This window comes from Salmo salar, chromosome ssa12, assembly GCF_905237065.1.
Source record: "Salmo salar chromosome ssa12, Ssal_v3.1, whole genome shotgun sequence".
Classification (NCBI taxonomy): Eukaryota; Metazoa; Chordata; class Actinopteri; order Salmoniformes; family Salmonidae; genus Salmo; species Salmo salar.
Window position 1 is genome coordinate 56,012,267 of NC_059453.1, and position 144,179 is coordinate 56,156,445.

Consider the following 144,179-nt stretch of genomic DNA (forward strand, 5'->3'; position numbering starts at 1 on the left):
GCATGGGCCCTCGGATTATCAAAAACTTCTACAGCTGCACCATAGAGAGCATATGGACTCATTGCATTACCGCTTGGTATGGCAAACGCACCACCTTTTTATCACAAAGCGCTACAGAGGGTGGTGCGGACAGCCAAATACGTCACTGGGGCCGAGCTCCCTGCTATTCAGGACCTCCATATCAGGCGGTGTCAAAGGAAGCCCTGAAAATGTGTCAAACATTCCAGCCACCCAAGCCATAGAGTGTTCACTCTGCTACCACCCGACAAATGGTACCAGAGCACTGGCTCTCAGACCAACAGGCTCTGAGACAGCTTCTACCCCCAAGCCATAAGACTGATAAATAGACATAAGACCGCTAAATAGTTACATAATTAATGGTTACCTGGCCTTTCTGCGCCGATCCTATCTTGCACTAACTCTATACACGCTCACAAGACTATCTTCACACTCACAAATACTAATTTTCACAAAGTCTGCTGCCTCAGTGTCTTTAGATATTTTTGTCAGATGTTACTATGGAATACTGAGGTATAATTACAAGCATTTCATAAGTGTCAAAGGCTTTTATTGACAATTACATGAAGTTGATGCAACGAGTAAATATTTGCAGTGTTGACCCTTCTTTTTCAAGACCTCTGCATGCTGTCAATTAACTTCTGGGCCACATCCTGACTGATGGCAGCCCATTCTTGCATAATTAATGCTTGGAGTTTGTCAGCATTTGTGGGTTTTTGTTTTTCCACCGGCCTCTTGAGGATTGATCACAAGTTCTCAATGGGATTAAGGTCTGGGGACCTAAAATATCGATGTTTTGTTCCCCGAGCCACTTAATTATCACTTTTCCTTATGGCAAGGTGCTCCATCATGCTGGAAAAGGCATTGTTCGTCTCCAAACTGTTCCTGGATGGTTGGGAGAAGTTGCTCTCGGAGGATTGTTGGTACTATTCTTTATTCATGGGTGTGTTCTTAGGCAAAATTGTGAGTGAGCCCACTCCCTTGGCTGAGAAGCAACCCTACACATGAATGGTCTCAGGATGCTTCACTGTTGGCATGACACAGGACTGATGGTAGCGCTCACCTTGTCTTCTCCGGACAATCTTTTTTCCGGATGCCCCAAACAATCGGAAAGGGCATTCATCAGAGAAAATGACTTTACTCCAGTCCTCAGCAGTCCAATCCCTGTACCTTTTGCAGAATATCAGTCTGTCACTGATGTTTTTTCCTGGAGAGAAGTGGCTTCTTTGCTGCCCTTCTTGACACCAGGCCATCCTCCAAAAGTCTTTGCCTCACTGTGCGTGCAGATGCACTCACACCTGCCTGCTGCCTTTCCTGAGCAAGCTCTGTACTGGTGGTGCCCCGATCCCGCAGCTGAATCAACTTTAGAAGACGGTCCTGGCGCCTGCTAGACTTTCTTGGGCGCCCTGAAGCCTTCTTCTCAACAATTGAACCGCTCTCCTTGAAGTTCTTGATGATCCGATAAATGGCTGATTTAGGTGCAATCTTACTGGCAGCAACATCCTTGCCTGTGAAGCCCTTTTTGTGCAACGCAATGATGACGGCACGTGTTTCCTTGCAGGAAACCATGGTTGACAGAGGAAGAACAATGATTCCAAGCATCACCTTCCTTTTGAAGCTTCCAGTCTGTTATTCGAGCTCAATCAGCCTGTCAGAGTGATCTCCAGCCTTGTCCTCGTCAACACTCACACCCGTGTTAACGAGAGAATCACTGATATGATGTCAGCTGGTCCTTTTGTGGCAGGGCTGAAATGCTGTGGAAAAGTTTTTGGGGGATTCAGTTCATTTGCATGGAAAAGAGGGACTTTGCAATTAATTGCAATTCATCTGATCACTCTTCATAACATTCTGGAGTATTTGCAAATTGCCATCATACAAACTGAGGCAGCAGACTTTGTGAAAATTAATATTTGTGTCATTCTCACAACTTTTGGCCATGACTGTACACTACACTGACACTCTCACACAAACCCACACACATTCACATACACTACATACACACGCACACATATGCATACCGACAACACAAACACGCCTACAGACACAACGCAAACACACATACACACACATACACTTACACGTTTACCTTCATCATTTGCTGCTGCTGCTGTTCTTCATTTTACTCTTATTAATATCTATCCTGATGCCTAGTCACTTTACCTTGCTTTTATGTACATTTTCTTTTCATTATTATTTTTTAACTCTGCATCATTGGGTAGGGCTTGGAAGCAAAGTGCATGTGACATTACAAATCGATTTGATGACACACTGTACAATACTGTATACTATACTGTAAAAAAGTAAATGCTACCATAATCGGAATGAATGGATGAATGAATTACATTCATTGAAGGGAGGAGTTTGTATTTCCCAGTAGGCTATTTTACTGTAATTACAAGGGATTGATGCAAGCAGGTTGGCTGTTTGATAAAGTGTTTACACATTACAGCATATGAATATTTGGTGTTTTACATCACTTGCACTTCTTGAGAGCTTAACAAAAGTTTACAAACTGGCAGCAACTACAGGGCAAAACAGACATCGCAAAATAGTAAATAATTTAAGGTTTAAGACTTGCTGCCACTCTAATCTGTACCCTATACTGTACATTCTAAATTGATTGGGCACTATAACGACATACGAGTTAAGTTGGTACTGCATTCTCACTCACGGGTGTAACAAATGTAGCCTCTTACAAGGCACACCTCAAAATATGTTAATGAGACAGAAACAACATTACCATGCACCCACTAGTAATCAAAAGGTTTTTGGTGCTCCAAAGATACGGTACGGCACTGTACTCTGTGGTGTGGAGTTACAGTACCATTAGAAATACAGCAATTTTCACCAAATGCATCATCATTTGGTTAAATAAAGGTTAAATAAAGGTTAAATAAAGGTTTCTCGTGATAATATCTAAAATGACCAGGTACATTACAGTTTTCCATTACAGTGAAGGCTATTGTTCCTATGCATGGTGACTCCTCCTGTTATTTAATCCACTAAATGTAGATGGGAAGATGGTAGAGCAAAAGCAGAGGTGGGCAGGGGGCCCTGATAGTAGTTGGTAGCCTATGTCAGTGCACTGGACAGGCACTCCTTAAACACAGCCAACTGAACTTCTCCACACTAACAGAAGGCAGCAGTCCTAGTCTACAGTCCCATAACCAAACGGGAATGGAAGTCCAGTCTACATAGTAACCAAGCCAGGCAAGATTCTTGAAATAATGTGAGTTTACATAGGCTACTGAAGCTTGATATGTCTCTGTAGCTTGATGGGGAAATTAAATTGAGCAATTGAAATAAAGTTCCTGCCAAGAATGCATTTGGGTTATTAACAGTGTAAAGTTACAAGAGTAGCCATCAGTAAAGACCATCAAAGGCATTTGGTGGATATCGGATTTCCTGAGAGGGGAATATGTCTAGATATTATTTTATTGGAAAGGTATTCCATAAAGGACATTAATTAATATTTACAGTTGTATAGATCCAAGACAAGTAGATTATTATGTCAAATTTCAAATAGTACTTTGTGCATAACAATAACCCAGTGCAGGCTACATTCCAAGAACAACTGCTACACAGCAAGCAATTTGCGCGCGAGACAACAGAGCATATCAGTCAGGGGGTGCGTCTGTTTCGAAGTTGACCTGATGAACTCGCGTACAGAGAAGGATATCTCTATCGCTCTCTCTCTCTCTCTGCCATTGAAGGCATTTCATTGGAAATACATGAAGCAAGAATGTTATAATCGCGTTATTAAATGGCACGTGATGTTTAAATTTACTAATGAGAATTAACTCTTAACGTTCAGAATATTTTACACAGTCCACTCAATCTGGTTTTGAAGAGCGCTTGCAGATCGAGACATTTAGGACCATTTTGAATTACATAACTTTATACTTGACTATCTACTCTGGTCAGTGTGTCCGTTTAAAGTCATAATAGCCAACTATATCCTACACTCAGCGCCTTGGAATTTCGAGCACAACTATGTGGTCAAGAATGTCGAGGAATTTCCCACTCCTGCCAATCTGATCTAGATTTCAGAACCAAGGACAGTTCACACCTGCTCCACCTGGGAGACCGACGCGCAACGTTTCCTCACTTCCCGATTTTAACAATGCAACCAGGTAAGAAATTAACTCTGCTGTTTTAGGCTAGGCTACTCACTGTCACAGCATGCCAGTTTTATCAGAAATACTTGTGTATCCATATAGCATTAGCTAAAGCGTTATTCACATTGTTTAATAGTGCCTTTCCTACAGGTCTATAGTAACTGTATAATACAATTTTACCTCCATATCGATGTAGGTTTTAACATTGTAGTCTTCTATGCTATATGGATAAATTATGCAGTTTATGGAAATAGCCTACAAATAGATTATTTTCCATTTGAAGAAATATGTTGAATTTAGAAGATCTATTGCATACAATAGCAGGCTATATTACATGCTGGAAGACTAGGCTTATTATTATTACAAATAAATATAATCTTGAATCAGTTGTTTATAAGCACATGCACAAGTTGTCACCACTCCCACTTCATCTGTAGTCCATGCTCTATTGTTCTGCACATTATCAATCTTAAGCAAAGTTTGACAGGTCAAGAAGAATATGACACAGTATTGTCTATGTTTTAAAATGAACTATTCCTAGATCATACTGTGCATATTACTAAATTATATCCTAGGGGCTATGTGTTGCTCACTGGTAGGCTATATAGACATTTTATCAGGAACATTTAGTCATTTAGAAAATGTTCTTATCCAGAGCGATTTACAGGAGCAGTAGCCTATTGAAAAGTCATGATGATAACTTGGTCTTAGGAGCGGGGATAGGATAGATTTTATTGACAGTGCAGAGCTGGCGATGCAGGTGCTAGCCTACGAAAAGTGAAATATTCTAATCAATCAACTCACCAAAAAAACTGCCTGTGCCAAACAAGCATGACCATCCTCCATGAGACATCAGATTTCTGTCCTAAGATTTAAAGCTGACTATTGCAGCATGTAGTGTAGGCTACAGTAGGCCCTACCAGGCGCTATATTAATGTATTGTTAGATCACATTATGTGGTGAACAGGTACTGAGGCAACTTTTGTCTGTCCTCTCTACCTATAGCATACGCTACTACAGTCTGTCCTCATTGTTAATTCTGCGTTGTGAAGTAAAAGTTGTCACAAATATAAATAGTAAAGTAAAGTACAGATACCCCCAAAAACGACATAAGTAGTGCTTTAAATAGTATTTTTACTTAAGGACTGTACACCACTGCATATAGGTGGCCCAAGGATTCAAACCCACAATCCTGGCATTGCAAGTGCCGTGCTCTACCAACTGAGCCATACAGCACCAGAAACAGACGCAGTTCCTCTATAGGCTAACACATTTAACTGGGAATAGAGATTCATCTAATTAAGCTCTATCCTTCTTCATGAAACACCATCAAAACCACCTTCCTTCCTGTTTTGATGTCACACCCATTGTGTGTTGTTTCTCTGCTCACTTTACAGGACCAATAACCCCATTCATCTCATGTAGAAAGGAGTCAAAAGCCTCTTATCACCCCACAAAAAGTAGATCGTAGTTGGATTACTTTTTTGGGGATTGAGCCCAAAACCCTCCTGTGAGAATTTGACACTCAGTCACTAATGCTCTATATTGTAGCATACAATGGCTATTCAGTGAAACCTTCTAGTTTGAATAGGATTCCGTTTACTGAGTGCACTTTTTCGATACATCACAAAAGAACACCAGTTGGCCTTCTGAATGTCCCCCTGTGAGAACTACTTGAAATCTGAAGGACCTATCAGAGTTAGATTCAGCTATGGAACTTTTTGAGGTCATTTTGAAGCCCATTGAGTCCTGGGCATTCTCACGCTTTACTGATGAATATTCCATAGCAACGCAGAGATGAGGGCCGGGGGAAGGTCTTGAAGTTAACATTTTTGGTTCAAGTGAGGAGAAAGGGAATTGACCAGCATGTTGTGGTGTGTGTGTGTCCGTGTGTTTGGATTGAGAGATGAAATGGATCACTGAAACACAATAGTGACTTGGAGTGATAGAAAAGCGGGAAAGGTACTATATCACATGGGTTAATCTAAATCATGATAATTTCACAGTCACAAATAGAAACCACCTTTAGGTATATCTGTCTAGAATAAGACGTGTTATCCCTTTATGATTACAGGTGTTATTCCCATTCATCAACACAAGGTGTCTACTGTTAGTGTTGCCTTAGGGGGTAAGTCCTTGCTACTTATGTGTTATGTGTTAAATATTTATATCCATCTTAGCAAGCATTGTTTAATTGTTTATTTATTGAAATGTTAAAACAAGTTAAGAACCAAAGCCATTATTTTAAATATTAGACTGAGCATCAATCATACTTATACCAATGACATTATATAGTACTCATTATATTCATACCAGCCATTCATACTCATACCAATGGTGATACCCATTATAATGCTAATGTTATGATAGACACAATCAGACATGTTTAATCTATGGAGGCTGTATTTGAGCAGTGCCTTGAGCAGCTGGGCTCTGTCTGAGGGCAAACAGGGCATAGGCTCCTTCTGGCTCCACCATGTGTTGTGTGATGGTGTTCAGGTCTGTTAGGGAGGGTCACTGGCTGTGCTGTCTGACATCTCACCACCTGATCAGGGTGCCACTTAACACAGCATGGGGACATCTACCAACTAACAATATTACCGTCCATATGAAAGTGCCATCATGTACCACTTACCAAGAGGACTAACTGCAAACTATTTGATCTGAAAGTCTAGCTCAGTAGGACCTATTCTAGACTCTTCTACACCAATATATTCACAAGTGTCTGCTGCCCACAGTTGATGCAAACAGAAGCTTAAATCGGGAGTCTTCGTACAGTAAAAGCCAGTGAACTGTACTGTACCAATGGATCTTAAGGACCTGTGCTTGGTTGAAACATGTGCTCAAAGCAACATTTGTACTTAGTCACTCAATAATTTGAATCCAAGAGAGAGAGGCACATTGTATTGGAGGCGGTTGACTACTGTACTGTATGTTGCTAGAGTGATCTGCGTTGGAGAGACCTACAGCTTTTCAATGCACGTGATGGGACGCTGGTGTGGATTTGGTACTGTATGTGTGTGTTAGCTAGCTACCTGAGGGTTCAAAGTGGAGCAATTATGCACACTGTCTTCTCTTTTGAACTCCTGTTTCACTGGGAATAATTGTGCAGAGACAGCTGGGTAGGGAGGAAGCAGCTCTCTTGGCTGCCAAGTGCTATTGTGACAGTCGATTCCACCGCGAGACAGATTTAATGATGTGACCACGGCCTGATAGAAAATTCCTCAGAACTAAGAGGAGGCTGAGCAAGAGTTGACAGTTGTAGTAGCAGCTCCAACTCATGTCAAATTATTCTTGGTCCCCTTGGTTATTTGCTGTCTCCTGTTTAAGGGAAAAGTATTATGGGCTCTACTAAGTGGGAAATGTTTTCCTAATATTGGCAGAGATATCATTTGATATCTACCTACCTCCCATACTTCAAGCTTGTGTATCCCCATATCTCTCCAACACACATCTGGGGAACTTGTAGTAGGACTTTATTTGCTACCACCAGACTAAGATCCACTCTTGGATCAAAATGTTGTATAACTAAGCCTAATTAAATGTATGTGGTGATGCCATCGTGTCCGTGTTCTATATCTTTAGGATTTTTTGGGGCGACTATGACAGTCAGTCCTTAGACCATACCTTGGCCTAGTTCCTGTTGGCCCCCTTCTTGGTCTTCTTGGTTGGCCCTGATTCGTCCATTAAACTCAGGCTCTGCAAATGGAGAGTCCCTACAAAGCCCACCTGGTACAAGGGAAAGTCGAGTGGGAGGATTCGATAGCTAACATCAATTAAACAGTTTTGGGTCACCTGTTCCCCGTAGCTCCTGAGCCACAAACAACAGACTGTGGCTCAGTCCCAACAATTTCTCCTACAGTAATGCAGGGGTTTAGTTTCTGTAGAGATGGCAGATTCAGCAGCAATCATTGCACTTGTTCCTGCTCATTTGCTTCCTTGTCTGTTGCTGGGGTGTGACTGAACAATATCTCCCGGAACACTATCACGCACGCACACACACACACCAGGGGGGAGAGGCTATACGGACACTCCCGGTGTACAAAGTGATAATGTATGTCGTACTGCTGAGAGCCGAGTGAACCGAATCACACAGACCAACTTTCTTTGGCCAAAGACTGAACCGACTAGCCTCTTTCTCACCAGGGGCCAACCCACAGGAAGAGTGACAGGACATGCTATAGGTGGCATACTATGACCACAAGTTATTACTAACTCCAGTCATGGGAGCTGAGAGATGTAGATGTACACATTCCTTCTGTACTAACTTTATGAAGTATGTTTAACATTGCACAGTTTACTGCGATAAGGTACCTGTAGGTAGAAAACGTTTAAGATTAAGACATTTATCTAGACAAATAGTATTACATGAACTCCTCTATTATCAACATCTTGCCGTATCCCAAAACTGGTTGAAATTATGTATTTTCAACCAGTTTTGCAACAGCATGTACAGTATGAGTGAGATGGTTGATTGAAAACCCAGCCACACCTTCAACTAACAGCTATAGCTACTATCTCCCATCAGTGATGAGGTGGTGTGTCCAGCAGCTAATGGGACTGATTACCTCAGCTTTCCTTAACAAAGTGCTTGAATTTGAATGTCGATTGTGAAATAAAAATCACAAGAAAGTAGTGTTGTCACGATGCCAGAATTTTTCCTTCGATACCGATACCAGGTATAGTATCACAATACTCGATACCATTACGATACTCAATACCAAAACAATATCACTGCAAAAAAAGAAGGCATATTAGCCAAAGTCACAGAATGGCACTTGATCCAGACAGTTAAGCTCAGCTACTGCTCTGTTCAATCGCTGGGCATCTTTTGAGTTATCATTACATTACAAATTTTTTTACCTAAACATTTTTCAGATGCCATGTATGCATTAATGAATCAATTATACAATCATACAATCAATTTTACTTTGTATTTACCAATCTACATAACATGGTAATCATTTATTTGAATTAAAAATCTCTATTCATATACTGGCTAAATCAAGATGAAGCCTAGGCCTATCCACAATACAGGTGAATGCACATTCAGTAGGAGTGTGTGTGCCTGCATTGAGTTACTGAGCTTGTTTTGGCTGATTCCATGGGGCTACAGATAACAAACAATCTGTTTCCCTTCCTTATTGTACATTTGCATACAAATAGCCTATTTTATATAAATGTGTGCTGTCTCTTTAACCAGTAATATTGTCATTCACAAGGCAGGAGGGGGGCGGCCTGTCGGAACACAGCCAGTTCGCTTAGGCAATAGATCATCTTTGGGAGAGACGTGAGACAAAGACCGAATAAGTGAATGAATAAAGTTTTTGTGGCAATCAGCTTTGAAATCAGCATACAAGCTTGGCACACCTGTATTTGGGGAGTTTCTCCCATTCTTCTCTGCAGATCCTCTCAAGATCTGTCAGGTTGGATGGGGAGCATCGCTGCACTGCTATTTCCAGGTCTCTCCAGAGATATTCGATCGGGTTCAAGCCCGGGCTCTGGCTGGGCCACTCAAGGACATTCAGAGACTTGTCCTGAAGCCACTCCTGTGTTGTCTTGGCTGTGTGCTTAGGGTCATTGTCCTGTTGGAAGGTGAACCTTTGCCCCAGTCTGAGGTCCTGAGCGCTCTGGAGCAGGTTTTCATCAAGGATCTCTCTGTACTTTGCTCCATTCATTTTCCCCTCGATCCTGACTAGTTTCCCAGCCCCTGCCGCAGAAAAACATCCCCACAGCATGATGCTGCCACCACCATGCTTCGCGGTAGGTATAGTGCCAGGTTTCCTCCATATGTGACGTTTGGCATTCAGGCCAAAGACTTCAATCTTGGTTTCATTGGACCAGAGAGAGTCCTTTAGGTTTCTTTTGGCAAACTCCAAGCGGGCTGTCATATGCCTTTTACTGAGGAGTGGCTTCCGTCTGGCCACTCTACCATTAAGGCCTGATTGGTTGAGTGCTGCAGAGATGGTTGTCCTTCTGGAAGGTTATCCCATCTCCACAGAGGAACTCTGGAACTCAGAGTGACCATTGGGTTCTTGGTCACCTCTTGGTGGTTCCAAACCTCTTCCATTTAAGAATGATGGAGATGACTGTGGTACCCTTCCCCAGATCTGTGCCTCAACAAAATCCTGTCTCGGAGCTCTACGGACAATTCCTTTCGACCTCATTGCTTGGTTTTTGCTCTGACATGCACTGTAAACTGTGGAATTTTATATAGATAGGCCTTTCCAAATGTTGTCCAATCAATTGAATTTACCACAGGTGGACTCGAATCAAGTTGTAGAAACATCTCAAGGATGATTAATTGAAACAGGATGCACCTGAGCTCAATTTCGAGTTTCATAGCAATGGGTCTGAATACTTATGTAAATAAGGTATTCTGTTTTCGCTTCGGTATTATTTTGTGTAGATTGATGAGGAGAAGAAAAATATTTAATCAATTTTAGAATAAGTAACAAAATGTGAAAAAAGGGAAGGGGTCTGAATACTGTCTGAATGTACTGTATTTTCCCATTCATTACAAAGACCCCCATTGCTTTGTTTGACAAACCCATGCCGCTCTCTCTATTTCTCTCTCTCTCCAGTCAAACAGATATTTTCAACCCCTAATATACCAGATATATGACCTCAACATGATCCGAATTTATATCAGCAAAACTCTTGTCATACTGCCCACTACCCCTCCCTGCCCACCCACCACCACCCTCTTTTTTTGCCCACCATGTTTCCATGGCAACCCCAGTTAGCGAAGAAGAGAGCCCTTCCAAGTGTGAGAATATCTCTGATTATACTTCTTGTATGGTATGGTGGTGGTATGGTTCACACTCCATGATGCTATACTGTAAATATTGAATAGGTTTTTCAGTATGGATTTGTCTTCGATTAGAATAACTTGAAGTATGCTATAACCACTGTCCAAGGACAGAGCTCCTTTATACAGTATTCATTCACTTCTACCTTCCATTCAAAAAGTGATCCCACTGTGGTTTTCCACACTGTTTCTCCTTGCATGTGGTCCTTGGAGATTGTTCTTCACTGAACTAGCTCCCAGTACACACACAAAAAAAGTGTGCTTAATAGTACCAAATAGGGGTTCTTTAGCTTGTAACCATAGCGGAACTATTTTTTGGTGCTACTGTAAATAGAACCCTTTCTTGAAGGTAAAAAAAATAACCATGCTCATGAGGTTCTAAATGGAACCTGTATGGTGCTATAAATAACCTTTCCTAAGGTTCTATAAAGAAGCATTAAAAAAAGGTTATATTTAGCACAGAAAAGGTTATAGCCTTAAAACCCACTTTTTGTGGGTCTTGAAACTTCCCATTAGCACTGCATGAAATGGTCACTTTTGCACTTGTTTTCAAGGACACACCTCAAATATTGACACCACTCCCACCTCAGTTCAAGTGAGCTGGTGTTAGACAGGTAAATTGACAAACCTCGTGTTATGACTGGAGAATGCCAGTGAGACAGTTATTACATGACGAAATAGAAAACGAACGTGAATTTGACGCTTGTGCTTCCTTAGCGCCAGCCAAAAATAGAGCCCTTTATCTCTGTTGTAACTTTCTTTCTCCTCAAGTCAGTGTTCACTGTTTATATTCTTAATCTCCCAGTGATGGAATTAGTTAGAACAACTCGTGTCAAGTGCTGGACGCACTCGACAGAAACAGAGGGCAACACATGATACAGTATATTCACCCAATAAATGTATTATGTACCCATGTGCATGTGCTGTGTATGTACTGTGAAGTCAGTCAAGTGAAAACAGAGGAAGTATGTATATACCGTAGATGTACAGTATGTGAGTGGGTGCAAGTGGGTGAGTGTTTCATGTTTCAGAGAAGTCAAATGTGTCATAAGATTAAATGTATCTTATCAAATCAAGCTTTATTTATACTGCACATTTCAGACATGGAATGCAACACAATGTGCTTCATAGGAAATAATATATAAAAAACAATGAAAATAAAAGCAGAAATATTTACTACACAACAAACTTAAGATAAAAAAACAAAAGAATGACAAAAACTGAACGACTAAAAAGCACCCTAAGAAAAGCTAAAAATATTCATTTTAAGATCTCTTTTAAATATGTCCACAGTTTTGGCCCCCCTCAGGTTCTCTGGCAGGCTATTCCAGAGGCTGGGGGCATAATAACTAAAGGCTTCCTCTTCATGCTTCTTGATCCTAGGTTTTGGGATAGTTAAAAGGCCAGTGCCAGAGGACCTGAGGGACCTACTGTGTACATAACTTAAAAGCATGTCTGACATGTATTGGTGTGCACAATCGTGGATTGGTTTAAAAACCAATAGAAGAATGTTGGTACCCGTGCTGCAGCATTCTGTATGTTTTGCAGTTGACCAATGGCTTTCTTGGGTAGAACAGACAGGAGAGCATTACAGTAGTCAAGCATGCTTGTAATAAAACCATGGATGAGTCTCTCTGTCCTAGCCTGAGAGAGAAACTGCGCACTTTGGCAATGTTCCTCAGGTGGTAAAAAAACTATTTTGGTCACATTCCTAATGTGTGATTCCAAATTTTGTTCTGAATCAAAAACTCACACCAAGGTTTTTTACCTGGTGTTTTATCTTTATTGCCCATTAATTAATATGTGTGGCCAGATTTGCGCTCTGTGCTTCGGCACCAACAAAAAGTACCTTGGTCTTGTCTTGATATAGTTGGAGGAAGTTGTAAGCCACCCAAGTATTTAAATCACTAATAGAGTCTAATCATTTATCTCCAAAATTCTCTGGTGACACAGAAATATAAAGTTGTATATCGTCTGTGTAGCAGTGAAAATCAATGCTGTGCTTTCTGATAATGCTGTTCAGATCTAAATTGGTTTAGGACCTATTTATTCGGTCAAGAGTTCTCTGTCACCGTATACGGTGAACATAACTCAGAGAAAATACATATCACATGTGATGTTCCACATTTTGGATCCGGTACTGTTCAGTTTACATATGTAACCCCTTGTAACATATATAAACTGAACAGTACCGGACCAAAACTAATCCACCTCTCCAGTCTGTCCAGAAGGACATCATGGCCAACAGTGTCGAATGCAGCACTTAAATCCAAGAGTACAAGGACAGAGAGCTGTTTGGCATCTCGGTTGGCTCTAAGATAATCTCCCACTTTAACTAAGGCTGCCTTCTTCAGATATGCTATTAAAAACTGTTTTGAAGAAGGTGGTGGGGATAGGATCAAGAAGGCCGGTAGAAGTCTTAAGTTGTAATATCACTTTCCTGAGCATGTCTGTGTCAACCCTGGAAAATAAATCCATAGTGCCTTTGTGTGGTAGGCTAGGGAACAAATCCTCAAACTTCTCACCAGGTTTTGCTTGACTGATACCAAGCCTAATGTTGATTATCTTATCTCTTATTAAATATGCCGCAAAGTCATCACATTTAGATGTGGAGGGAAGTTCAAATAGGTTTGAAAGGGTAGGATTTATCAGGCCATCAATGGTCGAGAAGAGCACTCTCAAATTTTTCTGATTAATAGTGATCAAGTTAGAAAAATGAGCCTGTCTGGCATTTCTAATTGCCTTGTTATATATGCCAAGTTGCTCTCTCAGAATATCATAACAGACCTGCAACTTTGACTTTCTCCACTTCCGCTCTGTCTTTCTGTAATTTCTCTTTAATTGATTAATTTCCTCACTCATCCAAGGGTCTCTCTGTTTGGATTTGGCCTTTTCAACTTTAATGGAGCTATGGCATCAATGGTTGCCCTTGATTTAGTTGATAACTTTAATAGAAAATTATCACAAGAGGAAGGCAGAATAGGTGGTGGAGAATTGTTCATACATTCAATAAAATCTGTAGCAACTTCAGAGGTAGGATAGTGTTTCTTAATAATGTGTTCAGTATTACCCTGTGCTATGGGCAACAAGGTAGTACAAAATACAATGGTGATCAGATAAAGCAACATCAACAATAGAGGATATGTCAATAGAAAGCCCCTTGGTAATAAACAGGTCCAGAGTATGGCCGTGGTTATGGGTGGGCCCAGTAACATGTTGGGAAAAGTCCATAGAGCTCAAAAGATTCATACATTTAACGGCCTTTTAGTCAGTCTCTTTCTCAGCATGAATAGTAAAATCGCCCAACACAATGATTTTATCATTGTTCTCAAGGACATAATTCAGATAAATCATTAAATAAAGTGAGGCAGGACTTTGGTGGCCTATACAGGGTTATGTCCAGCACTGGATGCTGACATTTAAACAGTACAGCATGATGCTCAAAAGACCAAAATTTGAACGTGGAGTTAAAGTAACATAAATTAGGTTACTCACAACAACCATAGTGCCATTTCAATAGGAGTTGCTTATGCTTTCCAAGCTCTGTGTTGCTTACATGCTGACCACACCTCTCGCGTTACGTGCACAAGCGTTGCAAAATACATTTACACATACAGTTGAAGTCGGAAGTTTACATACACCTTAGCTGAATACATTTAAACTCAGTTTTTCACAATTCCTGACAGAACTGAAAAAGTTCTGCCCACAGAACTGAAAAAGGATTGAACTCAGGGCTTTGTGATGGCCACTCCAATACCTTGACTTTGTTGTCCTTAAGCCATTTTGCCACAACGTTGGAAGTATGCTTGGGGTCATTGTCCATTTGGAAGACCCATTTGTGACCAAGCTTTAACTTCCTGACTGATGTCTTGAGATGTTGCTTCAATATATCCACATAATTTTCCTACCTCATGATGCCATCTATTTTGTGAAGTGCACCAGTCCCTCCTGCAGCAAAGCACCCCCACAACATGATGCTGCCACCCCCGTGCTTCACGGTTGGGATGATGTTCTTCGGCTTGCAAGCCTCCCTCTTTTTCCTCCAAACATAACGATGGTCATTATGGCCAAAAAGTTATATTTCTGTTTAATCAATTTCTCCAAAAAGTACAATCTTTGTCCCCATGTGCAGTTGCAAACCGTAGTCTGCCTTGTTTATGGCGGTTTTGGAGCAGTGGCTTCTTCCTTGCTGAGCGGCCTTTCAGGTTATGTCGATATAGGACTCGTTTTACTGTCGATACACATACTTTTGTACCTGTTTCCTCCAGCATCTTCACAAGGTCCTTTGCTGTTGTTCTGGGATTGATTTGCACTTTTTGCACCAAAGTCCGTTCATCTCTAGGAGACAGAACGTGTCCTTCCTGAGCGGTATGACAAATGAAAGTTGTCACAGAAAGAGATTCCTGTTGTTGCAAAGTTTCTTCAGGTACTTGTTCAGGGCAAAGAGTCGGCTGAAATGTTACGGACACCTTTGATAGCACGGGAGGGGGCAAGAGATAATTATTATCTTTCCTGTGCTAGTGTAAAATGATCGCCTAAAATGAAGTTCGTTAAAACCTACGTGAGTGATGATGGTGTCAATGGAGTAGTTGGCCAGAACCGTGGGCAGAAGGGAGTTGATGTCATGGACATGGGCTCCTGGGTGACAGTGGACCTTGGTCGGTCCACAGATCGTAGGCAGGCCAAAATCTCTCACCATAGGGCTTCCTACATTGATGGTGGTCGTGATGCAATCCAATGGGTAAGCGACCTGCTGAACTGTGGTGGCCGTTGGAGAGGATGCCACTGGGCGGCCTGTTGGTATACACCCAGGATCCATGCTGGTAGGTCCGTCTCAAGCGAGGCAAAGCTGTTTGATAGCTGGATTGGATCTTCTTGGATAGATGAAGGGTGGCCAGACTTCCTCCCCAATCTCGTATGCCTTGCGTGTGTCCAGTCTCCCATCTTATGTCTCATGGAGTTTACTGTAAGATCTCATGGAGTTTTCATGTTAAATTGTAGTATAAGGCATCAATATAAAGATTAGCCAAACAACCTCTCTTAGAAGATTCATATTTCATATCCAACTGCTAGCTTCCCATAGAACAAGTCATACAAAGGATAGTTCAAAAGACCACCTGGGAACGTGCATGAATACCAATAACCTTTTCCGAGGTCAAGTATTCCATAGAGTGGTTATGTCCGCTCCTGGTGAGGGACTATCCTGAGCAATGTCCACAGGGGTTGCAGCCTGATTCAAAGGGGAACAGGCAGGAGTATCAGGGGACAAAGGGAAAGTCTGGTGCCCTGGGGGGACCCTGGTGGAGTGCTTGGAGTCTCGGGAGTAGCTGGCAGTGGGGCTGCCTGTCTCAAACCATGCCCATAAGATAGTGGGTGACGGAAAGGTAATGCTGCTTAGAGGGCAGTGAGTGGGGGGTATGGGATTGGGCTGAAGGTACAAAACCTTGCTAACACTTGTTGCTGCCTAAGGGCTGGGACATTCTCTGCAACATCACCATAGAGTGGTTTCAGTCTATTGTGATGGATAACTTTTGGGGTAGTTTGAGGTGATTTCAAAACCAGTACCCTGCATGTTACACCAGGCTGTCCATCTGTGTAGAATAGATGTAGGATTTTGGATGGGCTCTTCCAGCATAGGGATAGTTTGCAGTGCAGCTTGGCTGGATCGGTCATGAAAACCAGATCACCAACTTCATATGGTTTGAAAACAGTTCCCTTGTCGTATTGCTCCTTATGTTTTTTCCCCCCAAGCCAGCTGTAACTGGGAGTTGGCATCAGCAAAGGCCAAAAGTAGTCTGGATGTTACAGAGGAGGAGTACTGTGATGGGGACTTTGAGGAGATGTCAGACGGGCTGGGCGGCGTGACAACTCAGTGGCATTGGCATGTTTCTTCCTTCCCTGTGTTGGACCACGTAGTTGTAAACATTGAGTTCCAGTGCCCATTGTGCTCTCCGCCCTGTAGGGTCATTGTCCAGTGGGATCATCCTGAGCCACACGTGTGGTATGTGATCAGTTACGACCTTGAACGGATTGCCTCCCAGATAGTGTATGAAATATCAGATGGACCACACTATAGCGTAGAGTTCCTTGTCATATGTGGACCAGTTTTTCTCAGATTGTTTGAACATGTGACTAGCATAGGCGATCACTGATTCTCTGCCATTCTGCACTTGACTGAGAACAGCACCAACTGCCATCTTGGATGCATCACAGTGAATGAGGAAGGGCTCGGGAAAAGTCAGGGAATGACACGATAGGTGGCACAGAGGGTCTGTCTCAAGTATTTGAAAGCCTCATCTGCCTCCCTTGACTACACAAAAGGAACATCCTTGAGTGTGAGCTTGTGCAGTGGGGCTGTGATTTGGGCAAAGTTCCAAACCTCATGTAGTAAGTGCACAAACCCACAAATACCCTGACATCAGTGGGAAAGGATGGGAGAGGTACATTCTAGACACAACATGACCTAGAATGTTCACTTGGCTCTGAGCAAAGGTGCGTTTTGACGGCTTCAGTTTCAAACCTGCTGACCTGAATCTCTAGAAAACTTGTGTTCTTTACAGTTCCTGCTGAACACAATGACGTCATCCAGGTAAATGAGGCAGTGGTTCCAGTGACAACCACAGAAGACAAGTTCCATTAGGCGTTGTAACGCCGGCGGTGTGTTGGACAAGCCCATCGGCATGACTTTAAACTGGTAGAGCCCACTTCCTCTGCTATAGGCTGTCTTGTCGCTGTCTGTAGAAGCCATTGGAACCTGCCAGTAACCACTGGATAGGTCAACCGTACTGAACAGACGTGTTTCCGAGCGGCTCAAGAGTGTCATCACTCCAGTAGGTGTTGGTGGGAATAGCACACAACATGGACTTCATGCTGAACTGTCTCTTTGCCGATTGTCATGGAAATGCTAAGGGTGCTTAATGTGTCTAAATAGTCCCCTGTCATAGACTTAACAGTGACAACATTTTTAGTTAATGGTTTAATTCTCAGTGTGGAGATAGACATACGGAGTTCCTCACTGATGAGAGATGGCTGACACCGTGTCTAAAAAAACATGTGTCTCATGGGCTTCGAGTATTGTCTGTATGTAAGCAGTTGATGTGTTAGATTTACCCTGACTGAAAGCTGAAGGCAGAATTTGGGCCTTGTTTGAGGGATGAGCTGGCACTTGACCCACAGTACCAACTAGTACTCTTTTCCCTGGTCTTGAGTGTGTGAATTATCAAACGGATGCTCTCATTTTTGGGCCATCTCCTATTGTTGTTATTGTGGTCGTTGTGACTGTGTGTCCCTATCCCTGTCTGTAGATACATACTGATGGGTGTGGCCAGGGCTTGGAGGTCTGTTGTAGCCAGAGCTGCTGTAGCCCTGTTCATGACGTCCAACATTGTTACGTCTGTAGAGCGCTGTCTGTAGTCTTGGGAAGGTTTACCATAGCCATCATGCTGTCCACCATAGCTATCACGTTGCCCTTACGGTTGGTGTGAGTAACGTTGCTCTGTGTACCTAAGGCAGCTAGGTGAGCGTTTCCTCTGATGAGACGAGCTGTAGTCTGGAGTAGGTGAGCTACCGTCGACTGGGACGGCCTCTTGAATCCTGTTGTGTGTCATCCTGCCTCTGTTGTTGCATTGACAAAACCAGTTTCATCACCTGTTGTTCTTCACGTAGTCCTGAAAAATCACTTTGCAGTGCTTTGATGTCGGTTGTAAGGGCCTCTATTATTTTGATTAGCCGTTCATCACATGAAGCGGTGGGTGTGGTTTCACCATGTGAAGCCTGGCAGGAGGGGTTAGATGTGACAGGCATGTTAACCATTAGACTTGTGGAGCTAAAATTAATTTCATCCTGTACTCTCTGGCTAGCAATTACAAGTGTCTGTTCCAGAGTAGCAGCCCCATGTTCATGGCACTTAGCCTGAGCACCAGATACAATCCAGCTACAAAATGTCTAAAATGTTCCATTTGGATGGCAGCATCATTGTAGCCTGGAAAAGCTTGTGATTTCAGCTGCATAAACGTCTAATGTTTCTCATGGGAGTCTGGGCCTAGCATTAACTCTGAAAAAGAGCGAAGTATTTCTTTCCACCGAAAACATCACTCAACTTTCCAATAGTTTTCCAATATAAAATTGAGTTGCTTGTAGCAGAGAAATCCAGTTTGGTTGGAAGGATTGTGGCTAAATTATTGTCTGTTGTGTCAGCACAAGCTTCGACAGCTAATTCCCCCCCAAAAATCCTTAGAGTAAAACTCTCCTTGTCCTTTCCATCACCATGAAATGTTTGGAGCAGATCCACTTTATAATATATCACTTTGTTAACAGCAGCAAGCTCTCGCCTTTCCTCTTGCCTCTCCTATCCTCCTCCGAGTCTGACATTCTTGAATTATTGATATATCTTGAATCAGATATCACATTTAATTCCACTCACATTTTAGCTGTTTAGTCCGTTTGTTATTCCACTCACTTGTAATTGTATAGTCCTTTCGTAAGTCTGTTTGGTTGCTGTCACGCCCTGACCGTAGAGCCTTTTTGGTTAGGTCAGGGTGTGATTTGGGTGGGCATTCTAGATTATGTATATCTATGTTTTTTTATTTCTATGTTGGCCTGATATGGTTCCCAATCAGAGGCAGCTGTCTTTCGTTGTCTCTGATTGGGGATCATATTTAGGCAGCCTTTTCCCACTGGGTTTTTGTGGGATCTTGTTTTTGTATAGCTGCTTTGAAGCCTGCAGAACTTTACGTTCATTTTGTTTGTATTTTGTTGTTTTGACGGTGTTCATTTAATAAAGGAAAAAATGTTCGCCTACCATGCTGCACCTTGGTCTCATCCTTCAGACGGACGTAACAGAAGATCCCACCAAAAACGGTCCAAGCAGCGTGGCCAGGAGGAGTGGACATGGGAGGACATCCTGGACGGCAAAGGATCCTGGACGTGGGAGGAGTTCCAGGCCGGATGGGATCGCCTCCCATGGGAACAGGTGGAAGCAGCGAGGGAGGAACGGCGACAAGATCGGGAGTCACGGCAACGACAGAAGCCCAAGAGGCAGCTCCCCCAAAAATGGGGGGGGGCACACGGGGTGATTGGCGGAGACAGGGTTTAGACCTGAGCCAACTCCCCGTGCTTACCGTGGGGAGCGTGTGACCAGTCAGGCACCGGGTTATGCGGTGATGCGCACTGTATCTCCAGTGCGCATTCATAGCCTGGTGCGCTCTGTGCCTGCACCCCGCATTTGCCGTGCTAGAGTGGGCATTCAGCCAGGACGGATTGCGCTGGCTCAGCGCTCCTGGTCTTCGGTGCATCTCTTCGGCCCAGGATATCCTGCGCCAGCTCTACGCACGGTATCCCCAGTTTGCCAGCACAACCCAATGCGGCCTGTGCCAGCTCCCCGCACTTGCCGTGCGACAGGGGGTATTCAGCCAGGATGCATTGTGCCAGCTCTACGCTCCAGACCTCCAGTCCACCTCCACGGCCCAGGGTATCCCGCGCCGGCTCTATGCACTATGCCTCCAGTGTGCCTTCACAACCCAGTGCGTCCTGTGCCAGCTCTCCACACTTACCAAGCTAAACGTGGGTATCCAACCAGGATGTGTTGTGCCTGCTCCACGCACCCAGCCTCCAGTGACGATCCATGGCCCGGAGCCGCCAGTGACGATCCATGGCACGAAGCCTCCAGCGATGATCCATGGCCCGGAGCCTGTAGCGATGATCCATGGCACGGAGCCTGCAGCGTGGGTCCCCGGTCTGGAGCCTGCAGCGAGGGTCCCCGGGCCAGAGCCTCCAGCGACGGTCCCCGGTCCGGAGCCTCCAGCGGCGGTCGGCAGTTCGGAGCCTCCAGCGGCGGTCGGCAGTTCGGAGCCTCCGGCGATGATCTACGGTCCGGTCCCTCCGGCGACGATCCACGGTCCGGGTCCTCCGGCGACAATCCACAGTCCGGGTCCTCCGGCGACGATCCACGGTCCGGAGCTTTCGGCAACGACCCCCGAAAGGGAGTCGCCACCGAGGATGGTGGATCCGCGAGCAGAGCGGTGTCTACGTCCCGCACCGGAGCCGCCACCGAGGCTAGATGCCCACTTGGACCTTCCCCTATTGAGTCAGGTTTTGCGGCCAGAGTCCGCACCTTTGGGGGGGGTACTGTCCCTAGCCCTGACCGTAGAGATCCTTTTTATTTCTCTATTTGGTTAGGTCAGGGTGTGATTGGGGTGGGTATTCTAGATTATGTATATCTATTTTTTTATTTCTATGTTGGCCTGATATGGTTCCCAATCAGAACCAGCTGTCTTTCGTTGTCTCTGATTGGGGATCATATTTAGGCAGGCTTTTCCCACTGGGTTTTTGTGGGATCTTGTTTTTGTATAGCTGCTTTGAAGCCTGCAGAACTTTACGTTTGTTTCTTTTGTATTTTGTTGTTTTGATGGTGTTCATTTAATAAAGGAAAAAATGTTTGCCTACCATACCTCATCCTTCAGATGGACGTAACAGTTGCATAGTTTGAATTTATTTGTATTTTTACAGGGACAGTGCACATTAATCAACGTCTTTAGTAAAAGTTACTGGTTTTAGCCAGCCGGCTAATTTTCAACCGCAGTTCTGGGTCTTGAATAGTAAGCTTCACAGCAGAGGCTCATTCATTCACAGTTTGCATGCTAGCTAGTTCAGTGCTGTGGTCGGTAGCGCCGTCATGCAAAACAGCATATAAAGTCTGTAATTCCTAACAGACACTGAAAAGTTCTGTTCCCCAGCCTCTGTCACCTATTACGTAAGGTGTGGATATGAAGATGAGCCTAATAGCTTCTCACTTAGATGATTAATATTTAATATCCAACTGCTAGCTTTACATAGAACAAGTAATACATCAAAGGCTAGTTCAAAAGACCACCTGAGAACATGCATGAACCCCAATAATCTTTTCCCAGGTCAAGTATTCCATAGTGATTACGCCCTCTCATGGCGAGGAGACATTAACAGTACATCACTTTCTACACTAGTATGAAACATGTGCTGCCCTTTTTTTCATGTTTTATGTGGAAGCCTTTCCCACTGCTATTGCTACAAATACAGTCAATAAACTTGCCAAGGTGTAAAATGCTAACTTTAGGAATGTGATATCTATCAACAAGTGACACGTGACATGCACACAGATGATAGATTGGACTGCCCAGAATTTGACTTTCTATCATGTTTCGATGAAGAGCACAAACACATGGAAAGGTTAACATACTCAGGGAGCATTATAATTGACAGATTACAAGTTGTGCATCCAAAATGGCACCATATTCCCTACCTAGTCCACTTATTTTGCCACGAGCCATATGGGTCCTGTTCAAAAGTAGTGCACTATAGGGAATATGGTTCCATTTAGGATGCAGACAAGACTATCAGGCTAACAGGAACCACATGAACAAGTGGTCCTTTAACTGAAGCATTGTTATTTATTATTTTTTTAAATTCTGCTCAAAATGGTAGAAAGAGGAAGGGTGGGAGAGAAACTCAGAGGTAGAGTCTGTGTGGCTGTGGGAGAGAGAGAAAGACAGAGAAAAAGAGATTAGGAAAAAATGGGAGAATATAGGTATTTAAATGTCTAGAGGGCAGTAGATGGGTGCTGGGAAATCCAGGCAGAGGAGTGAAACGTGACCAGTCACCTTGATTCGGTCTTATGTAGCAACATTTGAAATTGTGTTTTTTACATTGGATAAAAGTAGAGAATCAGAGCTACAAATTGTATATCATACACTGCAGTTGAGGAACAATTGGAAAGTAATTCTGCTTTGAAAGTTGATGAACTTGTAACCTCACTTTTGAGAAAATGGCCCTTGAATGTTTTGGTACACCTACTGGAGAGATCTTCTTTGCCTACACCTATTCAGCAGCGTTTACACCCTCTTAAGCCTTAGCCCCACCCATCTCTTTAAGGATTCACATGTGAGGCCATGTGCTAAACAGAATGAGTAAGATTGTTTACTACACTATCAAAGATTTCAAAACTAAAAATTGTGAAAGTACTAGCCTACAATAAGGAAAAACTCCAGGTTAAAATACACTTTATCTAGCCCTTGGCCTATATCCTAATCTGACTTTGGTGCAGGTCATGTTGTTCTTCACATTACCATCTCTGGTAAACACACAAATAAAATCAACATTTATTTGTCACAGTGAAATGGTTACTTCTATATTTGCATAGTAGCAATAGAAAAAATAGAAAGTGTCAGGATAAAAATATTGTATAAATATTTTATAATTATTAGATGATGCTTACCAAGACACTAGGGGTGTGCCGAGTAGTCGGACAAAACAAGTATAATAACGGATATGGGCAATTTTCTGGATACAATTATGATCTGAGGATTTTTTCGGGTGCCAGCAAGCATGTTTCTCATGTGTTAGTCAGAGAGTTTCTGAACCATACTGTACTGTCTTTGAGTCACTCTTTTGCGTGGTCTAAATAACTCAACTGGCTTGATACTTGATACTGCTGCTGTTGATACTGCTGCTCTGATTGGATAGAGTGAAGATCTATTTCTCCTCATAATTTCAGGATCACTTTTCTTTGCATGTTTTCGGTCTGATCGTTTAGATTGTTGCTGCCTGCTACTATGATAGATCACATTGTGAGGACATTTGCTATCAAGCTATCAATGTGCATAATATCTAACAAGTTGGGCAAGGGTAGGGCAAAAAGCTAAAATGCTAATGCACATTCTGACTGATTGACAGCGAACTTGGCTGCCTGCAACAAAATGAGGACAGACAGACACACAGACACACATACGCACTGACGCCTCCGCGCGCTGCTCCTAATCGGCATCTTTTTTTGCAGTGAGAACGTGCAGGGAGGTAAATTACCAACAACTATTTAGGCATATTAAAACACTTCAGTTTTTTCCGATCACGTGTATCATCCTATCAAACTGTCACGTGTCAATTTACAGATACGATTACGAATATGAGTATGGCCATATCAGCACACCCCTACCAGACACACTTGTCTAAATTGATGGGACGTGAAAGAAATGTGATAACCACCCCCCAGCCACATTTAGCTAAGTGGATGGGTCACTATTGTGTAGACACATACACATGTTCATGAAATACAATATATGGCCGTAATCACCCACAGACACACCTGGCTAACTTGATGGGTCATGTAATCATCTGGCAAAGTGGAGTCTTTTCTTAAGACGTGTAGCTAGAACCATAATCCCAACCCATACTACTAGCAATACAAAACTGATTGTCATAGCTAGCCAACATGCATGAAATGCTCTATTATGAATCTACAGGTAGTTAAAGCTAACAAACTAGGTTCAATGTTAGCTAGCTAGCTAACAGTACACTTTAACTTGCAATGAAAATTACTTTCTGACAAAATTAGGAACTTATAATTACCCGTGTACATGGATGAATGCTTTACGGCAGACTGGAACCTCTTTAACTCCGTTTTGTTTGTACAGCTTGTTTGGCCTGCGTTGTGTCAAGTCACTCCGGTTCACACTGACTGTGTGCAGAAAGTAGTCCATCAAAACTTTTTCCCACTAATCTTTGTCGATAGTGCCTGCTAAACTCAGGGCAGCAATGATGTTGAGAGGAGTCGCAACACTTTTGCAGTTCTCCATGGCTAACATTATATCTTTAAAAAAAGTAGTGGTAGCAAGGATTATCTACACATACTGCGGAGCTCACGTTATAGACAGAAGCATGCTAAATGGCAGACCAATCGGAACTCATCTCTCGGCACGTTCAGCCCATCCATTATCTCAGCCAATCATGGCTAGCGGGAAGGTTCCTGTCTTTTTTCGTGGGTAAACCAACTAAGCTCGTAATTTAACAATTTTATTTGTATTTACAGATGGCATCCTCATTTTTTATTAAGGCAGATGAAAGTTTGCATGTTTCAGAAGGCATTTCTGCCAAAAAACACATTTTGATAAATAAATTACATTCAAATTCCTCTTCTGTGAAGTAGTGATGAGCGACATACGCCTAGCTTCCTGAAACGGGTAACAAATACACAACACACACACACACACACACAGACACACACACACAGTGGCTTGCTGAGGATGGGCAACATACTCACTCATCTGTTGAGATGGCTGACAGTCTGGTTATGTGGCACAAGATAAGTTGTTGGGGTGAAGTGCATCTTGAGGAATGTGCCGAGAGTCACAACCACCTGCAGCCAGTCTTTAAGATAGAGTGCTCTTGTAGAAGCGCTATAAATCAACATGTAGAGGTTGTTCAAAGATGGATGGGAAAAAGGAAGTAATCTATTCCCTTTACACCTTAAAGGGATACTTTGGGATTTTGGCAACGAGGCCATGAAGTTAGAGGTAGTTTCAAAAGCCAATGCTAACTAGCGTTAGCGCAATGTCTGGAAGTCTATGATACCCATAGACGTCCAGCCATAGCGTAAGCGCAACTAACTCTAACTTCTGACTCTGGGGAAGTAGATAAAGAGCCTTGTTGACAAAATTGTGAAGTTTCCCTTTAAACTGGACTGGAAGTAGTGAGGAAAGTCTGGATTTTCACACCTTCCTACCATGAGTAGGAGCAAATAGCGTCTGTGAACATCAATTTGTATTGTTTGGAATAAATTCCAAGCTTTTATTTTGGAGGGGGCAAAAATGCTCTTTGAATTACAAATTTGTATCAGTCACTTTTTTAACTGAAGTACCATAACATTACTGGAATTGTAACATGAACAATGATATATTATTAATTTTCCTCTTTTCCACTTGCAGTGACTAACCAAGATATCATGTGTCAAGAGTGGGCTCTAGAGTGATCCACCTCGCCCATCCTCAGCCCCTGTAAGACCCTTCTGTGTCCCACTTCTACACCCACCTACCCACGACCCACTACACTGACCCCAGCTACCCGACCTGACCATGCCCACCACCGGCCTCCTCTGCCCTGGGCTCTGGGCCAAGGCTGCCCCTTGGTGGTCCCTTCATCTGCTCCTCTTTGACCTGCTTATCTCTGAGGCCCTGGCCAGCCCTAACAACAGATTCCCCCCTTCCACCAAGAGGGAGATCACCATCGACGGTGACCTGGTGATCGGCGGACTGTTCCCGGTGCACGAGAAGGGTGAGGGGGTGGAGGACTGTGGGAAGATCAACGAGCAGAGAGGGATCCAGAGACTGGAGGCGATGCTTTTAGCGCTGGATGAGATCAACGCAGACGAGAGGCTGCTGCCGGGCCTCAGGCTGGGAGCCCACATCCTGGACACCTGCTCTAAGGACACCTACGCTCTGGAGCAGAGCCTGGAGTTTGTACGAGCCTCCCTCACTAAGGTGCACGAGCCGGGGTTCATCTGTCCAGACGGATCCAACCCCATCCAGGATGATGTCCCTCTGGCCATTTCTGGAGTCATCGGGGGCTCCTACAGTGACGTTTCCATCCAGGTACGTTTCTCATAGAAATCCATTCATTAACTGGTTATGACTGTGTCCAGGTATTTCTATACAGTCTATGGTCCATACAGGTACCTTTGCACCTCGTCATCTCACACCCCACCCATAGGAGTCTAAGCCCCCACCCCTCCATGTGTAATAAAAATAAAATACTATGAATGAATCCTCATACAATGTGATATTTGATTATGTCTAATATATTACACATGACAAACAGTTGAGAGTAAGGTAGGCTACCATTACCCACCAGCAAATAGGACAACTTAGTTTTGGTCAGTTTCTTTCACTCATCGCAGGTTCCAAAACGAGCCTTGGTGGATGCAGCTATGCAGTCTTTCTTGCTATTTGCCACACAGTATTATTCACTTTGCACATTAGGTATCAGGTGTTGAATTTGTATTTTTTCTGCGCCTATGCTTGCATATACCTGCTGGTAGATAGATGTGAGACGTGCTGGTAGAGACGTGCTGTTAACGTGATATCAGTATTCAGGTTTAACGAGCGGCAGAAAGAGATAGAGCTAAGATGGAGGGAGATGAAATTCAGTTCTCGGCTTTAGCTGACGATTCAAATCTCTCTGTAACTAATTGGTCCCAGCTGAGATGATGTCCTATTCCTGTTTCATGGGTTAGTACTCCAAATACTGTGTTTGTGTGTACATGTGTGTACATGTGTGTGTATTTGTTTATGAGTGGGTTGCTATGTCTGTAAGTGTCTACACTATGTCTTTAAGATGGCGTCATGTTGGATAGGAAGTGTAATATACAGGGGGGAAAAACACTTTAAAAAAAGAGAAGACAACAGTTACCGGAAATGGGTTGCATCCCATCCCCACCTACCTCCACTTGCCTCTAGTTCCAGTTCTGTACATTTCGTTTGGCTTTGGTCGGGCTGGAATAATTATCCGCCTGGGAGGCTTGCAGTAGCTGCCCACATTAGCTGTTTGAAGCTCTGCTCCTCTATGACGTTTGTTCACAGAGACCTCTTTCACTTTGTCAGTGCGATAACTTCTGTACGCCACACGGAGAACTCTGTCTTTTCTTGAAACCTATGAAGAGAGGCCCCTACGTCCAATACATAGCTACTTAATTAACATGTTCTCCACTCCCAGGGCTAACTGTAATTACCCATGATGCACTAGGCGTAAAGGAGAGGAGGCCTGTGTGAATAATTTAATAATTCAGAGACAGGACATTACACTGGGAGGGATGTTGTTAGGTAAGGATCATGTGAACGATGGACCTGATGTGTGTGTGTGTGTGTGTGTGTGTGTGTGTGTGTGTGTGTGTGTGTGTGTGTGTGTGTGTGTGTGTGTGTGTGTGTGTGTGTGTGTGTGTGTGTGTGTGTGTGTGTTGCTGATGATGAAGTGATCACACAGACAGAACATGTCATCATGGAGTGTTACAGCATGTCTGCTTCAGAATCCATTAGTACCATGCTAGTCAAGACATGTAAGGATGTGAATAAGATCAGAATATGATCACACATCATATGACCTGTGACTTTACTATGCCTTTGTTAAGTGCCAATCATTGGTGAAATATAGTTTGCATCTCAAATGGTACCCTTTTCCCAATGTAGTGCACTACCTTTGACCAGGGGCCATAGGGGACACAGACATAGTTCACATTGATGCATCAATCTGGAATGATTTATCAAGTGCAGTATTCACTTTTGCCATGCTTCCTAGCAAGTGAGTTAAAGCGTTCAAAATGATGAAGGAACAGAACACACATGTTATAGCAACTCGGTGTTATGACAAATCACTTGATTAGATGGCTCTCTCTGTCAGATGTGAGGCACAGTAGCTTGTGGATGCTTGATGATTAAGCTTCTGCTCATTAAGTCATGAAGTTAAATTGTATTGTACAGTTTATGCTTGACGAAGACTGAGGATATTGAGTCAATCAATAGTTGATCAATGAGATTGTAACTAGGACAATTCAACTATATGGTCTATAGAGGTGGGATCTAACAGAGAGAGTTCTGTTCCCTTCTTAAAGAATCCAGAAAAGGATAATTTATAATGTCATCCCTCCATAAATAATACAAACAGCGTAAAATTACTGTTCCTTTGGATCATTCAGTAAGCATGTTTCCAGTGGATCTGCATCTTTTTTTCCGATTCTGCATTCTGTGTTGAAGTCGATTGAACTTTTAAGGTCTAATTAATACTTTTGTTCAGAGCTTGCATAAAATACATTTCTGGGGAAGGTCTATACAGATATTCTATATTAATTTGACCAGTTTCTCACAGCACAAAAAGTATTTTGCAGCAACAGGAAATGTGCATTTTTATGTGGGTTATAATTAATGTACATTTTTGTAGAGGTTGATACATTTTTTGTTAAGATAATTCAACTCTGGCATTTTAAAGTGGAAATTACAAACTTTAGAAGGCTTTTTAAACCTCAAATACACTACAATTTGCATGTCCTGCCACATAGTGATCAAATGAAAATAGTACACCTGTAGATCTTTGTCTGGTAGAAAAACACCAGACAACACAGCAGGGATTGTATTATACACTTCAGTTGAGTCAGTTGAGACCGCAGCAAACACAAGGCCTCCCTACTGAGAGAGTAGAGCTTTATGGATCTGTGTGGCCATCTGTGGCCCCTTTTGTGGTCAATGACAGTCAGTGACAGGAAAGCTGAAAGGGACTGGATACTTCACCGTGATTGGGAAAAAGAGCCAGGCAGGGATAATGTTTGGATAATGTTTATTTGTCACATGCTTCGTAAATAACAGGTGTAGACTAAGAGCAAAATGCTTACTTACGGGCCTTTCCCAACAATGCAGAGATAAAGAAAATAGAGAAATAATAGAAAAGTAATAACATGTCAAAGTAATAATAAATACACAATGAGTAACAATAACTTGGCTATATACATGGGGTACCAGTACCGAGTTGAAGTGCAGGGGTATGAATAATTGAGGTAGATACATATAAATGGGAATAGAGTGACTAGTCAACAGAATAATAAAATAAAGTAGCAGCAGCGTATGTGATGAGTCAAAAAAGTTAGCGCAAAAACGGTGTCACGTCCTGAGCAGTATAAGGGGTTATTGTTTATTGTAGTTTGGTCAGGACGTGGCAGGGGGTATTTGTTTTATGTGGTTCGGGGTTTAATGGTATATGTATTTATGTAAGAGGGGTGTTTGATTTATGTGTTCCGGGGTTTTTGGGTAATGTTCTTGTTTTTTTATTTCTATGGTTTTCTATGTTGTGTATTTCTTTGTGTTGGCCTGGTATGGCTCTCAATTAGGAACAGCTGTACATCGTTGTTGCTGATTGAGAGTCATACTTAGGTAGCCCTGTTTCACCTGTCCATTTACATTTACATGTCCCTTTGTGGGAAGTTGTTTGTGCATTGCTGTGTGTAGCCTGCATTTACTGTGCGTTTTGTTTTGTTTGTGTTCTTATTAAAAGTTAAAATGAGCACTCAACCTGCTGCGCGTTGGTCAATTTCATACGACGATCGTTACAAACGGTCAATGCAGATAGTTAAATAGTTAACCAAATAGCAACCCGCACTAAGTATTTAGCAATCTTATGGCTTGGGGGTAGAAGCTGTTCAAGGTCCTGTTGGTTCCAATTAGAATACATGATAACAGTACTGTCATAATGCCATAGTGGTTCAAGGTTCTGTTGGCAGTGACCTATAGTTCCAGGTCCCCTTCATTGACTCACTCCTTTGTGAGTAGTGAGGACTGAGGAGCCTGTGGTGAGGTTTGTCCGAAGGAGGGCGGCTGCTTACGCACTCAGTCCCACTGTGTCTCAGAGGCAGAGTTGTGTGTGTGTTTATGCTGACGTACTCTGTCCCACTGTGCTTCAGACTCAAAAGCAGAGTTTACTGTATTAGAGGAAGGGCACCACCAGGACCAGTGGAATGACGCCACTGGAGAGCTATGGCCTTAGAGATACAATATAACACTCATATGGAAATCTATTCAATTCTGTGATGCTGACTGCATCCTTCAGAGGAGCTGCTTTGCTTTTCCCATCTGTGGGGTGCAACAGGGCCACAGAGAATCTTGGCACGGACCTCTCCACCTGACTGCGGTGGGGGAAAGACGCAGCGACACTGCCCCAGCCTAGATGCCCGTCATTGGGGCCAAGGGCTGCCTGTGAGGGGGTTGTGTGATGTGCTGGCCATCTGGTGGTGCATGTATGCATGGGCGTCAGAACCAGTTATTCACAGCCTCCGCATGGTGCCATTTGGGACACATCCATAGGCTATAACAGGAATCTCAGACAGAGAGCACATGGGACGGCATCCTCCCCGTTTAGATTAGCTGTTTTTTCTCTCATTGATGTGAAAACGCTTTATCGCCATCTGGGATGAGGCTGGGGGCGAAGCATCACTGATGACTAAATTACACTTAGTTCAGGTGCCAAATGATAGGTAGCTGACAAGTTTCATTGCATACTGGAAATTATGCTCTTTAGGCTTTATGAATTGTGCTGTTGCTAACCAACCACCACAAGTAGAAACTGAATCCGTGTGGAATTTACTTATGCATGGTGCAAATGATAAGGATATACCCTATACATTTCATAGTGTATCAAAAATGATGCTCTTTATATTAGCTATGCTGCTACTGTTTACCCACCACAACTAGAAATAGAATATGTACGCGTGATGCTTGTGGTCAGACTTGTATTTCTACATGTTCATCACACTCTTTCTACCTGACAGACATGTCTCCTAAGATGGTGTGTTTGTTTACCAGTCTTTGTGTGAACTCACAAAACAACACCTCACTCCATGTGAATATTCTAGAAAGTCTCTCTATTTGTCACCTTAAATAAACCTCATATATACCAGCCCCATATCTGCATGGTGTCCTGTAGATCAAAATAGGAAAATATTGCATATGAACATTCAATGTCTTAGAGCAGGTGTTAAATATCAATCCATAAATTCAGCAAATTAGAAAAAGACTCGGCACACCCAATCACATTACTAAAATCTATTTTAGAACTCTCATAACTTGAGGCAATATGAGTTGTTTGAGGAAGGAGGTCCACTGTGATTTGGGGTGTTGTTATCTCAAGGTGGATAATAGTAATTATGAGGTAGATGTTGGAGTGTAGGGGCTCGAATCACTCCGTAGTGCTGAAGTTCTGTGTTGTAGCCTGATATACATTTAAATACAATGTTCCTGCGTTTGCAGAGAATGCATTCACGGTAAACGCTGCATATGTCAGCTAAATCTGAAATTACCTTTCAATTTCAATCGCACTACAGCGCTGATCTTCAGCTCTATACGGATTGAATCGAGCCCTAGGTTTAGAGTGTGCTATAGTATTGTACAAGTGTTGATTATGTGTCAGAGTAGCTAGGAAGGTGGACGAATCTCTCACTGTGTGTGTTTGTGTTTCAAACTGAGCTGAGCATCACACAGAGATTGCAATGCAGGGTAAAAATACTTCTCCTTTGGTGTGAACTTCAAACGGGTCTTGTTTATCATGTGCGGTATCATTGCCATCTCCCTCCCTCCCTCCCTCCTCCATGAACCTGTGATTTTAAAACTGTACATTTTTGCAAACTGCGGTGAGGCACGCTAATTAGTGCGGCAGAATGTCGTATAGAAGTGAGGGGAAACAGTGGAGGTTGAAAGGAGTGGGATTCAAGAAGCCCATGCGTACCACACAGAGATAGGCGTTGTTAATGCCAGACAATCTATATCCACGTGCGCTCACACAAACTCGCACGCACGCATGCACACACACACACCTTTTATTCCTCCCATTTCCCAGAGAACTGTTGTTTTCTTTCTTTCCTTCTCTCTCACAAGGTGACATTAAATAAATGTTCATATTTTCTGTTCAGAACCTCTGGGTGTTCCACACTGCATTTTGAATGTAATTATATGCATAAATATGCATGACAAGCTTATATCCTCTGGTATCAACTATGATGAAATAAAAAAATACCTGGAATCATTTCAGACGTTATTACAAATGCAATGCGGGAGACTGGGGAGAAAATAGCATTACACAGGCTCTGCAAACAAATGATGCAGAACAATGTGTTTGTGTGTTTGCCACTCTTAGATTTAGTCTAGTCTTAGTTATTTTAACTAATATATCACAAAGTTTTTGTCACATTTTTAAATAATGTTTTAGTCTAGTTATTGTCAAAATGACAAAGATAGTGGGTCATTTTAGTCAACTAAATGCCCTTTTAGTTTAGTCTCATTTTAGTCACATCACCTTTTTCTTGCCTCATTAATCTATAGTGAACATAAATCACTGACTTCCATGTGCACAAACATACATAGCCTTGTCTTACCAGCATATGTTTCGGCATAACATCCTATCGCATGATTCTCTTCCCAACAGCCAAATTGGCAGAAGAACACATTATTCTGCAGCTGATAAAAATCACACCCCTTGACAATGCTACAGATTAACTTTTTCAGTTGGTGGCACCAGCTCATGATTTGGTTGCAACAATTTCTTTCTGCGGTGCCACACAATATAATATATTTTTTTATCACCTTATAAAGTCGTCCACGGTGCCTGACACTGTGTAATAGACTACTGAGATGGTAAGCTATTCAATAAATAAGTTGTTTCATCTGTCCTTGCAGGAATGCATGATTCAAGATATTTTGATGTACAACCTAATCCAGTGATTGCCATGGATTGTAGGTTGACAATAGGGTATTATTAGGGTTATATTTTAATGTCAAAATAGGACTCCAGATTTTTCTGAATTGTGTTGTTGAATTTTCCTACATCTTTATGTGCACTAATATCATAGGCACATTTATTTTCGGGCTAATTCACCACCATGAGGAAGTGAAAACTCAAAACACATTTGCTAGATCGCTAACATTAAATATTAATACCCACTGCTTGTAATCATGTATTAATCTAACAGTAAATGTATTTCCTAAAACGACTTTGTTGTTGGAGCCTGCTACCCTATGCACTTGCAATGGCTGATGCGCAATTGCCCATTTCGTACGCTTCGTATCGTAATTAACGGTCGACTTTGGGCAAAAACGCAAAAAGAACGGCTTTAAACTGTATAACTGATCAATGCACCATCATACCAGGTAATTTAATGCGTAAAAAAAAAGGGATGAATACGATAGTTGGTTACAGAAGTGTCATTTCTTATGGATCTCTACAGCTTCGGTCCAAAAACAAGTCCTTTAAAATGATGTCAACACATACTGGAGGAGTTACTGGCTAGCTAAAGTGGGTAGCTTAGCTAACAAACTAGCTCACAAACTAAATGTTGGTCACGGTGCGCATGACCAGAATGATACATCGAACAACCACCAAAGGCACACCACATTTCTGTTGGAAAATCTTGAAAGGGGCGGAAATGACAATTTTTCATGCCTAAAGTCAACATTTAAAGCAATATCAAATATCTCAGTTGTTGAACAGTTTCTATTGAGCTCAATATTAAGATGACAAATCAAAATTATACCCACAGACCAACAGTAGTTGCATCCAAAGCTATGTATTTCCCATAATTGGATCTAGAAATGTTATACAATTAGAAGGCTTTTTTCTCTCTCCCGGAGCACACATCAAGTGGCTCATTCAACACAGCAGCAGGCCCCAGCAAGACATGCCTCAGCGAAACAGGCCCAGGGTCTGGGAAGACACTTTCATTACAGAAATCATTAGGATAATGCACTCACTTTTGAGTGAGGTGGCCATACAATGAAGGTTTACCAGCACTGATGCGACCAATTAAAATGTAACTCGCAGAGCCAAGTCAAAGGATCGCAAAATGTGACTAAATGGTTGCAGTCTGGAGCCCTGCCCCTTGACATACTGTAGGTATATTGTAATTAAAGTTTTGTCATAAGTAGTGGTCTGATAGGTTGCAGCAAGCTAACTAGCCAGCATTATCAATCTGTTATTACCTGAGCGTATATATTGGAAGTATGCGCTTTCAGATGTCTCTTGAGGTTGGTATATTTTTCCGTCAACTTGTGGGTGAAAATGCAGTAATAAACGAAACTTCTCAGTGGAAACGTTGCATTCGGTCTTGTTTGAATCAACACAATGAGTAAAGTGGCTCCAAAACATTGGCCCTTTTTCTACCGGGAGCTTATACTACCTGAAGAGTAATGATTTGTTGCCACCAAATTGGAGAACAGATGCCGGGTAGAGAGGTGACTAGTGAATGACCTGGGCATGGTATTTATTTTCCACCGTATTGCAATATTCCATTGAGAAAGCCTTAACAATCTGCAAATGTCATGCGTGCTTTTGATTGGAATAAACAAATAACATTGAAAAGCTCTCAATCTCTCCAAAAAGTATTGTCCAGTCCACTTGCTAATCCAATTTTAGTCAGAGATAATGTAGCCTCGTCCTGTTTTTGTCAACCGAAATGAAAAATAATTTTTGTTTAGTTATAGTTTTTTTCTGGGTCTATTTAATCAGTTAGCATCTCATCAATTGACACTGAAAAATAGGTGTTTAATACGTATTTTTGTCACTATTTTAGTTGACAAAATTAACACTGGTTGTGTGTGTGTGTGTGTGTGTGTGGATGAGTCAAATCAAATCAAATTTTATTGGTCACATACACATGGTTAGCAGATGTTAATGCGAGTGTAGCGAAATGCTTGTGCTTCTAGTTCTGACTATGCAGTAATATCTAACAAGTAATCTAACAAATTCACAACAACTACCCTATGCACACAAATACACACAAATGTAAAGGGGTAAATAAGAATATGTACATATAAATATATGGATGAGCGATGGGTGTGGAATAGGCAAGATGCAGTAGCTGGTGTAGAATACATTATATACATATGAGATGAGTAATGTAGGATATGTAAACATTATTAAAGTGGCGTTATTTAAAGTGACTAGTGATACCTTTGTTAAGTCCTTTCATTTAACTGGCCAGAGATTTGAGTCTGTATGTTGGCAGCAGCTTCTTTATGTTAGTGATGGCTGTTTAACAGTCTGATGGCCTTGAGATAGAAGCTGTTTTTCAGTCGCTCGGGTCCCAGCTTTGTTGCAACTGTACTGACCTCGCTGTCACGACTTCCACCGAAGTTGGCTCCTCTCCTTGTTCGGGCGGCGTCACCGGCTTTCTAGCCATCGCCGCTCCACATTTCATTGTTCCATTTGTTTTGTCTTGTTCCCTGCACACCTGGTTTACATTCCCTAATCACACTGCATGTATTTATTCCTCTGTTCCCACCCCATGTCTTTGTGTGGAATTGTTTGGTTACGTGTTTAGTGTGATGCGCTAGACTGGTTTTCCCCCGGGTATCTTATTTTGACCCGTTATGTATTTGTCATACATTTGTATATTAGTGCGTGTTTTCGCGTTTGTTTACTTTTACCTGTGGCTGAAGGTTTTTGGACGCAGTTGTGTCTGTATTTTATGCCTTTGCCAAATAAAGTGCGCCTGATCACAACTCACTGCTCTCCTGCACCTGACTACATACCAGTAGCGCACAACCTTGACATTCGCCTTCTGGATGATAGCGGGTGAACAGGCTGTGGCTCAGGTGGTTGTTGTCCTTGATCTTTTTGGTCTTCCTGTGACATCGGGTGCTGTAGGTGTCCTGGAGGGCAGGTAGTCTGCCCCCGGTGATGCGTTGTGCAGATCGCACTACCCTCTGGAGAGCCTTGCGGTTGAGGGCGGTGCAATTGCCATACCAGGCGGTGATACAGCCCAACAGGATGCTCTTGATTGTGCAGTGTTTTAGATGACAAGCCACATTTCTTCAGCCTCCTGAGGTTGAAGAGGCGCTGTTGCACCTTTTTCACCACTCTGTCTGTGTGGGTGGACCATTTCAGTTTCTCCGTGATGTGTATGCCGAGGAACTTAAAACATTTCACCTTCTCCACTACAGTCCCGACGATGGTGATGGGGGGTGCTCCCTCTGCTGTTTCCTGAAGTCCACGATCATCTGCTCCATTTTGTTGACGTTGAGTGAGAGGTTATTTTCCTGACAACACACTCCAAGGGCTCTCACCTCCTCCATGTAGGCTGTCTCGTCATTGTTGGTAATCAGGCCTACCACTGTAGAGTCGTCTGCAAACTTGATGATTGAGTTGGAAGCGTGCATGGCCACGCAGTCATGGGTGAACAGGGAGAACAGGAGAGGGCTGAGAACACACCCTTGTGGGGCCCCAGTGTTGAGGATCAGCGGGGTGGAGATGTTGTTTCCTACCTTCACCAGCTGGGGGCGGCCCGTCAGAAAGTCCAGGACCCAGTTGCACAGGGCGGGGTCGAGACCAAGGGTCTCGAGCTTAATGACGAGTTTGGAGGATACTATGGTATTAAATTCTGAGCTGTAGTCAATGAGCAGCATTCTTACATATGTATTCCTCTTGTCCAGATGGGATAGGGCAGTGTGCAGTGTGGCGATTGCATCGTCAGTGGACCTATTGGGGCGGTAAGAAAATTGGATTGGGTCTAGGCTGTCAGGTAGGGTGGAGGTGATATGATCCTTGACTAGTCTTTCAAAGCACTTCATGATGACAAAAGTGAGTGCAATGGGGCGATAGTCATTTAGTTCAGTTACTTTAGCTTTCTTGGGAACAGGAACAATGGTGACCATCTTGAAGAATGTGGGGACAACAGACTGGGATAGAGATTATTTGAATATGTCCATGAACACACCAGCCAGCTGGTCTGCACATGCTCTGATTATGTTTTAAATGTTTAAATGTTTTACTCACATTAGCCACCGAGAAGGAGAGCCCACAGGCTTTGGTAGTGGGCCGTGTCAGTGGCACTGTATTGTCCTCAAAGCGAGCAAAGAAGTTGTTTAATTTGTCAGGGAGCAAGACATCGATGTCTGCGACGGGGCTGGTTTTCTTTTTGTAATCCGTGATTGACTGTAGACCCTGCCACATCCGTCTCGTGTTTGAGCCGTTGAATTGCATCTCTACTTTGTCTCTATACTGACGCTTTGCTTGTTTGATTGCCTTGCGGAGGGAATTGCTGCACTGTTTGTATTCTGTCATGTTTCCATGGTTTCTGGTTAAGGAAGGTGTTAATAGTCACAGAGGGTACGACATCTCCGATACACTTGCTAATAAACTCACTCACCGAGTCAGCGTATACATCAATGTTGTTGTCTGAGGCTATCTGGAACATATCTCAGTCCACGTGATCGAAGCTATCTTGAAGCGCGGAATCCGATTGGTCAGACCAGCATTGTATTGACCTGAGCACGGGTGTTTCCTGATTAAGTTTCTGTCTATAGGTTGGGAGCAACAAAATGGAGTCATGGTCAGATTTGTTACGCGGAGCGAACACAGGGGAACCCAAGAGTGGACTCAGATGCATGAACCAAAATGTTTATTGTACACAGAGAGATATGGAGTGCAGAACCGGGTTAGCTCAGATGAGTTGCAGAAAAACCCGAAGTGTAGAGTAAGGTTGTAGTTGACTGAGTTGAACAGGGTAAACAGGTACTGAGGGGAATCCAAGGTGGTGGTGGTGAGTGAAGTCCAGAGCAAGGTGATTGGTGTTGAGATGTGGTACCGGAGCCAGGAGCCAGGGACAGAGCGGTACTGCAACGAGAGAACAAAACGGTGTAATGCAGGGAAACAAGCACAGCAGGGCAACAGGATCTTGAGAACTGACAAAAGGCTAGGATAACAACTGACTGAGCAGAGATTACGATCTGGCAGAGTGGAGGTGGCAGGAATTAGTATATGTAGAGGTCTTGATTTATGGGACGATTTGCAGCTGATAGGGATTTGCTCTGACTCCAGCACACCTGTCTCCAACCACACAATCACACCAAAGATAGAGAGAGAGAGAGAGAGAGAGAGAGTATACTGGGGGAGAACTGCAGGTTAGGACGACACCGGATGGAAACCAGAGGGCGTAGTGGGAGCAGATGTGACAAGATTTGCCGAAGGCAGGGCGGGGGAGGGCTTTGTATGCATCGCAGAAGTTCGAGTAGCAATGATCCAGAATGCTACCAGCTCTTGTCATGCATTCGATATGCTGATAAAATTTAGGAAGTATTGTTCTGAGATTAGCTTTGTTAAAATCCCCAGCTACAATAAATGCAGCCTCAGGATGTATGGTTTCCAGTTTACATAGAGTCCAGTGGAGTTCTTTCAGGGCCAACAAGGGATCTGCTTTGGGGGGATATACATGGCTGTGAATATAATCGAAGAGAATTCTCTTTGAAGATAATGCGGTCCGAATTTGATTGTAAGGAATTCTAGGTCAGGTGAACAGGACTTGAGTTCCTGTATGTTGTTATGATTACACCATGAGTCATTAATCATAAGGCATACACCCTCGCCCTTCTTCTTACCAGAGAAATGTTTGTTTCTGTCGGAGCGATGCGTGAAGAAACCGGGTGGCTGTACCGAATCTGACAACATATCCCGAGTGAGCCATGTTTCCGTGAAACAGAGAACGTTACAATCTCTGATGTCTCTCTGGAAGGCAGCTCGTGCCCTAATTTCATCCACCTTGTTATCTAGAGGTTGGACATAGGCGAGTAATATGCTTGGAAGCGGTGGATGGTGTGCTCGCCTTCTGAGTCTGACCAGTAGGCTGCTCCGTCTGCCTCTCCTGCGGTGACCGCGTTGTTTTGTGTCGGCCTCTGGGATAACATCGCATGTCCAGGGTGGAGGTCCGAACAAAGGATCCGCTTCGGGAAAGACGTATTCCTGGTCGTAATGATGGTAAATTGACATCGCTTTTATATCCAATAGTTCTCCCCAGCTGTATGTAACATTGGGCTAACAATGTAAGAAATTATACATAAAAAAATGACCATCTCTGTCGGCTCCATCATAAGTGCATATCGTGTGTGCGTGAGTGAATGAATGTGTGCTAAGGTGATCTGTTTGCTAAGGTGTGAAGAGTCAGTGCAGGTGTGTGCAATCTGTGTGTGCAATCGTGAGCTATGATTAATCAAACTACCTAATTTACTTCCCTTCATTCACATTTTAAGCACTATTCAACCAACCTCATGCATTCTGTATCCAAGTCAAACGTATTATGTGTGAGATTATTGAAATACGATCTCAATGATTGTCTGATTATGAGGGAACGGGAATGACACATCAACACCTGGAGGAGAATCTCAGTCTCAGTGCTCTTAGGTCTAAAACCAAAATATAAAAACAACCTGGGCATATTCTGCTCAGCTCAATATTTACTCAAGTCTTGATCTCATGCTGAGGTTGTGAGGAGTTGTTATTTAAGTGTTGAGCACTCCACCGATTCCTTCTGCGCAGGTCTACTGTTCATTGACATGCAGATCAATGCGGCTTCATCAATAGAGAGACAGACATCATGCAGCCTCTCTCAGTCAATACAACTGACTTACTGGAGTTTTTCACTCCACTAGTATGTATTGTGTACAGTGCCTTCGGAAATTATTCAGACCCGTTGACTTTTTCCACATTTTGTTACGTTAAAGCCTTATTCTAAAATGGATTAAATAAAACAAATCCTCATCAATCTACACACAATACATCATATTGACAAAATGTTTTTTTGACATTTTTGCAAATGCATTCAAAATTAAAAACAGAAACACCTTATTTACATAAGTATTCAGACCCTTTCCTATGAGACTCAAAATTGAGCTCAGGTGCATCCTGTTTCCATGGATTATCCTTGAGATGTTTCTACAACTTCATTGGAGTCCACCTGTGGTAAATTCAATCAATTGGACATAATTTGGAAAGGCACACACCTGTCTCTATAAGGTTGACAGTACATGTCAGAGCAAAAACCAAGTCATGAGGTCAAAGGAATTGTCCGTAGAGCTCCGAGACTGGATTGTGTCGAGGCACAGATCTGGGGACGGGTGCCAAATCATTTCTGCAGCATTGAAGGGCCTCAAGAACACAGTGGTCTCCATCATTCTTAAATGGAAGAAGTTTGGAACCGCCAAGACTCTTCCAAGACCCGGCCGCCCGGTCAAACTGAGCAATCGTGGGAGAAAGGCCTTGGTCATGGAGGTGACCAAGAACCCGGTGGTGGAGTTGGGAGAACCTTCCAAAAGGACAGCCATCTCTGCAGCACTCCACCAATCAGGTCTTTATGGTAGAGTGGCCAGATGGAAGCCACTCTTCATTAAAAGCCAAAAGGCACCTAAAGACTCTCAGACCATGAGAAACAAGATTCTCTGGTCTGATGAAACCATGATGGAAATCTTTGGCCTGAATGCCAAGTGTCACGTCTGGAGGAAACCTGGCATCATCCCTACGGTGAAGCATGGTGGTGGCAGCATCATATTGTGAGGATGTTTTTCAGCAGCAGAGACTGGGAGACTAGTCAGGATCGAGGCAAAGATGAACCGCTCAAAGTACAAAGAGATGCTTGATGAAAACCTGCTGCACAGCGCCCAGGACCTCAGACTGAGGCGAAGGTTCACCTTCCAACAGGATAACGACCTTAAGCACACAGCCAAAACAACTCAGGAGTGGCTTCTGGACAACATCTGAATGTCCTTGAGTGGCCCATTCAGAGCCTGGACTTGAACCTGATAAATATCTCTGGAGAGACCTGAAGATATTGGTGCTGCATCGCTCCCCATCCAACCTGACAGAGCTTGAGAGGATCTGCAGAGAAGAATGGGAGAAACTCCCCAAATACAGGTGTGCCAAGCTTGTAGCGTCATACCCAATAAGACTCGATGCTGTAATCGCTGCCAAAGGTGCTTCAACAAAGTACTGAGTAAAGGGTCTGAATACTTATGGAAATGTGATATTTCCGTTTTTTATAAATTAGCAAACATTTATAAAAACCATTTTTTGCTTTGTCATTATGGTGTATTGTGTGTAGATTGATGAGGCACAAAAACGATTTAATCAATTTTAGAATAAGGCTGTGGAAAAAGTCAAGGGGTCTGAATACTTTCCGAAGGCACTGTATAATAGGGTGGTTTTGAACATGATGAACCAGGCAAAGCTGAGCACCATGGCCTTAGACAATGGATACACAGCCCATATTGGCCATAGAGACTGTCTTATAGAGAGTAAGATTCAGATAAAGAAAAAAAGTAACTATCTACAAGGTTCACATAATCTCCTTATCAATCAAATGATTGTCATATGACATGACATTGACTTACAGTACACAGTTGAGTTTGTGTTTTCCCATGGTAGAAGGCCGTATGTATCATGACACAAGGCAAGACCCAGATGCAGACACAGGAGGCAGAAGGTTGGAGTCTTACCCTATTGGATTAATAAATATTGTAGGCAAGAGAATAGTCGTAGACAGGCAAAAGGGTCAAAACCAGTTCAGAGTCCAAAATGTACCGAAGGGCAGGCAGAATCAAGGTCAGGGCAGGCAGGATGATCAGGCAGGCGGAAAAGTAGTCCAGAGTCAGGCAGGGGTCAAAACCGGGAAGACTATCAACAAGAGAATAGTAAAAGGATTATGGGAAAAACACGCTGGTAGACTTGACTAACATATAAGACGAACTGGCACAGAGAGACAGGAAACACAGGGATAAATACACTGGTGAAAATAAGTGACACCTGGAGGGGGTGGAGACAATCACAGGAACAGGTGAAAAATCAGGGAATGACAGTATGGAGAGGATGGGCTAATAGATAAGGGCTTGAGTTGCTCTCTTCTACACGTCATCTATAGTGGATCTGTATCTCAGCTTTCTTCCCTCCTTCCTCTCCATCCTGTACTTATGCTTGTCTAAGCCTTCTCTAAGCCGGGGGGGAGTCTATGTCTAAACTGGGGGGGAATCTATGTCTATGTCCCAGGACATAGACATGTCTTATATGGGCAGAAAGCTTAAATTCTTGTTAATCTAACTACACTGTCCAATTTATAGTTGCTATTACAGTGAAGAAATACCATGCTATTGTTTGAGCCACTTAGAAAAACTACAACTTCTCCCTCATTTTTCCAAAAACCAGCCTGAAACTCTTTCTAAAGACTGTTGACATCTAGTGGAAGCCCTAGGAACTGCAATCGGGGACGATTTCGCCCTATTATAAAAGTGCCAGGAATTGAAATCAGTGGTAAGCTGATTTTATTTTTTGTTAATGGTTTGTCCTCGGGGTTTCGCCTGCCATTTCAGTTCTGTTATACTCACAGACATTATTTTAACAGTTTTAGAAACTTTAGAGTGTTTTCTATACAATTTGAAAGGAAACGCATTGAAATTTTGGATATGTGAAATTAATGTAGGCGAATATAACACATTAGATCTTGTAAAAGATAATACAAACAAAAAAACATTTATTTATTTATTTTTTGTTACATCATCTTTGAAATGCAACAGAAAGGCCATAATATACTATTGCAGTTTAGGAGCAATTTAGATTTTGGCCAATAGATGGCACCACTATATGTGCACAGTTTCAGACTGATCGAGTGAAGCATTGCAATACATCAGTAATGTTTTATCATGTCTGCCCAAATGTGCCGAATTGGTTAGTTGATACATTTTCAAGTACATAACTACAGAGAACATACAAAAATGATATGGTAATAAAATAAATTGTTTAACCACTCCCAGGAAGGTAATAAATTATGGAAAATTTGCTTCTCTGCAGAAAATACACTAACCTTCACACATCTAGATGGCCGGGCGGGGTGGGGGTGGGACCAGAAACAGCAGGGGTTCGAACTGTAGAACCCAGTTCTTACATTTGAAAATTATAATGGCTTTTATCAAACAAAACTATGCTACATTTTATCTCTGGGACCCTCAGGATGACAAATCAGAGCAAGATTACTGAATGCAAGTACATTATTTACCTTCAGAAGTGAATGTATCAACCCAGTTGCAGTGATAAAAGTTTTTTGTTGTGCACTCTCCTCAAACAATAGCATGGTATTTTTTCACTGTAATAGCTACTGTATATTGGACAGTGCAGTTAGATTAACAAGAATTTAAGCTTTCTGCCTATAAAATACACTGCTCCAAAAAATAAAGGGAACACTAAAATAACACATCCTAGATCTGAATGAATGAAATAATCTTATTAAATACTTTATTCTTTACATAGTTGAATGTGCTGACAACAAAATCACACAAAAATAATCAATGGAAATCCAATTTATCAACCCATGGAGGTCTGGATTTGGAGTCACACTCAAAATTAAAGTGGAAAACCACACTACAGGCTGATCCAACTTTGATGTAATGTCCTTAAAACAAGTCAAAATGAGGATCAGTAGTGTGTGTGGCCTCAACGTGCCTGTGTGACCTCCCTACAACGCCTGGGCATGCTCCTGATGAGGTGGCGGATGGTCTCCTGAGGGATCTCCTCCCAGACCTGGACTAAAGCATCCGCCAACTCCTGGACAGTCTGTGGTGCAACGTGGCGTTGGTGGATGGAGTGAGACATGATGTCCCAGATGTGCTCAATTGGATTCAGGTCTGGGGAACGGGCGGGCCAGTCTCCTGATGTACTGGCCTGTCTCCTGGTAGCGCCTCCATGCTCTGGACACTACGCTGACAAACACAGCAAACCTTCTTGCCACAGCTCGCATTGATGTGCCATCCTGGATGAGCTGCACTACCTGAGCCACTTGTGTGGGTTGTAGACTCTGTCTCATGCTACCACTAGAGTGAAAGCACCGCCAGCATTCAACAGTGACCAAAACATCAGCCAGGAAGCATAGGAACTGAGAAGTGGTCTGTGGTCACCACCTGCACAACCACTCCTTTATTGGGGGTGTCTTGCTAATTGCCTATAATTTCCACCTGTTGTCTATTCCATTTGCACAACAGCATGTGAAATGTATTGTCATTCAGTGTTGCTTCCTAAGTGGACAGTTTGATTTCACAGAAGTGTGATTGACTTGGAGTTACATTGTGTTGTTTAAGTGTTCCCTTTATTTTTTTGAGCAGTATATATGTATATGTCCTGGGAAATGTTCTTGTTACTTACAACGTCACGCTTATCACATTAGTGCACATTAGCTCAACCATCCCGCTGGAGGGGCACCGATCCCGTAGAGGTAAAAAAATATATTAAAAAAATGTGCCCCTGTACCGGAACAGTGACATCCATGATGTTTTGGTCAATTTGACCCACAATTAGACCTTGGTCTATATAATTTTTTTTACAGTTTGTCCTACAAACCAAATGCTTTCTGCACATGAATGGTGCAACCATGCTGGTCACATAGATATTCGTATAATTTTGCTATGATTCTCAAAGACTGAGCAGCACAGATCTGAAGTAAATTTGACCCGCAATTTGACCCCTGCAATTTGACCCCCGCAATTTGATCTTGGTCTACAGTGGTTCCTCCTTTAAAAGTTGTGAGCTTACACCGGGGGACTCAGAGGTACCCAGCGTCACGGCTTCATTGCTCCAGACCACCACAAGGGGGAGTTAGAGCACTCATTATGCATTTGGGTCCCAAGGTTTTTATATGACCAATCATATCGAGTGGTTCCAATGACGAGTTTGATGCGAGCCACCCGTCCCTGGTGATTTCCTTCAGTAAAGATGGTTGACAAAACATTACGGGGAAGCAAATGTAAGTAGTTATAATGTCATAACGAGTCAAGCTAAAAATATACAATTGAGAGGAATATGTTAGTTAATGTAGAGACAAATGATTGTGCATATTTTTTGTCATGAAGCTAATTTACAAAAATTGCTATATAGCAAGTTAGCTGACTAGCTAACATTAGCCAGCTAGCTAGCTGGTGTAATGGCATGAGTATGACATTGACATTCGTGTTGTTTAATGTTTTAGGGACTCCTGAGAAAACCAGAAAACCAGGCTGTCATCTTGGGAAACAGTGGATGTAAAGAATCTAGCTAGCTAAAGCATTTACTGCAAATTGAATGTACAATTGTGTTTGCTTGCATTGCCGTGCAATGCAGCTGAAGTAACATAGCTAGCTAACTATTTACTTGTTTATTGTGTAGTGGAGGATAAAAATAACTGTATGTCTATGGATGTGTAGCTAGCTACAGTATGTAGCCGATCTGTGTATGGACCCTAAAACATTAGGTTCTGAACTAATATTCATACCAATCTATGAACCTCAGCTATCATAGTTGTTGTATCGACTTCAAGTCTGAATGGCATTAAGGAAGTCTATGGATTGAGTAGAGTACAATAACTTTATTGTGCCAAGGATGCAAGTCCTATATACATGTACTGTAGTTATTACCACCAATGAGATCCCCACATTGTTGCCTGTATATTGACTATATTCATTGATCATGTACTCCACTCCAACTCCATTCCATTCTTTGAATGATGCTGTGTCTGCATGTACGTATTACAATTGTACACTTCAACAGTGTTTACCACTCCTGATTACAGTGTTACCCTAATATTCTCTCAGTTCATCACATTTACAGTGTCTCTAGCGATGTCTCCTAACCAGATTTGGGTCCCTAGTTGGCCCTGAGGTTATCTTAAGAGCGGGTGAGTTGGCGCTGACGGGACTGGCTTCCTCTCTCACATGAAAATATACCTGCAGATGAGAGACAGATGGATAGAGAGAGAGCATGATTAACCTCTCTGGGCTAGGTGGGACGCTTGCGTCCCACCTAGTCAACAGCCAGTGTAATCCCGTGGCGCGATATTCAAATACCTCAAAAATGCAAAAACTTAAATTTTTCAAACATATGACTATTTTACACCATTTTAAAGACAAGACTCTCGTTAATCTAACCACACTGTCCGATTTCAAAAAAGCTTTACAACGAAAGCAAAACATTAGATTATGTCAGCAGAGTACCCAGCCAGAAATAATCAGACACCCATTTTTCAAGCTAGCATATAATGTCACATAAACCCAAACCACAGCTAAATGCAGCACTAACCTTTGATGATCTTCATCAGATGACAACCCTAGGACATTATGTTATACAATACATGCATGTTTTGTTCAATCAAGTTAATATTTATATCAAAAACCAGCTTTTTACATTAGCATGTGACTAGCATGTGACTAGCATTCCCACCGAACACTGCCGGTGAATTTACTAAATTACTCACGATAAACGTTCACAAAAAACATAACAATTATTTTAAGAATTAAAGATACAGAACTCCTCTATGCACTCGCTATGTCCGATTTTAAAATAGCTTTTCGGTGAAAGCACATTTTGCAATATTCTAAGTAGATAGCCCGGCATCACAGGGCTAGCTATTTAGACACCCAGCAAGTTTAGCATTCACCAAAGTCAGATTTACTATAAGAAAAATGTTATTACCTTTGCTGTCTTCGTCAGAATGCACTCCCAGGACTTCTACTTCAATAACAAATGTTGGTATGGTCCCAAATAATCCATTGTTATATCCAAATTGCAGCGTTTTGTTCGTGCGTTCAAGACACTATCCGAAAGGGTAAAGAAGGGTTACGAGCACGGCGCATTTCGTGACAAAAAAATTCTAAATATTCCATTACCGTACTTCGAAGCATGTCAACCGCTGTTTAAAATCAATTTTATGCCATTTTTCTCGTAAAAAAGCGATAATATTCCGACCGGGAAATCGTTTTTTATTACAAAGAGAGTGAAAGTAAAAGCATGCTATCCCCTCATGCACGAGCCTCAGTCTAATGGCCCTCTGATAGAGCACGTGCCAAACGCGCTAATGTGTTTCAGCCTGGGGATGGAATTACATCGTTCAGCTTTTTCCCGCCTTCTGAGAGCCCATGGGAGCCGTAGCAAGTGTCACGTCATGCCAGAGATCCCCTGTATTTGTTAGAGATGATCAAGGAGGGCAAGAAATGGTCAGACAGGCCACTTCCTGTAAGGAATCTTCTCAGGTTTTGGCCTGCCAAATTAGTTCTGTTATAGTCACAGACACCATTCAAACAGTTTTAGAAACTTTAGGGTGTTTTCTATCCAAAGCCAATAATTATATGCATATTCTAGTTACTGGGCAGGAGTAGTAACCAGATTAAAAATCAGGTACGTTTTTTATCCGGCCGTGCAAATACTGCCCCCTAGCCCCAACAGGTTAAGCCTTTTTTTATATTCTAACACAGTCAGTCATCATAATAATCAGGAGGTGAAATGGAAAACTGACCTTGGATCATTAACTCTGGGACTACTACATCTCTATCTGTATTTCAATGTAAAGCATCTCTTTAATAATACTTCCTGTTGACCCGACCAAGTGACCTCTCACCTATGATAATGCTGTGCCCTCTGTGTCAGCCAGTTCAGGTGCGGTAGGGGTTCACCAACACAGCTGATACAACCTAGAGGATTTAGGGAGAACGGGGAAAGGGATGAATTGAAAGAGAGAGACTGTTATTGTGTGTGTGTGGTCTCACCTGTTGTCCATACTAAGTGGCTAAAGAGTACTTTATGCTGAAAAACAGACACATGAGGACAAACAATAGAAGATCATGTCATTATTAGACTTAAATACCACTTAAAGCTTGATGATGACTTGATCATTTGAATCAGCTGTGTAGTGCTAAGGCAAAAACAAAAATGTGTGCAGGTGTTTGGAGCATTCCGATATGCCACAGCTGGTGAGGAGTCAGGTTTGCCTCTGTACTTAAAGGGTGATTATTCCAACTCTCTGTGAAATGCTGCAGATCTGCCCGCAGACGAGGTAGGAACACATATCCCACTCAGAAGAGGTGGATAGAATTCGACATGTCAAGGTATCCTTCTTCCTCCAAACTGTGCATGTGAGACAGGTTCCATGGACAACAAGACAGGCAGAGAGGAAGAGAGAAAAAGAACACAGAACAGTTTAATTACCTCTGGTTATGGACACTTTTGCCAGCAATAAAGCTTCCACGGCCTGTTCCTCGGACAGTGAACATCTGGCAATATCTACATTTTCGACCCCTTGATCAGCTCGCACTCTGAAAGTAAAGAAAATAGCTTATTTTTTGTAGATATGGAAACAATAACTGAGATATGACAGCAAATGTAATTTTCAGGATACGTCAATACAGCACAGAAAGCTTATTGAACATTTCACTTTAATTCCAATGCTTTTTTTCAAGATACAACAGGTAAGTATATTATTTTGTCTACATATTGCATATCTCCCATCACCTAATGAACAACCACAACACCAGTCTGGTGTTAAAGGGATAGGCCCCTTTTTTTCTCCACTTCCTGTCTGAATGACATGCCCAAAGTAAACTGCCTGCAGCTCAGGCCCTGAAACCAGGATATGCATATAAATGGTACCATTGGAAAGAAAACACTTTGATGGTTGTACAATTGTTGAAATTATGTAGGAGAATATAACACAATAGATATGGTAGGAGAAAATCCAAAGAGAAACCAACCGGTATTTTTTTGGGAGAGAGACCATCCTCTTAGAAATGCAAGAGAAAGGTCATATTGAAAATTAGCTCCCTGGATGCAATTCCCATGGCTTACACAGGGTGTCAGCAGTCTATGTTCAAGGTTTCAGGCTTGTAACTTAAAAAAATGAATAAGAAATATCAGTTTTAGTAGTAGGACACAGTCTTGGAAATTTGTGTTTGTGCGCGCCATGAAGACATTATGCACCTGCTAAAATTGGTTTCCTATTGAACTTTCCGAAATAAATATTATAGTTTGATTACATTTTAGGGTATCTGAGAAGTAAATAGAAATGTATTTTCACTTGTTGAAACAAAGTTTAGGGGTAGATTTTTGGATTCCTTTCTCTGCATGTTGAACAAGTGGATTACTCAAATCGATGGCGCCAACTAAACAGACTTTTTGGGATATAAAGAAGGATTTTATCTAACAAAACGACACTACATGTTATAGCTGGGACCCCCGTATGACAAGGAAGATTTTCAAAAAGTAAGTGATTATTTAATCGTTATATGTGAACGTATGAAACCTGTGCCAGTGGAAAAATATTTTGATGTGGGGCAATGTCCTCAAATAATCGCATGGCATGTTTTCGCTGTAATAGCTACTGTAAATCGGACAGTGCATTTAGATTAACAAGAATTTAAGCTTTCAGCCAATATAAGACACTTATATGTACCTAAATGTTTAAAGTCACTAATATTTATGATTATTTCTTTGAATTGCGCACCCTCCAGTTTCACCGGAAGTTGTCCCACTAGCGGGACACCGATCCTTAAGACGTTTTTAACCTATTAACCTGCTTCATTATTTATGTATTACCAGTTGATGAAGAACAACTCCAATTTCATACATCATTGAAAATTTGTCTATGAATAAGTAAGAATAGAAAAGTTAGAATAACTTCTTAGATTTGATGGAGACATTATACATCTTAGTACCTCATCAATTTATGATTTGTATCAATGTGGACGAGAGACAGGGGAGCAGGAACATCATTTTTTTGTCGAGCAATGCAATAAAGCTGGATCATTCTGGCAATGATACCTGCACCATCTACACGCTGCAAAGACTCCCTAACTCTTCGCCATTGTACACAATGGCCCATTGCTCTGAGACTTCCTTTGACCATTCTAAAGCCCGCATGGGGCATCCTTGCCTTAATGGCACTGACTTTCTGGTCTAACTCTTCATCTGACAGATATATTGTGTTCTTTCATCCCTCTGTAAAAAAAGCTAACCGTTACACTGTCATGAAATATGATTATATATCGACTATGAAACGAATAGGACATGGCCTGCTTATGAGTTTCCATGAAAGAAAGTTAGATTAATTCAACTGAAAATGGCGTGTACAGGCATTCGTAGCTAAATGCTTTTGGTTAGCTTGAGAATAATAATTGCATGATTTATCATTCTATGGCATGTATGTATGTATGTATGTATGTAATATAGTACAATGTTATGAAACGACACTGAATTGTAGGACCTAACTAAGAGCTGCGTAAAGGTTGGACGGAAGAACGCCCAGTGCTGATTACCTGAGATGCCATAATCACACAGTCCTTCTTCGTAGGTGTCCGCCTTTGTGTCGGAAAGAAAGGCTGAACACTATTGGTTGTAGCCAAACTGACACTCAAAAAATTGCAGTTTTGTTTTCAAATACATTTTTTGTTCTCTAAATATTTTGGGGGAATAAAATGCATAAAGTTTTGCGCTCTATTACAAAATATTTGATTGCAATTTTCTTTTTTTACTTTGAAGCCTCGTTTTTGCTTTCAGAACATTTATTTTTGATTGAAAATTGAATAAATTGCTTACAGAAAAATACATTTGGATTGAAAATAAAAAAGTTTTGCTCTCGACAAAAAGACATCCATTTGTTGCAAGCTGGGGAGGGGGACTAATAGCTGAACAATAGACTATTCAACTTTTACTAAAGAATAGTCTAATAGCCGAGCTAGATGCGAAAACCCCAGTCCTATCACACACCAGATTTGCCCTAATGACCGAGGGGGAGTTAGAGCACTGATTATGCTTTTGGGTCCCAATGCACTACTGTGTCTCTAACTGTTAATGAATGGGCAGTATAAACCAAATAATAAACTGATAATTGTGCACAACTTCAAATGAATCAAGTAGGGAGCAGGTTTCAAACCCTCAACCTTCTTGCCCGAAGTCCACCGCGCTATAGACTGTGCACCAAAAGCATGCTCAAGCCGCAGCGTTGATAGAGTGTGTCCTCGCAGTAGCTTGCTACTCAATGTAATAAAGTAATGACTTTTCATATAAGTTACCTTACAAGTTATGTTGGCTGACAATTTGCTAGCTATGATGTCCTTATGGACCACATAGCATATCATTACAGCAATATGTACCAATATGTTAGCTGTCTACCTAAGGTTAGTAGTAGTTAGTAGTTAGTAGTAGTTAGTAGTAGTTAGTAGTAGTTAATATACTGTCAAACTTGACAGTATATTAACTATAGGCTATCTAACTACCCTACATTTATTGACTTGATTATTCCCATTATTCTTAGCTTGGCTAAATGGTATAGTTGTTGTGCATTCTCAATGGACATTCGGGTGCTTTCGTAAATTCGCTCTGGCAATCTACACCGATTTCAGAGCACTCTCGTCTGAGTACCGGAGCACAGAATAATGAATTTATGAGCGCTCAACACCCGTTGAATACGGCCAGTGTCAGTAAACATCTGCAAAAAAGAATAATTAAATTGTTTCCAGCAGCACAGTTAGAGTCACCAACGCTCTGGTTAACACGGAAACTGCCTAACCAGCTCTACTAGGGCGAGTAAAATGCTCAGAGTGGTCTCATTTGTGTCTGGAAGTAGCTAGCAAGCTAACCAACGTTAGCTTTGGTGCTTGACTGCCGTCGTAAGGCCAGAACGCTCAAATCAACCCTACAACGTGAGAGCAAAACGGTCTGAATTTACAAACTGACAATCTGACAACTCTTTGAATTCATCAGCGTCACATTGTGCAGCGCCAAATTTTCCGTTCCATCGTAACAGAAATCCAGCAGGTTTTTTTGTTTTTCATGGAATATAAACACCATAATATTAATCAAATTAATTAAGCAAGTACCAGTCAAAAGTTCAGACAGCTACTATTCCAGGATTTTTCTATATTTTTACTATTTTCCACATTGCAGAATAATAGTGAAGACATCACAACTATGAAATAGCACATATGGAATCAGTTAAGAATTAATTCTTATTTACTCCTTCCTCCCCGTTGGGGGATTGAACCCCGGTCTCCGGCCGCACTACACAGGGATTCTTTAGCTAAATAGCCCAGTACTGTACTGCCCACCATCACATTGTACAGCACCATATTTTCTGTTCCATCCTAACAAAAGCCCAGAGGGTTTTTCATTTTTCATGGAATAGAAACACCATAATATTAATCAAATTAATTAAGAAATTACTAGTCAAAAGCTTGGACACCTACTCATTCCAGGATTTTTCTATATTTTTACTATATTCTACATTGTAGAATAATAGTGAAGACATCACAACTATGAAATAGCACATATGGAATCAGTTAAGAATTAATTCTTATTTACAAGTACAGCCTACTCCTTCCTCCCCGTTGGGGAATTGAACCCTGGTCTGTCACGTGCCCTCTCCATCTCTGGTAATGCCAATATGGAAGACTATCAAATGCTTCTCAAAGATGCCCTCTGGTGGTCAAACTAGCACTAACTTGCAGTAACAGAAAAAATGGCTGACAATTTAATGACGTGCCACAGAATGCTGCGGCAGCACGCAAGGTGTGCCGCAGTATGACGCAACTTTTAAAAGATGAACCACTGTATATAACTTGTGAACTGTGTGTCCTAAAAACAAGCTGCTTCCTGCACAAGAATGGTGAAACCATGCTGATCACAAAGATGATGGGGCATACTTTATTTGGGGGCATACTGATGGGGCATACTTTATTTGTACAGTCTGGATTTTCCATCAATAGATGCTCTACAGAAGGTCATACTATCAACAAACTATCTGTTGATAGGTAACTGCTTGCTAAGGTTACAGTTAGGGTTAGAATAAGGGTTAGGGTAAGGTTTAAGGTTAGTGCTAGGGTTACGTTTAGGGTTAGGATAAGGGTTAAGGTTAGGGATAGTAGATAGTTAGTTGAAATGTTACTGATAGTCTGTAGATAGTATGTAAAGCATTTACAGATTAACTATCCAATTTAAAGTGTTACCGAATGATGTCCCGATGATGCTCAGAGGCTGAGCAACACTGTTCTGAAGTCAATTTGAAGTCAAATTGACCTTGATTTTTGTGCTAGAGACAAATGGTATTATGTGCAGTAAAGGTCTATCCATGACGATCACAAGGATATAAGTATTTTGATGTTCAGAGGCCGAGTGTCACATATACTCCCTCTCTGGCCTCTAGGTAATCAGGCTGCTGATTATCCCGCACACCTGTCACCATCGTCTCGCGCACCTGCGCCTCATGACACTCACCTGGACTCCATCACCTCCTTGATTATCTTCCCTATGTCTGTCACTCCCCTTGGTTCTTTCCTCCGGTGTGATTGACTCTGTTTTCATGTCGGTGCGTTGTTTGTGTTTCGTGTTCATTGTTTCTTTTATTTATTAAAACACTCACTCCCTGAGCTTGCTTCCCGACTCTCAGTGCACTCGTTACACCCCGAGGGACAGTGATCTAAAATTTGGCAAAAAATGAGCAAAACATTTCCATAAATTTAATAAAATGTCATAATTTGAACGATATATGACTTTGGTACAGTAATCAAACATTTGGCTCTAAATTTGGAACAGTTGGGTCTATTAACTCAGGGGAAAAACATATATGAAAGAGAACATTCTCATCTACTGGAAAATACATTTTGGGAGGTTAAAATCATATATGTATTATCTTGATGTACTTACTGTACTTACTGTACTTAATTTACTCGGAACATAAATGGTGTCGGCTGAATTGAACATAAGGGAAGGGTTAAAATGGTTGCAAAGACAGGGAACCAATAAAAGCAAGTATTTTCTTAATTTAACTTGCCAAGTCAGTTAAGAACAAATTCTTATTTACAATGACAGCCTACCCCGGCCAAACCCTAACCCGGATGACGCTGGGCCAATTGTGCGATGCCCAATGGGACTCCCAATCACGGGCCAGTTGTGATACAGCCTGGAATTGAACCAGGGTCTGTAGTGATGCCTCTGGCACTGAGATGCAGTGCCTTGGACTGCTGTGCCACTCGGGAGCCCCCCGATTAGTTTAACGAATGTTGGCTACTATATCTAATGTATTGATTGAGTTTGTCATTTGAACACCAAGATCAATTTATTCACATTAACTTCAATTATGTGTTTTATTTTGTGCTTTCTTTTTTTAACTAGGCAAGTAAGTTTAGAACAAGTTCTTTTTTACAATGACAGCCTAGCAACAGTGGGTTAACTGCCTTGTTCAGGGGCAGAATGACAGATATTTTACCTTGTTAGCTCAGGGATTCAATCTAGCAACCTTTCAGTTACTGACCCAACGCTCTAACCACTAGGCTACCTGCCGCCCCAGGTGGCCATCATGATATGTTAAAGTTTAGTTCTCTCAGTAGGATTAATATTTCAGTCGACCCTCTGCTCCTGCTCTATATTCAGCTAGAAGGAGGACATGGAATGGACTTACGCTGTTGTCCAGAGGGATCATTGCATTGCGTCTGTCTAAATAGATCATATTTACTCATCATTTCTCCTCTAGGACCAAAGTGTGCCTGCTGCTCCCCCAGGCCTGTGGTCTACAGGGTGCTTTAAATGGAACTGTCAGAGTCGGTTAAGATCAGGGTTAATTTCAGTTAACTCCATTGAGTTAGAAAGATAGCCCATCCCCTATCTTTGCCATGATCCCTTCTGTGACAGCATGGGCAGCCCCGTTGAGGTTTTCGTGGTAAGTGTGTCCTCTCTATCCAACTCTATGGTCAGTTTATAGAGGCACGCTCTAGGGAGACACACTCCACAGTATGTTAGCGTTGCACTCACCATACTAACTGGTCTATTTGGTCTCTCCAGCTTGAATAATGTCCGTCCACTTTGATGCCCTGATGTTTATTTATGCAACAGTGTCCTTGAAATGAAATACCCCAAATATGTCTAGGACAAAATCGCTCAATCAGCTGTAAGCTCCCAGATGCCATCCATAGGACTGAAGGAATGTTGTCTACAGTTTAGGCAATAAGCAGTACATTTATTTGGAATCTATTGTAAGTTAAGTCTTATTTTTCTATTTTAGACACAAATGGCGAGACTTCCGTAGGAACATACTCTTTAGCATCTCATACTGTACATCTGATTGAAGACAGCACATTGTCCAATCATATCATACCACATAAACTACAATTGGGGCCACATATGTGCTCTGAAAAAGTGATCAGTGTCAGTGTTGTATAGAATTAGAGAACAAAAAAGGCCACATATGTGCTTTGAAAAACATACAGCTGCAACAGGGCATACAAATACTTGTATTTTATGTTCCACAGAACACTGTTTGTGTAATGATGTGCATGAAGTATCAAATACTGGATTAATTTCCCTATTTAAAGATTAATATCTGGCTACTTAAATTCCCATGAGCTGGAAACTGGGAAGCGAATGAAGGCTGGTGAAGGAATGGGAATCTAAAGGTGGATTAGTGTGAAGAGGAATTGTTAAATGAGCTCCAAGGGAATGGTATGGCTGTGGAACCCTCTAGGCATCATGAAGTGCCTGGGAGACAGTGCTAGTTAGTTACAGTAGTGTTAGAACACACATTGGCACAAACTCAGAAACCCTTGGGGCGAGCATGGAAAGCTGGAGAGATGGAGAACAACATAAAATAAAATGTCTCATATAAGTGTTTAGCAGATGTTATTGCGGGTGTAGCGAAATGCTTGTGTTTCTAGCTCTAACAGTGCAGTAATATCTAACAATTTCACAACAATACACACATCTAAAGTAAAGGAATGGAAATTAAGAATATATGAATATTTGGGCGAGCAATGTCGGCGCGGCATAGACTAAGATAAGGTAGAATAGGATAGAATACAGTGTATATATACTGCTCAAAAAAATAAAGGGAACACTAAAATAACACACCCTAGATCTGAATGAAAGAAATAATCTTATTAAATACTTTTTTCTTTACATAGTTGAATGTGCTCCTGGACAGTCTGTGGTGCAACATGGCGTTGGTGGATGGAGCGAGACATGATGTCCCAGATGTGCTCAATTGGATTCAGGTCTGGGGAACGGGCGGGCCAGTCCATAGCATCAATGCCTTCCTCTTGTAGGAACTGCTGACACACTCCAGCCACATGAGGTCTTGCATTGTTTGCATTAGGAGGAACCCAGGGCCAACCGCACCAGCATATGGTCTCACAAGGGGTCTGAGGATCTCATCTCAGTACCTAATGGCAGTCAGGCTACCTCTGGCGAGCACATGGAGGGCTGTGCGGCCCCCCAACGAAATGCCACCCCACACCATGAATGACCCACCACCAAAGCTGGTCATGCTGGAGGATGTTGCAGGCAGCAGAACGTTCTCCACGGCGTCTCCAGACTCTGTCACGTCTGTCACATGTGCTCAGTGTGAACCTGCTTCATCTGTGAAGAGCACAGGGCGCCAGTGGCGAATTTGCCAATCTTGGTGTTCTCTGGCAAATGCCAAACGTCCTGCACGGTGTTGGGCTGTAAACACAACCCCCACCTGTGGACGTCGGGCCCTCATACCACCCTCATGAAGTCTGTTTCTGACCGTTTGAGTAGACACATGCACATTTGTGGCCTATTTAACAGTCTGATGGCCTTGAGATAGAAGTTGTTTTTCAGTCTATCGGTCCCAGCTTTGATGTACCTGTACTGACCTCGCCTTCTGGATGATAGCAGGGTGAAAAGGTAGTGGCTCGGGTTGTTGTTGTCCTTGTTGATCTTTTTGACCTTTCTGTGACATCGGGTGCTGTAGGTATCCTGGAGGACAGGTAGTTTGCCCCCGGTGATGCATTGGGTAGACTGCACCACCCTCTGGAGAGCCCTGTGGTTGGGGGCGGTGCAGTTGCTACAACAGGCGGTGATACAGCCCAACAGGATGCTCTCAATTGTGCATCTGTAAAAGTTTGTGAGGGTTTTAGGTGCCAAGTCTGTGTGGGTGGAACATTTCTGTTTGTCAGTGATGTGTACACAGAGGAACTTGAAGCTTTCTACCTTCTCCACTGCAGTCCCGTCATTGTGGATAGGGGGGATGCTCCCTCTATTGTTTTCTTAAGTCCACGATCAGCTCCTTTGTTTTGTTGAACGTTGGGTGACAAGTTAATTTCCTGGCACCACACTCCCAGGGCTCTCACTTCCTCCCTGTAGACTGTCTCGTCATTGTTAGTAATCAGGCCTACTACTGTTGTGTCGTCTGCAAACTTGATGATTGAGTTGGAGGCGTGCGTGGCCACACAGTCATGGGTGAACAGGAAGTACAGGAGGGGACTGTGCACGCATCCTTGTGGGGCCCCAGTGTTGAGGATCACTGAATTGGAAGTGTTTCTTCCTACCTTCAACACCTGGTGTTGAATGCTGAGCTATAGTCAATGAACAGCATTCTTACATAGGTATTCCTCTTGTCCAGATGGGATAGGGCAGTGTGCAGTGCGATGGCGATGGCATCATCTGTGGATCTATTAAGGCGGTAAGCAAATTGAAGTGGGTGTAGGGTGTCAGGTAAGATAGAGGTGATATGATCCTTGACTAGTCTCTCAAAGCACTTCATGATGACAGAAGTGAGTTCTACACGGCGATAGTCATTTAGTTCCATTACCTTTGTTTTTTTGGGAAACAATGTTGGACATCTTGAAGCATGTGGGGACAGCAGACTGGGATAGGGAGAGATTGAATATGTAGGTAAACACTCCAGCCATCTGGTCTGCGCATGCTCTTTGGACACGGCTAGGGATGCTGTCTGGGCCGGCAGCTTTGCGGTGGTTAACATGCTTAAATATCTTACTCATGTCAGCCACGGAGAAGGAGAGCCCACAGTCCTTGGTAGCGGGAAGCATTGGAGGCACTGTGTTAACCTCAAAGCGGGCGAAGAAGGTGTTAAGCTTGTCCAGGAAGCAAGACATCAGTGTCCACGATGTGGCTGGTTTTCCCTTTGTATTCTGTTATTGTCTGTAGACCCTGCCACAGACGTCTTGTGTCTGAGACATTGAATTGTGACTCCACTTTGTCTCTATACTGACGTTTTGCCTGTTAGATTTCCTTACAGAGGGAATGACTACACTGTTTGTATTCGACCATATTCCCAGTCATCTTGCCATGGTTAAATGCGATGGTTCACGGTTTCAATTTTGAGTGAATGCTGCCATCTAATCACGGTTTCTGGTTAGCGTAGGTTTTAATAGACACAGTGGGTACAACGTCTCCTATACACGTCCTGATAAACTCAGTCACCGTGTCAGTGTATTCGTCTATATTATCCTCGGAAGCTTCCCTCTTGAAGCGAGGATTCTGATTGGTCAGACCAGCGTTGAATAGTCCTTAGCACGTCTATTTCCTGTTTTAGTTTCTGCCTACAGGAAGGGAGGAGCAAAATGCAGTCATGATCAGATTTGCCGAAGGAAGGGCGGGGGAGGGCCTTGTAGGCATCCCAGAAGTTGGAGTAGCAGTGGTCTAGTGTTTTAGCAGTGCGATTACTACAGTCAATGTGTTAATAGAACTTCGGCAGCGTTTTTCTCAAATTTACTTTGTTAAAAATCCCCAGCTACAATAAATGCGGCCTCAGGATATGTGGTTTCCAGTTTGCATAAAGTCCAGTGAAGTTCTTTGAGGGCCGTCGTGGTATCGGCTTGAGGGGGAATATACACGGTTGCGACTATAACCGAAGATAATTCTCTTGGGAGGTAATACGGTCAGCATTTGATTGTGAGTTATTCTAGGTCGAGTGAACAAAAGGACTTGAGTATGTTAACACAATCACACCAGAGTAGTTAATCATGAAACATACAACCCCACCCTTCTTCTTCCTGGAGAGATATTTTTTCCTGTCTGCTTGATGAACTGAGAACCCAACTGGCTGTATGGACTCACAGTATATCCCGAGAGAGCCATGTTTCCGTGAAACAGAGTATGTTACAATCCCTGTTGTCTCTTTGGAAGGAAATCTTCGCCCTGAGCTCGTCAACTTTATTATCCAGAGACTGAAAATTAGCGAGTAATGTACTTGGAAGCTGTGGGTAGTGTGCGCGCCTCCTGAGTCGGACTAGAAGACCACTCCGAGTACCTCTCCTCCACCGGCAGTGTTTTGGATTAGCGTCTGGAATCAGTTCAATTGCCCTGGGGGGTACGAACAAAGGATCTGATTCAGGAAAGTCGTATTCCTGGTCGTAATGCTGGTAATGTTGGTGAGTTACTGCTTCTCTGATATCCAATAGTACTTCCCGGCTGTATGTAATAACACTAAAACAAATCTGGGCTAATAATGTAAGAAATAACACATTAAAAAACAAAATACTGCAAAGTTTCCTAAGAGCTAGTCAATGATTACAATTTCTAATGCTCATTCAACATGATCTGCTTTCAGAGGGGTGAATCACACATAGTAATGTCCCTTGTTGCTCTCAGCAGAATACACTTTCACTAGCACCCACACTGTAGATCAATAGATCTTGTTGAAGTTATTTAGGGCATAATGAGCTTATGGTGTCAGAATATTGACTGTAGATTCCAATACACACGCACACACACACCTCAGTCTGTCTTTCTGGGGGCTTGAGTGTATCTGGCCCTGGACTAGACAGCTTTAAGCTGCTGGGCAAATGGCAAAACAAGCGTCTAAGGTTCTTATCTCAATGATGGTTTTGTTGTTGATATCATATAAGTAAACAGATATGGTTGTTATCCACTTATGGCTCTTGCTCCAGGTAATGTGGATAGCTGACATGGTAGACAGGGTTGGAGATATGTGAAATGGGCATTGGCTGGAGGCCTCCTCATCTCACCAATGCAAGTCAAATCCTAAGGTAGGCTCCTGATAGACAGCAGAAGCTGTTTTAAAGAAGCTCCTCTGAGGAATACTGATACAGTAGAAATAGTCATTTTTGGACTGAGGCTGCAAAGATAAAGAGATTGACATTTTTGGACAGCAGAAGATTTATTTATTCATGCTTCCCAAATTGCACCCTTTTCCCTATATAGTCCACTACTTTTGACCAGAGCCATCATATACGGAATAGGGTGTCATTTGGACGCAACTATAGCCACATTTGGACTGGGGCTGTGCAGTTGATATCACCCCCTGATAAATTATCTCTGAAAACAGAGCACATGTTGTGCTGCAGTGGTTTTGTTAATTTCCTTTAAAGCTATAATATGTAACTTTTTGGGCGATTCGATCACATTTACATTGAAATGCGAGTTATAGATCTGTCATTTGCTTTGAATACAAGTCTAAGAAGCGAAATAGCTGTTCTATGTGCTCTGTTTCTATGCTTCCCATTCTTAAGTTTGGTTTATGTGTCTTTTACTTTCAGTTTTGTACACCAGCTTTAAACAGCTGACAATACAATATTTTTGGTTACGGAAAATATTTCACAGCGATTTAGATACTACAATGATTCTCTACGCAAGAATTTTTCACATAAACTGAAGATTAGGCGAACTCTTAGAATATTAGCAACCAGGAAATGGCGGAGCGATTTGTGCATAGTGCAACTTTAATATATATATACTACCGTTCAAAGTTTGGGGTCACTTAGAAATGTCCTTGTTTTTGAAATAAAAGCTCATATTTTGTACATTAAAATAACATCAAATTGTATAACTGTATAAAATTGTATACACTGTATAATGGAGTGGTCAACCCTATTGAGCTGTTGTGGGAGCAGCTTGACCTTGACCTTATTGAGCTTATTTGTGGGAGGTGCTTCAGGAAGCATGGTGTGAAATCTCTTCAGATTACCTCAACAAATTGACAACTAGAATGCCAAATGTCTGCAAGGCTGTAATTGCTGCAAATGGAGAATTCTTTGACGAAAACAAAGTTTGAAAGTCACAATTATTATTTCAATTAAAAATCATTATTTATAACCTTGTCAATGTCTTGACTATATTTCCTATTCATTTTGCAACTCATTTCATGTATGTTTTCATGGAAAACAAGGACATTTTTAAGTGACCCCAAACTTTTGAACGGTAGTATACGCGTATATATACAGTTGAAGTCGATGTTTACATACACCTTAGCAAAATACATTTAAACTCAGTTTTTCACAATTCCTGACATTTAATCCGACAAAAAATTCCCTGTCTTAGGTCAGTTAGGATCACCACTTTATTTTAAGAATGTGAAATGTCAGAATAATAGTAGAGAGAATGATTTAGTTCAGCTTTTTTTTATTTCATCACATTCCCAGTGGGTCAGAAGTTTACATACTGTGGCAGACTAGGGGGTTTGGTCAAAACATTTACACAGATCAGACACGGACAGAGTAGGATTAGCTTGGTTTCAAGGGTGTTTATTTAAATAATAAATCAAAAAGAAAAGGATAGGATAGGTCTCCCCCATGAGACCCTCTCCAGGATACCGTCTTCTGGGCTCCGGGTCTTGCTGTATCCTGTCGGGATCAAAACTGCACTCCCTCCTGTTACCTCTGTAACCGTCCCCAACTATACGTGAGTCCTTTCTTCCCTCCACTCTCCCTGTGTGCTGCCCTTCTGCCAGCTTTATGGGCCTTGCATAGCTGGTGAGCAATCAGCCCTTGATTACTCACCAACTCCCAATCAGACCCAATTAGTCCTGGCCGGAGAACCCATCGAGACCTGGCACGTCCAGCAGATGGAGCCAGCCTCGTGATGTATACACCATCTGTCACCAGGCCTCGACGAGTCTCCCCCTGGTGGCTGACCTGCTGTATGCCACAATACACTCAATTAATATTTGGTAGCATTGCCTTTAAATTGTTTAACTTGGGTCAAACATTTCGGGTAGCCTTCCACAAGCTTCCCACAATAAGTTGGAGGGATTTTGGCCCATTCCTCCTGACAGAGCTGGTGTAACTGAGTTAGGTTTGTAGGCCTCCTTTCTCGCACATGCTTTTGCAGTTCTGCCCACAAATTGTCTATAGGATTGAGGTCAGGGCTTTGTGATGGCCACTCCAATACCTTCACTTTGTTGTCCTTAAGCCATTTTGCCGCAACTTTGGAGGTACGCTTGGGGTCATTGTCCATTTGGAAGACCCATTTGTGACCAAGCTTTAACTTCCAGACTGACTGACTCAAATGACTTCCTGACTGACTTAAATTATGTCAATTAGCCTATCAGAAGATTCTAAAGCCATGACATCATTTTCTGGAATGTTCCAAGCTGTTTAATGCACAGTCAACTTAGTGTATGTAAACTTCTGACCCACTGGAATTGTGATAAAGTGACTTACAAGTGAAGTAATCTGTCTGTAAACAATTGTTGGAAATATTACTTGTGTCATGCACAAAGTAGATGTCCTAACCAACTTGCCAAAACTATAGTTTGTTAACAAGAAATTTGTGGAGTGGTTATAAAAACGAGTTTTAATGACTCCAACCTAAGTGTATGTAAACTTCAGAATTCAACTGTATATATAAATGATGTGCCGGTTGAGATCACCTAACCCAAGGCGGGAACTGTGTATTGTCACCTCCAAGCATACACATGCTGCAGCCGTTGTCACTGTGAGAATAATTTACATGATAAATATGGTGATTATAGTCCATTTGAATTTTAGATGAGGATAAAGCTCTCCTAGGCCTTTTTCAACAGTAAGTGTAGGTGGTAAATGTCTGGAACTAGCTGACATAGTTTCGCCATCCCTCCCTCTCTCTCTCTCTCTCTCTCTCTGTATAGGTGGCCAAACTCCCCCCTCTGCCTCTTCCAGTTGTGGAAATGGCAAGATCATTCAATTATTATTAGATTAGAATTTTAGATTAGAAGGGAGATGATTGCATTATGTTAAATGTCTGAGACTAGCTGGCATGGTTTATCACTCTCCCTCTCTCCCTCCCTTCTTCCCACCCCAGGTGGCCAACCTCCTGCGCCTCTTCCAGATCCCTCAGATCAGCTACGCCTCCACCAGCGCCAAGCTCAGTGACAAGTCTCGCTATGACTACTTCGCCCGCACTGTGCCGCCAGACTTCTACCAGGCCAAGGCCATCGCTGAGATCCTGCGTTACTTCAACTGGACCTACGTGTCCACTGTGGCATCCGAGGGCGATTACGGTGAGACAGGCATCGATGCCTTCCAGCAGGAGGCCCGCGCCCGCCAGATCTGCATTGCCACCTCGGCCAAGGTCAGCCAGTTGTTGTTGTTTGTTTGTTGTTGTTTCCACTTTCACAGTGAAAATAATTCATCATTACAAAGGTTTCATACTGTAGCGACATTTACCCAACACCTACGGACCTTGTCAAGGGGTTCAGAAATCTTGGCGTAACGGTTAAGGTGTTGGTTTAAGAGTCTCTGGACCTGGGTTAGAATCCAAATCTGGGCTACCCACCAATATCGCTACAATACTATTGCATGGTATTACATTTTATTTGATCGCGGGTTGACGACAATGGGGTTTCTAAAGGCAATTTTACCACGTTAGCAGAGATCGCATTCACTGTAAACACTGCAGCTCAATTGGAAATTGGCTTTAAAAGCTGATTTGTCGACAACCCCCGATCAGATTAAATCCTGACATTGGTTGATTCCATTTAGAATAGTGTTGTATCTTTTGCTGCCTTGTTGTTATAGACTATGTCTTATTCTAGCACATGATGGTTCAAACTGGTGCATAATTAACAGGTGAGCCGCTCGATGAACCGGTACAGCTACGACCAGGTGATCCGCTCGCTGCAGCAGAAGTCCAATGCCAAGGTGGTCATTCTGTTCACACGCAGTGAGGATGCCAGGGAGCTGCTAGTGGCTGCCGCCCGCATGAACGTCACCTTCATCTGGGTGGCCAGCGACGGCTGGGGGGCGCAGGTAGGGCATTGGCTTCCGTTAAAAAATTGTTGATTCCCGATTTCCTGACAATCAAAATCGACTCCTTCACAATTAAGGAATAAATTCCTTTATAAGAATAGATTTCTGTCATTTTACCTTTGTTTACCATGAAATGTAATGTTTTGCGATTTTGATAAAGGGGGTATTTTCATTCCAATTACTGAGAAAATGTGAATGATTTGCAGGAGAGTGTTGTGCGGGGAAGTGAGACTGCAGCCGAGGGAGCCTTCACCATCGAGCTGGCCTCCTACCCCATCCGGGAGTTTGCCAACTACTTCACCAAGCTGAACCCTTACACTAACACACGGAACCCCTGGTTTAGAGAATTCTGGGAGCACCGCTTCGACTGTAGTCTCACGGAGCCTGGTTGTAGCGAACACAGTCTGCGGGACGGCAAGTTTGAGCAGGAGTCCAAGATCATGTTTGTAGTGAACGCAGTGTATGCTATGGCTCATGCCCTACATAATATGAGGCAGGCAGTTTGCCCACTCAATGCAACCAAGGTCTGTGATGCCATGAAGCCAGGCACCGGGAAGAGGTTCTATAGGGATTTCATCCTCAAGGCCAAGTTTGATGGTGAGTGAAGCTGTCTTATCAATAGAAATAGAACTCCCAGAAGGGGCAATCCCCATTTAAGGAAATGTTCCATGATGGGTGGACCAGAGGCCATATGCAGTGCATCCAATTCTGTAGGTAATGTAATAAAATGTGTATGGCCTTAACAGCCATATAAGGTCAGGTGACATGATTACGGGCTATATCACAATGTTAGCCTAAATGCACCCTTCAGTCACTGCACAGGTTTAGATATACAGTACCAGTTAAAGGTTTGGACACACCTACTCATCCAGGGTTTTTCTTTATTTTTACTATTTTCTACATTGTAGAATAATAATGAAGACATCAAAACAAAAAAAGAACATATATGAACACATATAGTAACTAAAAAAGTGTTAAACAAATCAAAATATATTTTATATTTGAGATTCTTCAAAGTAGCCAACCTTTGCTTTGATGACAACTTTGCACACTCTTGGCATTCTCTCAACCAGCTTCATGAGGTAGTCACCTGGAATGCATTTCAATTAACAGGTGTGCCTTGTTAAAAGTTAATTTGTGGAATTTATTTCCTTCTTAATGCATTTGAGCCAATCAGTTGTGTTGTGACAAGGTAGGATTGGTATACAGAAGGTAGGCCTATTTGATAAAAGACCAAGTCCATAATATGGCAAGAACAGCTCAAATAAGTAAAGAGAAATGACAGTCCATCATTACTTTAAGACATGAAGGTCAGTCAATACGGAAAATCTCAAGAACTTTTCAAGTTTCTTCAAGTGCAGTTGCAAAAACCATCAAGCGCTATAATGAAATTGGCTCTCATGAGGACTCCCACAAGAAATGAAGACCCAGAGTTACCTCTGCTGCAGAGGACAAGTTCACCTCAGATTGCGACCCAAATAAATGCTTCAGAGTTCAAGTAATAGACACATCTCAACATCAACTGTTTAGAGGAGATGGTGCAAATCAGGCCTTCATGGTCGAATTGCTGCAAAGAAACCGCTACAAAAGGACACCAATAAGAGACTAGCTTGGGCCAAGGAACACGAGCAATGGACATTAGACCGGTGGAAATCTGTCCTTTGGTCTGATGAGTCCAAATGTGAGATTTTTGGTTCCAACCGGAGTGTCTTTTTGAGAGGCAGAGTAGGTGAACGGATGATCTCCGCAAGTGTGGTTCCCACCGTGAAGCATGGAGGAGGTGGAGGTGTGATGGTGTGGGGTTTCTTTGCAGGTGACAATGTCTGTGATTTATTTAGAATTCAAGGCACACTTAACCAGCAGGGCTACCACAGCATTCTGCAGCGATACGTCATCCCATCTGATTTGCACTTAGTAGGACTATCATTTGTTTTTCAACAGTACAATGACCCAACACACCTCTGAGCTGTATAAGAGCTTTGTGACCAAGAAGGAGAGTGATGGAGTGCTGTATCAGATGACCTGGCTTCCACAATCCCCTGACCTCAACCCAATTGAGATGGTTTGGGATGAGTTGGACCGCAGAGGGAAGGAAAAGCAGCTCAGCATACGTGGAAACTCTTTCAAGACTGTTGAAAAAGCATTCCAGGTGAAGCTGATTGAGAGAATGCCAAGACTGTGCAAAGCTGTCATCAAGGCAAAGGGTGGCTACTTTGAAGAACCTAAAATATATTTTTTGGTTACCACATGATTCCATATGTGTTATTTCATAGTTTCGATGTATTCACTATTATTCTACAATGTAGAAAATAGTAAAAATAAAGAAAAACCCTTGAATGAGTAGGCATGTCCAAACGTTTGGCTTGTACTGTAATTTATAGTTAAACTGTATATGTACACCACTTGAACAAATGTATGTGGACACTTGCTCATCAAACATCGCATTCCAAAATCATGGTCATTAATATGGAGTTGCCCCCCCCCCCCCCCTTTGCTGCTATAACAGCCTCCACTCTTCTGGGAAGGCATTCCACTAGATGTTGAAACATTGCTGCGGGGACTTGCTTCCATTCAGCCACAAGAGCATTAATGAGGTCGGGTACTGATGTTGGGCGATTAGGCCTGCCTCGCAGTTGGCGTTTCAATTCATCCCAAGGTGTTAGATGGGATTGAGGTCAGGGCTCTGTGTAGGGCAGTCAAGTTCTTCAACACCGATCTCGACAAACCATTTCTGTAGGGACCTTGCTTTGTACACAGGGGCATTGTCATGCTGAAACCGGAAAGGGCCTTCCCCAAACTGTTGCCACAAAGTTGGAAGCACAGAATCGTCTAGAATATCATTGTATGCTGTAGTGTTAAGATTTCCCTCAACTGAAACTAAGGGGCCTAGCCCGAACCATGAAAAACAGCCCCAGACCATTATTTATCCTCCACCAAACTTTACAATTGGCACTATGCATTCGGGCAGGTAGCGTTCTCCTGGCATCCGCCAAACCCAGATTCGTCCATCGGACTGCTAGATGGTGAAGTGTGATTCATCACTCCAGAGTCCAATGGTGGCTAGCTTTACCCCACTCCAACCGATGCTTGGCATTGCACATGGTGATCTTAGGCTTGTGTGCTGCTGCTTGGCCATGGAAACCCATTTCATGAAGCTCCCAACGAACAGTTATTGTGCTGACGTTGCTTCCAGAGGCAGTGTGGAACTCGGTAGTGAGTGTTGCTACGCGCTTCTGCACTCGGCGGTCCCGTTCTGTGAGCTTGTGTGGCTTACCACTTTGCGGCTGAGCCATTGTTGCTCCTAGATATTTCCACTTCACAATAACAGAGCTTACAGTTGACCGGGGCAGCTCTAGCAGGGCTGGAATTTGATGAACTGACTTGTTGGAAAGGTGGCATCCTATGACGGTGCCACGTTGATAGTCACTGAGCTCTTCAATAAGGCCATTCTACTACCAATGTTTATGTATGGAGATTGCATGGGTGTGTGCTTGATTTTATACAGCTGTCAGCAACAGGTTTGTCTGAAATAGCCGAATCCAGTAATTTAAAGGAGTGCCCACATACATTTGTATATATGGTGCACCACTCATGTCATCAGAAGTAATACATTTCATCTATTCTTACATTTCTTATTTTCAATGTAATAACACAGCATGTAAGAACAGACCGGAAGCAGCTCAGAATCACATAGTAATCCTGTTATTACCTGAGCTAGTCCTAGAATGATGTCTAATTATAGTGTTTTATATAATCATCAATATTGGTACATTGGGGCAATTTGAAACAAATGCAGATCTGAATTGACCGTGAGATTGGTTTCGCAGTTTATATTGTGTCCCTGTTGAAAAGGGTTTGGTGATGATTTAATTTGCAGTGGGATCAGTAACAAATAGGGACTGAGTAAGATGCTTAGAGTAAGCAAACAGTGTGCACTATTTTGAGAAGATGCCTCATGAATAGATGTTGCATTAAAGAAATGAATTAAAAAGCAAATGGATAAGATAAAGGAAACATTGACATAACATCTCATTTGTGATTTTTTGGTGAGAAAACTAAATTACTAGAGACTCATATTAAAACTCAATATCTAACTAAAATGGAGAGTTGTTCTTTCTTCTGAAATGCCATCATTGGTATACACTATTTCTGTTTCCCCTCAGCTCCCTTCAGACCCGCCGACACGGAGAACATTGTGCGCTTTGACGCCTACGGGGACAGTCTGGGCCGCTACAACATCTTCCACTACCACAAACAGGACGATAAATACGTGTATAGGAAGGTATGTAGCTCTTCATCCAGGACTGCTGAACCCCGGCTGACCCTGTGTGTGTGGGGATGGGAAAAAGGAAGAAGAATAAAGAATCTCTCCTTTCCTCTTCAGGTGGGTTACTGGGCCCAGGGCCTGATCCTGAACACCAGCCAGGTGCCATGGAGGGGCCCAGCCGGAGAGCCCCCCACCTCCCAGTGCAGTGACCCTTGCAGGAAGAACGAGGTGAAGAGCATGCAGCCTGGAGATGTGTGCTGCTGGATCTGCATCCCCTGCCAGGTAATACATCCACAAGCAAGGAGAGATGAGTGTGAGAGATGACTTAATTTTTTCATTGTGTAGTTTATCTTCCGATAGTCAGCAGCTCACTTTGAGGGTGTGTTCCGCCCGGTGCCTTTAATTTCTGCCGGTTGAATATGCACTACCTTTTTGGGGGGGTTAGGATGAAGGTTAAGGTTAGGGCTAGGGTAAATGGATAGTAAGTTGAAATATTGTTGATAGTTAAACATCTACAGAACATCTACAAACTATCTATTTCCCCTGCCAGCCCTACCAGTACCTGCTGGATGAGTTCACCTGTGCAGACTGCAGCTTCGGACAGTGGCCCCAGGCCAACCTGACAGGCTGCTTCGACCTCCCAGAGGAGTACATCCGCTGGGAGGTACTGTCACTGTTTTACCTTATTTTTCTCCTCTTTTTAAAATATTTGTGTGTTTTGAGACATTTACATGTGAAATAACACTTTAAATAAACCTTCATTTGATTTAGGATGCCTGGGCCATTGGGCCAGTCACCATCTCCTGCCTGGGCATGTTGTGTACCCTTTCCGTGGTGGGCCTGTTCTTCAAGCACAATGACACCCCTGTGGTCAAAGCCAGCGGCCGGGAGCTGTCCTATATCCTCCTACTCGGAGTCCTAATGTGCTACAGCATGACCTTCATCTACATTGCCAAGCCCTCGATGGCCGTGTGTATCCTACGTCGACTAGGCTTGGGAACCTCCTTCGCTGTGTGCTACTCGGCACTGCTCACTAAGACCAACCGCATCGCGAGGATCTTCAGCGGGGTGAAGGACGGGGCCACACGGCCACGGTTCATCAGCCCAGCCTCCCAGGTGGCTATCTGCGGCGGACTTATCTCCTGTCAGCTCCTGGTGGCTGTGGTCTGGCTCCTGGTGGAGATGCCTGGCGTCAGGAAGGAGGTGGGCGTAACAGAGTTGGATTCCTAACATCACTCCCTAGCCTGAAATTTTTCCACACAAGCTATCAACTCATTAGCTTTTGTCAAGTGGGGGGTCATGTATGTTTGCAGAGCAGATGATCCCTGGTTCCAGCCCAGTGAGGGTCAGGGAAGAAAGCTATACTGTTAAGCAAGCACAGTGATATTATTGCCCATCACATGAGCATAGAAATATATAATAATATTCTATATTAATATACTGTATACACTACTCCATTTCCTAATATGGTTCTGTTCTATTTAATTATATGGAGGTGAGCCCCGAAAGGAGGGATATAGTCACCCTGAAGTGCAACAGCAAGGACTCCAGCATGCTGGCCGCTCTGGCCTACAACTGCGTCCTAATCGTCCTCTGCACAGTCTACGCCTTTAAGACCAGGAAGTGTCCAGAGAACTTTAACGAGGCCAAGTTCATTGGGTTCACCATGTACACCACCTGTATCATCTGGCTGGCCTTCCAACCCATCTTCTACGTCACAGCCAGCGACTACAGGGTGAGTGGTAAAAATATACAACAATTAGGGTTGTAAAATGCTGGTAACTTTACCAAAATGTCCAGATTTTCCAGAAGTCCTGGTTGGAGGTTTACAGATTTCCTGCTTATTCCCCTTCTGATTCTGGGAATATTCTAACCAGGACTCCTGGACAATCTGGGAATTTGGAGAAAGTTACAAGAATTTTGCAACCCCAACTCCAATATATTGTAATGAAATGACGAAGTAGAACGAGAAAATCGTACTTATCAACACTATGGCCATTACGATATTAATGACAAGGTGGGTATATTTTCAGTATTAAAGAAATCTATAAGTCCTTGAATGTGTCTTTAGTGTACCAATGGATCTAGGTGACATACATAAATTCCTTTTGATCATTACCTTCCTCGTATAGCCATTCTCCAAATGACGTTCCTTATCTAATCTAAAACTCCAGTATTGCCATTTATATACATTACATTATGATTTGAAAAGTATGTGTTTTTTTCTCCCTTCTAACATCAACAGTGAAATGTGCAGGAGATTCCCCCAGGGCATTTAGATAGGAAGACTCTTCCCACTGGGTAAAAACTGGTTGAATCAATGATGTTTCCACGTCATTTCAACCAAAAAATTCAATATGATAACGTTGAATCAAGGTGAAAAACTGATTGGATTTGAAAAAAGTCATCAACGTAAGGGAATTTCGTATTTTTAACCTAAATCCAATGACATGGCGGACTTTTTTGTTGATTTCACATTGAATTCACGTTAGTTGACAACTCAACCAAATGTAAATCAAAAGTAGATGTTAAACTGATGTCTGTGCCCAGTGGGTTGTTCCCAGCATTCCTCTACAATATTGCCACAGCTTCATTTCCAGTTCTCAGCTGAGATCAGTTCAAACAAGGGAATAGCTGGGCTTCTGAGGGCCTGATGCTAAGATTGTCTTAGTCATCTACAGACAGCCATCTGCTTAACTGATCGACTAATCAACTAATCAACTAATGAACACCCAGACCCAGTGACCCAGTGTGCCCCTTCTCAAAACCCAAATGACGAGCCCAATATGACACCACAATATAGCCTAACAGGATAGATGACTTACTGTATATATTATATCTATATAAAAATATAGCTTAAAGGTGCTTTCATCACCCTGTTTCAGACCTATGCAGTCTTTGTTGGCATGTAAGCAAGATAAAGAGAGACAATATGTATACAACTGACACAAAAGTTCAGTCCAGGGTGTATGATAACTGTGACCCAAGGCTGAATCTAGTCTAGTCTAATGCCTGTCCGTTTGGTGTTGGTGTGCCACTGGGCTCTGGGAGGAAAAAGGAGAGGGGGAGGAGGAGGGAGTCTCATATTGGCCTTGCATCAGAATCATGAGTTTCCCCAGGCTATCTCCTCATCTCTATGGTGTTCTATGTACTTGCAAAAAACACCTCTGAGTTGGAAGAGAAAAGTTTGAGAGAAGGGGTGAGAAAGCAGGCGAAAAAGGAGTGAGACTGGATGAACAGTATTATGAGTGTACATATTGAATATAGATGATGAGTGTTCATATTGGAGCTGTGGTAGACAGAATAATTAAGCTAGGAAAAGGTTTTGGCTATGCAACAGAACGCTTTGCTCTCTATTTGTGTGCCATTAATAATGACAGCAGTTGGGCTCAGCTTCCTGCATTTCAACATTGGAGATGTTCTCACATGAAAGACAAGCTGTGTTGCTCATTGAATTTCAATGAACCTGGGGTCTCATATGGACATGGACATTCAAAATTCCAGCCGGTGCTTCCAGCAACCGTGAAACGCCAGACTTTTTTCTCTCTCTTTCTCTCCTGCTTTCTAAGTCACCTTCTCTCTCTCTCTAAAGCTCAAGGATATTGATCTAGTCTTGTGCATGGTTCATTAAATGATCTTGTGTTAAAATATGCATTGAATAGCTCCTAGGTAACTAAATGCCTAATTTATCTTTACATACATGCATATATATTATCAAACCTGATGCTTGTTGAGGTCAGCGAAGGGCCATAGACAGCTCTTGGAAATTCACACTCAACTGTGACCTGGACAAAAGCAGTGTCACACTGTCATAGTGTTATTTCATCAGGGTGAAATGGAGTTCAAATTCAACAGAAACAAAGCTGAAAGCCTTCCGTCATACTATTAAGGATTGTGCATGCTGTTAATGTACTACATGTACTACATAGATGTGCTTTGATGCTCAGAGTCAGAACATAGTGTTGTGCGAACTGGTGATCTTTGCATGCGGAAACAGCAGTGGTACGAGGCAGCCTATTGGTTGGGGAGACTGAGTAATCACAGGTCAGGAGTCAGAGCAGAATAACGATTGGCTCATGATGACAAACCAGGGCACAGATTCACAGAATCTTTTTAAGAAGACATTTCTTCTTAACTGCCATGTTTTCCTTAACCATAGACTTAAGAAGAAAGTTAGGCAAAGTTGCTATTCCTTTAAACCTCTCTGGGGTAGGTGGGACGTGACCGTCCCACCTGCGGGACACACTATTCAACAGCCAGTGAAATAGCAAGGCGCCAAATTCAAAACGACAAAAATCTCATAATTCAAATTTCTCAAACATACAACTATTATATCCCATTTTAAAGATAAGATTCTCATTAATCCAACCACATTGTCCGATTTCAAAAAGGCTTTACTGCGAAAGCATAATATTAGATTATGTTAGCACATCACCTTGGCAAGAAAAACCACACAGCCATTTTCCAAGCAAGGAGAGGCGTCACAAAAACCAGAAATACAGCTAAAATTAATCACTAACCTTTGATGATCTTCATCAGATGGCACTCATAGGACTTCATGTTACACAATACATGTATGTTTTGCTCGATCAAGTTCATATTTGTATCCAAAAAACCCCATTTTACATTGGCGCGTGATGTTCAGAAAATGTATTGCCTCCAAAATATCCAGTGAATGAGCACATCAATTTACAAAAATACTCATCATAAATGTTGATAAACTTTACAACAGTTATTGAAAGAATTATAGATACACTTCTCCTTATTGCAACCGCTTTGTCAGATTTCAAAATAGCTTTACGGGGGAAGCACATTTTTCAATATTCTGAGTACAGAGCTCAGCCATCAATGCAAGCTATACAGTTACCCGCCAAGTTCTGGAGTAAAAAAAAGTCAGAAATAGTATTATAAATCTTCACATACCTTTGCTGATCTTCGTCGGAATGCACTCCCAGGACTCCCACAAGAAATGTTTGTTTTGTTCGCTAAACTCCATATTTATGTCCAAATACCTCCATTTTGTTCTCGCGTTCAGTCAAGTTATCCAAATGCGCCATGCTCGCGCATTTTCTTGAGACGAAAAGCTAAAAAGTTATACTACAGTTTGTAGAAACATGTCAAACGATGTATAGCATCAATCTTCAGGATGTTTTTATCATACATCTTCGATAATATTCCAACTGGACAAATCCTTTGTCTTCAGAAAGGAAAAAGAAAGCACCTCGCGCTGACAGCCACGCGCATGAATGATCTAATGGCACTCTGGTTGAAATGACTGTCATTCCCTTCCAGGTCACAGTAGAAGCCTGTAACAACGTTCGAAAGACTGTTGACATCCAGTGGAAGCCTTAGGAACTGCAAAATGACCCCTAAGTCACTGTAGTTTGAATAGGGAATCAATTAAAAAAACTACAAGCCTCAGATTTTCAACTTCCTGGTTGGATTTTTCTCAGGGTTTTGCCTGCCATATGAGTTCTGTTATACTCACAGACATCATTCAAACAGTTTTAGAAACTTCTGAGTGTTTTCTATCCAAATCTACTAATAATATGCATATCCTACCTTCTGAGTCTGAGTAGCAGGCAGTTTTATTTGGGCACGCCTTTCATCCGGACGTCAAAATACTGCCCCCTACCCTAGAGAAGTTAAAAAGGTTCTTGGAAATGTGCTTGCACTATTTCTTAGGTTTCTCCTTAGGCAAAAAGTGAAGAAGAAATTAGATTCTTGAAAATAAAGTCATCTTAATTCCAAGATAGCTAAACCGTTGTCTTAAACTCAAGGCAGTGAGAGAACAAGCTCATGAAAGCAATTGAACGTTTAATTCACTCACAAACTTAATCTGAAAATTTCAGTATTGATTATTTTAAACCCAAGAATGTATTTTAGAACAGTAATCTCAGTAAGAAATATACTAACATTATTGCCATTGCTAGCTGGATAGGTAGCTAAAACAGTTGCCTAGCAACAAATATCTTAAGATTAAGAAGATTTGTAAGAAGATATTGGAGAAGTTCGTAAGAAATTAATTAAATGAGGAATTTCACTTAAAAACAATCATATGAACTTCTTATTTTTGCGTAAGAAGTGTTTTGTGAATCTGGGCCCAGACTCTGCCAGGACAGCCAGCAGTGCCAGTCATTAGTGGGCACAGTTGAATGAGATTTCCATCAGTTTGGTCCACCAGAGATGCTGAGAACAGCTCAACTGGTTGGCAGAAATGGCAGATAGCAAAAGACCACTACAGTCACTTGCCTTGTAATAGAGCTGAATGTCTGTCAGGAAACATCTAAAAGACCCCAGCCCTATCAGTCTATTCAGTGAATCCTGATGATTCAACCTGTCTCCTCTCCCGGTCTATCTCCCTATACAGGTTCAGACCACCACCATGTGTATCTCTGTCAGTCTGAGTGGCTCTGTGGTACTAGGCTGTCTCTTCGCTCCTAAGGTCCACATCATCCTATTCCAGCCCCAGAAGAATGTGACCAGTTTAAGGGTGCCTGCCAACCGCTTCGGGGCTACGGTCACCTCAACAACATCCTCCATCCCCAGCTCCTTGAAAGGTAGCATCTCTATCACTGGCAAATATGAACATTTCAGTCATTGTTGGTGAACATGACATACATCTCATAACAGAAATGTTGCTGGCCAAAGCACACAAGTTTTGGTTATGGGTTCCAAGAATAGTGAGCCATCAACTGAAACATACATAGGTCTACTGATATTAACTTTAATCAATGTGAAAAACAAGCAAGTTATTTTTATTTGCTTTAAAAAAAAAAGTATTTTACATTTTTACTCTCTATTTTGTATTATTATTGTTGCATCAGCCTCTCTCTGCCTGTGTGCCAACAGCGGTAACAACGGTGTGTAACGGTCGTGAAGTGGTGGACTCCACTACGTCCTCTTTGTGAAGAAGGTCGAGCTGCTTGTATCATTCCTCCGTTCTCCAAACACAAGCTACAGTGCCATCTGAAATCATCCCCTCTCATCCAACAAGGCTGCTGATGACATAACGCTCATGTCATATCTCAAGTCCCATTTACAGTAGAGACAAGTAGAGGCTCTCTCTATTCAGACAGAGGACTGTGAAAGCTAAATTATGTTACTATACATACCAGTATTACGTAATGTATGAGTGTAAATCCTTTTAGTATAGATTTAACAACATTGCATTGATTTTACTTGGTTTCAGGATAGACTTGTCGTTGAATGCACTGCTGTATGAAGGGTTGCAAAGGGAGGGTATATTACTGAAAACTTTCTAAGTTTACCAGTAAACTACCAGAATTCTGGTCATTTTCAGGATTCTTTTGGAATTTTATAAAATGACATCGAGTGACCTTTTTAGTACTTCAGATTATCACAGGTGTCTGTAATTATGAAATAATTCAATAAGTTGATTTTAAAATAAAAAATAAAGACAAAGCAGTAAAACATTATCCTAAATATAAACCAACAACTAAGTGAACACCATTGGTGTTTAATATGATGGTTTCAGCATGAAATATCCTATATATATATATATATATATATATATATATGTTTTACACACTTATTTTACTATTTCAATGTCTATGTTGTAAATGTTTTGGAATCAAACTGGTGGCAGTTGTGAAATAAGTCAATAGTTTGAAGAACAATTGTTGATTAGATGCTTTTTTCATTAATTAGGCTATATTTTCCTGAACTTTATGGTCTATCTACTAGAAACTCATGGACAATATGCATACAGATATAAAAAATGAATACTATATATGAATATATAATTTAAAAGTTATTCAAGTATAAATTAACAAAGATCAGTTTTCCATCCCAAATTTTTGTGTGTAAAGTACATGTAGGAAAGAAATTGCACTACAGTCCTGATGGAAACGGCTGATTTGTTAACTTTCCAAATGTCAACAAAACTCACTAGACGAGGTGGAATCTTTATGTGTGTGTAAAATTTATTATGCGAGGAATTGTAATGGAAACTCCTTTATGCACAAATATTGTAAACTTGGAGTCACGCGATGATATGTTGTTGGTCCTCCCACTACGACTCAGGAAAGCATGCACAAGGTGGTGAAAGTGGACAGTCATGAGCTTGATGCTACTTTCCAATAAATATCGAGGGACTTATTCTGGTGACACGATGATCAATGCTTGGCTGCTGTTTGGCAAATAAAAATAATCTCACTCTTGTACATAATAACCTCATCATGTAGGCTATACCTGCATTGTACCTGCCAGCTGTTGGCTAGAGCATGTGCCAAGACCAGAGTGGACACATTCGCTATATAACGCAAAATATATGGTGACAAAAACATCAGAAGAGTTGAAAATAAGATGGAAAACCATTTAACATGGGAATAGAAATTCAACCACAAAAGTAATTATGTGCACTACGTCATCGCGCACATCCATTTTCCCACAAGTCAATTTGATGGAAATATGACCATATTGTATATGCATATTGTTTTTATAGAGATTTTAGAATATTTGCATAAAATTCTGTCGCAATTGGATGGAATCCTAGCTATAGATTGAAATAGATTGTTAGTTACCAAAATTCCAGTAGCTTTGGTAAATTACCGGTAGCTTTGCAACCCTAGCTCTATGCCTTACTGTCAGTACAGAGAATCCGTGTTGTGAATAAGGTGGTTCATGGTGTCACAAATATGTGAATACAATATCCAAACGTTTTACTTCTCTTCAACTACTAGAGTTAGTATTATTAACACAAAACACTTATTGAATTCATTTTCCCCCTGCTTCTTAAACTACACTGAACAAAAAATATAAACGCAACATGTAAAGTGTTGGTCCCATGTTTAATGAGCTGAAATAAAAGATCCCAGAAATTGTCCATAAGCACAAAAAGCTTATTTCATTTAAATTTGGTGCACAAATTTGTTAACGTCCCTGTTGGTGAGCTTTTCTCCTATGCTAAGCTAATCCATCCATCTGACAGGTGTGGCAAATCAAGCTGATTCAACAGCATGATCATTGCACAGGTGCACCTTATGCTGGGACAATAAAAGACCACTAAAATGTGCAGTTTTGTCACACAACACAATGCCACAGATGTTTAAAGTTGAGGGAGCGTGCAACTGGCATAAGACTGCAGGAATGTCCACCATAGCTGTTGCCAGATAATGTAATGTCTCTACCATAAACCACTTACAACATAATTTTAGAGAATTTGGCAGTATGTCCAACCGCAGACCACGTATATGGCTTCGTGTGGATGAGCATAAACTATAACAATGAACACAATTGCATTTTATCGATGGCAATTTGAACAGACAAAAATACAGTGACAAGATCCTGAGGACAATTGCGAGGCCCATATTTTAAGCTATCTGTGATCAACAGATGCAGATCTGTATTCCCAGTCATGTGAAATCCATAGATTAGAACCTAATTTATTTATTTCAATTGACTGATTTCCTCATATGAACTGTAACTCAGTAAAATCTTTGACATTGTGGCATTTATATTTTTGTTCAGTATACCATTTGAATGACATGAGATTAACCATTGTGAAAGTGATGATTAAAAACTAGGTTACTATCAGCATGAAGGACAATGTTTTAACGTAGACTTTGGTGAACCAGTTTGTGCTTTCTTGTAATTTATGTAAATAAAGTGTTATTTTTTATTATTAAAACAAATTGTCAGTGTGTATTTTGTTCACAAAACTCCAGAGACACCAGCAATGAACTGTAAAGAGCCACTACCTCACCTTAACCTCAGAAATATAATCTCCTTAAATGTTGCAGGTGTATCAGCATTCTGGATCGACCAACAATACTGAGCAAAACACTGATTATTACCCAGCATAGAGTCTGTATATTCCAATGGCTAAAATATGCACAGAGGTACTCTAACCAGAAACATTAAGTCCCCTATTTAGGGGACTTTGAGCGGTTCTGGACCGGTTCTGACTGACATTGGTGTACAAAGCGCTCCGTGAACATCGCAGTATCCAGTACCTTATAGTGCCAGAAAACACCATCTGTCTGCATTGCACTACCACCGTCAGCAGAGTTGACTTGAAGTGTCAAGTTCCACACCATTCGCGTAGGGAGGTGACGTATCACATTTTACAGCTCATCCTTTTCTGGGCTCCCTCTGAGCAATGGCGCTAGAGCCTGGGAGATATATTAAAAAGGGGACAGTCGAGCAATTTCAGCAATTGTGGTTTCATCTCACTCTGGCATTCTCCGCCGGATTTAGAGCTCTCAACATGAATAAAAATACTAAATCATTTTGTAGAATTGAAACAACCATTTTCTCTTGGTCACAGAGGGAGGAAAACACGTTGTGCGTAAGGCTGAAGTTTTAAATGTCTGCAGACTTGTTACATGTTGTCTCTGCGTCGCTCGGAGGATGCTTGGCAGATAATGCTCGGTCGTCAGCCATATGAAAATGGGGCCAAATTTGGGCTGTCACTAAATATGGTCATATTTATTTTACAGTTAGCTATACAGTGAAATCTTATAGTAAGTCATTTATAAGTTGATTGTTAATATATTTAAAAACATTTCAGGTTATTTCAAGCTCTATTCCCGCACTTTAGAAAATAAAATATATTTTTTCATATTTGTACTGTGTACTAAAGTTTGTGTCCTCAAGTGAGTACACCTCAGCAATTGTTTTACTATTTTCACCAGGTGAGTTGCAGATCTTTCTAGAACTATGCAGCATTACTAGTTATTGTTATCTCGGGTATGTCTATTTAGGTAGAAATCTAAATTTTGCCATAAAGTCCAAAAGGTATTATCCATCTAAACCTCAGTGTGAACACCTATTAGCACCTTCATCACCTAAAAATCTAGCTAAATCTATGCTCACGTCGAGGTAAGCAACACTGAAGCATGCATGAGCGCACCAACTGTTCCGGACAACTGATTGATCACACTCTCCGTAGCTGATTTGAGCAAGAGACCTTTAAAACAGGTCAACATTCACAAGGCCTTGGGTCCAGAGGGATTAGCAGAATGTGTACTCCGAGCATGCGCTGACCACCTGGCAAGTGTCTTCACTGACATTTTTCAACCTCTCCCAGACAGAGTGTAATACCTACATGTTTCAAGCAGACCACCATAGTCCCCTGTGCCCAAGAAAGCGAAGGTAACCTGCCTAAATGACTACCACCCCGTAGCACTCACATCTGTAGCCATGCAGTGCTTGAACGGCTGGACATGGCTCACAACACTGCCATCATCCCAGAAACCCTAGACCCACTCCAATTCGCATACCACCCCCACAGATGATGTGCTCTATTGCATTCCACAATGCCCTTCCCACCTGGACAAAAGGAACACCTATGTGAGAATGCTGTTCATTGACTAAATCTCAGCGTTCTGCACCATAGTGCCCACAAAGACCATCACTAAACTAAGGACCCTGGGATTAAACACCTCCCTCCGCAACTGGATCCTGGACTTCCTGACAGGCCGTCACCAGGTGGTAAGGCTAGGCAACAACACATCTGCCACGCTGATCTTCAACTCTGGGGCCCCTCACGGGTGTTTGCCTAGTCCCCTCCTGTACTCCCTGTTCACCCACGACTCCAACACCATCATTACGTTTGCTGACAACAACAGTTGAAGGCCTGATCACAAACAAATGAGACAGCCTATAGGGATGAGGTCAGATACCTGGCAGTGTGTTGCCAGCACAACAACCTCTCCCTCAACGTGAGCAAGACAAAAGGTGATCATCCTGGACTACAGGAAAAGGAGGACCGAATGCCCCCACCACCACCATTCACGTCGACAGGGCTGTAGTGGAGCAGGTTGAGAGCTTCAAGTTCCTTGGTGTCCACATCACCAACAAACTATCATGGTCCAAACACAAAACAGTAGTGAAGAGGGCACGACAACACCTTTCCCCATCAGGAAACAAAAAGATGGGCATGGGTCCCCAAAAAGTCCGACAGCCGCACCATCAAGAACATCCTGACCGGTTGCCTCACCACCTGGTATGGCAACTGCTCGGCATCCGACCATAAGCCGCTAGAGGGTAGTGAGTACGGCCCAGTATATCACTGGGGCCAAGCTTCATGCCATCCAGGACCTATATACTAGGCGGTATCAGAGGAAGGCTCCCCCCAAAAAAATTGTCAAGGACACCAGTCACCCAAGTCAGACTTCTCTCTGCTACAGGACAGCAAGCGGTATCGGAGCGCCAAGACATGCCTAGTTAAATAAAACGTAAAACCTTTTTTTTTTTTTTACACAAATAAAAGTCAGGGTCCAAAAGGCTCCTTAACAGCTTCTACCCCCAACACCGATGAACAATTAATCAAAATGGCCACCCAGACTATTTACATTGACCCCCCCCTTGTGTTTTTACACTGCTGATCTATGCATAGTCACTTTACCCCCCATCTACATGTACAAAATATCTCAACTAACCTTTATCCACGCACATTGACTCGGTACCAGTACCCCCTGTATATAGCCTCTATTTTGTGTTACTTTTATTTTATACTTTTAGTAAATATTTTCTTAAACCATTTATTGAACTGCATTGTTGGTTAGTAAGCATTTTATGGTAAGGGCTTAAAAAACAAATCATATGGTGGGAGTGGGGACTATCGGCTAGGCCACCAAAGCTATGGTCCGTGCACCACCTATATTCCAGAGTTCAAACTTTTCACTTAAGATTGGAAGAATGCCAAAACATGCATTTTAAACCATTTCATCTGCATTTTATATTTAAAGTAAAGAGTTTGATTAAATAGAGAAGGAGCATGCCACTAGTTTTTCACACAAAATACATTAGTGCAACAGTCGGCAAAAAATAGTTTGTCAGATGACAGAAGTGGAACACTGTTTGGGTAAATTAGCTTACAATGAAAAGGCAAGGTATTTTTTTTCAAAAATCATGAATGGCCATAAATGTCTAATGTTTATGATAGAATGTAGCCAGCTACATTTCTTAATGTTTTGCTTGTAGTTAATCTTGCATTTTAATTTTCTACCTGAGAAAAACTACACCAGAGGAAATTACCCGCTGGTGATCCAATGAGAGCAAATTTCATCCGTGGAGAAATGCAACTGAAGCACAAAACTACTCCTTTTACATTCATGAGTTGGAGCAAACTGACTAAAGTTGAAGCAATTTAGATCTGCAATTACAAAAATGCCGCAAGATGTGTTTTAGCTTATCTTTTTTGCATGAAGAACATAGAATCCTGTATTAACTCAACCTCTGGTGACACAAAAGTTGTTAAATAATTTCGTTTTCAAATAACCAAATCACAGGGGATTTTTCGATCTACAGTCCACAAGCTGTGTAGCTGAGAGAATACAGGCACCAAACAGCACAGACTGATATTAGATGCAGACAGAGCACAAGACTTCAGTGAGTTTTAAATTAGAATGAGTTGTTTAACAGAAACCATTTACTGTAGTTAACTGATAGGCAGTAATACAAATAGTATTTCTGGAAAGAATTTCATTTACAAAATCAAATGTCATACATATTATATTCTAAGGCATACACAGATCAGCTACTCCCCATTATTTTCTCCATTCACCTCTTCCTGCTCTGGCTGTTGTCGTTTCAGAGGAATAATGTAGAGTCCGTTCTTCGCTTCTTTCAGTCTCCACCATCGACCAAGCCTGAAAACAACAACCGCTTTAACAAAAACAAAGATGGTTGACAACAGAGCTAATGCATGAACAAAGTTGAGGAAAATTATGCGGTATATAAAAAGCCATTTCATCTTGTAATAAGGAAAGTAGGTAATGTCATCACTGCCACTGAAGCAGTCTAAGGATTTGAGCATGAAATAACAGTGCCACCATGTGGACACCTGTCCTCATTGCAACTACTTCCATACAGAATACTGAAAACAGGCTTGTTTAAAGAAAGGGTAGACACTAGAGTATATGATCAATAGAGTGTGGTTTATGATCAATCAACAAGTCAGTCTATAATGCTAGTAAGTTTGCTCTGGTCTACATCTCTGTATGACAGGCAAGTAGGAGGGTACCTACCTGTGCTCCTGTCCTACTCCTGCCACCAGGAACTTCCCAGAACTGGAGAACTTTAGACTGTTGACAAAACCATTCTACAAGACACGAAAATGAATATGCTGTATTGAGAAGACAGATGTTTTAGTGCAGAACACTCTTACTAGGCAATTCCTCATACACATATAGGCGTATATAAATAGGCCCAATGGTTAATGTTTGAATTATAGCCAATGGTGCTACCCACATATTGTTATGCTACACAACGCAAGGTGTATTAGGTATGGAGCAGTGTAGCTGGGACTTGCTTACCACAGGGATGCTGAAGAGAGGCTCCAGATGACGGAACCCCTGACCGCATTTCCACAGCTGCACCTTAGAGTTGTGGGAACCTGCAGCGTGACGAGACAACCGTTGATCAACTACAGAATCATCAAATTGGACAAGTAAATATTAGCGGTCAACTCCGAATATATGTCCAAGTCTGCTATGAGTGTGTGCACTAATAGAGAGCATGCTGATATTCCTACGCACACTGCGTAGATTTACAGTACGCATTATAGCAAGGAGGTGGAAGTTTCGGGTTGATAAATAACTCACAGGGTGTGTGTATAGATGACAGTGTATAGTAAGGTTGGTGAATAGGACTCTCACAGCCGAGGCAATGTGTCAATAGTTCTGCAGTGCTTGGTGTATACACTGAGTGTAGAAAACATTAAGAACATCGGCTCTTTCCATGACAGACTGACCAGGTGAAAGCTATGATCCCTGACTGAAGTCACTTGTTAAATCCACTTCAAAATCAGTGTAGATGAAGGGGAGGAGACAGGTTAAAGGACTTACAGTTGAAGTCGGAAGTTTACATACACTTAGGTTGGAGTCATTAAAACTTGTTTTTCAACCACTCCACAAATTTCTTGTTAACAAACTATAGTTTTGGCAAGTCGGTTAGGACATCTACTTTGTGCATGACACATTTTTCCAACAATTGTTTACAGACAGATTATTTCACTGTATCACAATTCCAGTGGGTCAGAAGTTTGCAAACACTAAGTTGACTGTGCCTTTAAACAGCTTGGAAAATTCCAGAAAATACTGTCATGGCTTTAGAAGCGTCTGACAGGCTAATTGACATCATTTGAGTAAATTGGAGGTGTACCTGTGGATGCATTTCAAGGCCTACCTTCAAACTCAGGTGTCTCTTTGCTTGACATCATGTGAAAATCAAAAGAAATCAGCCAAGACCTCAAGAAAAAAGAAATTGTACACCTCCACAAGTCTGGTTCATCCTTGGGAGCAATTTCCAAACGCCTGAAGGTACCACGTTCATCTGTACAAAAAATAGTACGCAAGGATAAACACCATGGGATCACACAGCCGTCATACCGCTCAGAAAGGAGACGCGTTCTGTCTCCTAGAGATGAATGTACTTTGGTGCAAAAGGTGCAAATCAATCCCAGAACAACAGCAAAGGACCTTGAAGAGGCTGGAGGAAAAAAGTATCTTTATCCACAGTAAAACGAGTCCTATATCAACATACCCGAAAGGCAGCTCAGCAAGGAAGAAACCACTGCTCCAAAACCGCCATAAAAAAGCCAGACTACGGTTTGCAACTGCACATGGGGACAAAGATTGGTCTGATGAAACAAAAATAGAACTGTTTGGCCATAATGACCATTGTTATGTTTGGAGGAAAAAGGGGGATGCTTGCAAGCCGAAGAACACCATCCCAACCGTGAAGCAGAGGGGTGGCAGCATCATGTTGTGGGGGTGCTTTGCTGCAGGAGGGACTTGTGCACGTCACAAAATAGATAACATCATGAGGCAGGAAAATGATGTGGATATATTGAAGCAACATCTCAAGACATCAGTCAGGAAGTTAAAGCTTGGTCGCAAATGGGTCTTCCAAATGGACAATGACCCCAAGAATACTTCCAAAGTTGTGGCAAAATGGCTCAAGAACAAAGTGAAGGTATTGGAGTGGCCATCACAAAGCCCTACCCTCAATCCTATAGAAAATTTGTGGGCAGAACAGAAAAAGCATGTGCGAGCAAAGAGGCCTACAAACCTGACTCAGTTACACCAGCTCTGTCAGGAGGAATGGGCCAAAATTCACCAAACGTATTGTGGGAAGCTTGTGGAAGGCTACCCAAAACATTTGACCCAAGTTAAACAATTTAAAGGCAATGCTACCAAGTACTAATTGAGTGTATGTAAACTTCTGACCCACTGGGAATGTGATGAAATAAATAAAGCTGAAATAAATCATTCGCTACTATTATTCTGACATTTCACATTCTTAAAATAAAAGTGGTGCTCCTAACTGACCTAAGACAGGGAATTTTTACTATGATTTAATGTCAGGAATTGTGAAGAACTGAGTTTAAATGCATTTGGCTAAGGTGTATGTAAACTTCCGACTTCAACTGTATAAGCCTTGAGACATGGATGGTATGGTGTATGTGTGCCATTCAGAGAGTGAATGGGCTAGACAAATGGAAGTTGGTGCCAGGTGCACCAGTTTGTGTCAAGAACTGCAACGCTGTTTATTTTTTTACACTCAACAGTTTCCTGTGTGTATCAACTATGGTTCACCACCCAAAGGACATGCAGCCAACTTGGAACAACTGTGGGAAGTATTGGAGTCAACATGGGTCAGCATCCCTGTGGAATGCTTGACACCTTGTAGAGTCCATGCCCCGACAAATTGAGCTTGTTCTGAGGGCAAAGGGGTAACACCTATTAGGAAGGTGTTCCTAATGTTTGGTATACTCAGTGTATATTGACTGTTGAATATAAGTTATATCTATATCTGTCAGAACGATAAAAAACGGCCTTATTTAATTCTAACAGTTTTAACTGACAACTCAATATTAGGAAAGAGTTAATGTTTTGTAAACTCAGTGTAGAGCCGTGTTATAAAGCTGGTGACTCTCACAGCCGTTGGTACCTGAGGCTACAGTGTCAGAGTTCTGCAGAGCTGCCACGGCCGCTACCCAGTAGGGCTGCTCCAGTCCCGAGTCGCCATGCCGACCGTGGGCTGCCTTCACCGTGCTAAGGGGCTTCTTCTTGTTCACACTCCACAGGGAGACAGAGCTGGAGGGAGGGCGAGAGAAAGCTTTTTAGACTAATGAAAACATTTGTAAGGAACCATTCCCTCACAAAGCGGTTGCAGAACTGCTACAGAGGTGGAGTACGACGACACCTAGTGGAGTATAAATCCACATTTACCCATCATCAGCGCCTGTTATCATGTGTTCCTCGTTAATGTGCTGGATACAGTCGATGGAGCACCTGAGAGAGAAAAGAGCGAAAATGAGTGGGAGGAGCATTACCAGTATGTTAACACACAAGGATAATAGGCACTCTCAGAGACCAACAAAGACTAGGCCTACAAAGACTAGTCTTGTGAGACTGACTAACACAGAGAAGGAGACCAGGGGGACTCACTCATGGCCATGGAACACTAGCTGGGACTCCTCAGCGATCTTCCACACCCTCACAGTGCGGTCCCTCCCCCCTGCAGTCACACAGCGCTCCCTACTCCCACTGTCCAGCCCTGTGATCACATCCTGGTGACCAAACCTAGGGAGACACATGGTCAATAAAACAAACACAAATCACATGCCAAAACATAGACATTACTATTCAGCTACTTACAGTGTTTCCACATAGGCGTTTTCGTCCACGTTCCACACCTTGATGGAGCGGTCATGAGAGGCACTGTACAAGTCATGGGTGCCCCTCCTGAAGGATAGGCCCTGTGGAGGAGAGATGGCACCGTTTGTGAAGGTAAATATGAAAGGATGAGAAAGCAAGAATAAAAGCAGATGGAAAAAATGAATATATGGGAAGGTGTGAAAGGGAGTATATTTTACCGATACTGGGCCTCTATGTCCTGTGAACTTGTACAGGTGTTTACATGTTGCTGCCTCCCAGATCATGATCAACTTATTCATGTCTCCAGTAGCCAGGTATATGCCGTCCGATGATATAGACATACATATGACATGGGCCGTATGTCCCACATGGCGATCCTCTGTTCCTTTCCTGCCACCAGCTATTGTATGAAGTCTCTCACCACTCACAACATCCCCTGCAGTTAGAGAAGACAATGGGAGAATGCATGAGTAAGTTCACTTTGACTGTGTTGCATTCTAGGTCACATGCAACTGATTTTGAACATTCTATTTCAGTACAACAAACATATTTTTGATTATTTTGGCTTAGAGAGTAAACAAATATATTCTCCAGACTCACATTTGATGATGGAGCAGTCTTTGGAAGCGGAAAATACATGTTGGTCATCAGGAGAGATGACCAGACAGGTGACTGGCAGCTTGTGGCCCCTCAACAGACGAATCTCTGACACATCTGGTGGCAGGAGCTGGAGAACATGACAACATAGGGACACATGAAGAGGACTGACAACTTACGCTACGGGCCATAGAAAACACATAGCTCACCATGTTCCAATATCCATAATAATATACCACTTAGAATGCAATATATACATAGTTTCATTAGAAGTAGTAAAAGAGTGAATGATGGGCATGCACAGGGTGCTTTTATGGGAGACACCAAAACAAAGATGCTCACATCTTTCGCAACCATCCGTTGGAGCTGTCCTTTCTGCTCAAGCTGAGGGGGAAAAAATGAAATGTTAACTATGGTTGCTGCTATTTATCTCAAACTCATGTGACATTTACTAGGGCTATACAAGCAACACAATGATGTAGCTAGTTACACTTACCACTTCTTCTTGAAGTCTTCCAGCAATCAGGTCCATCTCAAAGGACTCCTCCTCTGCCTTCTTTTCTTCTGTTGATAAGACATGACGAAGACAAACCAGTCAAGCATCAGATTCATGAAATGTCATTAAATGTTAACGTTACCCATTTTAGGAGAGCTTTGTTGAAATTGATAATAGGTTTTCAGTAGCTCTTCCCTTACCCTCATCCCTCAATTGGTCGAGGTAAAGTTTAGCTAATCGTAGTTTTTTCTCCTGTGGGGTCTCATCAAACTCTTCTTCGACATTGGCCCTCCTTTTTCTGTGCAGTGAAGGGCTACATAAAGAGATTGATTCAACTCATGGTTTGTCCACGCATACGCCTAAAAGGAAATCAGTTTGTTAGCCAACTTAGCTAGTTAGTTAGCTAGCCAGCCAGCCAACTACACTACGAGTAAGTGAGCATACCCTTCTGTTTCAGAGTCGCTGGAGATTTCTTCATTGTGCTTTGAATTTAGTTTTTTCTTGATTTTGTTTCCTGTGTCTGTATCATTCTAATGCACCAACACAAACAAACAAACATCAACGATTAAAAGAAAGCTACGTGTTAGATAGCATTGTAATATATAGATCGCAAACTAAGTGCTAGGGTAAGTGTAGCTAGTCAACGTCATCTCCGTACCTTTCGTTTTGAACACCTTTGTCGGTCCTTTTTTCTTTATAAAGAAAGACGACATGATAAGATTATATAGGTTGACTAACTATGAGGCACTGTTACAATCTTTACACTAGTTGGCACACATTTCGTCCACGGTAATCAACATTGAACCCACATGTGCTCTTCTAATTCAACCGAACTATGGATACCACAAACCCACGTTTTAAAATAGAGGTATTAATTGGATAATATTGAGGCATCGGTTTGTCCCGCCCACAAGTACAGAGCTCTCATTGGACTATCGAGCAAGTAGGAACTAAAATCCAGATTTCATTGGCTGAGAATGCAGGGCTGGGCACACACTTTTCAGTGAGCCGGCTCGTTCGGCTCAGCTCATAAAAAAAGAGCCGGCTCTTTTGGCTCCCAAACGGCTCTTTAAAAAAATATGTTTTGTATTTTTTCTAGTCAAAAAGTTTGCGATAGTTTGACTGTGATTGGTGTTAAAACAATTCTAATTAAATTATTAAATTAAATCATACTCTACCTTAACCACAATGTATTTAAAAATGCATTGGTTTGTTATGAAAAAGAATGCTATTAAACATTTGCATTACAAGTATAACTTTTTAATGTATATAAACAAAATGCACATACATCTAACCATTCAAAACGAATACAATCTGAACAGCATAATAGAATATTGCACCATATCAAAGAAAAATAAATAACAATTTGCAAAACTGCAGCATCCCACAAATTGAAATAATTGTAAAAAAGAAGGACGCTATTACACATGTGCATTTAAAGTATAACTTTGTTAATGTATATAAACAAAGTGCATATAAATGTAACCATTCAAAAAGAATACAATCTGAACAACATAATAATAGAATATTGCACCATATCAAAGAAAAATAAATAACAATGTGCAAAACTGCAGCATCCCACTTAAAACATTAAACTGGTCCCTCTTTTCTCTCTCTTCTTTATTGCCATGTTATAACCAGCAGCACACAGCAATGCTGACCATATTTTCCTTTTATGAGAGATTTGCATTCAGAAATGCAAGCTGCCTCACTTTCAAGGGACTGATGCCGTTTCTTCTCTCAGTAATTATTTTTGTCCCGTTTTCGAGAAGACCCTCTCAGAGGGAACGGATGTGGCCACTATGCAGAGTCTCCCTGTCATGACTTTAGTAAGCTGTGGGTATCTTCAAATCTTCAATGAAGTGACATGTAACCAACATGTAAGAAGTGGTTACCCTAGATGTCTAGCAGTCAGTGGTAAGGCAAACTGCAGTAGCTTTTTGGACTCTTTCCCGCACTGAAGCCTGTGTGCTCTCGTACAGTTGTGGAATAAGTGATTTGAAAGGGTTTTCCTCCTTGCAATTGTGTACATTGGATTTAGACTATTGCAATAATTTATAAAACCTCTGTCCTCCACGATCGAAAATGGCAGGAAATCGGTTGCAATCATTTTAGCCAATGCAATATCAATTTGGCCTTGTTTTGCTACAGACATAGACTTTGGCATAAACTGGTCCATAGAAGACTGCGTTGCAGTGGGTCGCGGAGTTGGCCTACTTGACGGAGTGGATAAGTCTCCACGTGTGGAGGTGCTGGCTCCACCACTATCACTAGCAGGCCCGCTAGTTTCTCGAAGCTCCGCTACAGCTAGCTTCACAGTTGGGTGCACAGTTCACATATGCCGGTGTAGGTTGTGAGTGGAACCGGCTTTATATGAGATTTTGTTTGTCAAATTCTACACTGTGCTCTAACATGGTCTGCATTATTAAAATGCATCCAAATTCATTTTCCAGCTGTTGTTTTCACAGCTGTCCTTCCTCTCTCTTTGGCTGCTGAGAGTGTGACTCTGATTGAGTTGGCTCGGGCCCTCCGTCACGCATCTTTGGTTCATTGGTTGACACCGCGTGTCTGATTGACAGGAACAACAGGTGAGGCTGTTAGTCTGAGTAGACAGTCAGAACGAATGTGTGCGCTTGAGCATTTAGGCCTATATTATTTTATTTCTTTTTTCGTTCTTTGAATTAGTTAATTCTATTCATTAAAATCTTTTAATTATTAATATATTTTTTACATTTATTTTTTTATAAATAGATTCATCTCTTCTGATATGCGAGCCGGCTCCCAACGTTCACCTACAAGAGCCGGCTCTGACTCGTTCACGAACGACCCATCACCAGTGCAGGGGCAAAATCCCCCTTCCTCAAAAAGTTGTGATCCTGACACATTTTTCTTGCAGAACGCAGTTAAACCAAGTAAATAATTATGTTTTTAAAGGAAGGTTACATGTTAAGCACAAACCTAGAATAATTGGAATTCTCGTTTTATTTTAAGAAGCCCATTTTCTCACTGCCATCAAACACACACTGAAATACTTACTGCGACCAAATACACACTTCCTCTAGCTACTAGCTAGTACCAGCTAGTACTTTTCTATGTACTTACAAATGTTTGTATCGATTCTCACTGTCTTAACATTTTATATACGGGTGGGTGGGTAACTTTAGCAGCAATCTGGTGTGTTAAAATCTTTAATGTGTTGCTTGAGGTAGGCACATTTGTCCAATTATTAGGAAATACCAAAAACCGCGAACGCAGAGTTCACATGATTACGACCCACGATATGGAGTCCACAAAGATTATTCATTATGGCTACTGAGAAGGCAGTATCATCAATGTAGTAATAACCAATTTTAATTTAATCCCAATGTAAAACTAATGGATTTAAAAGGTGATGGAAGAAAGTAATGTACAGCTTCAATATTTATTTACTCCGAATGCCAAAACCTGAAACAAACCAAAAAACAGGGAGGGTTAGGGTGGGTGTCTAATGTCGGTGGCGGCTCTGGTGCAGGACGAAGAACCTTCACATCCCGCGGATCCTCCTGCATCGGAGGCGGTTCTGGTGCGGGACGAAGAACCCTCTCATCCTGCTTATCCGCCAGCATAGGAGGCCGCTCCGGTTCGGGGCGTAGCCCCCCCTCCGCCAGCTGATCCCTCCGCTTTTGTGTCACCGGACTGCGGACCACTGCCGGTGGCTCCGGACTGCAGACCGCCGCCGGAGGCTCCGGACCGCCACTGGGGGCTCCGGACTGCCGGCCGCTGCCGGAGGCTCCGTGCCATGGATCATCACTGCAGGCTCCGCGCCATGGATCATCCCTACAGGCTCCGGGCCATGGATTATCACTGGAGGCTCCGGGCCATGGATTATCACTGGAGGCTCCGGGCCATGGATCATCACTGGAGGCTCCGTGCCATGGATCATCACTACAGGCTTCGGAACAATGGATCATCACTGGAGGCTTCGGAACCATGGATCATCACTGGAGGCTTCGGAACCATGGATCATCACTGGAGGCTTCGGAACCATGGATCATCACTGGAGGCTTCGGAACCATGGATCATCACTGGAGGCTTCGGACCATAGATCATCACTGGAGGCTTCGGACCATGGATCATCACTGGAGGCTTCGGACCATGGATCATCACTGGAGGCTTCTTACATGGAGCCAGAACAGGTCTCACTGGACTGGGGAGACGCACTGGAGGCCGGGTGCGCAGAGCAGGCACAGGATATACTGGGCCATGGAGGTGCACTGGAGGTCTGGAGCGTAAGGCTAGCACAACCCGTCCTGGCTGGATGTTCAGTTTAGCCCGGCAAGTGCGGGGCGCTGGCACAAGATGAACTGGGCTGTGAAGGCGTACTGGCGACACATTGCGTAGAGCTGGCGCAGGATATCCTGGACCAAGGAGGCGCACTGGAGACCAGGAGCGCTGAGCCGGCACTATCCACTATTACCTCCTCCCAGGTCCAGGACGTCCTCCACTCTCTTCTCCCGGGCCCAGGATCCCTGCTTCTCCTGGGCACGCTGCTTGGTCTTTTTGTGGTGGGAGATTCTGTCACTGCTGTCTGATGATGAAGACCAAGGCGCAGTGTGGGTATCGTTCCACATTTTATTTAAACTGTGAAACTATGCAAGACATACAAATAAACTACTAAACAAAATAACAAACCGTGACGAAGAGGTGAAACATATACTACCTCAAAATAATCTCCCACAAAACCTAGTGGGAAAAACAACAACTTAAATATGATCCCCAATTAGAGACAACGATGACCAGCTACCTCTAATTGGTGATCATCCCCCCAAAAAACATAGAAATACAGAAACTAGAACCCCACATAGAAATACATAAACTAAACAAAAACCTCAACATAGAAAAAATTAACTAGAACCAACATAGACATAAATAAACTAGACAAAACCCCCTCTCACACCCTGACCTACTCTATCATAGAAAATAAAAGCTTTCTATTGTCAGGACGTGACAGAAAGGTTATCTTATTGATGATCAATTACAAACAGTTACTGCAGATGACCACCCTGTTACAATCTAGGCTAGTCATGTCATGTCATTTAATTTGCTTCACGGAATCCCTAACCCCTTTTTCACCCTGCAGTATCAGTAAGGATTATTGCCCATGTGCAATACCTTTTATGGCTGATGTACTTTAATTGTGTCTGTACTGTACTAGTTCAACTGTACTGTATTTTACACCATGGTGTTGTACTTTGTTTCTCTCTCAGGGTGAACCAATCACCTTCTGGGAAGAAGATGATCAAAGTCCTGGAATGAGAACCGACACCACAACTCTCCTGATGAAAATTGATCATCTCCAAGCAGAACTGAAATATGAGTGCAGATGCAGACAGCTGGCAGAGAGGGAACTGAAACAGATGAAAGGTACATTTAAAACTACACTCATTCTAATTGAAGTACTGAATCCTATTCAATAAGGTATTCAAAGTTGCCCAAAATATACACTTTTTGGGGGGTTTACTAGATATATTCAACTTTATACTTTTTTAGTGTTAAACTTTAAAAAAAAAAATACTTCTCATCATGCCAGATACTGAAAATATTTGAAACACCATGGTCATTGTACTCAGTTATCTTGCAAAGATGCACTAAAAAAGATGAATCAATTAGGGGGATTGCTGATGAGCTATTTCCTATCTTTATAACATGGCTTGACTAAATACTCAATTCTGATTGGTCAAATGGGTGTTGTTGATTATTATCTGATACTTTGTCGTTACCCTTGGTCTAACAAGTGGAGTGTGCCAATATTGCATAATGCTTCCTTGACTAGGCTACTGATGTTACACAAAAATTCAAAAGGCAACTTGAAAACTTGATTGCTGACTAGCAAAACATGTTGGGTCTATGTCAGCAATGGACTAATCAAACAAATACCAAAATATAGTTTTTGGGTGGAATTTTCCTTTAAGGATGCTTTCGTGAAAAAGTGTTTGATCACATCCAACTACGTTGATAATTTTAATTGGCTGATTTGGAATTTGTTACCGGATATAATCAAGGTGCTCAGCTGGTCGTACTTAGCATAGGGTCTATTTATGTCAGGTTTGCCTATGCGAAAAGCTAGCCATTTTAGACTAAAGGTCTGAACCTCGGGTCTAAGCAAAAGTTCACGAGTATTACTCTCTTCTCTAATACTTTGACAGAGATTAACTACTTGATGACCCAAATGAGAAAAACAGCCCATGATCTGAGGACTGTTCTGACCACTCCCGGGGGCAGCCGGGGAACAATGTGAACAAAGTTGTCATCCCACAGAGCTGTGAGGGACAGAGCATCTCTTATGCCAACTTGCCAGTTCATGTGTCACAGATGGTGTCACAGGAGGTAGAGGTGAGGTCACAACATCAGGCCATTCCACATTGTAGTTGCTGCTACATGCACACTAAACGTATCCTCCCAAGCAATGTATGTATATAGTTTGCCTGGGTTCTGACAGACAACCTGAAATTTGGGCTACTTAAGGGTTACTTTAGCCTGGTTAAACCAAACCAAATGGTCCCTTGTGGCTCAGTTGGTAGAGCATGGTGTTCGCAACACCAGGGTTGTGGGTTCAATTCCCACAGGGGACCAGTACGGGAAGAAAAAAAAAATGTATGAAATGTATGCCTTCACTACTGTAAGAGTGTCTGCTAAATGACTAAAATGTAAAATGAATGCTGCACCCACAGCTAAAACAATGGCAAGCACAGTCTGGTATAACCAGGATAGTGGTACTTATGATGAAAGGAGATACACAATATCCAATTGTTGCTGGTCATAAAATACAGCAATGCAAATAAAGTCTCTCTAAAATAAAACAAGGTCTGTCTCTGTCACAACAACTTTGCAATGTACTCTGAGAATGGACACTTTTGTTTTGTCTTGAACTTTATCAGGATGCTAACTACATCTTCCTCCTGGGGTCTTAGAGTGCAGAGGAACCTGTACAAGGGGATCTCAGAGATCATGGACTTCAAAAATTACATCTCAGCCATGCTAAGTGTGCTGTTTGACAGGGAGACTCTGGGCACACACAGTCTGTAGGGCAGGAGGTGTAACATTGCTAAGGTGTAGATCCAGAAACCTCAACTCCCCCCTGACATCCTGAGAGGCCTTCTAAGTACTGTACCTAGTATCTTTCATATTTCCTGTCTATGTTATTCAACGATTATTTAATCAGGTTGTCTCATTGCGGTCAGAGTCATAGCTCTGTGGGGAGTTCATAAAGTTCTGGATGTAGAAAACCCTTACATTCTCTCTCTTGAACACTAACTCCCTGCCCTCTCTAACTCTTGAAACAAGTAGCCTACCTGCCCCCAACTCCATTGTTGACAGGCTACTCTGTTTGCACCTCTGGAGCTCTCCAGTTACTTGCCACACCCAGTGACCTCTGATTCTGACATTTGACCACCCATCACTACCTTTGACCCTGCCCACCTGCAACAGGCCGTCCAACAGGCAGGTGGGACCGGGATAAGTATAAGAGCACGGTCCAGCCCAGTCTGGCCTTAGTCTTCAGCAAGCAGTGGCGGAATGAGGAGCTCTCTCATAAACCTCTGCTCTGCACACCAACAGCTGGGCCACAGCCCAGGTACCTTTTCCCCTTGTAACTGACAATTAACCTGTAAGTCTATGTCGTTGTTTTTTTGTTTGAATTGTTTACGTGTTTGCTATGCGGGGGAAATGATAAGACAAGCAGAACTACGTGGCTAATAACTGTTCTAACAGGGATCATTATTGTAGCAACACACCTTTGGAGTGAAGGCAATCCCGCGCTGTGTTAGTTAAGTTTTCATGTCTTCGGGTGTAGTTCGTAAAGGTTGAAGTGTGAATGTTTGGATGGTAACGTTATAATAATTAAGGATGAAGCGTGAATTCATGCCAGGAATAATAAGTGTGATGTATTTGATTTCTTCCCTTCTGTAATAAGCAGCCAATGAGGTATTTTTCCTTTATTCATGTGTTTAATCTGATACCGTTATGACTCCGGCTAAACTGTTTATGTATGTAAGCACTTCAGAGTTATACCAAGCTAATAAGTCACTCGTAAGACAAGAAGGTTGTAAGAGTGTGCTTAACTGTATTTTCATTTACTTTATAGTTCTCACGGAAGGTGATAATTCTTACTAAAACTACAGAATAAAGCCGCCAGTTAAAATCAAGGAACGGTTGTGCTCGTGGTTACTGGAGGGAGCTACACCCCTGGACTCTCCCAACACACTAGTGTTAGTGCGCCACTGACCTATGTAAGTGAACTCTACTGGGACAGGGCACAGTCATTTATATATGTTGTACATGTATAGCTGGATTGTTAGTTATTAATATGTAACAACCTGTCTATGGCCCATTGTTGCATAACCTAAGATGACTGCCACCATGGTCATATCCTAAAGGCCTACTGTTTACATATTAGAATAGCGACCTAGCATACTAGCACTTTGCTAGCCGCTAAAGTTATACTGCCTATATCACTGTGCTATGCCTCACTGTGTAGCCTAGCATGCTAGCTGCTGTTGTATATATTACTGTGTGCTGTTAGCCATACTAGCCAACATTGCTAGCCTTGCGGATTCTAGTTGCTTTGTATATTCCGTGCACTGTATTTAGCCAACTAACCCATTGCCTAGCCCAGTGCGCTAGGCAATTTCCAATGTATAGCTACTGCCTTAGCTATTGTATATATTGTCTCCTCTGTGTGCTATGCTTAGCTTGTTGGCATGTTAATGCCGCCCTTTAGCAATGTAGCTATGTATGTAAGCCATTGTTTTTTAATACTTTTTAATATTTGTAGCTACTTTTTAAGTAAATACCTGCAGTCAACTTGTGCAATACGTTAGGAAATAAAGAACATTGCTTTCTTCATTTCACTTGTCACATTATTATGTAGCTTACAATAGTCCCCAGTCACGTCACAAGGTGTTTGTTTACAATTACTCAACGATGAGAGACTGGAGCCTTGTGAGTCACTCACTGTAGAGCAGCATGTGCCAGGTGATCTAATTACAGTATGGAATTCACAATTAAATGTTTGCCAGGTAGATATCTTATAACTATTACGTTAACTGTCTAAAATCGACTAAATGCTCTGCAGTAATTTTGTAGCTAGTTAGCTATCTGGCTAAGTGTTTAGCTTCTTCCAAAATCAAGCATTCATTTGGTAGCAGCAGAGAATTCCCTCCTGTATCAAGAGCCTTGTTGGCTAATATTCGTTTTGTGTGTGCAGCAAACTGTTAGTAGCAGTTTTGAGTTACTTGTATACTTTTATAGTTTACATCAGAAACTGTACAACATGTTTGCAATGCGCTCGTTAGCATTTAGTTAGCATTATCTATGAGGTTTCCGTAGTACTTGTTAGCATTTTGTTAGTGTTCTAGTAAGTGACCTTTTTTGGGCTTTGAATATTAATACTTTTAATAAATAAATACCTGCAGTCAACTTGTGCACTATGTAATAGATAAAGCAGATCGCGTTCATCATTTTACCTGTTTTTTCATTATGAAGCTTACCGGTACTAGTTTCCCAAAACAGCGGTTTGTGTCTTGCCTGCTCCTGCGGCCCTTCATTACGCACACCTGTCACCATCATTACTCGCAGCTGCACAATATTGGACTCACCTGGACTCCAATACTTTGTTGATTACCCCCTCTTTATCTGTCTGCTCCTCACGTTATTCCCTGTGTCAGAATTGATGTCGTTATTTTTCCCCTGTCGAGAAGCTGTTTCTATCCTTTTTCATGTCCGTTGTTCATTAAATGTTCTCCCTGTACCTGCTTCTCATCTCCAGCGTCGATTCTCACAGAATGCTGACACCAAAATTGGAAGCATCTGGGAGGCCTTGTTTTTTGTTGGTGATGTCGGGTCCGGGTGCCGTTGTCGATGGAACCAGGGGTGCCACTGCTAGTTCGTTGTGCTTCCACACCCTAGCTAGCTTGAGAGATTTTTCTTGCCCTCGTGGGCTTGGCAGGTACATACCCTACGTCATTCTTCAGCCGGCCATCAGGCTCCCACGTCTCAGCCGGATCGAGAGGGGTCCCACGTCTCTGCTGGTTCGTCGGGCTTCTATGCCCCAGCCAGCTTGTCCAGTGCCCATGCCTCGGCTGGCCCGTCAAGCTCGAACAGGTGGGATGCCGGGTGGTGCCCCTAGAGGGGGGGGATACAGTCACGCCTGCACCCGCTCCCCCTCTCTGGCGCTCGAGGGCCATCATTACGCGCCACTGCGCAATATTGGACTCACCTGGACTCCATTACTTTGTTGATTTCCCCCTCTTTATCTGTCTGCTCCTCACGTTATTCCCTGTGTGAGCATTGATGTCATTTTTTTGCCCCTGTCCAGATGCTGTTCCTGTCCTGTTTCATGCCCGTTGTTCATTAAATGCTCTCTCTGTACCTGCTTCTCGTCTCCAACTTCGATCTTCACAGGTTTGAGCCAGTCACGTGTGTTTGTTTACAAAGAGGCACAAGGAGCAAAATGGTAGCTTCGTGAGGTGAGTAATTTCTGCAGCACAACTTAAGTGAGGCGATCAAGTTACACTGCTAATGCTTTCCAGCTACATATCTTATAACTAATATGTTAACTATCTAAGATGTGCCAAATCAATTCTCTCCAGCTGGGTTTTACTAACTTGCTAATGTTAGCTAAGTGGCTAACGTTAGCTTGCAAGATCAAGCTTCCTGGTAACAGCAGCAGAGATCATTCCCTCCTAGATTAAGATATTTGTTTTGTGCATGCCGCAAACTGCGTTTTGAGATACTTGTATAACTTTATGAGCATTTACCTAGCATTCGGTATGAGAAATGATTTAGTACTTGTTAGCATTTTGTTAGCATTCTGGTAAGTTACTTTTTTGGGGCTTTTTTTTCAGTTTGAAAAAAAATTGGTGCCCCTTCTGTACACTGTGTAATACTGAACATCCCGGAATGGCACAGGCACAATATGAAGGTTTCAAATCTGGATACCGCCCAAACCTAATATGTGTACACTACTGTTACCATAGCACATCACTGTCACCTTATTACCACTGTGTAATATGCTCCTAATTATCTTCTTTCATATAATCCATTACCATTAGTTCCCTCCTCTGTAAATGTGTGTGGTGTGTGCCTGTCTTGGGTGTGAAATGAAGTGTGGATTTGATCCCCGTCTCCTGCTGGTCGTTATCAGTCCTCTTACCGGGACTCTGGGGCAGTTGTACTAAACTGGCACCTCTTTCGGAGACCGCATATTAAAGCCTATTTTCATTTCAAATTATAAAATATATTGATAATACATGTTTAAATTATTTTCCACAGCAAGTGAGGATAACATTTGGTGAGGATTACAGTGCGATCTGAGCTGCCGTCAGAACAAAGTTGAATAATGAAGACAAACTGTTGAAGAACAGACTTGGGATCCATTAAAACATAACCATATACCAGGTTAGAATCACACAATTGTTGACATTGCAAGTACTGTAAATGCAGTGTTTTGTTCCTCCAACAGATGTCAGTATGTAGCAGTTTAGTTGTGGGATGTCACTTTTGATCAGAAGGATTTTGACTATCAAATCAAATTTTATTTGTAACATGCACGGAATACAACAGGTGTATGTCACATCCTGATCTGTTTCACCTGTCTTTGTGCTTGTCTCCAGCCCCCTCCAGGTGTCGCCCATCTTCCCAATTATCCCCAGTGTATTGTGTTCTCTGTTTGTCTGTTGCCAGTTCATTTTGTTTGTCAAGCCTACCAGCGTTTTTCCCCTTGCTCCTGTCTGTTTAAAGTTCCTGTTTTCTAGTTTTCCCAGTTTTGACCATTTCTGCCTGCCCTGATCCTGAACCTGCCTGTCATTCTGTACCTTGTCACATCACACTAGACTATTGACCTCTGCCTGCCCTGACCCTGAGACTGCCTGCCGTTCTGTATCTTTTGGACTCTGATCTGGAATATCGACCTCTGCCTGCCCTTGAACTGTCATTTTGCCTGCCCCCTGTTCTAGTAATAAACTTTTGTTACTTCGACACTGTCTGCATCTGGGACTTCTCCTGAGCCTTGACAGTAGGAACTGGCCATGACTGGCCCAGCAGACTTGGACCAGCTCCACAATGCCATCTCCTCCCAAGGAGCCACCACTGGAAAGCTCGATTAGTTGCTTCGTGGTCTGATGGAAGGGTTCCAGACCTTGGCAGAACGCCATGACCGAGCGTTGAACACATTGCTGGAGCAATTCCGCTGGTTGCCTGTTAGGCAGCCTACCACGATAGTAAACTCCCAGCCCCTCAGTAACCCGGCTGTTAGCAGCGCCGCCACCCCGGTTTCCCGAGAACCCCACTTACCTCCACCAGAACGATTCGATGGAGAGTCGTGCACCTGTTGGGCATTTCTCAATTAGTGTTCCCTCATCATCTCCACTCGCTCATCACCTTGACCATTCGGATCGATGGGCGACTATGGGAACAAAGGAAGGAGAGTAGATTCGATTTCACTCGCCAGCCCAAGGTTCCACCTCGCCTCCGAGGGATCCCTTGAAGTCCCCAACGGCTCCTTTGCCAAGAGAACCAGCAGCTACCTGAGATCCCTTGAGAGTCTCTGAAGTCTGCCGATTCACCTCTTCCCGAGCCAATGCAACTACGCAGAGCTAGGCTGTCTCCAGCCAAACGGCTATACAGGTTTCACACTAAGAGTTGCCTGAATTGCGGGACTACTGGTCATTTCGTCTCCACCTGTCCACTAAAAGACTAAGCTTACCGGTAGGAGCGAGAACTCTGGTGGGCCATATGGAGAACTTTTCCTCTCCCCTTAATCGCACCCCTTTTTATGCCATTTTGCTATGGGGGAACCAATCGAAATCTCTCCGGGTACTCATCGACTCTGGGGCTGATGAGAGCTTTATGGACACTACTCTGGCATCTGAGCTGGGCATCCCCACTCAGCCCCTCTCCATTCCCATGGACGTTAGAGCGCTGGACGGGCGCTCTATAGGCCCGGGTCAATATCACCCCCATCAACCTACGTGTGTCAGGGAACCACAGCGAGACAATCTAATTCCTGCTCATTAAGTCACTTCAGGTTCCCGTGGTATTGAGATTCTCTTGGCTCCAGTGACACAATCATCCTTGTTGACTGGTCTGCTGGTGACATCATGGGGTGGAGCCCGTTCTGCCACGCTCATTGCCTGAAGTCAGCGCAGCCTGCCCCGGGACGTCTTCCTGGGGGCTCGGAAGTTGCCAGGACCTCCAGGGAGGTGTTCAGTAAGGCCCGGGCCACTTCGCTTCCGCCGCACCGACCCTATGACTGCGGTATTGACCTTCTCCCAGGCACCACTCAGTCGGGTCCGGAGACCAAGGCTATGGAGACCTACATTGAGGACTCCCTAGCTGCATGGTTCATCCGTCCTTCTGCCTCCCCCGCCGGCGCAGGGTTCTTCTTTGTGGAGAAGAAGGACAAAATCCTGTGCCCGTGCATCAACTAAGAAACTATTTACTACAATAAACTGAAGTAAAAATAAATAAATAAATATATATATATTTTGTTTTAAATAACAAATAATTAAAGAGCAAATTTCAATCAATCAATCAATAAAATGTATTTATAAAGCCCTTCTTACATCAGCTGATGTCACAAAGTGCTGTTACAGAAACCCAGCCTAAAACCCCAAACAGCAAGCAATGCAGGTGTAGAAGCACGGTGGCTAGGAAAAACTCCCTAGAAAGGCCAAAACCTAGGAAGAAACCTAAAGAGGAACCAGGCTATGAGGGGTGGCCAGTCCTCTTCTGGCTGTGCCGGGTGGAGATTATAACAGAACATAGCCAAGATGTTCAAAAATAATAATAATCACAGTGGTTGTCGAGGGTGCAACAGGTCAGCACCTCAGGAGTAAATGTCAGTTGGCTTTTCATAGCCGATCATTCAGAGTATCTCTACCGCTCCTGCTGTCTCTAGAGAGTTGAAAACAGCAGGTCTGGGACAGGTAGCACACCCGGTGAACAGGTCAGGGTTCCATAGCCGCAGGCAAAATAGTTGAAACTGGAGCAGCAGCACGGCCAGGTGACTGGGGACAGCAAGGAGTCATCAGGCCAGGTAGTCCTGAGGCATGGTCTTAGGAATGATTTAAGAGTACTGTAGATTATATATATTATAGATTTTATTTGTGATATATTCACTCACATAGTAGCCTTAAAAACACATTGTACTATAATGATTGTGCCTGTTAAATAAATGTCTTTCCAATTCCCACTCATCTCATAATATTCAGTCTGGTCTTCACTGATGCTATTAACTGACTGCAGTTTGCAACTGTTTATCCAAATAAAATAAAACATGTTGAACCCCTAACTGTGTGTGTGTGTGCACGTGTGCGTGAGTGTGTGTGTACTCTTAGGACACAGGGGAGTCCTGGAGGGACAGGAGGAGGACAGAGAAGTGTGTGTTTAGGCTGATGCATAGCATTCAATGTGTGACAGTCACAGCCATATACTGACTGAGAGATGAGAGAAAGAGAGAGTGAAACAGAGTGTGGGAGGGACTATGAGGGTGGGCGTAGTTTCACAAAAGCATCCTCACCGATGATCCTCTGTTGATGATGTGATTCTAACGTTGACCGATGCCTAGCCCCTCCCCCATCTAGCCAGCCAGCTGTGCTGTTTCTGAGTTCCCTAGTCTGCACATCACTTATCAGTCTATCGCTCCTGTCCTCTGACACCTTCACCAGTCCTACCCAGGAGTCCTTCCCACAGGACATCCATCCATCAGGGATACTTATCAATCAAGGACCAGGAACAGGGGGAGCAGAAGGAGCAGAGTGCCCAGCTTTAGTGAGCCATCCCTGGTGTCAGAGCTAGAGGTTGATGGGTACTGAAAGAGGTCTGGAGGGTTAGGGAAGGGTACACCTGTTGTCTTAGCATCTGTTGGCACCGACCCAGACTTCAGAGCCTTATGGCAGGCCTGGATACATAAGATACATAACGGAATTCCAGTCCACCTGGGAACAGAAAACCCCCTGGACCATCCACGTAGTTAACCCTACATAACTCAAGAGGAGTGGAAGTTGGACGGGAGGATTTTATGTTTTCATGATAAACATCCATTCACAATTCATGTCAGGTGAGTTATGATTTAATAATAAAAACATTGATTTGAATCATTTAAAACAAAAACGTTTCTTTCCTGTGTGTGTAAGCAAGTCCAGGTTAACCAACTAGATTTGGTGCCTGAAATAAATACTATTGTCACTTTATAGTGGTGCCTATGTTGATAACACTTATTGTGTGATTTGATTTTAGATATCCACGTTGAAATAAGATAAGATAGCGTACATGTTGAAATAAGCTTGGGTAGCCTATTATTTAGCTGGGGCTCAGTGTGTTGGGTGTGTTAGGTTCTAATTCCCAGAGTAAGAAACTCAACGGACATTATGAAAGCTTAACCAAGTTTAATTCTTCCCAGAGGGTCAATACAGCTGCATTAGACAAAACATGTTTCCATCACCACAAGTATATATGCTCCAATTTAGGCACGCCTCCTTCTCTCCAATCCTTACATATTTTATGGTTCGACAGGAAGACGAAGTAATAGAGTAATAAACCATTGTTTCTCCCTTAAGGGGATCTGACCTGACCTCAACCCCCTTGATGCCTAATCCAAAGACGTCCACCCGTATCCCCTATAGCAATCCTGTGACTTCCCCCGCTCCACCCAACATATTCCAAAGCCACCTGGCTCCTACAGATAACCATTAACTTCTGATGTAAAAACCAGTCTCTATCACTCCTCATATACTATACTTCTGAGTATAACAATGTTCCAAGAATAACCCAGAATCTAACAGTTGTTAATCGATGCACAACAACCTCTTAAAGGCTGTTGTACGCTGATCATCAAGAGGATGTCTCGCATAAAGAGGTGTGATTTATTTGTGGCAGATGTTTTCATTTCAATCAAATTGTACTAGATCACTCATTCAAGTACATAATACCCTCTTGGTCTCCTGAAACTGACAGTCCTTTTTCAATTGTCCTGGGCTAGACATTTAAGAAAACCATACATTTTGCCGAAAAAAATACTTCTAGACTTTTATAAAAGTAATCTTCCTGAGAAAGAAGTGACATTGAAACAAATGCTATTGCATGGCTTAAAATGGCCAGTTCAGAAGCCTAACTTAGCCTTTAAAGGAGATGCCATATGCTGTATGTAGGCTTGATACTAGGACAGGATGAAAACGGGGACATCCTTACATAACGCACACAAGAACGTACATGCACTGACTCGTCCTTTTTGTACTGTGGATAAATCTCATTACTAACATGGCTTGCCAATCCGCTGGACGGCCACCAGAGCCGATTAAAGAGGGAGAGAGCATCAGTAGAGCAGCACTAGTCTACCAGCAAGCACATGGAAATAGGACACAACAGAACAGCATGCATAGTCATAGGTTCTGGGAAACTGATGATGCTCCTAGCACAGCCGTGATTCAGGTGACAGTGTGTGTGTGTGTGTGTGTGTGTGTGTGTGTAGGTGAAACAAACAGGAACAGGAAATACATTAACCGTTGGGGTTTTTGTGGTTGTGTCCCTCTTATCTTCATGGCACACACATGAAGGGGAGCAGCGCATAATATGTGAGCCATGTGTGTGGGGATAAAGTTGCTTTGAAGTCACCCACACACTTGATATCATTGTCCCTGACATATGTCACACCTTAAAAAGGTTTAGATGTAGAGCTACAGTACATAAGACACTCAATACGCACATACGGTTCTGATAAACAGGGGCAAGTGAAATGTTAATGTGATGAGGCCTATGTTGTGCATTGTTGTTACCGAAAGCTGAACACAGTGTTCATTGAACTATATTGCATTTGATAGAGATGGAGATCAAGTCTGTTCTGGTAAGAGGTTGTGTGTGTCTTTGATGGCCCTATGCAGGCCCTATGCAGTCAGGGTGACACTGGGCACATACTAATCAACAGTGCCAGTCCCCCGCAGCTGCATGGCTAAAACAAGCAAGCTCATTATCTTCCATTTCAAAAGGTTAGGGAACGATAGAAGGATGGAGGATAAAAGAGAGGGAGAGAGTGTCCTCTACTCCATGAATTATTCCTATTGATCAGGTCCCTATCCTCCTATCCTCTTACAGAGAGAGAGAGAGAGGGGGGTGGGGGGTGGAGCGAGAGAGAGCATCCTTTCTTTTATAAATAGTCCCACAATCCAAAGGGACATTTTACAGATGTCCTTTTCTATAGATTTAGGGTAGATAGTAGTAGACACCTGTGTCAATCAACTGTGTTGAAACTAATGGGCAGTATCAACACAGAGGGGTTAAATCTATGGATATTTGTGAACACAAGGGATTGGCCTACAGTGAAGTGTCAACAAAATGAAAGCAAATTATATTCATAAACAATAGAACAATTTCACTTCCGCTGTGGATTTGATGTTAAATAGTTGTTATTATCCCTTGACAGTATTAAGTGGGACATTGCAATAATGAAAACGGAACAGGGCTTAGCATGCAGAGATAATCTCATCATTCTCTTGCAATGGTGAATTATGATGTCATTGTTTGTGTTGTTTTTGCCAATGTGTATTTCAAGGTGAAATGGCCTACAGAACTTGGCTTATTATGATTTACTGTCAATACAAAAGTATCCCCAAAAACACACCCAGTCCATTGATGACGTCTTCCTTTTTCTTCCAACAGGGAAACGTAGTTTAACCGTTTGACTCTTAACGGTTAAGCAGAAGGAATCCTCTGGCTCACCACACCAGTGAAAGATGGGGGAGTCTAGGTCTAATAGAACGCTCATTATGTCTGTTCTGGAACTCTCATTGTGAACTATGGAACACTCTGGTTCACCTCTGACCCCTGACCTCAATGATACGACAGCCAATGAGAGCCTGTTGTGGGGGCTGGGGGCGCCCCTCCCTTCAGCCCCTAGCAGACAGCTGGGCACCTTGCCCAACTCCCAGACACGCTTCAAGGACCTGTCAGGGATATTCTTCATGGTGACCCTGAACGTGGTGGCGCTGCTGGCTAACACAGCCGTGCTGGTGGTGGTGGTCAAAGCCCCGCACCTCAGGTATTTTGGTACTTTTTTTATTTGACCATTTAAAAACATAATTCAACCGCAATTGCTAATCATCAAGGATAACACACAAGTGAATACAATGCATAATCAAGAAGAATAACACAAAACAGTTTAGCAACTTGTTTCCATTGTGGCTATCTTGTTTTGGCCGGCAGGCTGGTATCTTCTGGAATTTATATCTATATCTATTGTAGTTGTTTCACCAGACATCAGTGCTAAAGTTCAATTTGTTCTAATGAACACATACAGAAAAAAATACATTTCAATATATTTAACATCACGTAAAATGTATTTCAAATACATGTACATACATTTGTATCTTTGCTCATATGCATGTAATGCCTGACAATATTCCAGAAATCCATGGCTATGACATCTAGTCTACAGGGTGGCCAAAGTGGTTCCTAATTCGACTTCTTAAATTACTGTAGATCATTTTTGGGGCCACCAAGCCGAAACATCGGCAGTGATATAATTTAAATTGTGACGGTGAGTAAAAAAACTACTTTTGATTTCACCTCATTTTAACATTCCGTTATAAAAAGCACACGTTTTACCATCTCAAGAGGTACAAAAATATGACTATAGTACAGTAGGTGCATCTCCTCAGCCTAATTAAATAGGCTAAGGGAGAGGTAAAATTGACACAATAGTTACCCTGAGGAAAATGGGGGAGGGTCATGCTTTTTCAATTTCAGTCAGTCAGGGGGAGGGTTTAGTATTTGTATTTTTTTTTGTCCAAGGGAGGGTCATGTCATTTGTAATAGATGAAATGTCATATTGCTCAGGGTTTGAGAGTTAAGTTGCTTATTATTAGAAGTATATTATTTAATGTGTGCCCAATGATCCCCCTCATCCCTGATTCTCTGCCTTACCTATAGCCTATACCAGCCTTTCTCAAACCCCAGCGCAGTTCTGTGGAGGAATGCTTGCAGGTCTGCAGCATATTTGTCTTGAATATTATGTATTTTGTGTTGTTGTGTTCTGCAGCATATTTGACTCAAATAAATACTTGCCGTAGGCCTACTTGCCCAATGCGCTGAACTATGCATGACACAGTAAGCAAATTGTGTTGCCCTGACTAAGTATAGCTACACCAAAAACACACACACACAAGCTAACCCTGCTGTGCAGCCTGCATGCTCTCTTTCTCTCTGGATTTTTTTCAAATGAGACCTGCCTGCCAAAACCAGTCTGTGTGATATATCAGACTTGCCAAAGTAACAATGCTATGAAGTTAGCGAAAATCTGCAGACATTTAGAAACAAAGTATCCACATCTCAAGTATAAACCAGATATATATATTTTTTACAAAAAAAGAGTAGCCCAACCAAACAAAAACGCTGCACAATAATTTCACAGACAACGAGAGTTTACTGAAGGCTTCGTACTTACTCTCTCATAACATTTTCCAGGCTCCTTTCACTATAATTGAAAAGATGGTCATGCCCTCAGTCGTGGATCCTTGCCAAGAGGTTTTAGACCCAACTGCTGCTACAAAGATCAGTGTAATCCCACTTTCCAATGACACTGTCACACGTAGAATCCAGTGGCAGATGATATTGAATCACATGCAGGTTTTAGACAGAGCCCACACTTTGCAATCCAATTAGATGAGATGACTGACATTTGAAATGCATGCTTCTTGTATATATTCACTACATATATGAATCATTTCATTGTTGCAAAGAGTTGCCTCAAAATACAACTGCAGGTGAAATATTCAATTTTCTGAATGAGTACATAAAGGGACATGGATTACAATGGGACCATTGTATCGGGATCTGTAGGCCTACCGACGAGACAGCTGCTCAACCTATCCATGCAGGAACACGCAAGTCACATTTCCCAAGCAAATAAAAAAATTGCCGGTTTCAAGAAAAACTGTGTCTGGAGAGACCGTGTATAGAGGCATTTTTTATATGTTCCCCCTATTCTCAACTCTGGCTGACGTGGGTGATGTGGATATGGATCACATGCGTAAATTGATGGGGACACATCGGAACAAAACTCGAGGACTACTTCCACTCACAATCTGATCCACACCCGGGAAAGCAGTGGATGCGTAATCTGTTCACCAGTACTGAAGAGACAAGCTGACCACACCGCCCGCGTTGCATGCGCAAGCATTGCAAAACAAATGTAGACGCTTGACAAGCTGCAAGTCTCACCGTTCCCATCTCATCATTGGTTTTTAGGACCATATACCCACATGGGGGATTGAAAGATGAACTGAGGTCCACACTCCAGTCTAGTTGGAGGTGGTAATGTACCTTAAAGTTGGTTGCCAACCGCCATATAAAGTCCACGGAAGAAGAAGAACAAGAAGAAGGAAAAAGACTGATATCTGTAGATTAATTGGCGGAGTAGAGAACACACGATTTTGGATCTAAATTCTACAAAGATCCAGAAAAAAAGGACCTTGTGCATTTCGGGTAAAATAACAACCCAATGTTTATATGAGGCTCCCAAGTGAACAAGCGCTCTAAGGCACTGAATCTCAGTGCTAGAGGCGTCACTACAGACCCTGGTTCGATTCCAGGCGGTGTCGCAACCGGACGTGATTGGGAGTCCCATAGGGCGGTGCACAATTGGCCCAGCATCAACCGGGTTATGGTTTGGCCAGGGTAGGCCGTCATTGTAAATAAGAATTTGTTCTTAACTGACTTGCCTAGTTAAATAAAATTAAATACATTATATCGCAGGACAAACTAGCTAGCAATATCAAGCTACGACGCACGAGCTTGCCCGGTCTAGTCAGCATGTCACAGCTTATCACCGGTTCTTAATGATAAACTATTGGAGCTGTCCTGTGACCAAGGCCTGCATGCTCATTTTAATGAGATGTGTCTATCCACATTCTGGCTGTTCAGCAGCGGAGAATACCCGCAAATCTACAAGATGGCAGTGAAGACATAAATCCCCCTTCATTCTACCTACTTATGTGAGACCAGTGTCTCCTCTCTTGCTGCAACAAAATCAAAATATCGCAACAGACTAGCTGTTGAAAACACCTTGACACCTCTATTGTGTCCCTGGCACAAAAAGTTTGAGAAAGGCTAGCCTATAAAATAGGCTTAGGCCAAGGCTATTCAAAGAGCATACTTGGAGAAGCACATGGCAAAGTTATATTTTTAAGATTTTGCCCTGCTGGGATGGTGTATATAAAACTAGACTACAGTAGATCACACACTGCAATGGACAGGCATTCCCAATCATGAGCCCCAGCCTGCCCTGCTCTTGCTGATGTAAACCCTTTTGTGCTGCCTAAACAATGACTGCTCTGTACGGTGGCACTTTAGGAGGCAAGTCAATTTGTCGAAAAATGCAATATCTGTGCGCACAGACTAGGCCTACTGATATCTTGTTAAGCTGTAAAAATGAAAAGGAGGACCGGAGGTAAGGTTGCTATTGCTATAATTGATTTTAATAAAAACAATGTTTCATTGCTCATAATGAAGCAATTTATCAGAGTTATTATTGACCTCACAATAACCCATATTTGAGTAATCTACATACATTACTATGAAGTGGCAGCCGTGGCAATGGACAGTACATGGGTGCTGAAAGTAGGCTAATTTGAGAACACCTAATTAATTATAAATTCAATTATAGTCTACTATCCATAGATTTGGTCAGCCAATTCCTTCAGTCATCATGCACTCCTTAAATATCTCAGTGTCAGTGAAGAGCTTGGTGTGTTAAGTTAAAACCAGGGCTTGAATTGAGGTATTTGAGGGTACTGTGGCTTTTGTTAAAGAAAGATTTTGAAAACAAATTTAATGGACCTGATTGTATAAAGCGATTTATAACAACACTTAAGTTCGCAATGCTTTACGCTAAAAACAAGCTGTAAGATGCAGGGGAAAGTCACAACTCTGATGCATATGGGATATATTTGGTTTGTCTCTATGACATTCAGAGGCTGCGCTACAACCTTCTTTAGCTGAGGACGAGGAGCCAAAAAATGTACTTTGCTTTGGAAGTAATGAGTCTGTCACTAATTGACGTTTGACATTTAAACAGGCTATTAAAAACCTCTCAAGGATCGGACCATTTTTTCAAATTTTGCCTAAAATGGCATACCCAAATATAACTCCAAGTAGGTCAGGACCTGAAGCAAATATATGCATATTCTTGATACCATTTGAAAGGAAACACTTTGAAGTTTGTGGAAATGTGAAATTAATGTAGGAGAATATAACACATTAGATCTGGTAAAAGATCTAATCTGCTCATCATCTTTAAAACGCAAGAGAAAGGCTACAATGTATTATTGCAGTTTAGGCGCAATTTAGATTTTGGCCAACAGATGGAACCAGTGTATGTGCAGACCATGTACAGTTCAAAATGTATCACGTCTGCCTAAATGTGCCTAATTGGTTTATTGATACATTTTCAAGTACATAACTGTGCACTCTCCTTATACAATAGCATGGTATTATTTCACTGTAATAGCTACTGTAAATTGGACAGTGCAGTTAGATTAACAAGAATTTAAGCTTTCTGCCCATATCAGATATGTCTATGCCTTAATCACATTAGTGCACGTTAACTCAACCGTTTCGCAAGGGGACAATGATCCTGTAGAAGCTATTAATGTGTTTCAGTTGTGTTGTGAAAAGTTAGGGTTGGTATACAGAATATAGCCCTATTTGGTAAAATACCAAGTCCATATTATGGTAAGAACAGCTCAAATGAGCAAAGAGAAATGACAGTCCATCATTACTTTAAGACTTGAAGGTCAGTCAATGCGTAAAATTTCAGGAACTTTGAGTGTCTTTGAGTGAGGTACTAAAAACCATCAAGCCCTATGATGAAACTGACTCTCATGAGGACTGCCAGAGGAAAGAAAGACCCAGTGTTACCTCTGCTGAAGAGGATAAATTCATTAGAGTTACCAGCCTCAGAAATTGCAGCCCAAATAAATGCTTCACAGAGTTCAAGTAATAGACACATCTCAACATCAACTGTTCAGAGAAGACTACATGAATCAGGCCTTCATGGTCGAATTGCTGCAAAGAAACCACTACTAAAGGACACCAATAAGAAGAAGAGACTTGGATGGGCGAAGAAACACGAGCAATGGATATTAGACCGGTGGAAATCTGTCCTTTGGTCTTATGAGTCCAAATTTGAGATTTTTGGTTCCAATCGCCGTGTCTTTGTGAGATGCAGAGTAGGTGAACGGATGATCTCTGCATGTGTGGTTCCCACCGTGAAGCATGGAGGAGGAGATGTGATGGTGTGAGGGTGATTTACTGGTGACACTGTCAGTGATTTATTTAGAATTCAAGGTAACACTTAACCAGCATGGCTAACACAGCATTCTGCAGCAAAATGCCAGCCTATCTGTTTTGCGCTTAGTGGGACTATCATTTGTTATTCAACAGGACAATGACCCAACACACCCTCAGGCTGTTTAAGGACTTTTTGACCAAGAAGGAGAGTGATGGAGTGCTGCATCAGATGACCTGGCCAACACAATCCCCCGACCTCAACCAAATTGAGATGGTTTGAGAGGAGTTGAACCTCAGAGTGAAGGAAAAGCAGCCAACAAATGCTCCGCATTTGTGGGAAGTCCTTAAAGATTGTTGGAAAAGCATTCCAGGTGAAGCTGGTAGAGAGAATGCTAAGAGTGTGCAAAGCTGTCATCAAGGTAAAGTGTGAAGAATCTCAAATATGAAATATATTTTGATTTCTTCACTAGAAAAAAGTAAAAGTAAAAATAAAGAAAAACTCTTCAATGAGTAGGTGTGTCCAAACTTTTGACTGGTACTGTATATATACAGTGGGAATAAAAAGTATGTGAACCCTTTAGAATTACCTGGATTTCTGCATAAATTGGACATAAAATGTTATCTGATCTTCATCTAAATCACAACAATTGACAAACACAGTCTGCTTAAACTAATAACTCACAGACAATTGTAATTTTTTATGTCTTTATTGAACACACCAGGTAGACATTCACAGTGCAGGTTGGAACAAGTATGTGAACCCTTGGATTTAATAACAGGTTAACCCTCCTTTGGCAGCAATAACTTCAACCAAACATTTTCTATAGTTGCGGAACAGACCTGCACGAAGGTTAGGAGGAATTTTGGACCATTCCTTTTTACAAAACTGTTTCTGTTCCACAATATTCTTGGGATGTCTGGTGTGAACCGCTCTCTTGAGGTCAGGCCACAGCATCTCAATCGGGTTGAGGTCAGGACTGACTGGGCCACTCCAAAAGGCATATTTTCTTCTGTTGAAGCCATTCTGTTGATTTACTTCTGTTTTCTGGGTTGTTGTCCTGTTGCATCACCTAACTTCTGTTGAGCTTCAGTTGGCGGACAGATAGCCTTACATTCTTCTGCAAAATGTCTTGATAAACTTGGGAATTCATTTTCCCGCCAACGATAGCAAGCTGTCCAGGCCCTGAGGTAGCAAAGCAGCCCTAAACAATGATACTCCCACCACCATACTTTACAGTTGGGATGAGGTTTTGATGTTGGTATGCTGTGCCTTTTTTTCTCCACACATAGTGTTGTGTGTTCCTTTCAAACAACACAAATTTAGTTTCATCTGTCCACAGAATATTTTGCCAGTAGCGCTGTGGAACATCCAGGTGCTCTTTGCGAACTTCAGACGTGCAGCGATGTTTTTTTTGACAGCAGTGGCTTCTTCCATGGTGTCCTCCCATGAACACAATTCTTGCTTAGTGTTTTACGTATTGTAGACTCATCAGAGAAGTTAGCAATTTCCAAAGATTTCTGTAAGTCTTTAGCTGACCCTCTAGGATTCTTCTTAACCTCATTGAGCATTGAGTACACTCCTACGGAGAGTAGCAACAGTGCTGAACTTTCTCCATTTATAGACAATTTGTCTTACATTGCACTGACTTTTAGAGATACTTTTGTAACCCTTTTCAGCTTTATGCAAGGAATCAATTCTTAATCTTAGGTCTTCTGAGATCTCTTTTGTTCAAGGCATGGTTCACATCAGGCAATGCTTCTTGTGAATAGCAAACAAACATTTTGTTAATGTTTTTTATTGGGCAATGCAGCTCTAACCAAAATCTACAATCTCGTGTCATTGATTCAACTCCAGGTTAGTTGACTCCTGACTCCAATTAGCTTTTGGAGAAGTCATTAGCCTAGGGGTTCATATACTTTTTCCAAACTACACTGTGAATGTTTAAATTATGTATTTAATATAGACAAGAAAAATACAATAATTTGTGTGTTATTAGTTTAAACACACTGTGTTTGTCTATTGTTGTGACTTAGATGAAGATAAAATCAAATTTTATGTCAAATTTATGCAGAAATCCAGGTAATTCCAAAGACCTCACATGCTTTTTCTTGCCACTGTATATAACAAGATACATCAAGAAGTATCTTACATTTGAACATCACGAACATCACAGCCATCATAAACAAGTTTCTAAATCAAAACAATTGCCCACCTTAGTGAACAAATTTAACATCAGGGTTTTAAAACGCCCTAGTGGCACCAGGGAATCCAAATGTAATGCATTTTGTAAGTGATCCCAAAAATGTGGGGCATTAAATTAAAAAGGATTTACCTAATTCCGTGGATACCCGAGGAATCTGAAGAGTTAACCAACCCTGTGAATGGGTTTGGTATCTCATTTTTTTACACGTTAGCAATGAAGTTAGGTAAGTTGGAAGCTTGTGTAGAAGGGCTTTGTAAACAAAAAGGGAGTAATGAATTGATCTACAGGACTTTAATGAGGACCAGCCAACCTTTTGATGCAGGTGACAGTGGTGAGTATTAAAACTGTCACGAGTTATAAAACAAATGGCAGCTCTAAAATAGCCTGTTCGACAGTTGGGGCAATGGCATACATAACCGTGTCATCAGCATGCAGATGAATATGACACGTTTTAACAGATAGACCAACATTATTTACAGTTGAAGTTGGAAGTTTATGTACACCTTAGCCAAATACATTTAACTCAGTTTTTCATAATTCCTCACATTTAATCCTAGTAAAACTTCCCTGTCTTAGGTCAGTTATGATCACCACTTTATTTTAAGAATGTGAAATGTCAGAATAGATAGCCTTCCACAAGCTTCCCACAATAAGTTGGGTTAATTTTGGCCCATTTCTCCTGTCAGAGCTGATGTAACTCAGTCAGGTTTGTCGGCCTCCTTGCTCACACACGCTTTTTCAGTTCTGCCCACAAATTGTCTATGTAATTGAGGTCAGGGCTTTGTGATGGCCACTCCAATACCTTGACTTTTGTTGTACTTAAGCCATTTTGCCACAACTTTGGAAGTATGCTTGGGGTCATTGTCCATTTGGAAGATCCATTTGCGACCAAGCTTTAACTTCCTGACTTGTCTTGAGATTTTGCTTCAATATATCCACATCATTTTCCTGCCTCATGATGCCATCTATTTTGTGAAGTGCACAAGTCCCTCCTGCATCAAAGCACCCCCACAACATGATGCTGCCACCCCTGTGCTTCACGGTTGGGATGGTGTTCTTCGGCTTGCAGGCATCCCCCTTTTTCCTCCAATCATAACAATGGTCTTTATGGCCAAACAGTTCTATTTTTGTTTCATCAAATCAGAGGATATTTCTCCAAAAAGTACGATCTTTGTCCCCATGTGCAGTTGCAAGCCGTAGTCTGGCGTTTTTATGACGTTTTGGAGCAGTGGCTTCTTCCTTGCTGAGCGGCCTTTCAGGTTATGTCGTTATAGGACTCGTTTTACTGTGGATATAGATACTTTTGTACCTGTTTCCTCCAGCATCTTCACAAGGTCCTTTGCTGTTGTTCTGGAATTGATTTGCACTTTTCGCACCAAAGTATGTTCATCTCTAGGAGACAGAACGAGTCTCCTTCCTGAGCGGTGCGATGGCTGCGTGGTCCCATGGTGTTTATACTTGTGTAGTATTGTTTGTACAGATGAATGTGGTACCTCAGGCGTTTGGAAACTGCTCCCAAGGATGAACCAGACTTGTGGAGGTCTACAATTTTTTTTCTGAGGTCTTGGCAGATTTCTTTTGGGTTTTCCATGATGTCAAGCAAAGAGGCACTGAGTTTGAAGGTAGGCCTCGAAATACATCCACAGGTACACCTCCAAATGGACTCAAATTATGTCAATTAGCCTATCAGAAGATTCTAAAGCCATGACATAATTTCCTGGAATTTTCCAAAATGACTTGTGTCATGCACAAAGTAGATGTCCTAACCAACTTGCCAAAACTATAGTTTGTTAACAAGACATTTGTGGATTGGTTGAAAAACGAGTTTTAATGACAACCTAAGTGTACGTAAACTTCCGACTTCAATTGTAACTAGTAAAGAAAACCGATCCTAGTACCGACCCCTGCAGTACACCTTTTGTAATATCCAGAAAACTAGACTTAACACCAGAGGTCACACATTGAGTCCTGTCTGTCAGATTGTTTCCAAACTACTTGCAAGAAGCCTGATTCAGGCCTATTTCAGTCAACCTTTGAATAAGAATGTGATGGTCAGTGGTATCAAAGGCCTGGGAAAGGTCTATAAATAAGCCAGCACAATAAATGTTTTGATCCAAGCAATTTACCACATCATCTAAAACAAGTGTAGCAGCTGTAACTGTGATATGTCCAGGTCTAAAACCATATTGGTGCACATTAAGAATAGAGTGAGAAGTTAAAAAAGTTATTAGCTAAAAGTTATTCAGGGATTCTAAAACTTTGGAAAGGCAAGATATTTTGGAAATTGGACAGTAGTTAGAAGGATCTCCTCCTTTATGTAGGGGGAGGATGTGCCACTTTCCAGATCTTAGGGATAACACCAAAATCAATTGTCAAGTAAAAAATATAGGTCAGTGGTTCTGCAATATGTGGGGCAGAAGAGCTGCAGTAACAAGGGATTAAGTGAATCAGACCCAATGTTTTTTTTAACATCAATCTTCAGCAAAGCACTTAGTACATCATAGACATCAAAGGGTTGAAATGAAAATAAAGTATGTGAGTCTGAGGTGACTAAAAGACTCCCTCTATGGGATGAGATTATCCTTTCAAATGCGTGGCCAGCTGAAGCACAATGGTTATTATTAAAAGCATCACAAATTGTTTAGAATGGGACCAGAGGCATTTCAAAACCTGCTAGGGCAACGAGGAGGTGGTGTTTTGTTTCAAAGATTTGACCACTTTTCAGAAATTGCCTGGATTACCACCACTCTGATACACAATTCAAGAAATGTGTTGATTTAGCTTATTTTTTTACCAGGGATAGACACATATTTCTGAAATGTCTGCAGGACTGCCAATCAGATGTAGAATCAGTCCGTCTAGTCTTAGCCCAAGCTAAATTTCTTTCCTGTAATTCCTCAGACAATTCATGAGTAAACCAAAGATTACATCGGTCTTTTACCCTTAGTTTTATGTACGGCACACATTTATCTGCAACATTGTTAAACAGGGTAATACAAAAATGAAGGGCCTGATCCAAGTCAGTGATAGTTGACACAACCCCCCAGTCACTCAACCCCAGCTCAGACAACAAATGTAGCTCATTAAAATTCCTAAAATGTATCTTTGTAATAATGCGTGAGTGAGATTTAAATTGTTTACTCATTGGCAAATATCCCATTGGCTGTAAATTAATGAGGGGCATTTGTTAGAATAATATCTAATTGAGTCAATTTTTCTAGGTATTTAAAGACGGTGCGAGTTGGTTTAGTAATCAGCTCAGTTAGATTTATCTCAATACAAATATATTTCAGCCCATCACATACTGGCATCAACAAATCTAGATTAAGATCAATCACTATCAGTAATTCAGATTGAACAGTTGGACAGCTAGACAGCAGGTCAGACAATTTGCTAAGAGCACATATGGAGGCCGAGGAAGAGCAATAAATTCCCACTAATGTCAGAGTTCCACATTTAGGACTAGAGATTCAAATTGCTTAGGGACAGAGGTGGTGATGGATACAGACACATTTTAATTGCTCTTTATGTATATGGTGACACCCCCTCTGCCAACTCTATCAGATCTAAAAATGTTATAACCTGTCAGATACACATCAGAGTCCGGCATGGACTTCTTTAGCCAAGATTCAGTTATAACCAGAATGTTTGAGAAGACAAGATTCAGTTCTAACCAGAATGTTTGAGAAGCCAGAGTTACAATCAAATACATTTTAGAAATCAAACTTCTGGCATTTATATGAATCAGTCCAGTGGATAGGGTGCTGCGGGATTTCTATTACAAACATGCCATGTTCAACAGGTAACCCCTTACCAGAAAATACCATGGGGTTGGCTTGAATTGTAACAGATACAAGATTGCCTGGAACGGAACCATTAGGTCTATGCCTCGAACTATGCTTAGTTGGTAACCCCTGATTTGAAAATACCATAGGGCTAACTTGAATTGGCATAGATACAAGATTGTCTAGAACTGTACCATGCTTAGATTGAACTGTACGATGCTTAGATTGAGGGCATGGGTTAAAACAAGAATCAATGATGGTTACTTGTTACGGGCCTGCAGTATGATGATAATGCTGATAATTTACCTGAGTGGGACTTGGGGTTGTCACAAAAAGAGCCGTGTTGAATAGACCAAACTGCAGCGGGAATGTGGATGCTCATGTTTTAATTCAAAAAAGGAGTAACGCATCCACTGGAAAACAATATACACGACAGGAACAGTTTTGCAGGCACACAACACGCAGTGCAAAAACAACTACCCACGAAAACCAAACAAACACCTACTTATGGGACTCCCAATCAGAGGCAACTAGAAACACCTGCCTCCAATTGAGAGTCCAGCACCCAAAACTACACATAGAAAAACAAACCTAGAACCTATACCAAACTAATACACCCCACTACACCACACACAAAACCCCATAATACAAAACAAATATACCTCTGCCACGTCCTGACCAAATATAATAGAAATAATACCTAAATATTGGTCAGGACGTGACAGGGGTGTATATTGTTTCTTCTCTGGGGATTAATAAAGTTAAAATCATTCAATTCAGGAAGTTTGCCTTTGTGTGCCACCTGTGTGCGGTGGACCTGCTGTGTGCCGTGCTGCTCATGCCCTTGGGAATTGTGTCCAGCTCGCCGTACTTCGCCAGCGTGGTGTTCACAGTGCTGGAGTGCCAGGTGTACGTCTTCCTCAATGTGTTCCTCATCTCAGGTAAAGTACAAGGGGCTGCATCCTAAATGGCACATTATTCTGTATATAGTGCACTACTACTCACCAGGACTTTGGTTAAAAGTAGTGCACTATACAGTGGATGCCATTTCTGATGACTTTAAGCAATCAATTGTTTGATTTAGATTTGTGTTTTTTATGTTCAAATATTAATCTCTCATTTTTTGTCTTCTGTTTCCTTTTATCACTTTCACTTGATTGTTGTACTGTGTGTAGCGATTTATAACGTTTGATTTGATATGAATTACAGCCTCCATCTTCACCATCACGGCCATCAGCGTGGAGCGTTACTACTACATTGTCCACCCCATGCGCTACGAGGTAAAGATGACCCTGAAGCTGGCCACAGCCGTCATGGTCCTGGTCTGGGTAGCCTCAGCCCTCCTGGGGCTGGCCACTGTGTTCGGCTGGCCCAGCTACGGCAGCCTGAGCTCCATCAGCGCCGCCCACTGCTCTCTCCACTGGAGCCACAGCGGCCACCGCCGGACCTTCTCTGTCCTCTTCACAGTGGCCTGTTTCTGCCTGCCCGCTGCAGTCATCTTCGCTGTGTACTGTAACGTCTATAAAGTGGCCCGCGTGGCGGCTAGACAGCATGGACCGTTACCGTCCTGGACGGCCAGCCATCTTAAACACCGCTCAGATTCCATCAGCAGCCAGACCACTATCATCACCACCCGCAACGCCCCCAGGAGGCTCCACCAAAAAAGGCCCTTTGGTGGGGGCAAGGCCGCCTTCACCCTGGTGGTCATTGTGGGCCAGTTCCTGCTCTGCTGGTTGCCTTACTTCGCCTTCCACCTGCACCTGACTATCAACAACCCACCCAAGGTCCCACCTGACCTAGAGGAGGCGGTCACCTGGCTAGCGTACTCCTCCTTTACCGTCAACCCATTCTTTTATGGGCTGCTGAACCGCCAGATCAGGGAGGAGCTGTGTAAGCTGCGGCGCTGCTACTCCACCCGACCCGTCGAGCTGGCCCTGTCCAGCGGCCACGAGGGCTCGGCCCACGAGAACTTCCTGCAGTTCCTCCAGAGAACCAGCTGTACGGTGGAGACCAGAGCCAGCTTCGCCTGCACATCCAGCCCCAGGAACACCCTGGACCAGACAGCGCAGCAGACAGCTGACTTCAGGATACCTGGACAGATACCGGAGGAGTTCAATTAAAACGCCCCTGATATACTAATCTGGACCCCAGTGATATACTGTTACTGTATGGACACAAGCACCTGACTGCTGAGTTAAAACAGTTAAAACACCTTTATATCTGGCCACTGGAACTTTATTGACTTCTGTAATGGCTGTACCACAGGAATACTAGAAGCAGGAACAGCCTGGACAAGACTGGGCAGACAGCTGGGTTCAGGATACCAGGGCAGATACCTGAGGAGTTCAGTTAATCAACAATATTCTTAGATACGTATGCCACTGGTACCTACTGTAGTTGACTGCTGTAATGGCAGTGCAAACTTCCCCAGGACTACTGACCTAGAGCAACAAAATTAGCCTGGGTGTAATTTCCCAGAGCCTTAGTAGCGTTAAGATCATCATTAGAACCTTCTTGCGATGTATCATTAATAGCGAAGGTTTTTCCCAGAGCCTTCATTAGTAAAACTTTGCACATCTACGAGGGATCCAGACCACTTGTAGAGCAGCCAAAGTGCATCGTTAGATACTTTTTTGCCCTTCCGCGTCACTTTATTCATAGAAGATCAAGATGTTTAGGCTGTCTGTCTGACTGTGACTGACAATAACTTCAGAACGAAGTTCTGACTACAGATACAAAGTTACCAAAGTATTAGCACATTTTACAAACAAGTGAAGGATAAAATGGTGCTTCAATTGAAAACCGAGATGACTGCATTAAAAGATACATAGCCTATATCGGCCCATATAGCCTATTTCAATCATATTGAAGTAATTTCATGTTCAATCCCACTGGGCACAGATGGTTCAGCATAATTTAATTGAAATTCCTTGGAAACAACATTGATTCAATCAGTGTGTGCCCAGTGGGGTCAATTTAGGGGGGGGGGCAGGGGGGGCCAGTGCCCCTGTGACAACAATTTTAGACCCCCTTGTGGCCCCCTATATGTGGAGTATGAAATAATTCTTACATAACACATTTTTGCTATCGTTCTTTTTTTTACATCCGTTATTAGACAGTGGCAACGCGGAACATGGTCTTTTGCCTGCTAATGCCTGCAATGCAGTGAAGAAAATGATTTGACAACAATAACGTCTAATGTAAATGGTCCCTCTAACAGTACAACTGGCCCCAGCTTGGCCCCCCCACTTGAAATGGTCTAGAACAGCCACTGTTCGAGAGCAGCGCTGCTTTTCTTTGGATCCTATCACTATCGACACATGGTCTAACGACGCACATAGCGAACGTTCTCTTTACGCGATTGTTTAGGAAACGCAATTAAAATGTTGGTTTGTAAATAACAATACATTTGATACGATCATCATAATGCTTAAGTTACAGTAGATCGCAACTGGGAAACGAGGCCCCGGACCCAGATCTGTTTGTGCTGTCTTGACACTCCTATTGTTATGCCTGACAATGACCATAGGAGAAAACACTAACAGATTTTATTAGCCCACTGGGCAAAATATGGCTGAAACAACAATGTTTCCACGTCATTTCAACCAAAATATTAAATGTGATGACGTTGAATCAACATGGAAAACTGATTGGTCCAATGAATGACAGGGTGGCATTTTTGGTTAATTTCACATTGAATTCACATTAGTTGACAACTTAACTAAATGTAAGTCAAAACTAGATGTTGTACTGACATCTGTGCCCTGCGGGAGACCACATCAACGTCAGTCCAGTGGGGCAACCGTACTGCCCCCTACATACTGCCCTTAAAACACACAGAGACAGGCATCCTGAGTGGCGCAGTGGTCTAAGGCACTGCATTGCAGTGCTAGCTGTGCCACTAGAAAACCTGGTTCAAGTCTAGGCTCTGTTGCAGCTGGCTGTGACCAGAAGACGCATGGAGTGATGCAATGCACGCTGACACGGTTGCCAGGTGTACGTTGTTTCCTCAGACACATTGGTGTGGCTGGCTTCCGTGTTAAGCAGGCCTTCTGTCAAGAAGCAGTGTAGCTTGGCTGGGTTGTGTTTTGGAGGACGCTCTCGACCTTCCGTACGGGAGTTGCAGTGACTGGACTGTAACTACCAATTGGGGAGAAAAATTGGTAAAAGAAACACACAGAGACAGCACTTGAAGGGACTACAAGTAGAGTGTGTTTCTTTTGATGTTTCCATTTTATTAATTTGATTAAGTTTATTATGTTGTTGCATTCTGAGATTAGTCCAGCATATACCTTAAGTGCATTATGTCCTGAAAAATACAGCTGTCTCAATTATTATTTGTTCTTTCTTGCTACAACTACCACAAATAGTGGGACTAATTCTACTACCAACCATTCCAATCACCTATATTACTACTAGTATATTCTACTACCACTACTACAAGTACAATGTTTGAGTTGAGAGACAATACAAATTAATACTTGAATAATGTTATTTACACTGTATTATACATCCACTGTCTGAACAACTTTGATTATTTATTATTTATTCCATGTTCAATACGGTGAACATTGAACACTCTCTAAGTGTAATAGTTGAGTTATTTCTATTACACAATATCAAATGTGCTAAATTATCTATTTGGTTCTCAGTTGAGGTTTAATTGCAATATTCTTAACTATGTACAGTTTGTTTCTTACAAAACAATGTGTTATTATACACTAAGTGTACAAAACATTATAAACACCTTCCAAATATTGAGTTGCACCCATTTTTGCCCTCTGAACAGCCTCAATTCGTCGAGGCATGGACTCAACAAGGTGTCAAAGACTCCAATGCATCCCACAGTTGGGTCAAGTTGTCTGGATGTCCTTTGGGTGGTGGACCATAGTTGATACACACAGGAAACTGTTGAGTATGAAAAACCCAGAAGCGTTGCAGTTCTTGACACACTCAAACCGGTGCACCGGGCACCTACTACAATACCTCAAAGGCACTTCAATTTTTTGTCTTACCTATTCACCCTCGGAGTGGCACACATACACACTCCATGTCCCAATTGTCTCAAGGCTTAAAAATACTTCTTTAACCTGTCTCATCCCATTTATCTATACTGACTGAAGTGGATTGAATAAGTGACATCAATAAGGTATCTTAGCTTTCACCTGGATTCACCTGGTCAATCTATGTCATGGAACGTGTTCCTAATGTTTTGTACACTCAGTGTATGTTATCATAAGTTGCGTTGCATTCAATAGACTACCTTTTACATGTGATAGCAGAGACTGCCGTATCAAAGGGGATTTCTTTCTATATGGACTAGTTGTTTTTGCTTTAACTCTGCAAATAAACTTCTGAAGGAGCTGTTTGCAAGAAATTATGATTATGTTGTTCTGAAAAGCAAGTCCTTTACTTCATATATAAGGAAAAAAATCCATTGCTTAACAGCTCTCAAGTGGTCATCTCTAATACCTGTTCCACATGTGTAGAGCTCGCCAGCTGAGTTAGCCATGGCTCATTGGTCAAAGCCTATGGGGAAATGAATGAGGTTTAACAAAGGCTTAGGACATCTTATAAGTTTTGTTCTATGAGATAATATCAGCCAGTTACATGACTTTTATGAATTATGAAGCATGTATGTGCTTGTTTTGATTACATAAATGCTTCTAAATAGAAAAAAGGGACATTAGCTGATGAACAAAATGTATAAAAGATAACTTATCTTTGTTGTTTATCCAAAAAAAAAACATTAATTTCACCATAGGCTTTGACCAATGAGCAATGGCAGAGTTAGCCTCCGTTTTTGCCTGCAACAACAAAAAACGCCATTACTATTGCTCTCTATGCACCCACAGGTTAATAAAGACAAATCATTTATATTACTAGTTCCATTATGTCTATTCATAGACGTTGTGTATAGATTATCGACTGACATACAATGAAATGACAGTACAGCCTTCCATTGTGTTTTATGCAATGCAAATATAAAACTGTTTACAGTTCAAGTTAAGCTGTCAAATGAGGGGAAATGACGACTTTGACCTATAACTCCCACAAAGCACAGAGAGAGATTCGATTTAAGGGATAATATTATGGGATAGAGACAGACATGGGTGATCAACACAAAAAGAACATTCTGAACTACATTTTTAAAAGCCTTCCATGTCCCCATGGCCCAGATTCAAAAGAAAAGGTGAATCTGCGAACACATAGATAAACAAATAGATAAATAAACAGATTAGTGGAATAGCTAGATACATTGTATATGAATGAGCTCCAGTTCCTGGTCCAGCTATGCCCATTCATGCCAGCTGGCTGGGTTGCCATGGGAATTCCCAGGAAAGACAGGAGGTTGGAGCATCTTGGGTGTTTGGAGGGAATTCAGTGCAAGACTTTCGCTTGTGACAGCCAGACAGAGGAAATGCATCCTAAACAGATTCAAACACAAACACCTGCAGAACACACACACAAGAACAAGGTCAGAGTATTTTTTATTGAGGCTAAACGTTTTATTTAACTAGGGAAGTCAGTTAAGAATAAGTTCTTATTTACATTGACGCTTAGGAACAATGGGTTAACTGCCTTTTTCAGGGGCAGAACAACAGATTTTTACGTTGTCAGCTCAGGGATTTGATCGAGCAACCTTTTGGTTACTGGCCCAACACTCTAACCATTAGGCTACCTGCCGCCCCAAGGGCCAAATATTGTAAAGTCTTAAAACCGTGATAACACAGTGCCAGATTATGGTGCTCTGCTGTTTGGTGTGCAAATATATTGAAATGACTATCACCTCTGCAGGAGAACATTTACAGAAATGGAGTATCCAGAATTAACAATGATAGGCATGGTATTCAGGATGGAAACTCACCACTGGACACCAGCAAGCTCTGTCTCTGGATCCCAGCAAGCTCTGTGCACGCACACATATGTGTACTCACACAGAGGGAGTAACGCTCCATTTTAGGATTACAGTGTGCTGGTATAAAATAAGACACAACTCTTATTAAGCCTAGGATTAGAGTTCCCTTTATGCACACACAAACTCTCTACATCTATACGCACATGCACATACACATTAAAACAAACGATTGCCTTGGTGTTCAATCGACACCAATTTGCATCTCATATTATCCCTGTCTATCTGGAATTTACATGAGCTGAAGTAGATCAAAATACTTCAATTAATGTCATATTATGGACCATGCACAAAGTTCAAGTTATGGACAGAGAGAAGATTTGATTCCAGATTTCTGAGCTGATCTTAACATATTTTCATATGATTTTGAGCATTGTGGTTTAAAACATGTTGATTTGATATGTAAGAACTTGAGTAATTGTTGACTTCACCATGTGTTGTCAACACAATGGATTTATCATATACCGAAAACAACGACTGCACAGCTAAACAAAAATCTTCTCATCCATCCTCTTCAACCAAATTGGCCATTGGAGGAGAGTTGTTCAAATGAAAGATGATGGATGATGGACACAATACATTTCAAAATGGTTTCCCAATATGGAAAAGATATAGAAGAATTTGTGTATGTTCTACCTGTTACTTGTAAGTAATACATATGGCAGCAAATACACTTAACAAGATTCATAGAAGATTTCGTAATATCTAAATTATATGGGTGGTTAACATTTAGGCATAATAGAAATGTGGCATGTATTATATAAAAAACATAAAAGAGATATTTAAGGTATGCCTTCTAAGGTCTCATGTACATGGGACTTCCACATTTCAAAGCACTTACGTACCACTGTCTGATGACATTGAAACATACAATGTGACATGTTGAAAAAAATAAGCGAAGTCCGCTGGAAGGAGGAGCAGGATCAGGAGGAGTAAGGGAAAAGCAGAAGAAGGGGGAGAAGGAGGAGAGGAGGTGGACTGGAGGAGGGGTAGGGGGGGAAGAGGAGGAGGAATGGAGAGGAGGACAGGAAGAGAAGAGAGGGGGACAGGAGGAGGAGAGCAGAAGGAGGAGAGGAGGAGGACGGGAGGAGAGAAGAGGAGGAGGAGGAATGACTTTGATAGCAGCAGTGAATCTGCTTTCAGATTTCTCAACAATCATTGTCATGATAGCACATTGGTAGTAGTCAGTGAGAAAAACAAAGCAAAGCAGGGCTTTATTTAAAACCCTGGATGAGAGACCAGATGCATAGCTATATCAACTGTCCAGTAGGCAGTGGCGCTGCCAAGGGGTGGTCAGGGGGGGCCACTGGCCTCGCGAGTCGCATATGCATAATATGCTTTTGAGTATGCATAATATGCTTCTATCTGATATTTTACATTAGGTACTATTCATTTAAATCAATAATGCATATTTTTCATAACAGTTCATCTGAAAGAAAATAAATGCATAGCCAGCTGCTTTTGACCACCCGTCATTGCGTCACACTCCAACCCCTGTCACCCCTCCCCCGACCTGCTGCTGCTGAGCTCAGCCTCATGTCTCTGGTGGCATCATCGGAAGCTAGCTTAGCTAGCAGCTGCCTGCAGAGTTGAGTTGAGACCACCAGACTGCTAAAGGGTAAGTAAGTCATACATTACTACTTATAGTAAAAAAAAATGATGTATTCAGTAAACTGTTAGTTTTTTGACGGTGTCGAATTACCTAGCTAGCTAGCTGGCTTACGTTAGTTAACGAGCTAGCAAAGTTAGATAGCTAAATTAGGCATTGGGGGGATTTTGCTAGCTCGTTTATGCCTTAAGGTTACTCTGCAGCATAGTTAGTTATCGTAGCTCTCTAGAACGATTTTCAAACCACTTGATGAACGTAGGACTGCCAGAGCATCTAGCTAGCTGACATTATGAGCTGGTATAGCGTTAGCTTACTAGCTACGATTAGTCACGGTAGCTATGTCAATTTGCAGGCAATGAAGAGAAAGTCCACGGATATCTCCTTGCTTTAAGAAGAAAAGTAGTACAGGGGAGACGCAGCCGACAGGGGAGCAGCAGCAGAGGGTTAACATTTGTGAGGATGCAGTCAAAGCCAATGAACAGGCAGAGGCAGCAAGAGAGCATGACAGAACAGAGGCAGAACATGACAGCGATGAACAGGCCCAGGCAGCATCAATGACAGAGCACAGTGAAGAACAACAGACAGCAGCATGGCACGAAAGCGCGGAAAAGGCAGCAACAACAGTCACAGAGGTTGACAACCAAGCGAGGAGGGACTCAGCTAGAGCTATTCAACCCGTTCCTGGACCAACAGGTGAAGTTATGACAGTGTGACAGTGCCCCTGATAATGAAATGGATGGCTAGAGACTAACGTTATCTGGATAAATGTATGGTTATAGCGTGTCATCATTGAGTTATGAGTCATTACATAATCACATAAAGTCTTCTGATTCATGTTTATTGGTAGTTGAGTTTGAATAGTCTGAATAGAATTATCTATAGGCAAATATTACAAATGGAATCGGTAATTACTATGGACAGTGGCTAACTACTCATGTTATTATTATTATTATTATTGTTATTATTGTTTCATCCTAGATATATGCCAGTCAAGAGCAGAGAGGCCCAAACAGCCACATCTGAAGTTTTTCCCTCGGACCCTTCAGGGGAATAGAAGACGGAGCTTCATGAAAGAGTGATACAGTACGCATAAATGGCTGGAGTACTCTGAGTAAAGAATCTGCCCACTGCTATGCCTGCCGGCACTTCAGTCTTCCCTCCTCAGGTGATTCAGTGTTTACATCTGAAGAGGGGTTATTATAAATTAAATTTGAAAAAAGCAACTTACAAAGATGGGGGTTTTGTAGGCCATGCCAAATCAGAATCACATACTAATGCTGGGTTAGCATGGGCAGAATATGAAAAGTTGAATGCAAGCAAATGCTCTCTCTCAGCCTCCTTAAATGCAGAATATAATAAATTAGTGAGGGAAAATAGAGAGTACATTAAAGCCGTTGGAGAAACCCTGCTCCTCACAGCTACACAAAACGTTGCACAGAGAGCACATAAAGAAACGGAAGGTCAGAATAAAGTAAATGTCCTCTCTTTTATGGAACTGCTAGCCAAGCATGATCACACAGTCAAAAGAAAAATGACAAGTCAAAGAAATGCAGCATACCTTGGGCATAGCACACAAAACAAAATAATTGATTGCTTGTCTGAAATGGTCCGCATAACTAGTGAAGTTGAACAAAGTGAGGCTTTCAGCATTATGGTCAACGAGACCAAAGACATTAGCAAGAAGGAACAGATGTCCTTTGTAATTCGATACTATTACAATGGGTCAATATGTGAAAGTTTCCTCACCTTTGAAGCAGCAGAGCGCCTGAATGCTGCAGCACTTTCACAACAAATTGTACAAATACTGCAAAAGTATGGCCTTGACTACAGAAATCACCTAGTATGGCAAGCATATGATGGTGCCTCTGTCATGAGTGGAATGAACACAGGTGTGCAACCACGTATTAAATCAGAGGCCCCATTAGCTTTTTATGTTCACTGCAATGCACATTGCTTAAATGTAGTATTAGTTGACAGTGTGAAATGCATCCCTGAAGCCTATTGTTTCTTTTCTCTTTTGCAGAAACTGTATGTCTTTGTGTCAGGGTCATATGTGCACCAAAGGTGGCTAGTGGCAGAGGGAGATGTTTCAGGGGGCCCCGAGAGAGTTACAAAGGCTGATAGAGACATGGTGGGCATGGAGGTACAATGCTTGCAAGACAGTGAGGGACAGACTGCCAGCCATCATACGTCAACTGAAAGAAATATCTGAAGAGAGAAATGGTGACAGAGCTGTAGAGGCAAGAGGTCTATTAGCCCAAATAGATCTAAAGTTTGTTGGCCTCGTAACATTCACCAATGTTTTTGGTGAGATAAAACATGTCAGATATTTTACAGTCCCCACAACTCAGTTTGGGCACGGCTGTTACCCTTGTTGATTCCCTTTCTGACACATTGAACAGTTATAGAGAGGGTTCTCTCTTTAATGAGATTTGGGACAATACTGTGACCCTTGCCATTTTTGGATATATATAATATAATATAATATTTTCATTTACAAAAAGACACAGCAACAGCCGAATAAGGCTGTATTAAAAATAATTGGAGGCCTATGTGTGGTGTTTTTAAACATGAGTAGGCTTGTTCCCAGTAAATGTTTTGTTCCTTACAATCAATGTACTCCTTCAAATTAAAGCTGTATATTTGTCTATTTAAGCAAAAGGACAACTAGCCTATTTGAAGAACAATGAATTGCCTAACACATGTATATACAGATACATAACACATTAAAACAGGATTGTTGTGGGACTCAAAACATTAAATGTACTGGTATTAGTCTATGCACATCAGATAATTAGTAACATTAACTGTAAAATAAGAAACCAAAGTATATCAGTATGCGATTCCTTAACTTTCATATTGACATAGTTTTCAACTAGCCTATATACTACAACAGCATAATAGAATTCCTGAAATTCAGTTATGGCTTTTGGTTTTGGTGCGCCGCCCCAAGATTTTCAGTGGCCCCATCTCGTACACCTATGGAACATTTCTGGGGGTGCCACTGCCAGTAGGAGGTGCTGCTTAGCCTTAACCACAGAAACACATATATTAAAATGTATATACATAGTAATTGTCATGGTTTTGTATATGTTGACTTAATCCTAACTCTAAAAGAATGTGAAACCTATAAGGAAAGCATTTACTTTGAAGAGGTTACGTTCTCAGACCATACACTGTTCTTATAATATCATAGAGGATGACTCATATAATTAATATATTTTGTCTCAAATATGTCATACCATATCTTTGTAGGTAATTCACCACAATAATGTATTCAATTGTGTACGTCATATGAGGCATATAAGTCAAGACATATACAAATGCACCACTGACATACAGTGAGTGTACAAAACAGGAACACCTGCTCTTTCCATGACTTAGACTGACCAGGTGAATCCAGGTGAAAGCTATGATCCCTTATTGATGTCACTTGTTAAATCCACTTCAATCAGTGTAGATGAAGGGGAGGAAACAGGGTAGCCCTTTCCTGCAGTCCATGACTAAAAGCTCCTTCTTTGGCCTCATGGGTGGAATGTTATTCATATTTTTCATAATTAACAAAAATGGACAAAAATCCAGTGTTTCAATGTCAACAGTTTAGTTATATTTCAGTCTTCTGTGATTTATATAAAGTGTAATACTGGGATGCAAACTCAAAATGTAATACATTTCAACTCTATATCGGACATGGTACAGTTGTAATTATTTTAAGCCCATAACCATGTGTGAGGTGTATACTTTTGTTTTAAAGTAGATTTGTTTAAGACTACCAAGAATCAGTCTGTGGCCCTGATTTAGCCCACTGCAGATTTTTAAGCCTTGAGACAATTGAGACATGGATTGTGTATGTGTGCCATTCAGAGGGTAAATGGGCAAGACAAAAGATTTAAGTATCGTTGAATGGTGTATGGTAGTAGGTGCCAGGGACACCAATTTGAGTGTGTCAAGAACTGCAACGCTGCTGGATTTTTCACTCTCAATAGTTTCCCGTGTCTACCAAGAATGGTCCACCACCCAAAGGACATCCAGCCAACTTGAGACAACTGTGCGAAGCATTGGAGTCAATATGGTCAGCATCCCTGTGGAACGCTTTCGACACCTTGCAGAGTCCATGCCCTGACAAATTGAGGCTGTTCTGAGGGCAAAAGGGGGAGTGCAAACATACAAATCTTACCAGATCCTTATTAGAGTAATTATTAGATTTTTGTACAAATAATCTTCTTCTGCCCTATAAAATTCTTATTTGATTTTCATTATTATTTTCCATATGGGTCAAGTTGCGGTGAAGTAGGTGATCTAACGATGTGTCCTATTAGATCCTGTGCTGAGTTTTACCACTCTGGCCTTGATGAACACACACACACCACTCTGGCCCTAATGAATATAGATTTGTTTTATTCACAGTGACACGCTAATTAAAGTGAACAGGCACACAATCAGAAACCTTCCATCTCTCCAGAACCACATTGCCTTTCATAGCCAGGATACACAATCTCATCAATGACCTGTCCCTTTCTCAAGGGAAGATTCAAAGTCAATCAAAGAAGAGCACACACACTCCAAAGAAGAATCCTGTTGGGATATGAAAGTTCATAGAATTTTGTTAATTAAGGGAAGCTTTGCTTTTGGACATTTTTCCGGTTGTGCTAGTTAAAGCCAGTGTGAGGCTACTTAAGAGGCTTGGAAAACAAGAACAAACAAACAATATTTTGCCCCTTTGCTCTTGCCACTGTCCGTCTGCCTTTGACATAATGATAATATTGAGTTTTGTGGCTTTCGCAGAGCCTTTTGGAGAAATTATGAGTGAAACAGACCTGGAGAATAAAAGCAGAGGGATGGAGCTTGTGGTTTGATTAACGAGCCTGTCCCAGGGAGTGTTCTTTATGATTTAATTACACTGGCTCTGAACAGTGAGTGGGACACACACACACACACACACACACACACACACACACACACACACACACACACACACACACACACACACACACACACACACACACACACACACACACACACACACACACACACACACACACACACACACACACACACACACAATCTCTGCTACTTAAAGACATGCTCCGGTACATAGGCGACTAGTAAGTATTTTTTAAACCTCCCACTTTGGGCTGGATGTGTAGTCTGTACATGCATAATCTATGAGATGAATTTCGGTCTTACCTCAATTAGCCATGAAATTCCTATTTTGAAAGCGACTGTTTTCTTAAAGCTGTGCAGCGCCATTTTCCCTACATATTCCCCCATGTGGGCGAGCCCCCCCAACAATTTGAGTGTCAGCCAATGAGCTTCAGCCCCTCACCATTTGAGTGCCAGCTAGGAAGATGCACACACAGCAAAGAGAGAGAGCAATGAAGTGGTGCACATATCTGCACATTTTTGTACACCATTTTTGGGGACCACTTTTGGCTCATGGGCGCTACTTTCAGAACTACTGGTTAAAAGTATACAAAAGTACCGGAGGAATATCTTTAAAAGTTTTAAGATGTACATTTTGTACTGTTAAAGTCAACCCAATAAATACATTTATTCCCAAGTCTTTGCCAGTCATGTCAAAGATTGGCCATCCAGTGGGACATCATGACATTATGACATGGGATTAGAGAGTTGGAGTGGGGTGTCTGACCTGCTGTGATTAAACCATGGAAACAGCCCCCACCAATACATTCACAGTTCAATGAGAGTACATTAATTTGTTTAATACAGGCACCTACTGTACAAACACACCTGTGACCCTTTTCAACAGCTCCTTTTGTTTGATATTATTGCGTTGATTATCACTGATGACTGTCCAGGACCAGGTCATGACTATTCACCACCCAGGGATGAGCCCACATTAGGAGGGAGTCAGGTGAGCCAGAGACCGAGAAGAGATGGAGCAGCATTGGTTCTGTCAGATACCTCCTTTTGGAGTAGTGAACACTCACACACCATCCAGGTCAACAAACAAGCGGAGGCCATCTGCCAGGATGATCAGCCTGGGTGTTCACTCCATTACCATACCACCTGGTCAAGTAAGTAGAGACACAGGAAACTACCTCTCAGCCATCAAACTGATTAAACAGCATGATCAGTACACATGTGCACCTTGTAGTGGGGACAATAAAAGGCCACACAACACTATGCAACAGATGTCTCAAGTTTTGAGGGAGTGTGCAATTGGAATGCTGACTGCAGGAATGTCCACCAGAGCTGGTGCCAGATAATTAAATGTTAATTTCTCTACCATAAGCCACCTCCAACGTCATTTTAGAGAACTTGGCAGTACGTACAACCAGCTGATGTCAACGTTGTGAACAGACCCATGTCGCAAGGATATGTACACAATTCCTGGAAGCTAAACATGTCCCAGTTTTTCCATGGCCTACATACCCACCAGACATGTAACCCATTGAGCATCTTTGGGATGCTCTGGGTCGACGTGTATGACAGCATGTTCCAGTTCCTTCCAATATCCAGCATCTTCACACAGCCATTGAAGAGGAGTGGGACAACATTCCACAGGCCACAATCAACAGCCTGATAAACTATATTTTAGATGGAGATGTGTCGTGTTGCATGAGGTAAATGGTGATCACACCAGGTACTGACTGGTTTTCTGATCCACACCCTAACTTTGTTTTAAAGATTCCTGTGACCAACAGATGCATATCTGTATTCCCAGTCATGTGAAATCAATAGATCAGGGCCGAATTAATTAATTTCAATTGACTGATTTCCTTATATTAACTATAACTCAGAAATATCTTTGAAATTCATGATTGCTGCGTTTATATTTTTGGTTCATGTTGCACTTTGTAGTGCAGATAAAGTGTCATGAATATGACTGTGCTGGTCTTGGTCTTGATGATTGGGGGACAAAGACAAATCTTTGCGGCTGCCTTGTCTTTGATAACAGTAACAGGTTGGCTAGGTAGTGTGAGGGACTCCTCTCGCCAGCCAGCCTAATTCCCTAGCAGACTGCCCTGATGAGGCTGCTCAGCTCCTGTCCTATTAATAGCCATGTGTGGATGATTTGATAATGGGTCCAAAGGATGGATTTAGAGAATAAAGGATTTTCTCTAAAAGCATGTTGTGAAACCCACCTTACAGCAGGAGGAAGAGAGCAGCCAGGTCGTTTAAAACTGAAGTTGAAATTGGAAGTCTATCCATGTCCTGAGGATGTTGGAAAACAAACATTGTTAGGCACAGACAACAGCACAAAGGGCAAAAGGTAGAGACAACAATACATCACGTGAAGCAGCCACAAGTGTCAGTAAGTGTCCATGATTGAGTCTTTGCATGTAGAGATGGAGATACAACTATCACTACGACTGGATTTTTTTTGTGTGAGAGCATTTGCCGTGACCTAACAAATGTTCTGGGAACCTTCACAGAACCAATTTTGGTTTGCTGGGTTGTCTTCTCCTCCAAAGTATACTGTACTCAGTGATAAACATTCAAAGTTAAAGGTTCTGGTTGGAGTAATATCCGAAATGGGACTTTACTCTACCTCATTAAGGCCCGTGTTAGCAAGGGGTTCCCAACCTTTTTCTGAGGCCAATCTCTGGGCCTTAGACCACCGCACGCCAGACATGAGCCCTGCAATTAATAGACTCTCCTCTTCATGTGTACGAAAGTGCACGGTAGCATTTTATTTAAAGGTACACATATTAGCCACTAATTTGTAGTTTATAAGTATGTATATAAGTAGCTTATAAGATCTGTATAATGTCTTATTAGCCATATTGTCACGGTTGCTGTAGGGTAAAGCGGACCAAGACGCAGCAGGGAAATGTGCACTCATCTTCTTTTTATTTAACGGACAAAGAAGGTAAACCAAAATAAACACGTACACAACAAAAACACAACGACTAATAACAGGCCGGTAAGGCACCGAGTTATACACAGCACAATCTCCCACAAATACTAAAACAAACACATACCTATTTATAGAACCCTCAATCAGAGGCAACGAGAAAGCACCTGCCTCCAATTGAGGGTTCAACCCCAATCAAGTAAACATAGAACAGTGCCCAAAACCCGGAATACTAAATCAAACACCCTACTAAACACACAACCACCCCGAACCACATAAAACAAATACCCCCTGCCACGTCCTGACCAAACTACAATAACAAATAACCCCTATACTGGTCAGGACGTGACACATATATTAGGCCTTAATTAAGTGATTTGTAATTCAAACACTATAAGTCATGTACAAATATAAGGATATTCCATGCTAAAACACTCATATTAAACAGCAACAGTAGGCCTATTGACTAAATTGATGGGTTATGTTTAGGATAATGTTTTGTGATAATGCGCTCCCTATTGCCCTACTTGGCACACATTTCAAGGCTGCGTTGAAACAATGACTTATAAATGACCCAAGACCAGCTCAGTTAATCCCTACCATTGTGACAATGGGTTGCCATAATGCTGCATCAAATGTACATTATCCTAGGGGCGTTGGCAGACACAATGTAAGTAACCTAATTTATGTCCCCCTAATTGCCCTTTATACCTCTGTTAATCATTCAGCTATTGGATGCAGTAATCATGAGCGTATGAACCAGAGTTACTTAGGCGGTGTGCCTTTGTAGGAAGACCACTTTGTGCAGCTCACCCTGCATTATCAAGTCTACTTCTGATAAGCTTCCCAATAAAGCATTGAAAACAATCAAGCAACCAAGAAAAGTGCTAAAAATAGCCCATATTAACACATGCAGCCTGAGAAAAAGGTCTATGAAGTCAATAACTTGCATGTAAAAGATGACATTCATATTCTATCTCTGAAACTCACTTAGATAATACCTTTGATGATACAGTGGTAGCAATACATGGTTATAACATTTACCGAAAAGACAGAAATGCCAACGGGGGTGGTGTTGCGGTCTAAATAAAGAACCACATTCCTGTAAAGCTTAGAGACAATCTAATGTTTGATACTGTTGAAGTAATATGGCTACAGGTTCATCTGCCTCACCTAAAGGCCATTCTTGTGGGTAGCTGCTATAGACCACCATGTACTAACAGTCAGTATCTGGATAATATGTGTGAAATGCTTGATAATGTATGTGATAACAACAGAGAAGTATATTTTTGGGGTGATTTAAATATTGACTGGCTCTCATCAAGCTGCCCACTCAAGAAAAAACGTCAAACTGTAATCAGTGCTTGCAGCCTGGCTCAGGTTGTCAGTCAACCTACCAAGGTATTTACAAACAGCACAGGTGTCGTGTGTGCGTACTGGTAGCGAAGTCAGGTGCAGGAGAGCAGAGATTTGTGAACAGGCGCACACTTTATTGAGGCAAAAGTGCAAAACACGCAAAACAGTCACAAGAATTATGTTTAACAATAAACATCTACGTGAAAATACCATGAAAAAACAAACTAGTCTGGTGCGTCAACAATAGACACGTAACACAAACAATCTTTCACAAAGACATGATGGGGAACAGAGGAATAAATACATGTAGATTGATTGGAGAATGAAAACCAGGTGTGCAGGGAACAAGACAAAACAAATGGATACATGAAAAATGGAGCGGCGATGGCTAGAAAGCCGGTGACATCGACCGCCGAACGCCGCCCGAACAAGAAGAGGAGCCGACTTTGGCGGAAGTCGTGACAACAGGAATGAAATCATCAATATGTATTGATCACAACTTTACTAATGCTGCAGAAATTTGCTTTAAAGCAGTATCCAAATCCATAGGATGTAGTGATCACAATATAATAGCCATATCTAGGAAAACCAACGTTCCAAAGGCTGGGCCTAATATAGTGTATAAAAGGTCATACAATAAGTTTTGTAGTGATTCATATGTTGATGATGTAAAGAATATTTGCTGGTCTGTGGTGTGTAATGAGGAGCCACCAGACGCTGCACTTGACACATTTATGAAATTGCTTTGTCCAGTTACTAATAAGCACGCACCCATTAATAAAATGACTGTAACAACTGTTAAATCCCCTTGGATTGATGAGGAATTAAATAAATGTATTGTTGAGAGGTATGAGGCAAAAGGTATGGCAAATACGTCTGGCAGCCCAACTGATTGGCAAACGTACAGCAAATTAAGAAATCATGTGACTAAGCTAAATATTATACTTTTTTAACTATACTATGAAACAAAGATAAATTATATAAAGAATGATAGTAAAAAGCTTTGGAGCACCACTGGGGAAAAAGCTCCATCATTCATTGAATCAGATGGCTCATTTATCACAAAACCCACTGATATTGCCAACTACTTTAATTACTTTTTCACTGGCAAGATAAACAAACTTAGGGATGAAATGCCAGCAACAAACGCTGACACTACACATCCAAGTATATCTGACCAAAATATGAAAGACAAGAATTGTACTTCTCAATTCCGTAAAGTTAGTGTGGAAGAGGTGACATTTTTTTGTTGTTGTCTATCATTAAAGACAAGCCACCGGGGTCTGACAATCTGGATGGAAAATTACTGAGGATAATAGTGGACGATATTGCCATTCCTATTTGCCACATCTTCAATTTAAGCCTACTAGAAAGTGTGTGCCCTCAGGCCTGGAGGGAAGCTAAAGTCATTCCGCTACCCAAGAATAGTAAAGCCCCCTTTACTGGCTCAAATAGCTGACCAATCAGCCTGTTACTAACTCTTGGTAAACCTCTGGAAAAAATTGTGTTTGACCAGATACAATGCTATTTCATAGTAAACAAATTGACAACAGACTTTCAGCACGCATATAGAGAAGGACACTCAACAAGCACTGCACTTACACAAATGGCTGATGATTGGCTGAGAGAAATTGATGATAAAATGATTGTGGGGGCTGTCTTGTTATACTTCAGTGCAGCTTTTGACATTATCGATCATAGTCTGCTGCTGGAAAAACTGATGTGTTAGGGCGTTACACCCCCTGCTATAATGTGGATAAAGAGTTACTTGTCTAAGCCTCTCAAACATAATCCAGGTAGAAGCAGGATTTCCCCAGGGTAGCTGTTTAGGCCCCTTGGTTTTTTCAATCTTTACTAACGACATGCCACTGGCTTTGAGTAAGGCCAGTGTGACTATGTATGTGGATGACTCAGCACTATACACGTCAGCTACTACAGCAACTGAAATGACTGCACAACTTAATAAAGAGCTGCAGTTAGTTTCGGAATGGTTTGCAAGGAATAACTTAGTCCTAAATATTTCCAAAACTTAAAGCATTGTATTTGGGACAAATCATTCACTAAACCCTAAACCTCAACTACTTCTCGTAATGAATAATGTGGAAATTGAGCAAGTTGAGCTGACTAAACTGCTTGGAGTTACCCTGGATTGTGAACTGTCATGGTCAAAACATATTGATACAACTGTAGCTAAGATGGGGAGAAGTATGTCCATAATAAAGCCCTGCTCTGCATTCTTAACAACACTACCAACAAGGCAGGTATTTCAGGCCCTTGTTTTGTCGCACCTGGACTACTGTTTAGTAGTGTGGTCAGGTGCCACAAAGAGGGATGGGAAAATTGCAGTTGGCTCAGAACAGGGCAGCACGGCTGGCCCTTAAAAGTGCTCGGAGAGCTAACATTAATGACATGAATGTCAATCTCTCATGGCTCAAAGTGGAAGAGAGATTGACATCATTACTTGTTTTCGTAAGAGGTGTTGACAAGCTTAAGGTACCGAGCTGTCTGTTTAAATTACTAGATTACACCCATGCATACCCCACAAGACATGCCACCAGAGGTCTCTTCACAGTCCCCAAGACCAGAACAGACTATGGGAGGCGCACAGTACTACATTTAGCCATGACTACATGGAACTCTATTCCACATCAGGTAACTGATGCAAGCAGTAGTATCAGATTTAAAAAGCAGGTAATAATACATCTTATGGAACAGCGGGGACTGTGAAGTAACGCAAACATAGGCAAAGACACATGCACAGACACGGCACCAAAGAACATGGCTGACATTTTACATTCTCCCAACCAATTGTGCTATTTTGTTATTTTCTTAGCGTTTTGTGTAACTTTTTGTTTTACTTATTGTGTACATAATGTTGCTGCTACTGTCTCGAATGACTGAATATAACTTCAGGACATCAGAAAAGTGATTACTCTCTGCGGACTGGAAGAAACTTTTTCCTTTAACGAGTCCGACAAGAAGGAAATCCTGCTTTCACCAAAATAGGCCCAGATCCACGCCTTTTGTGTGAAGAAAAGACGCCGGAAAAGGGGCTGCAGATCGGGAATCCTTCTGAGAATCCGGAGGCGAGCGAGTAAACTCCCACTGCTTTCCATTCTTCTTGCTAAAGTGCAATCATTCTAAAATAAAATTGATGACCTACGATTAAGATTATCCTACCAACGGGACATTAAAATCTGTAACATCTTATGTTTCACTGAGACGTAGCTGAACGAAGATACGGACAATATAGAGCTAGCGAGATTTTCCATGCACCGGCAGAAGAGAGACGCTACCTCTGGTAAGACGAGCTCTCCCCCGCCCTCCATTTGGCAAATCTGACCATAATTCTATCTTCCTGATTCCTGCGTACAAGCAAAAACTAAAGTAGGAAGGACCAGTGACTCACTCAATACGGAAGTGGTCAGATGATACGGATGCTACACTACAGGACTGTTTTGCTAGCACAGACTGGAATATGTTCCGGGATTCATCCAATGGCATTGTAGAATATATCACCTCAGTCACCGGCTTCATCAATAAGTGCATCGATGACGTCGTCCCCATAGTGACTGTACGTACATATCCCAACCAGAAGCCATGGATCACAGGCAACATCTGCATCGAGCTAAAGGCTAGAGCTGCTGCTTTCAAGGAGCGGGAGACTAATCCGGAGGCTTATAAGAAATCCCGCTATGCCCTCAGACAAACCTTTAAACAAGCAACGCGTCAATACAGGATTAACATTGAATCCTACTACACCGGCTCTGACGCTCGTCGGATGTGGCAGGGCTTGAAAACTATTACGGACTACAAAGGGAAACCCAGATGCGAGCTGCCCAGTGGTTCTACAGCTGCACCATCGAGAGCATCCTGACTGGTTGCATCACCGCCTGGTATGGCAACTGCTCGGCATCTGACCGTGAGGCGCTACAGAGTGTTGTGTGAACGGCCCAGTACATCACTGGGGCCAAGCTTCCTGCCATCCAGGACTTATATACTAGGCAGTGTCAGAGGAAAGCCCATAAAATTGTCAGAGACTCCAGTCACCCAAGTCATAGACTGTTTTCTTAGCTACTTCAAGCGGTACCGGAGCGCCAAGTCTAGGACCAAAAGGCTCCTCAACAGCTTCTACCCCCAAGCCATAAGACTGCTGAACAATTAATCAAATTGCCACTGGACAATTTACATTGACCCCCCCTCTTGTACACTGCTGCTATTTGCTGTTTGTTTGTTACCTATGTCACTTCGCCCCCACCTACATGTACAAATTATGTCAACTAGCCTGTACCCCCGCACACTGACTTGGTACCCCCTGTATATAGCCTCGTTATTGTTATTCTTATTGTGTTACTTTTTATTATTACTTTTTATTTGAGTCTACCTGGTAAATATTTTCTTCTTCTTGAACTGCACTGTTGGTTAAGGGCTTGTAAGTAAGCATTTCACAGTAAAGTCTACACTTGTTGTATTCGGCGCATGTGACAAATAAAGTTAGATTTGATTTGATGCGTATACACATGATAACATATGCACTATACACACACGTACACATGGATTTTGTGTTGTAGATATGTAGTAGTGGAGTATGGGCCTGAGGGCACACACTTAGTGTGTTGTGAATTCTGTAATGAATGTATTGTAATGTTCTTAAAATTGTATTACTGCCTTACTTCTGCCGGACCCCAGGAAGAGTAGCTGTTGCTGGATCCATAATAAATACAATTACAAGCAATGAGGGTGGAAGCTGTTGACTCTCTGTTTGACCAGGAGAGGGCGACAATCAACTTTCTGCAGCACAGTCTGTTGGGTATCCTCATGTCTCTCCATCTCTTTCTCTCTCTCTTCATCTCTCTCTCTCTCTCTTTTCATCTCTCTCTCTCTCTCCCTCTCTCTCTGCAGTGGCTTATGTTGTGGTACAACTGCCCTACACAACAATGCTGCTGTCTACTGATGTCTTTCATGTATCCAGGACAAGTAAAGTAGACTGTGAGGCTGGGCTGGGCTGGGCTGTGTGGAGGTTGGGAGACTGGGCTGGGTTGTGTGAAGGCTGGGCTTTGTGGAGGCTGGGCTGTGGAGAGGCTGGGCTTTGTGGAGGCTGGAAGGCTGGGATGGGTTGTGTTGAGGCTGGGAGGCTGGGCTGTGGGGAGGCTGGACTGTGTGGAGGCTAGGAGACTGGGCTGTGTGGAGGTTGGGCTGTGTGGAGGCTGGGCTGTGTGGAGACTGGGCTTTGTGGAGACTGGGCTTTGTGGAGGCTGGGAGGCTGGACTGTGTGGAGGCTGGGCTGTGGAGAGGATGGGCTGTGTGGAGGCTAGGATGGGTTGTGTTGAGGATGGGAGACTGGGCTGTTGGGAGGCTGAGCTGTGGAGAGACTGGGCTATGTGGAGGCTAAGCTGTGGAGAGGCTGGGCTGTGTCGAAGCCTGGGCTGGGCTGTGTCGAAGCCTGGGCTGGGCTGTGTGGAGACTGGGGTGCTGAAGCTGTGTGGAGGCTGGGAGGCTGGGCTACAGCCACACACTGCATTATTAATGGATCCTTTTTCCGGAATCATCACCCTCCCTCCACCTCTACCCCCTCCATCTCTTCAGCCTGAAAACTGAAAGGGGGGAGAAGAGGAGAAGCGGAGGTGGAAATCAGCCAGTTTCCACAAACCTCCATGACCCAAAAGAGATATGATGAGCAGAGATGATGATTCACACTAAGTTCTGAAATGCACAACATTGAGATGAGAGCGAAAGGAGTTAATGTTGTCTTAATAACTGTACATAAGACCAGCCAAGGCCCTGGGCGGGATGGGATGCTATATTTAGAAAACAGCTGACAGCAGGCTTGAGGCTCAGGTTAGAGGAGAGGAGAGGATCTTTGGCGCTTCCAGTTCCATTTCACATTAAAATGGAGCAGAATGCAGACTCTTATAAAAATGTATCTTTAAGCCCTTCCCTTTTGAAGAGAGTAAAACCAACAGCCATCTGACATCTGAGTAAAACGAGTCTAACACACAAAGAATATGCAGGGGACATATATTTATGGTTTGATATCGACACACATGACTCCTGTAAAAACATCAGCCAATGACGTGTGTGTTTCTTTTCTGTTTTATGAGGGAGACTGAGTGAAAAGGACAGAAAGAATAAAGGACAGCACGGGGTAGCTAAGAGGAGTTCTGATTGGTCAGAGGCTAGCTAAAAGGAGTTCTGATTGGTCAGGGGCTAGCTGAGAGGAGTTCTGATCGGCTGCCTCAGGAATATGTGGTTAAAATAATCTATTATATGTATCCAGTAAGTCATGGAAAGTACGACAGAGGTGGAACTGTCATTATCAACCTAGACACCACCTAGTGATTGGAAGAAATGTTGAATGCATGTAGTAACATGCATAATGGGCTGTGTGTGTATTTACTTTCAGAGAGAGAGCGAGAAAGAGAGAGAATTAGACAGAGAAAAAGAGAAACAGAGAGAGAGAGACAGAGATAGAGAGACAGAGCGAGACTAGGTTCACCCAGCCACATAATAATACACACAGGCACAAATGACCTGAGAGCACAGCAGGAAAGGGTGGCCACAGCACTCAAGGGAGTGATTGAAATAGCTTCTTCTACTTTCCCCAATGCACAAGTGGTTATATCTACCCTGCTACCACGAAAAGAATTCCACCCTGCTACCATACGGTGGGTAAATGGAAGTATTTCCTGTGACTGTGCCTCAAAACCAAATGTTTACCTGGCCCACCACTCCACCCTGGACTTGAACAGCCTTTTTGACCAGGTCCACCTATACAAGGCAGCAATGCCCACCTTCGCCCGGACCCTAAAGGACATTTCTCTCAAACGCAGACCCAACACTTCACACAGGAGCAACATATCAATAGACACCCCGCCCAGACCAGTGAGACACTCTCCCGGACCTGCGGGACCCCCCCGGACCTACACATACCCACGCCGACAGGACCTACATCCAGACCACAACACCACCAGCCACATCCACACACCCACCCCAACCAATCAACACCCCCCCAAGTCAACCATGCCCACACCCCATGTAGGCCCCCTCAGATCAGATCTATGCCCCTCCTGCCCACCCCATGCACCCCACCCCCACAAAGAGGGCCTCAACATGGAAGTCACACATACGCCCAGGCCTAGAGCAAGCAAACAGGCCCAACCCTCACTCTTACACTAGCCCAAGCCAATGGCATGTAGCAGATGCTCAGCAGGCTCTGCTCACACTTACTAGCCTGAGGCCAAACCACACGACCAACAACATTGGACACTTTATGGAACACAAAGCCTTCACTATCTCATCCTGGAATATCCAGAGGTCATCTGCCTTTGGCCTAAAGAGCAGGAACCTGGACTTCATCAAAGAAATCAGAAATACAGACATTGTCATCCTACAAGAAACATGCTATAGATGAGACGGACCCACTGGTTGCCCTCTAGGTTACAAAGAGCTGGTAGTCCCATCCACCAAACTACCAGGTGTGAAACAGGAAAGGGACTCAGGGGGTATGTTAATTTGGTATAGAGCAGACCGAACTCACTCCATTAAATTAATCAAAACAGGAACAATTTACATTTGGCTAAAAATTCAAAAGAAAATGATCTTAACAGTGAAAAATGTCCTCCTGTGTGCTGCCTATATCCCCCCACTAGAACCCCCATACTTTAATGAAGACAGCTTCTCCATCCTGGAGGGGGAAATCAATCATTTCCAGGCACAGGAACATGTACTAGTCTATGGCGACCTAAATGCCAGTACAGGACAAGAATCTGACACCCTCAGCACACAGGGGGACAAACACCTGCCTGGAGGTGACAGCATTCCCTCCCCCATATGCCCCACTAGGCACAACTATGACAACATAACCAACAAAAACAGTTCACAACTCCTGCAGCTCTGTCGCACGCTGGTTATGTACGTAGTGAATGGTAGGCTTCGAGGGGACTCCTATGGTAGGTACACCTATAGCTCATCTCTTGGCAGTAGTGCTGTAGACTACTTTATCACTGGCCTCAACACACTCAGAGCGTTCACAGTCAGCCCAATGACACCCTTATCAGATCACTGCAAAATCACAGTCTACTTGAACAGAGCAATACCCAATCATGAGGCGTCAAAGCCAAAGGAACTGAGTAATATTAAGAAATGCTGTAGATGGAAGGAATGTTGTGTGGAAACCTAACAAAAAACAATTAGGCAACAACAAATTCAATCCCTTTTAGACAACTTTCTAGACAAAACATTCCACTGTAATAGTGAAGGTGTAAACTTGGCAGTAGAAAATCTTAACAGTATATTTGACCTCTCAGCTTCCCTATCAAATCTAAAAATGTCAAACAGAAAACTGAAGAAAATGAACAACAATAACACATGCAAAACCTAAGAAAGAAATTGAAAAACCAAAAACATAGAGACCCAGAAAACCTGAGTCTATGGCTTCACTATGGTGAATCATTAAAACAAGAAATACACTATGGAAAAAGAAGGAGCAGCACGTCAGAAATCAAATCAATGTAATTGAAGAATCCATAGACTCTAACCACTTCTGGGAAAATTGGAAAACACTAAACAAATAATAACACAAAGAATTATCTATCCAAAATGGAGATGTATGGGTAAACCTATACCTAACCACCGTGACTGACCCAAACTTAAGGAAAGCTTTGACTATGTGCAGACTCAGTGAGCATGGCCTTGCTATTGAGAAAGGCCGCCGTAGGCAGAACTGGCTCTCAAGAGAAGACAGGCTATGTGCACACTGCCCACAAAATGAGGTGGAAACTGAGCTGCACTTCCTAACCTCCTGCCAAATGTATGACCATATTAGAGACACATATTTCCCTCAGATTACACAGATCCACAAAGAATTTGAAAACAACCCCGATTTTGATAAACTCCCATTACGACTGGGTGAAATACCCCAGTGTGCCATCACAGCAGCAATATGTGTGACCTGTTGCCACAAGAAAAGGGCAACCAGTGAAGAACAAACACTATTGTAAATACAACCCATATTTATGTTTATTTATTTTCCCTTTTGTACTTTAACCATTTGCACATCGTTACAACACTGTATATATACATAATATGACATTGCAATGTCTTTATTCTTTTGGAACTTCTGTGAGTGTAATGTTTACTGTTCATTTTTATTGTTTATTTCACTTTTGTATATTATCTACTTCCCATTCCAATAAAGCAAATTGAATTGAGAGACAGAGAGAGAGAGAGAGAGAGAGAGAGAGAGAGAGAGAGAGAGAGGCAGAACAGAACAGGGGAGGGAATTGGGATTTGATTTGAATAAACCAGTCTCTGTTCTTGTCCTTGGGTCAGGGGCTTGCGAAAACATACAGACATAAGAAACTAGCTTATGATGAGGGATTGTGGGTAGTAGGGTGATACAATCTCTAGGAAGAAGGATTTGTGTTAGCCCCTCTGAAATAAGGGTTACCGCTCTAAAGCCACCTCAATTGTGACACTGTCAAATGTTAACAATCATGTTAATTAACCTCATACATGCAAAGTTGCCACACTCATCACAAAACAGGAATCGTTTAATTAAGTAGTGTTGCTGTAGAATGAACCTTCATGTGAATAATATCCCTTCCAAAGCTGGTGACCTGCATCGTCTGTTCGTAGAGCAAAGCAGCACTCTGTGAGATAGCTACTCTACTACACTGATCCTATTCCATCAATTTCACATAAAAAAACTCCCAGCTACTGTACCTGTGCAGACTTTCAAAGCCTCTCTCTGTGCACTGTTCTCAATCATTTAACCAACCAGGCTGCCCTCTGCTGGTAATTTACCTTAACGTTTAGCTGAACCCTCAGACTCCGCCCCTGAACCCTCAGACCACACCCCTGAACCCTCACACCACACCCCTGAACCCTCACACCACACCCCTGAACCACATTGGTATATAAACAAACAAAAATGCATTGATGAAACAGAACAAACACTGTTTTCAGAAAAATAGGGCTTAAAGACAGCTTCAGCACAACGTTTCAAAAACACAGATGGTAAATTAAAGGTGACATACATAATTCATGAAGTGCAGGACTTTTAAAAAACACTTAATCTTATTTATATACATTGCACGCCCAGACGTCAATGTAAGGTAAGGTAAAATAACAATGATACATAGAGTATGTAGATTTAGCACATGCCCTAAAAACAATGCATTGGAAAAATCCCGAGCATCCTTAAAATGGTTCTCGTTGATGAATGTCTGGAGCAGAGAGATTGACTGTGTGTGTGTGTGTGTGTGTGTGTGTGTGTGTGTGTGTGTGTGTGTGTGTGTGTGTGTGTGTGTGTGTGTGTGTGTGTGTGTGTGTGTGTGTGTGTGTGTGTGTGTGTGTGTGCGCGTGTGTGCGAAAGAGGGAAAGAAAGAGGGAGAGAGAAAGAGAGAGAGGGAGAAAGGACACAAAGCGAGAGAGAGAGGACACAGAGAGAGAGAGGGTGAGAGCGAGGCAGAGAGAGACAGAGAGCGTGAGCGTGAGAGAGAGAGAAAAAAAGAGTGAATGAAGCTAGCTGTAAATCGCTGAGCCACTGCCTGCACCACCTCAGCCTGTACCCGGGGCA

General features: G+C 42.3%; 3 protein-coding genes and 1 non-coding gene across 5 annotated transcripts; 3 read left to right on the forward strand and 1 right to left on the reverse strand.

Moving 5' to 3' along the window:
- The first annotated feature begins 3,634 nt into the window (after nt 1–3,634).
- LOC106565327 (metabotropic glutamate receptor 2) lies at nt 3,635–77,488 on the forward strand. Of its 2 annotated transcripts, XM_045691517.1 has the most exons (13): nt 3,635–4,151; nt 6,211–6,264; nt 25,680–26,342; nt 62,650–62,919; nt 63,417–63,596; nt 63,803–64,193; nt 67,760–67,878; nt 67,981–68,145; nt 68,414–68,527; nt 68,635–69,066; nt 69,359–69,598; nt 74,234–74,423; nt 74,716–77,488. In XM_045691517.1, the coding sequence occupies exons 3-13, from the start codon at nt 25,827–25,829 to the stop codon at nt 74,772–74,774; spliced, it is 2,676 nt and encodes an 891-aa protein (XP_045547473.1). In that variant the 5' UTR covers nt 3,635–4,151; nt 6,211–6,264; nt 25,680–25,826; the 3' UTR covers nt 74,775–77,488. The 2 variants fall into 2 exon arrangements, with proteins under 2 accessions (XP_045547473.1, XP_013987776.2); XM_014132301.2 differs by lacking the exon at nt 6,211–6,264.
- A 2,868-nt stretch (nt 77,489–80,356) lies between these two features.
- On the reverse strand, nt 80,357–87,429 carry LOC106565481 (U3 small nucleolar RNA-interacting protein 2-like). Its single transcript, XM_045691518.1, has 14 exons — nt 87,248–87,429; nt 87,034–87,119; nt 86,790–86,902; nt 86,590–86,657; nt 86,436–86,477; nt 86,097–86,223; nt 85,715–85,932; nt 85,497–85,597; nt 85,287–85,421; nt 85,068–85,130; nt 84,787–84,932; nt 82,149–82,228; nt 81,861–81,934; nt 80,357–81,482 (listed from the first exon to the last, which is right to left on the reverse strand). The coding sequence occupies exons 4-14, from the start codon at nt 86,623–86,625 to the stop codon at nt 81,371–81,373; spliced, it is 1,134 nt and encodes a 377-aa protein (XP_045547474.1). The 5' UTR covers nt 86,626–86,657; nt 86,790–86,902; nt 87,034–87,119; nt 87,248–87,429; the 3' UTR covers nt 80,357–81,370.
- Nucleotides 87,430–93,126: 5,697 nt separating this feature from the next.
- On the forward strand, nt 93,127–93,200 carry trnaa-cgc (transfer RNA alanine (anticodon CGC)). Its single transcript has one exon. It is a non-coding gene; the product is annotated as a tRNA-Ala (tRNA).
- Nucleotides 93,201–101,257: 8,057 nt separating this feature from the next.
- Nucleotides 101,258–118,862, forward strand: LOC106565328 (probable G-protein coupled receptor). The gene is made up of 4 exons (XM_014132302.2): nt 101,258–101,686; nt 104,281–104,659; nt 116,678–116,838; nt 117,107–118,862. The coding sequence occupies exons 2-4, from the start codon at nt 104,418–104,420 to the stop codon at nt 118,015–118,017; spliced, it is 1,314 nt and encodes a 437-aa protein (XP_013987777.1). The 5' UTR covers nt 101,258–101,686; nt 104,281–104,417; the 3' UTR covers nt 118,018–118,862.
- Nucleotides 118,863–144,179: the final 25,317 nt, after the last annotated feature.

Excerpts from the sequence above, each read along its gene's own strand:
- LOC106565327 (XM_045691517.1), top strand. The coding sequence starts at position 25,827 with ATGCCCACCACCGGCCTCCTCTGCCCTGGGCTCTGGGCCAAGGCTGCC. Across the intron at positions 63,597-63,802 it reads GCGACGGCTGGGGGGCGCAG|GAGAGTGTTGTGCGGGGAAG; the intron begins GTAGGGCATTGG and ends AATGATTTGCAG. Across the intron at positions 68,146-68,413 it reads GGATCTGCATCCCCTGCCAG|CCCTACCAGTACCTGCTGGA; the intron begins GTAATACATCCA and ends TTCCCCTGCCAG.
- LOC106565481 (XM_045691518.1), bottom strand. The coding sequence starts at position 86,625 with ATGGACCTGATTGCTGGAAGACTTCAAGAAGAAGTG. Across the intron at positions 86,224-86,435 it reads AACGGATGGTTGCGAAAGAT|CTCCTGCCACCAGATGTGTC; the intron begins GTGAGCATCTTT and ends CATGTTCTCCAG. Across the intron at positions 81,483-81,860 it reads GGAGTAGGACAGGAGCACAG|GCTTGGTCGATGGTGGAGAC; the intron begins GTAGGTACCCTC and ends TGTTGTTTTCAG.
- LOC106565328 (XM_014132302.2), top strand. The coding sequence starts at position 104,418 with ATGGAACACTCTGGTTCACCTCTGACCCCTGACCTCAATGATACGACA. Across the intron at positions 104,660-116,677 it reads GTCAAAGCCCCGCACCTCAG|GAAGTTTGCCTTTGTGTGCC; the intron begins GTATTTTGGTAC and ends CATTCAATTCAG. Across the intron at positions 116,839-117,106 it reads CAATGTGTTCCTCATCTCAG|CCTCCATCTTCACCATCACG; the intron begins GTAAAGTACAAG and ends TATGAATTACAG.